The sequence below is a fragment of the Schistocerca serialis genome, chromosome 6 (genome assembly GCF_023864345.2).
Source record: "Schistocerca serialis cubense isolate TAMUIC-IGC-003099 chromosome 6, iqSchSeri2.2, whole genome shotgun sequence".
In the NCBI taxonomy this organism is placed as follows: Eukaryota; Metazoa; Arthropoda; class Insecta; order Orthoptera; family Acrididae; genus Schistocerca; species Schistocerca serialis.
This window is the reverse complement of record NC_064643.1, coordinates 370,415,598-370,559,776: the sequence shown is the minus strand read 5'-3', so window position 1 is coordinate 370,559,776 and position 144,179 is coordinate 370,415,598.

The window sequence follows — 144,179 nt, the reverse complement described above, 5'->3', positions numbered from 1 at the left end:
CAGCTGTCAGCCGCAGGGATGTGCTTGTCGCTCTGCAAGGATGCGTGCCGCCCTACTTGTGGCGCGCTCTCGTCGGCACAACAGCAGCAGTCGTGCAACACGCGCCGAGTTGCCGACACGGCGCCGCTGTTGTCATCTCCAGGCCGGATGCCTGTTGCACAAACACAGCGTTTCGGCCTCTCGACAAGCACATGCTACACACTGGTATAGAGATGGAGGCCCCTATCGGGTGATTTCGGCCGCCAAGTGCAAGTCTTATTTCATTCGACGCCACACTGGGCGATCTGCGCGCCGCTGATGGGGGATGAAATGATATTAAGACAACACAACACGCATTCCCCGAGCGGGGAAAACCTCCAGCCCAGCCGGGAATCGAACCTGGGCCCGCTTGCATGGGAGGCGAGCACCTTACCACTCAGCTAAACAGGCTGACACAAGGACTGGTACCGACAGGCCATACACGCCCTTGTTTCAAGCTGGAGGAAGGCCATAGAACAAGACGGAGATTACGTGGAAAAATAGGGTATGTGGATAAAACACCATTGTATCGTGGGTGTAATTCTCATTATGTTCAATAATGATTTGTTGAAGAAAAAAAATGTGGTGCATTACTTTCTGCGCAACCCTCGTACGCTGAACTTATCCGTTAGGACAGTGCGACAAAATCTGGCTTAATATGGGGTTTGGCAGTAGACGACCGATGCGAGTGCCTTTACGAACAGCACGACATCGCCCGCAGCGCCCGTCCTGGGCTCGTGAACATATCGGTTGGATCCTAGATGACTGAAGATCCGTCTCCTGGTAGGATGAGTGGCGATTTCAATTGGTAAGAGCAGATGGTAGGATTCGAGTGTGGCGCAGACGCCCGAACCCATGGATCCAACTTGTCAAAGAGGCACTGTGCAAGCAGATTGTGGCTTCATAATGGTGTGTTGACGTGGAATCGACTGGGTCCTCGGCTCTAACTGAACCGATCATCTTCAGCTACCGATCATGTTCTGCTACTTGGAGACCATTTGCAGCAAACAACGATCGGAATTTTTATGGGTGACAGTGCGCCATGTCACTGAGGGACAACTGTTCACGATCAGTTTGCAGAACATTTTGGACAATTCGAGAGAACGATTGCCCACCCAGATCGACAGACACGAATCATATCCGACATTTATGGAACATAACCGAGAGGTCAGTTCATACACAAAATCTTGCAATTACGGACGGCTATAGAGGCAGCATGGATCAGTGTTTCTGCAGGGGACATCCAATGACTTGTCGAGTCCGTTCCACGTAGAGCTGCTGCGCTAGTCGGACAGAAGGATGCCCGACACGGTATTAGGAGGTGTCCCATGACTTCTGTCACCTCAGTGCGTGTCCCAGCTTTTTATTGCAGTCTTTCTAATCCGAAGGCTACTTTTTTTTATCAACCTCCGATCGGTCGCGAAATGGAAACCCCAATGAAAATCAAAAATGGTTTCCAGATCTTCAGCATGACGGAGGCGAAGTGGGTCCGCAGCTATATCTTTAATGAAAGAAATGGTAGGAGTACGTAAGTTGCATTAGGAAGTCTCCTTTATGTATTGATGGTGACTAGTTTCGAACTTACGTCCATTCTCAAAAACCATTCGTCGTCATATTCGACTCATTAGAGGTATGTGTGCATGCGTAGAATAGCTATTGCAAATAATGGTTCAAATGGCTCTGAGCACTATGGGACTTATCTTCTGAGGTCATCAGTCCCCTAGAACTTAGAACTACTTAAACCTAACTAACCTAAGGACATCACACACATCTATGTCCGAGGCAGGAGTCGAACCTACGACCGTAGAGGTCGCGCGGTTCCAGACTGTAGCGCCTAGAACCGCTCGGCCACATCGGCCGGCTATAGCAAATAATTCGAGCGTTAATAAAGATACTTTAGCATACAGTAGACGGGTTATATTGCTCATTGTAATTTGTCTACGTATGCTAAAGTATCTGCATTACAATTTGAACTCTTTGCTGCTTACGAAGACAGATGGTTTAAATGGACGCAAGTCCTAAACTAGTCACCACCAGTATATAAAGGAGACTTCCTAATGCAACTTACGACGGTATTCCATCATTTCTTTCAGTAAAACTGGTTCATTTCGAACATTTAGCTGTACCTTCAGCTACTTTTCTAGACAGTCGCCGCTCCGAGTTAGACATTCGTCGTAGCCTGATATGAAATTTTCAATACACTCGTCATAGAACGCCGCCTCCTACAATTTCCACCAATTCCGTACGCTGATCTGCAGTTCGTTCTCTGTGCCAAAATATTGTTCCCATAGCCAGCGGTTCACGTGAGCGGAGAGATGAAAGTCAGAGATAGCCAAGTCTGGGCTATATCGTGGGTGATCAATTTCCATCAAAAACACTCCACCTTCTGTATCTGGCCGAAAATTGTCATGAAGAAGCAAGCGCATGACAGTTACGTTATTTGGGCTGCATGTAAATCAGGCGACACCCCTCAGCAGGACTTCACAATTTACGGATGACACTATTTTCTAGACATCTTAACATGATCACTGTGCGCTCAGAACTAAAAAGTTCGACGTAACGCTACAGACGGGCATACGAGAGACTCTTAACAACACGTCTGATCAATGATTCACCTCATTTTCACTATGGTTTTTATTTCGCAGCTGATCAGAGGTTGAAAAAAAAGTCCTCTTATTATTTTGTCGTACGGACATTTGCCTCTCCTACCACGGAGCAACGTGATTTATCTGTAACAATTTGCATTTCTATGCACTCTATGTTTGAAAGTTAACGAAATTAACGACTCCGGATGCACAGGTTGGAAATAGCGTGCTGTTTTATAAGAATTTGATGTGACTGGATTGGCGATTTCCTGTCAGAGAGGTCACAGTTGGCAGTAATTGACGGAAAGTCATCGAGTAAAACAGAAGAGATTTAAGGCGTTCCCCAAGGTAGTGTTATAGGCCCATTGCTGTTACTTATCTATACAGACGATTTGGGAGACAATCTGAGCAGCCGTCTTCGGTTGTTTGCAGATGAAGCTGTCGTTTATCGACTAATTAAGTCATCAGAAGATCAAAACAAATTTCAAAACGATTTATAAAATGGTTCAAATGGCTCTGAGCACTATGGGACTTAACTGCTGTGGTCATCAGTCCCCTAGAACTTAGAACTACTTAAACCTAACTAACCTAAGGACATCACACACATCCATGCCCGAGGCAGGATTCGAACCTGCGACCGTAGCGGGCGCGCGGCTCCAGACTGTAGTGCCTAGAACCGCTCGGCCACCCCGGCGGGCTAAAACGATTTATAAAAAACATCTGAATGGTGCGAAAAGTGACAGTTGACCATAATTAACGAAAAGTGTGAGGTCATCCACATGAGTGCTAAGACGAACTCGTTAAACTTCGGTTACACGATAAATCAGTCTAATCTAAAAGCCCTAACTTCAACTAAATACCTAGGTACTACAATTATGAACAACTTAAATTGGAAAGAACACATACAAAATGTTGTGGGGAGGGCTAACCAAAGGCTGCGTTTTATTGGCAGGACACTTAAAAAATGCAACAGACCTACTACGGAGACTGCCTACACTACGCATGTCCGTCCTCTTTTTGAATATTGCTGCGCCGTGTGGGATCCTTACCAGATAGGACTGGCGGAGTACATCGAAAAAGTTCAAAGAAATGCAGCACGTTCTGTATTATCGCGAAATATGGGAGAGAGTGTCACAGAAATGATACAGGATTTGGGCTGGAAATCATTAAAAAAAAAAAAAAGGCGTTTTTCGTTGCGACGGAATCTTCTCACGAAATTCCAATCACCAACTTTCTCCTCCGAATGCGAAAATATTTTGTTGACACCGACCTACATAATGAGGAACGATCAACACGTTAAAATAAGGGAACTCAGAGCTCGTACGGAAAGATATAGGTGTTCATTCTTTCCACGCGCTATACGAGATTGGAATAATAGAGAATTGTGAAGGTGGTTCGATGAACCCTCTGCCAGGCACTTAAATGTAATTTGCAGAGTATCCATGCAGTAGATGTAGTAGTAGTAGATCATGAGCAGTTAAGTGAAGCCCTCATCTATTAAGCTGTGCTGCACAGTATGAACATTTATTCCCCTGTATTCAAATGAAAACATGGTCTGAGTATAAGTGTTTAATGAAATAACCAATAAATGCACATACTTTGTTAAAATAAGCGGAAAGTAATCAGTTTGCTCAGGTATGTATTTTAACATCAAATAGTAGATATACACTCATAAACCTGTCCGTTACTTATATGCCATGTACACTCTCGACTTATAATCAAAACCGATGGAATAAAACTGGTTTCATCGTATCTGTAGTTTCTGAATTTTGCACTCCAAAGAACAGTAGTCAAATGTTTCTTTAAAGCAATGATATCATAATGTAATTTAGGTACACAACATCAAGGTACTACTGGAAACACGGAGACCTCAGTATCGTGTGGTCCTCGAAATACATCACGATTATACGAAAACACAATACACTGTCTTCCAAAACATCAGCATCCCAGGACAGCGTCCACTGACCAACTTTTGTGCAGCTGTAAACTGATTCATACAAAGATCGCCGTATTTATTATCAATGGACTGCAACAGGAGCGTAGGACTGAAACATATTACTGTTCGTACGATGACTAACCATTGATGTGATGAAGCCTATAGTAAAAGGAGTGGGCAAGATCGCTGCACTGTGGCATGAAACTATTTTAAGTACGATTATAAATGAAAGACTCAAGTTGGACAAAATAATTCATTTTTCTCACAACAGTGTAGGCAAATTACAGCCACGAAATTCGTTGTCGGTGTACGTAATACGTAGTGATGATCTAGAAAATGTCAGGAAATTACATGTCTTCGATATACGTCTTCCAGTAAGACAATAAACCATTTACAATGCAGGAGAGAATGATAAGTTTGAATCTACTGTGTCACGAATTGAAAATATATGAGTCGACCCTATGAATCAGCTTTTATTTTACGAAAAGCCAACACACTATGAGCCTTTGTGTCGCCCGCGAAAGGATACAATTTCAGTTATAATTCACTGCCAGTTCCGTACGCGGAATAATTCCAGTATAACTGTGCAAATATTTAGAACACACGACTGTAATAACCAATAACGAATACCCAAACTAACTATACGGCCTCGTGGCTAGACACTCGCTAATGTTTTCCATTTGATAAAGCCCTAGCGACAGTCCAAATATAGAAACGTGCTATGGTAGTGCGACACAGAATCTTGTAGAGCTTGACTCGACCAATCGAGGATGACCATAGGATGATCGAATAGTAGGCTGCAAAGATAAAATGGCGAACTTTCTAATCTTTTAAAAAAAAATTGGCGGGAAATGAAACTGAAAATTGAGCAGGCAATTGAACAACAATACTGTGTATGGACCCCTGTGACCAGATGTCCAAGAGTCACAAATTCGGTGTCATTGACCAAAACCATCTTGTGATCACCATGGCTAGGAGGATCCCAGAATTTACCCCCTCCCCCGCACCCCCCCTCCCCCCACCCAAAGAAGATTTTGATTTTAGACGTATTCACTTTCTAACAGCGTCACAAGACTCATGTACTAGTTTACAAAACTTTAGGACGAGAATAACTGCCGCGTGATATGTCAAAAAAATGGTTCAAATGGCTCTGAGCACTATGGGACTTAACTGCTGTGGTCATCAGTCCCCTAGCACTTGGAACTACTTAAACCTAACTAAACTAAGGACATCACACACATCCATACCCGAGGCAGGATTCGAACCTGCGACCGTAACGGTCGCCCGGTTCCAGACTGTAGCGCCTAGAACCGCTCGACCACTCCGGCCAGCCGTGATATGTCACTGCCAAGTAACATGGCTCTATGGCTCTATGCAACTTGGACCATACACAGAAACAATAGCTTCAGTATACTACAGGTGGTAACTAAAAGAAATACTCAATGAAACGAACAGAAATGACACATTTATTCAAAGACAATAGTTACACTGAAATCATCGGGATATACAGGGTGTTTGAGAAGAAATATTCAATATTTTACACAGTGGTAGTATAAGTAATTCTGAACAAAAAAGGGTAATATGAACACAGGTACGCAAATACTTCGTCAGGGAGGTATTGGTGTTACAAGGAACTTTAATTCTGCAAAATTGATGTGCACAACGTGAACGTATACGCAATACAACTGGGCCGTAATGTGATTTTCTTGAAAACAATGTAACAGACAAGTACAGTTATGTTACACATTTTTACATAATGTTTATTTACTTTGCATTTAGTACATTATGCATTACAGCATGCATGTTACATGTATTCAATTGAAAAAGCCATACCATGTCTTTTACAAACGGCTTTAACACTTATCGTACAGATGTAGTACAGTTCACAGAACAGGTTCGAATATCCCACCATGAACGTCAATGCACTTTTGCGCTCTAGCGATAACTTGTTGTGTTGCTTGTTCAATTGTCTGAGGTTGGCTCCTAATCAATTCAGCAGCGTCTATGATGCGACGAAGCAGTTCATCTCTTGTATTTACCTTCGCTTTGTGCAACTCTGATTTCATCCAATCCCATGAACAGAAATCTAAAGGTGTAAGGTCAGGTGATCTTGAAGGCCAGTTAATAGCACCGCCACGGCCAATCCAGCGATTAGGGTAGGTGCGATTGAGACTGTCTCCTCACACGTAAGGCATCAAGTCGGGGGGCACCGTCGTATTGAAAATGTATTCCAGTTCACTTGGCTAAAGGAACGTCTTCCAGTAGTTCCAAAAATGAGTTTTCCAAAAAATGCAGATACCTCTCTCCCGTCAATCGTTGATTGATAAGAAATTGACCTATCAAAGGTTACCGATCATGCCGCACGAAACATTTATGGCAAAACGAACTTGGAAATTGCTATCCACTGAAGCGTGTATATTTTCCCGTGACCATCGATGATTATTGCGTGTTTTGTTTATTCCATGTGGTGATAACTGGGCTTCGTCAGTTAATAGTATATATGGAAGTAAATGACTATTCTCAATTACCCCTTGACAGAACTGAAATCGTTGTGCATTGTCGCCAACGTGGAGATTTTGGACACGCTGTATGTGAAATGGATACAAGTTTTCCGAATGTAATGTTTCCTATACTAGTGTCTGTGGGACATTCATACTCAGGGACATTCTTCGTAAGCTCATACTGGGACTCCGCTCAATACTTACGATAATTTCTTCCTGTTCTTGCAAAGTTTGTTGACGTGCACGCTCGGACGAAAAATATCTACTTGGAAGAGAGCCTGTCGCGCGCAAAGTGATAAACACTTTGGTAAACACCCTGCGACCAGGTAATCGTCGAGTCGGAAAGCGCCTGTGGTATTCTTCTCTTGCAGCGGTAGCACTACCGTCGCACAAGCCATAACCATACACCATATCTGCGTATTCCTCATTACTGTAGGAGTGTGGCATTATTAGCAGCGCTTGTTCGAACACAGTTAACACCATACACTACACACCTAACCGATACGTCGCTGGTACACTACACAATGCGGCTTACACGGCACAACTGCGCAAACAGTGGGTGATTGTACATAATACGTGGTAGGTTGGATAGCGTAAACATGGCATGTACCCGTGCACTGTTTGCAAGAAAATCACGTTATGGCCCAGTTGTACTGTGTATACGTTTACGTTGTGCACATCAATCTTGGAGAATTGAAGTTCCATTCAATACCAATAACTCCCTAACGAAGCATTTGCGGACCTATGTTCAGATAACATTTTTTGTTCAGAATACTATCACTGTGTAAAATATTGACCTTTCCTCCCCAAACTCCCTGTACAATAGCCATCTCGTCGTTACAAAAGACTGGACATGATTCTTAATATGGTGTGCGATCACAGCGAATAGCAGTACATGTTCTGCAGCGTGCTCCCATGCTGGTGACAAAGTTGGTCAGGAGTTCCTGATGTTAAGGTTTCCATTCCTCCAGCACTGCAGTACATCTCCCCAATACATGCCTTATGTGCCCGATGGGATTTATTTCGGGAGGGGGCGGGGAGGAGGAAACGGATATGTCAATTCATTCGTGAAATATCCTCTTGTTTCAAGAGCTCCTCCACTTATGCAGGTAGATGCGGTAGCGCATGTTGTTGTTGTTGTTCTTGTTCTTTTTGTGGTGGTCTTCGGTCCAGAGACTGGTTTGATGCAGCTCTCCATACCACTCTATACTGTGCAAGCTTCTTCATCTCCGAGTGACTACTGCAACCTACATTCTTCTGAATCTGCTTAGTGTATTGATCCCTTGGTCTCCCTCTACGATTTTCTCCCTCCACGCTTCCCTCTAGTACTAAATTGGTGATCCCTTGATGCCTCACAACTTGCCCTAGCAACCGATCCCTTCTTCTAGTCAAGTTGTGCCACAAATTCCTTTTCTCACCAATTGTCTTCAGTACCTCCTCGTTAGTCACGTGACTTACCCATAAAATCTTCAGAATTCTTCTGTAGCACCACGTTTCGAAAGCTTCTCTTCTTGTCCAAACTATTTATCGGCCATGTTTCACTTCCATACATGACCATACATGGTGGTCGTGCATTGTTATCCATAAAAGCGAAGTCAGGGCTGGATGCATCCTTTACTTGAGTACTTCAAACAGAACATGGACCTAGAAGCAACTGTAACTTTGGATGTAAACCAATACAACTTCGTCTTGGTTGACTGACGGCGTCTCTCTTCATATAACTCAAACCGTCCTCTCTGTGCTTCCTGGTATTCTCGCCACGTCTTCTGTTGATAAACAAGGTTCGGCAACGGAGGTGGACGATAAGCGCGAGCTGGATGCAGTGCTGAAAAAGGAAAGCTACGGCCGTAAAACATCGAGATGGTGCTAGTCTTTTCCTATATAATCATCCTGAATACGATGCATTTTTCCCAATAATGCAAGACCTGGTTATATAACCTGCATTTGGCGTGCTCAGAAGAGTTTACCCTTGAAAAGCACCTTGTTGTCATTCTGGAAAGGCGTGTCACGCAATGGTTTCTTCGCTGATGAAAGAGGAACAGCACATTGGGAGACATGTAAGCAGAATAGACGACTGAGGTAAAATCTAATAGCCTAAAGAAGCAGTATCTGTAACTGTTCTTAGAAGGACCAGCTGGGGAGCAGTCGTGAAGCAAAAACACCTCCTTTGGCAGCTTCTCACAATGCTTCATCTTGTTGTTCTCCCAGAACTTCGTCAGCGGCTTTAATGGTACTGTTTTGTGACGGTTTGCCCCTTAAAGATCGTAATCTGTTACCAGCTTACCAGGAAAATTAAAAAAACCACTTAGTAGCCCCTTGTTCGATGGTGGTTGGCGCTTTGCCATTTTCAGTGGGACTAATCCTCATGTTCTCACTGATGGCTTTGCTCCTTCGTCTCGGGGCCATGGTGATGCACTCATCTGCGGTGATTGAGTGGCTAAGATCACAGCCACAACATTTCCTCTGCTGCCTAGGTTTAATATGCTTTTTGAATTATGTAATCAGTTGCGGGAACTAGTGGGTGACGGCCTCTGTCACGTTCAAAATATCGTACAAGGTGCTTCAATGCGAATCGATGAACCTTTTCTCCCGTTCCGCTATCGGTTCGACTGTGGTACGCCGAGCTTCGAGCATTTTGACCTCTACCTCTTTTCCGATTCTCCGTCCTTTTGTTTAACCATTCTGACAGCGTCTGTGCCATCTAGAATCTTAATTACATTATAGGACATTTCTGCAGCACATGTCGCGCTAGGACAATAGTCTGCGCCACATACCAACTGTGTGTATTGATCTGACTCAGCACGGATTGTTGGCAGCATTCTCCTTCTTCAAAGGAGTAAACGAACTACCGCACGATACTCCAGTTTGTCAGTGGGCTAGGTCGTTTTGTTTTTGCTCGTCTAGCGCGTGCAACGGAAGTTGTGGCACTGGGATTTCAGTGTGCATCAGGACTGCAGAAATGCACCGGCAAAGAAACAAAAAAATAATCACAGATCTTTATCTTTTTGAAGTAAAACTGACTCTTTATCACAATTCATCGTAATATTAAAAAATCGTAGTCAAGCTCCACCGTTCCGGTCTCAGATGTGCCAATTGGGACCGACCGATCGCCATGTCATCCTCTACCAAAAGCGTCATTTAGATGGTATGGAGGTCTCTAGGGTCAGTACACCGCTCTCCCTCCCATTGTCTGCTTTACAGACCTTGGAGTCGCTGCTTCTCATTTAAGTACGTCTCGACTGACATCACTATACTGAGTGGAGCCCTTTTCCGCTGCTCCCACTAGGTATAAATCTCTAGCAGTGCCGACATTAGAATTCAGGTCCTTCGTCTGGCAGTTAGCCACGCCTACCACTCAACAGCGGTGGCGGAAGCTCGCAAGAGTACTGTCATAGTTAAAAAATAATCAGTTATCTAAGAACACAGTCGTGGTGCTGATATCCAAGAAAACACTGCGTAATAGCAGAGGGCGGCTCCGCTGCTGCGCCACTGTCAGTGTGGCGGCACGCGCTGCGGCCGGCGTGAGTCAGAGGCAGTCGCTGTGGGTGCCGCCCGCCGGCTGCCCCCGCACAGCCCACAGCCGCAGACACAGCTCAGCTCAGCCATTGTTCCTCGCGCACTCACTTTCTCTGCCGCCTTGCAGGATGAAACTGAAGTCCCGCCGTTACACCTGTCACCTACCTACAGCACGTCTCTGTTGCAGATCGTATCAAACGTGCCACGGAAAGGACTGAAGTAACTGTTTTGACACTGCTTGACTTCAGGAAGACTCTAAGCACTGTTGAAATACACTGAAGAGCCATAGAAACTGCTACACCCCGCGAGCACGCAGAAGTGCCGCAACACGGCTTGGCATGGACTCGACTAATGCCTGAAATAGTGCTGGAGAGAATTGACACCGCAGGGCTGTCCATAAGTCCGCTAGAGTACAAGGGGTGGAATCTCTTATGCAGGGCATCAATAATGTTCATGTCTCGGGAGTTTGGTGGCCAGCGGAAGAGTTTAAACTTAGAACAGTGTCCCTGGAGCCGCTCTGTAGCAGTTCTGGGCGTGGAGTGTCGCATTGTCCTGCTGGATTTGCCCAATTCCTTCGGAATGCACAATGGACATGAATGGAAGCAGGTGATCAGACAGGATGCTTACGTATCTCTCACCTGTCAGAGTCGTATCTAGACGTATCAGAGCTCCCATATCACTCCAACTGCACACACCCCACACCATTACAGACCCTCTGCCAGCTTGAACAGACCCCTGCTGACATGCAGGGTCCATGGATTCATGAGGCTGCCTCCTTACCCATAAACGACCATCGGCTCGATACAATTTCAAGCGAGACTCGTCTGACCAGGCAACATGTTTCCAGTTATCAACAGCCCAATGTCAGTGTTGAAGCGCCCAAGCGATTCGTAAAGCTTTGTGTTGTGCATTCATCAAGAGTACACGAGTGGACCTTCGGCTTCGGAAGCCCATATCGATGATGTTTGGTTGAATGGTTCGCACGCTAACACTTATTGATGGTCGAGCATTGAAATCTGCAGCAATTTGAGGAAGAGTTACACTTCTGTCACGTTGAACGATTGTCTTCAGTCGTCGTTGGTCCCGTTCTAGCAGGATATTTTTCCGGCTGCAACGATGTCGGAGATCTGATGTTTTACCGGATTCCTGATATCCACGGTACACTCGTGAAATGGTCCTACGGGAAAATGCCCATTACATCGCTACCTAGAAGATGCTGTGTCCCATCGTTCGTGCGCCGAATACAACACCACGTTCAAACTCACTTAAATCTTGAGAAACTGCCATTGTGGCAGCATAACCCATGTAACAACTGCACCAGACACTTGTTGTCATATACAGGTGTTGCCGACCGCAGTAAAGTATTCTGCCTGTTTACATATATCTGTATTTGAATTCCCATGCCTATAACAGTTTCTTTGGCGCTTCAGTGTAGATATATTACTTACGGAATTGAAGCGGCTGAAAGTTTCAAACAGCGCAATTTTGAAGGTCGTTGTCTACCTCAAAAACACGTGCAAACGTTTAGTCTGTAGCTCGAAGAAGTTCTCACGGAAATTCGCAAGAGTGAAGCGCTCAGAAGAGGGTCAGAAAATAGAATGAAACATCGCCGATAGGTTATGTGATTTTACTGCAGTGATAACAGACTCGAATGTAATTTACAATGGCATTAGCAGTGCGAACCAACTTATATGGTATTTTATCCTCTTTAGCATGCATATATACAATGAGACAGTTGTGAAGGGTGTCATAAAGTCGTTTTGTCCTGACCTGAGGCCAACTGGTCCACAACACTGTTGTAATTCGTCCTTGATATCTTGGATACTGGCAATAAGACACAGTTGATGCCCAATCTACTCACTCACATGTTCTATCGGAGACAGATCTGGTCATCTTGATTGCCACGGGAGGCCTCAACATTACGCATACAGTTAGTACAGATACGTCTCATGATCATTGTCCTGTTGAAAAATGGCACCACAATACTGTCGCATGAGAAGTGATACCCGATGGCACTCCGCTTCATGACACTAGGAGTGACACTGCTGTGATTCTCCAAAACGCTAGAATAATGAGACCTTTTCCCAGCTCACCGCCACAATCGCCAATAATCGTCGTCCTTCCGGAGTACTGCAGAACCGCGATTTATCGCTGAACGCAGTTACGACGCCGTTCATCTGCAGTCCATGCTTCCCAGTCACGGCACTACTCGAAACGCAACCGTCTGTGTTTTAGTACTAGCCAGCCGACGTGGCCGAGAGGTTCTAGGCGCTACAGTCTGGTCGCAGGTTCGAATCCTGCCTCGGGCATGAATGTGTGTGATGTCCTTAGGTTAGTTAGGTTTAAGTAGTTCTAAGTTCTAGGGGACTGATGACCTCAGTAAATAAGTCCCATAGTGCTCAGAGCCATTTTTTTGTGGTATTAACAGCAGCCTACATGTGCAACTGTAATTACGTAGTCCGATTGCTGTTACTCTCCGGCCAATGCTGCGAGTTAGCACACAATGTTTGCTGTCGGATGGCAGCCGCTGATGTGAGGCGTTTCGATGTGCTTGGTGCACAGTAGGGCGATGCTACACTGTGTTCGTCAGACGAAGTCGACCGGAAGCTTGAAGAGTATGCCTGCGTCACGTTCATATGCAGTCCGATATCGGGCCACTGTCACACCACAGGATACTGCACGATGAGGCTCATAATGAGGTCCTTTTCTGATAATGCGCTGATAATGCAATTTCATACGGATACTGAGCATCTCTATGTTGTTCGCAGTGGTCACTAAACATCTGTCGATATTCACATCCCTTATATACCCTACCAAGCCTTGTAACAACACTAAACATGAAAAAAAACTAAAGCGCTCTGGTGGTCATTCTACTTGTCACAGTGACATCTAATCATTTGCATACCAGACGATGGTGTGTAAGTGTACGAAGCTACTTTGACATCTGAGCATGTATCTGGGTGCTTCCCTTTTATTATCAGACGTTGTATGGGCTTTCTGGATTCTTTGAGGATTCAGTCCTCGGTCCATTGCTTTATGCCGCTGTAAATAAGTGGCTGACGACATCCACTTGTACACAAGCGCCAGCACTTAGAGTGCCACTGCTGCCGTACCGCGATGACCGACGACCTTTAGTCAGTATCACGATGGGTACAAGAAACTTTAAGAGGTTACAGGTCATCCTCAATCCACTACGAAAGTTGATTAGCTGATAGGCCAGAACATTAAAACTGCAGAACACTGTGACTGCTCACTGCTACGTTGGTTGCCGCCTACAGCCTGGTGGGTTTGCGGGCATGTGACTCGATAACAAACATATGTAAGTGGAGCAGTTACGGACGGGGGATCACCCTAGCGAGGATATGAACTGCAAATCCACTTAGATACGCGACTTTCAAGAAGTGTAAATTATTATTTCTCGGAGCCAGTGAATGGGTATCTCGAAAACGGCGAGACTGGTCGAGTGCACACGTGCTGCTGTCGTGAGCACCTGCGGAAAGAGGTAAAAAGACAGTGAAACCACCACGAGGGACTAAATGGTTGGATGTCCACGAATCTTCACAGAACATGGGGTTCGGAGGCTTGTCTGTTCTTTATTGTAGGATAGATGGTGATCTGTGGAATCTCTGCCGAAGGAGCACTATGTTAGTGCACGCATAAGTGTTTTGGGGGACACCGTTCATAGTACATTGCTGAACATTGAGTTCTGCAGCAGACCACCCCTACGATTGTAGGTGGCACGGGACCATCGGGATTCAGCCGCCGATCAATGGAAACGTGTGGGCTCTTCAGGTGAATAACATTTTTGCTACATTATGTCGGTGGTCGTCTCCACAAATACTGCGATCGAGGTGAACGGCGGCTCGAAATTCGCAGCGCCCCACGAACACAGGCTGGTGGGAGCGGTGTTGTGCTGTGGGAGGTATTTCCTGCGCTTGCGTGGGACCTCTGGTAGTAATCGAAGACACACTGACAGCTGCGGACCACTGCATCCCTTCATGCTTGATGTCTTCCGCGACAGCGATTTCATAAAAAATGTTCAAATGTGTGTGAAATCCTATGGGACTTAACTGCTAAGGTCATCAGTCCCTAAGCTTACACACTACTTAACCTAAATTATCCTAAGGACAAACACACACACCCATGCCCGAGGGAGGACTCGAACCTCCGCCGGGACCAGCCGCACGGTCCATAACTGCAGCGCCTGAGGCCGCCCGGCTAATCCCGCGCGGCACGACTTAATCTTTCAGCAGTATAATTGTCCGTGGCTCGAAGGCACAACCATACTACAGTGATTTGAGGAGCATTATAGTGAACTCAAGCTGACCTCGGCGACCAAATTTGCCTGATGTAAATCCTATGAAACCCCGCTGGGTCGCCGTCGAGCGCCATCAGCATGTACGCAAATCAGCTACATGACCTGTGCTTAGTTATCTAATGCCACTTACTTCCACAGTCCCACCAACAAAGTGTCGGATTCATGATACGCAGAATCAGTGATGTATTTCGTTCCAAAGATGGATAAACAAGCTATTAAGCATGTGGTCATAATGTTTTGACTCATCAGTGTGTAGGGAACAGATTTTGGCATAATCTAGGATCTAAATCGAGAAGACCAAACTATTTCCACCTCGTATTAAACAAAAACTAAAATGTTGTTGAGGCTCCATGGCTACTGCCGGCCGGAGTGGCCGTGCGGTTCTAGGCGCTACAGTCTGGAGCCGAGCGACCGCTACGGTCGCAGGTTCGTATCCTGCCTCGGGCATGAATGTGTGTGTTGTCCTTAGGTTAGATAGGTTTAATTAGTTCTAAGTTCTAGGCGACTGATGACCTCAGAAGTTAAGTCGCATAGTGCTCAGAGCCATTTGAACCATCCATGGCTACTTGTTGTCCTATTGTCTACTGTTTTTCGTCTATAAAACTTTAGCAGACGTTTCTTCAACGATTTCTCTCACTTTTCTCCAGCGGACGAACCTTTGGCAATGCCAGCTGGTGAAACGTCAAAACATGGTTAGCCAAACATCGTCTGAAGATCTTGAGACGAAAACTAACAGACAATATGTCCATTAAAAATTTGTCCATTCCATAGCCGTGCCATATCTTTACTGATGCGATGTATCTCAACATGGCACAAATAGAGAAAACTCCTGAGTTCCTACGAACGCTTAAGTGATACACGTGAGTAACATTCGGTTAGTTGATCACGTTAGAGTTTCCTATACTGAGTTTGGGTGGATGAGATAGGATAGACAGCGGGATTTTCACGGGATACGTTTTCTTCATGGGTTCGTTAGTCGCTGGTGTCCTCAGTACCTCTCCTGGCGCGTCACATATCTGACGTCGTTCCGTAATTGCAATACCAGATCGGGCAGGTAGAGTTTTGATCTCGACCTTTGCTTAACACTAAATGCTTCTCCATCTCCATTTCAGCCACATAACTGTAAAATAAATTACCCTATAACCTGCGTTTTATCCAAAAATAGTCTTCGTTGAAACGAAAATTAAAACTTAATCTGTCATCATCGGCGTATCTTCCTTTCTGAAAATCTCCGCTATTTTCTTTCTGTCCAGTAATTACCTCTGTCACATTGTAAACTATCCATGCTTTTCTCATCCACGTTCATTTGCTTTTCTCCATCTACCTCACTCATTAATATTATCCTACTATTTTCTGCTCTTCCTCTGACCAGTCAGCTTCATATGCCATACATTCTGTAACACGTCACAGTCTAAAATAACAGTCCGCATCTGCAGCTTAGTGGTCAGTGTGGCCACCATGCAATGGGCTCGGGTTCAATTTTATCCACTTGGGAACTAGCTGTTGTGTTGTACCCATCACCATTTTATCATCATCAGTGCGACAGTCACCGAAGTGATCTCAAATAAAAAGACTTGGACCAGGCGACTGAACAACCCGGCCTTCATAAAAATCCTTTATTAGCGTACTATAATTATTGTATTATCATTATTTCATTATTCTCGTGTAATGCTCATGTAGTATGTATACTGTACAGTAATAATAACAGGTTACATGCGAAATAAAATATACAGATAAGCAAATAAATAAATAAACAAGTCGTTGACTGCAGGTGTCAGCCCACACATTATTTAAGGACCATAGGAAAAAAGCTTCTTACTGTGAAATCTTAAAATACCGAAAAATATCAGATGCATGGAGAAAAGGTGTACTGGTACCTTTCTGTAAAACCAAAGGAGATATGCGCAATTGTAAAAAAAGTATAGGGCTGTTTTTTGACCATGATGGATCATGTTGAGCTTCGTGGTTGTTGTTCAGCTAAAGGATGAAAGGATATCAGTGAGGAGATTCGCTGATGGCATTGGTATCCTCAATGAATGGAATGGAATGAACAGTCTAACTAACACGAAAAACGGAATCTCAGAAAGTCAAAGAAAGACGGAAATTATTAGAAGCAATGGAAATGAGATCAGCGATAAATTTAACGTCAAAATCGGGGCAACATTATAGACAAAGTGAAGCAATTTTTCTACTTCGAAAACAAATAACGCATGACGAACGAAGGAATAAAGAGACTGGCACAGGGAAAGAAGGCATTTCTCGCTAACAGAAGCCTGTTAGTATCGTAGTGTGACGTCTCTTTCTGTTTTGGCTCGATGGTGATGGCTGTCCCAGTCGAGATGACGTGGAACGGCGTCCATCGATCTCGACAGCGCTAATCTGTAACTATTATAAAAACAAACTCCTCGCAAGGTTTGGTTATTTTTCAGAAACTGTCTCTCAAAACAGATATCAACATCTCGATGGACCATCACGCGGGAGTGTGTGTGCCGCCCTTGCTTGTAATTAAAGCAATGGTGTTCGATGTCTATCAATCTTCTCTACTTATAAATATAGCGACTGCACCACTCGATAACTCTTTTGATCTGAAAGTCCTTTGGGTGTTCGCGAGACACTTTCCAGTTCACGCTAACATGCTGACTGTAGTTCTTATGCCCAATTTGAGAATGGTTATTCAAACGTTCCAAATAATGTCTTGAATCATCAATCCATCATCAAAGCCGATGTCACATCATGATTTTTGCGATGATATTGAGTTGTTAATTATTATTCCGTCGTCAAGGAGCCGCTACGTTGCGTATTCAACAAAACTACACGACGTAATTCCAGAGACTTTCATTTTCATGTTATCCGAAGAATCAGTTAATTCCACAAATACACTTTAAATGTCCGTTAGATGTATGCGACAAGAAGAATTAAAGTCGAATTAAAGTTTATTGTTCTTCGTAATTATTTGTCCCTACACTGTGCACACACACCGATTTTTCATTCAGGGAATTGCGTCTGTTAACATCAGCAGTTCTGACTCTGACGATAGCTTCTGACAACACGGCGCGATTGTAAGTTCTTCGTGATTGCGTTTATCTGTTGCCTACGCAAGTCTAATAATTGAGTTTATGTCGGCGACCAGTCTCTTTCTGTGTCCTTTGCTGTTCGTGACTATTAAGTGTAACAAAGGCTAAGTCCCATCACGAATCAGCAATCACACGAGTTATTTTTCTGTCACATATATCAACTATCCTGTTATCTGTCTAAACGATTAAGATGATTTTACATCAGTCCGACTTCTGACTAATACTTCTAACCGTAAAACTTTTAAAGCTCAGATCGGTTTTTAAAACTATTAGCACTTAACATGCGTACTACTATTGCAAGAGTACAAGAGAGAAGTGAAGTTAACATCTCCATTGCCGAGTTACATTGTAGTCACAGCGAACTTACAGTTTGATGCGGCTACAACTCTCTTCTAAGATAAATGTTATCTTTGGTCAGTTTATGGTCTGGGCTTTAACCTTCGTAAATAATAAATTTTTGAATTATTTCCTTAAAGTTTCTGTTTCGTATCATATGGTATTCCTACATTCAGTCCTTTCTTTATGATAAGCATTAGTATTTACATAACATTATTGTTAACCAAACTGTCAAGAGTGTAAATTTTATTTTCAGTAGCTGTCATCACTGTCAGGATGACTGATTTTTCTATCTCTTTTCCGACAAAAGGGTGTTCATTATGGGTTCTATAATTGGGGTGTTACAGTAGGAGTTAAGTACAGGCTTGCGTGAGGGTGTATGGTGGACTGCAGGAAAACTGGAAAAGAATCAGTGTGTTTGAGATCTCGTGTAACAGAAGGATGTTCAGAATTATGTGGACTGGAAAAAAATACGAATATTCTCCACATAACAGGTGTGGAAAGGAATATGTGGAAAACAATAAATTGAAGGTATAGTAGGGTGGTCATTTTGTGATATCAGGAAATAGATTCCACGATATTGGAAAGAGCCATAGAGGACAAAATCTGTAAGACGGCTACTGGAATATAACCACGAATATCCTAAGAGATTGACACAGGAGGAAGAGTCATAGCGGGCCAGATCAAACCAATCATGAGACATGGCCCTATCCGCGTCTTTCCATAAAAATACGCGAATGATCCCACGTAAAAGTCTTAATCGAACACCGGAGGAATAAAGCTTGCTTGATAAACACCATAGCCTGGGGGAAAAACACAAGTGTGCACTTTCTCAAACTACGACGGATGTCCGTAAGTAGCCATAGTTTTCTTGTGTCATGGCAAGTAATAGAATTGCTTCACTGACTCAAGCAGGTCAGTGTGCTTAGAGCGGCGATGGCGAGACGGCCACACGGTTTGTCGTTCTCCTATAGAGACCGTCCATCATAATCGCTGCACTTGAACACCTTGCCAAATGTGAAATCCATTTAATAATACGGTTTTTAGTGACGAGAAATCTTAAAGCTGTTGATATTCATCGCAAAATCTGTGCTGTATGCAGACGGAATGTAATGTTGAAGATGTTGTATGAAAGTGGTGTCGTTTGCTGAACAGTGGCGGGACAGGTGTTTTTGATGATAACAGAAACGGCCGTTTGTCTGTACTCAGTAGCGAACTGGCACAAAAAAGGAGGGGGAAACTTCATGAAAATCGGCGTTTCATCATATCTCCACTATCGCACACCACTCTGTAGATTTCTTGCAGTGTTTTCCATGAGGTCAAAGATACCACAATTATTGTGGTCTGTGGCTTCCAAAACTCTCAGGCGACAACATTTTATCCAGAGGTAACCGGACAGATCTAGGAGTTTATTTCTGAATTAAGAATATATGTGGAAGTAATAGAATAAATAAAAATAAGACAGACAAAAATTTTATTTAGATAATCTAGTATTTCATTAATACTGTAATGTAAGGTGTTTCTGTTCTACCCCAGACAAAAGGCACCATTAATGCAAATAATGCTGTACACACGATAATGAGAAACATACGCTACAAGATATAAAATGATCAATAATACAGCAAACTCTGAAAACAATGTAAAAGTACTCCAGCTGTATACAGCTGAGCCCAGCTGTGTGTCAAGAGCACAATGGAGAATCTTGCATCTGCAATATAAATAGTCGGCTACATCAAAGCAACACTATCAGCTTACTACTGTTCACTATTGTTTTGACTTACCTGTCTGCCCCAACGCAAAGGCCCACCGGTTGCAATCTTTCGTAAGCTGATGATGTAGTCTTGCAAAAGATCTTGAAGCAGTTGAGAAATACCTTAGACAGTGCTGGCATTCACATCAGTACAACAAAATTTTGACACCATTAGGTACACACTTGCCAATGACGGTGTCAAACTCGATGGAACGAAATTACCAAAGGTCAGTAGATTCAAATATCTAGGATCAGATGACAGAGCAATGACCTTAGATGTTACTCATTAGATAATCACATCTTGGAATAAGTGTATCATACTGCCTGAAGTCTTGCGTGACACAAAAATGCCTATTCGCATCAAAGAAAAATATACAAAACAAGCATTAGACCAGATAGGATCTGCAGTAGTGATTTGAGAAACTTGAGTAGTAACTACATTCAGCGAGAATGAGCATGATGTGACGGTCACGTATAGTCACCCTTAACGATAAGATCCATAATGAATATACAGTGGTGGAAGTTAGTATAAAGTCACATGCTTATTTATGGAAAAACATGTTTATTTACTTATTTGGTTGTAACCTCCCCACCGCAATTTTTTTAAAAGAAAATAAATAGCAATACTTAATAGAAATGGGAGCCAAGTGTAACCTCCCCGCAAAAATTTTAAAAGAAAATAACGATACTAATTAGAAATGCTGATGGACATGGCTCTATGCGTAACCTGCCTACAATCAAATGTACTCACAATGGCAACAAATGTGAAATTCGCAATCTGACTCAAATATAAATCCTTCAAAAAATTAAAGCCCATTCAGTGACAAGAAAATTCAATTAAACCGAAATATCGGTCTTTGGCCCTGTGTAAAACAATCAGAATTAAAGTCTTACCTCAGAATAAATCGATGTCACATATCTGCTCTTGTTGTTGCGCACCGCTTGGAGGAACTGCATTGCAAATAATAATTTCTCCTTTTTTTTTTGATTCTAGTGAAATTTTTCTTCAAAAGAAGTGGAATGAAATGGGAAGTGCAACGAAATCTTGAGTTCAATAAAAAATTAAATTTTTGAGAAAATGCTTTTGAAATAAAAAATTATTATTGGGAGACTTGTTGGAGAATAATTACAATAAATAAAATTTGTCATTATCTAATGATTATATTAATTAACAGTATACCTTATTCCTCATCTTGACCATTGTTGCCGACCGCCTACATCACACAACCGCACTGGGCTGCTACTACTGACCGACCGCTCTGCATGACGACTACAGACTGAGTACTGCTCTCAACTAGACAGAGCTACAGACTCGCAACGACTGACTGACTCGCAAAGACTACTACTGACTGAGAACCGCTCGCAACACTCGCGCGGTCAAGCGCATACTCTCTGGTCACAGATGCTACAATGCCTCGCCATCGCTGCTGCGTTACATACGTGTTTCATAACCCTCCACTCGGGGGGCAAAAATTTGGCAGCGATGGTGAGTCATTTGGACTTGCCAAGCGCGGCAAATTTTTTTTTTAATTAACAAAATCCTACAACTTACAGAATATTTAAATGTTGTGCACACGCACTAAGTACAAAATATATCAGACAAGGACAAAATGTGAATACTAAACATAGTAGCAAATCAGAAAAAAGTATATACAAACTTTTTGACAGATAAAGTGCACAGGCACTGAAAATTCTTTAGCATATGCAGAACAAATAAACAGACTGGCAAGAATAATTAGATGTAGTACATAAAGTAAATGTTGTGCACACGCACTAAGTACAAAATATATCAGACAAAGACAAAATGTGAGTACAAAACATAGTAGCAAATCAGAAAAAAGTATATACAAACTTTTTGACAGATAAAGTGCACAGGCACTGAAAAAATTCTTTAGCATATGCAGAACAAATAAACAGACTGGCAAGAATAATTAGATGTAGTACATAAAGTAAATGTTGTGCACACGCACTAAGTACAAAATATATCAGACAAAGACAAAATGTGAGTACAAAACATAGTAGCAAATCAGGAAAGTATATACAAATTATTTGACAGATAACAAAGTGCACAGGCACTGAAAAAATTCTCTGGCATATGCAGAACAAATAAACAGACTGGCAAAAAATATTATGTTGACAAGTGTACATGCACTGAAAAATGTCTTTAGCATTTTCACAACAAATAAACATAATGGCAAAAAAAAAATTCATGTCCAAAGTGCACATGCACTGAAAAATGTCTTTAGTATTTTCACAACAAATAAACATAATGGCAAACATCATGTCGACCAGTGACATAAGTGTACTCACACTGGAGTTTAGCGAATCGAAAAATGTATAACCTATGAACATAAATGATGTTACCAAAAAAAAAAAATTTTTTCTTTATGTGACAAGAATCAGGATAGGAAAGGGAAGGATTGCATCATGGTTGTAGCACTTTAGATTGCACACAGCTGCTCTGAAAGTCCATATCTTTCCACAGTAGTACAACACCAAGTGACACAACTTGAAGTTCTTTTCCCATCAGAATTTATCAGTGTAGCCAAGACACTGAACTGTCGTAGTAATGTTCCATGTTTTCATTTTGGCAGTACATTAGGTACACCAAACAGTGGGACCATAATAATGTCTTCATCGCTCATGGTGGTGGACAGCATGTCGTGTCAACACCACACTCTTACAAGGCACACCAACGTAGAATTAGTGCAAAACCAAATATAGTGCTCCATGATCACTGGGATAAACAGGACAAATGGACATTGCAGTAATTCAGGGTAGTCAGCTTATGAGGTGAAGGACATCAAGTCACATAATATTGACAATTACAGTCTTCATTGATAGTTCGTGGCATTCATAGCCCAGTTATTGAACATTTCTGTACCAAGTATGTAGTATTACAGAAAAATGTTCATTAATTGTTTTACATAGAATCAGTAGCCTTCTTTTCCTGGTTACAAAATATTATGAAATAATCGCATTCTTTTCAGTTACAGAGTATAATTAAGAATCATTAACCTTCTCCTAATTACAGTTAATTAATCATTTGTCATTAATTAATCATTTGTCTAATTACAGTTAATTAATCATTTGTATAATTACAGTTAATTAATCATTTGTCGTTAATTAATCATTTGTCTAATTACAGTTAATTAATCATTTGTCGTTAATTAATCATTTGTCTAATTACGGTTAATTAATCATTTGTATAATTACAGTTAATTAATTGATCATTTGTCATTTCAATATACTAAGAATTATTTGCCTTAATTAATTACAAAGCATTATTAAACAGTACCATAGTTAATTAATTATGTGTCATTCCAATCTATTAAGAATCATTAGTCTTTTCCTAATTACAAAGCATTATGAAACAGTCACATTCATTTCCAGCAACAAAGTATCAACATTGAAAACAAGAGTTAATTAATGGCATAATTAATAACAATTTCGTTGATTGACATTAATTATTGGCACTCAGTGGCCATCAAGTATTGAATAGAATAAAACATAGTTCATCATTCAGTATTATTCAGATCATTACAAAGTCATTATTAAAAATCAGTTAATTACAGTCAAATCATTAGTAATCACAGGCATTACAATAAACAGTGGCAGTTATTAGCTAGTGACAAAGCATTATTTCGAATATAGTCTCATTAAGAGGTCATTACTCGAGTGACATGTTATTCAGAGTTGATCAGTATTATTCAGAATTATCATAAACTAGTGACATTATGTGGGACTGGTAATACATTTTTTTGGTAGCAATGCATTGCGTTGGGATCGATAATTAATTGCTGAGGCATAATACTTTTCGCTTTTGACCTATTGCTGCAAATGAGGATAGGTAATGTCATTCGTCATGAGTCAGCTGTAGCAAGATTATGTAACAAGGCAGTACATGTGATCACATTTATAAATGATAAACACAAATGGGTAAAAAATATAAAATGCAAGTACTAGAACAGGTATAATAAGTAACAGGTTTAGTAAGTGTCATGAAAAACTTCTCCTGGAAAAAATACAAAAACGGATTATTGACCTGAAAGAAGAAACGCATACTATGCTGAAAAGTAGTGAACTTCGAATTAACAAGTAGTGAAATGTGTATAAAATGTGTTCCATAGCTGTCCTTTCCAAAACTTTCCGTCATCCTACTATGCAATGTAACACCTGCTGTCAAAGCAAACCGCAACAAATACTTAAATAAATACGTGGCATAAATACATAACTTCAACATTATCCTCATCTTAAAGAAAAAACTTCATTATCCATCACTTCATTATCCATATTATCATAACTTCATTATTATCACCACCTGTAAAGAAAAACTTCATTATTCATAACAGCATATCCTTCATCATTATTCATCAGTATTCATTATCATCTGCAAAAAATCACTTCATTACTCATTACATAACTATTCCTTATCTCTAGCATATTTCATCACTAAAACCAAGATGTGTAGTTCAGTCTGACAGCCTGCATCAATCACCTTGTATTCTGAAAGAAAAAATTAGTTAAGACTGCTATTCTGTGATGAGTATAGTATATTCTTGTTAATGTTTGTTAATCCTGATCCATTTACTCTTCCTCATAAAGTTATTGCATCTCCTTTCGTTTATTCCGTAGGTGAAATTCCATTTATGTTAAATTTATTTCTTAGAATCATCATTCCTTTCTGAAATTGATGAACAAAGATTAATGTCCTGCATTTAAATCATATACCCACTAAATAATGACTGGTTTATGGTGACACAATTAACCATACAGCATAACATGACAAAAAACGTAATATGTCCAAGACATTGACAGTGTTCGGATGCGAAAAAATATACACAGAATAATACAATGCAGTAGCAAAAAAAAATGTGAAACAGTCACGATGTTGAGATGTCATAAGGCAAAAAAAATGTCAAAGTCGACTGGTGTGTGTTATATCTTAACTATTTCATAGTGCATACAAACAAAACTGGAGTACAGTCATATACACAAAAAAAAATGGAAAATGTGCACGGTCTGATGTGTAACGACAAGAAAAGCGACCTGCTAACCTTACCTTGCCGGGCACTTGCCAAGAAAAAAAAAAACGATAATCATCAATAAGTAGTCACATAAATATAATTGCAGAAATAGTCGTAAATGTGTAAATTCATCTGGAAAAATATGCACGGTCTGATGTGTAACGACAAGAAGAGCGACCTGCTAACCTTACCTTGCCGGGCACTTGCCAAGAAAAAAAATACGATAATCCTCAATAATTAGTCAGGTGAATTAATTGCATTAGTAAATGGCATCATAGTGTGTTGAATCATACAGTGGTTTCACTCAATAAACGGTTTAATGTTTGAGATATGGTGATTGCCTTTCGATTTTCTGGTTCTCAAAGTTTCGACGTGTACAACATTGGGGTGAGGGATGCTGCGAATCCGATACGGACCTGCGTATAGAAGTTCAAATTTACTGCACTTACCTTTTAATTTGCTGGATAAATAGTGTGTACGTACTAATATCTTCTGTCCAACGTGAAAGTCGCGGCGTGTACAAACCTGTTTTTGCTGTCTTCTCCGGCGCTCTGCGGCACGTTTGATGTTGTTCAGCGCAATGTCAATTATTTCGTGGTGTCGTAGGCGACGATTTTTGGGGAATTCTATTAATTCTTTAATTTTGTTCGGTGGTTCAACGTTTTTCAGTATAACAGTCGGAGATAGCATAGTGGATTCATTTGGAATGGAATTAATTACATCTTGGAATGAGAGTATGTGTGTATCCCAATCAATATGTCTTTTGTGGCAGTATATTCTGCACAGCTTACCAATTTCCTTCATTAATCTTTCACAAGGGTTCGAAGAAGCGTGGTACTTGGATATATAGATCGGAGAAATGTTTCTAGCTCGTAACATGCGTGTCCATACACTACTACGAAATTGAGATCCATTATCAGAAATTACTTTCATTACATGCCCTACATGAAATAGAAAATGTTTTACAAATGCTTTCGAAACAGTTTTAGCAGTAGCTTTGCGTAACGGAGTGAAAGTAACAAATTTTGAAGTGAGCTCAACAGCGACAAAAATGTAGCAAAAACCTCTGTTAGTTCTCGGAATCGGACCAAAAATATCTACTGCGGCCATGTGTCTTAATTTCACAGGTATAATGGGATATAAAGGAGGAATATGTGAAGTGGTGTCTGATTTAGCTTTCTGGCAAATTTTACAAGACGCTAAAACTCGTCGTATACTTTTTTCCATGTTGGTAAAATAACAGTTCTGTCTCAGTATAAGAAAACATTTTCGTGCTCCGTAATGTGCGTAACTTAAATGAGTGTACCAAATTAGTTTGTTAACCAGTTCGTCAGGAATGCATAATAACCAAATGTTGCTGTCAGGATGAGAGCGGCGAAACAGAATGTCATTGCGTACAGTGTAGTGGTTCCTAATCGTAACATTTTTCCTATCTTGCCAAAGGTGTTTAATTTCTTTCCACACATTGTCTTTATTTTGCTCCTTTGCTATGTCCTGTAATGACGATGAAATAAAATTTTCAAATGCAACCTGCTGAATGTACATGACACTGAAATTTGCTTTGCAGAAGTTGGTTGCTACGTCTTGCTGATTGTTACTGAGAGAACGCGATAGTGCGTCTGCTATAACATTTTGCGTGCCGGGAATGTGAACAATCGTAAAATTAAATTCTTGTAAATATAGTTTCCATCTACTTAATCTATCATGCGTAAATTTAGCTGAAAGCAAAAATTGTATTGCTCTGTGGTCTGTGTAGACGGTGGTATGTCTGCCATAAAGAAAGTGCCGAAATCTCGTAAAAGCCCATACAACACATAATGTTTCAAGTTCTGTAACAGAATAATTTCGTTCAGCGGGTGACAAAATGCGACTTGCAAATGCGATGTTTTTAATTACTGTAGAACCATCTTCTTCTATTTCCTGGAAAATGTGTACGCCTAAAGCGGTGTTGGAACTGTCGGTGGCAATGGAAAAATTTCTAGTAAGATCAGGGTGCGATAAAAGTGGAGCATTCAACAAAGCATGTTTTAAATAACATTCTCGTGAACAAAATTCTGCGTGTCAAAAGTAATGTTTGCGTTACTGTAATATGCAATCTGTGCTGTATCTGGTTAAAATTTATCGTACGTGTTATTATTTACGGGAGAATGTTGTGGCATATCCACTATATGAACTGTTCTGTTATTTCTTACTGACGTGTTACGTTATCGATGACACCTATTGTCTGTTTCATTCATCATTATCTGTTGTTGTTAATGTTCTTGCTGCTCATAAGATCGACTGTTATTAAATGTACGCTGAAAATTGTGCTCATCATTTTTTACGTCTGTCATGATAGTAATTTCTATACGGCGCATAGCGATGCGAGTTGAAATAGTGTGTTGTCTGTACGTAGTTATTTCTTTGCTGCCATGCGTTACCATTTGTTGTAGCTGAGACTATACATGCACGCGGCGAAACATTAAAGTTTGGTTGACCTTGTAGACTGCATTGTTGGTTAGGTATGCTAAGCGGTTGACTTTCATGCTATTGTGGTGGAAAACGTCTATTGTTACCAAAAATGCGTTTGCTGTTAATTTTACACATACTGATGATTACGATTTTATCTGTAATTAAAATTACGGCGGTAGTTGTCATTACGGGAGTGCCTACTGAAAATTGTCACATTCGGTAAAATATTTGTCATATCCGGTTTTCATTACATACGTTTCTTAATTCTACAAAGAGCAATAGTTAAAGAGCTGTTTGGATAGATATAAAGGATAGTAGAAGAGAAGGCAGCAGTGCAGAAAACTAAAGATGAAACAGCACTACTACAGCTCGGGGCCCTATGCTCGCTACGGCACATATTCATTAAAGCGTAATGAATCCCCTGAGGTCTTTTACGCACTGCAAACAAATTTTAGCTTTTGTGTTACAGGCAATAGCGGTAAAATTCCAAAAGTAAATCGCTGTATTCTTGCTAATTCTAGTTTCATCATTATAGGCAATGCTGTTGTAAATACAAAAATAAATTGTCGCATCTGGTTCAAAGCTAGCTTCTCCATTACAGGTAATAGCGGTGAATGTACAAAGATAAATTGTCGTATACAGTGCAAATCGTGTACCTGTACGCTGACATTATTAAATTCCTTACATTTTCTTACAAATGCAAATTGCTCGAAATCTACGTTCTCGTCACTCAGTTTGATAACACGTTCAGGTTTGTGTGTGAATCTGTTCGTCTGTGTCATTTCGGATTTCAAGTTGCGTAGCTTTTCAGATTTTAAGTCGCGTGGCTTTTCGGATTTTACGTCTCTTAGTCTCTGTAAATTGCTCACATGATACGCGCTGCGTAAGTCTGATAAATGCTCGCAAAGTGGCGGATTCTGTGACGTATTGGTGACTGAAATAATTGTTAATTCTGTTACTTTAATACTTTCGTCAATCTGGTTATTGTGTCGTTCACTTTTCTCGTCAACTTCCGTATTCGGAGTGTATGAAACTTCCACTGACTCTAAATTAACTTCGTCGCGAATCTGTACTTCGTTTTTAGGACATTCTTCAGTGACTGTATTAATTTCGTGTATCAGTGTTTCGTTTGCTGAACATTGTTCAGTGACTGCAATAATCTCGTCTTTATGTGATTCGGTTGTGCCTACACGTGTGCTACTTAATTCTTGTGCAACAGTGCCAACCTTTTCATTACTGTTATTAGCACAAGTCTTAGTATCATCACGTAGTTGTTCTTTATTGTCCTGACATTGAACGGTAACAGCTGTAATCTCTTCCCTAACTTGTTTGTTCTGTTCATTAACATTATCGTGTTTTTCTCTCGGCTGTTTAATACTTTCAGAAAATTGTTTGTTCCGTTCTCTAAATTGTTTGTTCTGCTTATCAAGCTTTTCATGAAGTTGTTTATACTGTTCATTAAGTTGTTTGAAACCATCATCCATTATTTCCTTCCGCTGTTTGAACTGTTCCCTAAGTTGTCTAAAATTTTCATTTTGTTGTTTGAACATTTTATTTAGTTCTTCACTGAGTTGTAGTAAAAATGCGATAGCTTGAGCCTCAGTAACATTACCCATTTGTTGTGCCAATACTCTAATTTCATTCTTAGTAACATCACCTACTATATTCTCTGTGCTGTTTAGTGGTGGATCTGGAACTTTCTCGCTTACTGTAACCATTTGGTTATTCTGAGATTTAGAAAAAGGTTTGTCAGTCAAATGTATACTATCAGTCATTGTTTCGGAATTAAATAAATCTGTCGTACTTTCAGAACACTGTCCATTTACATTAGACAAATTTGTCTGTTCATTACTTGGATTTTCTAAATCGGCTGTGTTAAGCTCGGCAGCGCTCATTACTATAGACCGCTCCGCGTCATCAATTGTCGTCAAGTTAACACACGAGACAATTGAGTTCGTTTGTTCATCATTAAGGTAAAAGTCATCATTAGAGGTTGGAATGCACTGATTGTTAGTGAACGCAGGATTGTCATCATTACGCTGCGTATCACAATTACTATCGGTCACGTTGTTTAAGTCGGTAATTTCATTCACAATACTTCGCGATACACTATTCACAGTCTTTCGCGGCATTTTTGCAATAGTCACAATTATTCACAAAACAAATAAGCACAATGCAAAAGCAACACACAAATACAACAAAGCAGCAAATTGCCGTTGACCTGTAGAAAGAAAGTCACAATATTATTAAAAGCGTTGCGCCAAATCCTAATTATCTAAGCAAATAAGAGCAGATATCTGACTGTCGCTCAAAAGACTCTCAACGAAATTCGATCCTGGACTGGGTGTCGCCAAGTGTAACCTCCCCACCGCAATTTTTTTAAAAGAAAATAAATAGCAATACTTAATAGAAATGGGAGCCAAGTGTAACCTCCCCGCAAAAATTTTAAAAGAAAATAACGATACTAATTAGAAATGCTGATGGACATGGCTCTATGCGTAACCTGCCTACAATCAAATGTACTCACAATGGCAACAAATGTGAAATTCGCAATCTGACTCAAATATAAATCCTTCAAAAAATTAAAGCCCATTCAGTGACAAGAAAATTCAATTAAACCGAAATATCGGTCTTTGGCCCTGTGTAAAACAATCAGAATTAAAGTCTTACCTCAGAATAAATCGATGTCACATATCTGCTCTTGTTGTTGCGCACCGCTTGGAGGAACTGCATTGCAAATAATAATTTCTCCTTTTTTTTTTGATTCTAGTGAAATTTTTCTTCAAAAGAAGTGGAATGAAATGGGAAGTGCAACGAAATCTTGAGTTCAATAAAAAATTAAATTTTTGAGAAAATGCTTTTGAAATAAAAAATTATTATTGGGAGACTTGTTGGAGAATAATTACAATAAATAAAATTTGTCATTATCTAATGATTATATTAATTAACAGTATACCTTATTCCTCATCTTGACCATTGTTGCCGACCGCCTACATCACACAACCGCACTGGGCTGCTACTACTGACCGACCGCTCTGCATGACGACTACAGACTGAGTACTGCTCTCAACTAGACAGAGCTACAGACTCGCAACGACTGACTGACTCGCAAAGACTACTACTGACTGAGAACCGCTCGCAACACTCGCGCGGTCAAGCGCATACTCTCTGGTCACAGATGCTACAATGCCTCGCCATCGCTGCTGCGTTACATACGTGTTTCATGGTATTGCACGCAGTTTTCCTGTGAAGCTAGCAACAAACTGAAACAAAATAGATTGTCTTTTACCATCAGCATTGGCACTTAAGAAATTGGAAGAAACAAGACAACCTTATGGATGGGAACTGATATAAATACACTTATGAATTGTTGTCAGAATAACCTAACGTATACAGTAAATACATCACAACCATGACCTAATATATAGTTGAACCCACATTGTTCTTAATAACTGCGAAAATCCTCTTAGGCTTTGATTGTGTAAGGTATTGAACCCTTCTTCCGAGATTGAGGTCCACTCCATTTGAACTGTAGTTTTCAGCTCGGCCACAGTCTCAGACTGTTGTCCATTGCCATAAACACGACGTTCTAGGTTCCCTCATAGATTTTACATGGGCTTCCATGGACTTCCCGATGGCCATCTCAGAAGTGGAATTCCTTTATCTTGAAACCATGACTTTATCCTGGCGTACTTGTAAATCCCACCGCTATCGTGTTCGAAAGCAAATTATCATCGTCAAATTTTTTGTACATACCAACCAATTCAATTTGCAGAATTGCTGTATAGTCATTGAGCGTCATTATGGGATGATGCCATGCTATGTTGGACGTGTCTTTTATCACAATATGCTGCCCACATCATAACACTGCCGCCGCCCAAGTTTCTGCGCAACCGAACGTGTACTTATGAAAACCATGTGGCCCATCAAAATTAAATTTATCCTCATCGATGAAAATTGCTTCGCTCCATCCTACCGTCCACGACATATGTTCTACCGTAAACTTCAGCCGAGCCTCCTTATGGGCATTGCTTAAAGATGGCTTACGGGGCCGTTTCTTGAATGCCAAACTCTCGTCTTGAGCCAGGATTTGTCTCACACGCCTGGAGGTAACTGATAACCACAAATCATCAACGATTTGAGAGAAACGCAAGCCGTTGACTTTAGATATATGCAGAATCAAAAGCGTATCTGATGCTGACAATTTTCGTGTCAGGTCATATTCGCCATTTCTGCCTTACTGTGCACCCCATCTGACAACATTATCAATAAAATAGCTGGAACGTCCTAATTTCTTAGAAGTCTGGTGATTAGACAGACTCGTTGCCTTGTGCGCCGTGACACTTGCTTGCTTGTCACCCGATAGAAGCTTTCCACGCGGCATGCGGCATTATCACAGTAACTCTCTTACGACGTTGGCAGACACACCTCCAGTCTGTAACTGTAGCGAACTGTTGACATTCACCACTGTGCACGTCATCTAGCGGACCTGCGTTTATGCCAACTTCCTACCCGAAAGACCACGTTTTTCTATTTTTAAGTACTCGTTCTAACTACAGTGGTAGAACGAGAAAGTATTTTGTTTTGCTTTGTTGTAAAGTGTATGGGAAAATGCGTGTAATACCAAACACATAAATGAACATGTCTTATCCACAAATCAGCACGTGCCGTTGTACTGATTTCCACCACTGTAAAAGGGGTAATTTTGGAAACATCACCTGTTACCCATAAAATTACAGAATCCAGATGGAAATTACACAGCCTTCAACAAACGAAATGAATATGTCGAGAAAAAAAATATCTATCTAACACTAAAGAGATTCGACTAAATACTTAGGAATTACAATTACGAGCAAGTTAAATTGGAAAGACCACATAGATAATATCGTGGGGAAGGCGAAACAAAGACTGCGCTTTGTTGGCAGAACGCTTAGAAGATGCGACACACCCACTAAAGAGACAGCCTGCATTACACTTGTCCGTCCTCTGCTGGAATATTGCTGCACGGTATGGAATCCTTACAAGGTAGGATTGACGGAGGACATCGAAAAAGTGCAAAGAAGGGTAACTCGTTCCGTGTTATCGCGCAATAGGGGTGAGAGTGTTACTGATATGATACGCGAGTTGGGGTGGCAGTCACTGAAACAAAGGTGGTTTTCTTTTCGGCGAGATCTATTTACGAATTTTCAATCACCAACTTTCTCTTACGAATGGGTAAATATTTTGTTGACACCCACCTACGTGGGGAGAAATGATCATCATAATAAAATAAGAGAAATCAGAGCTCGAACGGCAAGATTTAAGTGTTCCTTTTTTTCACGTGCAATTCGAGAGTGGAATGGTGGAGAAGTAGTATGAAAATGGTTCGATGAACCCTCTGCCAGGCACTTAAGTGTGAATTGCAGAGTAACTATGTAGATGTAGATGTTGAGAGGAAGTCAGGCATCTGGATGCTTAGCTGTCAACTGTCCAAAAGAACATGCAGGAGATGGGTATGGCCGAATAATATGCACACCAACGATGAAAATGGTATCTAAACATTAGTAAAGCCGACTCACTACAGGAGACTTTGATAGGTGGTAGAAGAAGTGGCCAGATCGCTGGAATTAGTTCCCACTACACTTGTTTGTGTGGACGTAAAAAGTATTTACAATCACACAGTCTTTTTTTTTCCTTCATTGAGTTTCGATTCCCCCCAAAGGGGGCGGACTGGCAGCAGCTTAGTACTCCGCTCTTCAGCCTACAGACGTTGTTTTAAAAAGTTGAAGATAATAAATAATAAAAGCAGGCGATAAAAATGGTGACTTAAATCGTTAAATGGCGGAAAATTGTGGAAGGTAAAACGTAAAATAAAGGGGCGATGCTAATAAAATACACAGGAAGCAGACAGGTAAAATAGTAGACAGACAATTAAAAAAAAACACGGCGACAGAATGTTTTCTGTTCGCAAGAGGTTTTTTCACTCAGTCGGACGAGTGTGTACTAAGAGCAATATCAGGTATGAAATGCCGTGTAAAGACGTGCACAATCATTCAGCAATTATACAGCTTTTTGAGTCGAATGGCATATTAAATTTCGTAATATATGCGTGTAATCTTCAGTAGATGCTGTAGACTGCTGGAGAAAGTTCCAAAGAGGAAGCTACTCGTGTCGTAGAGAAACATCAAGCATGCACTGTGCAGATGACAACGAATATCGCTACGAAGTAATGGAGCAGCTTAGAGCCTGGACACCTGCGCGCTCTGTCGGAAGGCAACTGCAGTTAGTCGTCGGGTGGGATGCCGACACCGAAGGCGCAAACCACTGTACCTTATGCTCAAAGGTGCATCGTCAGTCATAGTCGACGTAATTTCAACACAGCCAGTACCTGATTTCAGACCTTTCCTGGCCACATTTTATCATTTCTTATTTTGATAACGTTTTTCAGCTAACTGTCATCATCGGATCTGACACAAGACAACGCCTGCACACTTGCACCTGGTGCTGAAATATTTAATTGCAGCTGTCTTATTTGTTTTTCCTTTATTGGTATTTCACCTCCCTCGCCCCGTATGTGCGAGGGGTGGGCTGTCAGCGTATACAAATCTCCGCTCTTTAACCATATGACAGTAAACCTGTTAAAACAAATTATAAAACTGAACATGTCAGTAGGCAAAAATGAATGTCTGGGGAAACAAAAGACAGATCGTTAGTTGCATAAGTTGAAATGTAAGTTGAATAATTAAAATATTGACACATGAAATGGCAAATGAATTTCTGACAAAATAAAAAAAAAAAAAGACAGTTGGACAGTTGCACAAGTCAAGAGGTAAATAGCTGATGTGTTGACTGATTAAGACATAGTCATATACGAATGAAGTGATAAGTGGATGTAGAATGCCGGGGATAGACGTATCATGGGAATTCAGCAGTCGGGGTAGTGAGTGAGAGGATGTTTGTTCGGCGAATGTTTGGAGGGGAAATTTGGAGGTAGCTGTCTTATGCTGTGCAATTCTTACGTTTCACCAAGCTTGTGAAAATCTCACGAGGGCTATATATATGCACATGTATATGTCCACATGGATTTGTTGCTTCAAAGTTTACTTAACACATTAACAAAAATGGAAAGTATATTTGTAATCTAACTGAACTTTTACTCATGTCTGCCCATATCTGTCATGCACCTACACTTTGTATGACTATAGCATTTGTCGATATACATTGTATCGATGTTTTAAAGTACTTGGCACGTGTTATGTGTATTTTGTATTTATAGTCTATTAATTGCGAGTACTTCTCAATTCGTGATCTATTGAAACATGTACATCCGTTGGTGATTTTCCTTTCTTGGGAAAAATGTTTTTGTAATATGTGCAAAGAATTTTATATCCCATGTTTGTATTTTTTATCTTATGACAGACCCGTGATGGCAGTCAGCCAAATGCACATTACGCAAATTATCTGTTGTGCTGATATGTAGCCACGACAGGGTTATCTGAGGATGACAACAGGATGTTCCGCGTATATTTTAACTCATCTTCGAGTTGTGGTGTTGGCTTGTGTCCTGTTGACGTTTTCCACTTAAGCGGCACAGTTTCGGAGGTTGGGAAAGAAAGCAAGATTATGTTTTTAATTTAAGATGATGAGATCATCATTGGGTGTGGTAAGAAATCTGGAAGAGAAACGGCTTCGCTCTTTATAAAGGAATCATCCCTGCTTTAGTATTAAGTGACGTAGTTAAAACAAGGCAAACTGATCGGGATGGCAAACTGGGATGTGAACTGCCGCCTTCGCGGAGGGTAGTACAGTGTCTTCCCACTGCACCACTTCATTAAGTACAAGATGTTTATCCCACTGGAAATCACTGATTTACATCACACCTGTCCTCCTCTTTCTGGCTACATGTTAATGAAGAAAACTTCTTTCCCTCGCTGAATGATACTGCACTAGGCTTATATAGTGACATAGACTGTAACGATGGATGCTAATAATGAAATAACATACAACGTATTTTGGAGTTAACATGGAAGCGGAAATTTACGGCGTCAGGTACACATCACAGGATTCTATTTTCCCACCTTGCGTTTTCTAAAGTTGAGGGTCCCTCTCGCAGGAGATCACAGACAGTCGTGACTTCGTTTATGATGCTGTGGCTGAAGTTCATCCGGGAAAATGCTGGTCTACCTTCCAGTTAACAGTATCTACATTTGTTTTAAGGGATGCCATTACTTCATTCAGCGAGGTAATTCTTACCACAACACTGTTAATGCAATTACAAAATATTAGAGAAAATATCAGATGACTGCTGCTTCACAAGTCATGGGCTGAGATCGCTCTTCGGGAAGGGACAGTGGAGTTTCTGTTGGCAACTTTTTGGCCAATAAGCGGCCACGAAAATATAAGGTCATCCTCCGCTCAGCCAATGAACACTGAAGACGCTGTTTCCAAATGAACTGTCACATGTTAATTCGCGACCGAGACGCAATAACGTCGCAGTGTGCTCCCCACAATAGGGAGTCAGAAATATTACACAACATTACTACTCGCCCTGTGCTTGACAGCTACAACAGTACAAATAGATCCTTGTGGGTGATAGTGACCCAGATTGTGACTAACATTAACAATTTAAAAAAATATATGACAATGAACAATCAATTTGCGGATGGCTGGTTCTCATTGATTGCCATGTTTATGCAAGACGTGGTCACAGCCCTTCTGAAGGAGCTAAGAGGCATGTAGTATACATACGTTTTTCCATCGCAAAGGAGAATGTCTGTATATACATAGATCACGTGGGAACAGACCTTACGAATAGTCGCAAATGGTCTTTAGAGATGCGTCCCACGCACGAGCAAGTAGTGATTATAAGCATACATTGATCAGGAACATTTTAGTAGGAGCATCTTCTTTGGAGGACTACTTTGAGGACACAAAACATGTTTGAACACCTATGAGATCTTTATTACTGTGGGGTGCATAAGATAAGAAAACATTATCCTAAATGTACATGATTCTGCTTACGAACTGACCTCTCGATTAAGTTGCATAAATGTTCGTTGGGATTAATGTCGGGCGATCTGGGTGGTCAGACCACTCGCTCGAATTGTCCAGAATGTTCTTCAAACCAATGGAGGATTAGTCTTAAACAAAATCTCTGCACTTGAATTTTCGATCGGCGAACTGGTAAAGACGCTGTTTAAGTTTCCTCTCTCTTTATCTAATGATTTAATCTACGAGAAGAAACTTTGTGTTTCTATGTAGGTAATTGCGTTCGGAACTGGGGAGAAGCTGGCAGTACTACTCTTCAGCCCTGTGTTGTTTCTAATATAAAACTATATTTTAAAATTAAAAGAAATTAAGTGGGTCATTAAAATAAAATAAAAGATTTATGCTTTCACAGCTTGAGTTCAAAGTTATACGAAACTTTTTATGGGAACCACCGTTACCTTTCACTGCATAAATATGTGTTAAACATTGCGTCAGTTGTGGGGCGATCAGAACGTTATATTATTCCTGAAGAATCAGGGTAGCCAAGAGATCTTGCAATTCTTTTCATTACTACGACCAGTTTCGACAGATCTATCCCGTCATCATCGGATCTTGTGACGTTATTAGTTGTACAGGATTGTTACAATACTGCAAGTCACATCCTGATGTTGCGTCAAATAAAACGTCGCAGGGAACATCAGCATGTCACAAATAAAATAACACACAATTACAACATACATGTTGTGCTGATGGCCCAGCATTCACTAATCGCTTGGAACATTAGATCCGACGAAACCGGTCACAGTAACTGATTATTCAAGAATAATAATGAACAAATAGTTTTATGAGCCAAAGGCTGCGATATATCTTTCCAAAAAATAAAAGACAAATAATTTTGATGAAATATTTATATGAAATGGTTTATTTGGCTATAAATACGATGTAAGTGGCGATGCTGCTTCTTGAAATTTCACACATGTGGACCAGCTTTTCACACAGTTGGTAACATAGGGGGAGATCGGTCGGTGAAGGGGAGGAGGATGAGGGGGCTGGCTCACTATTTGTGAATGGACGTAACATATTGGCCATTCCGCTGAAGTCAGTGTTGATGGACCTGCAGTCTTTGAATAGCGACAAATCATGATTTCATTTTCATCATTCATAAAACGTAGCGTAACCTGCTGCCTAATATAAACGATTGTGCCAGCCACGTTTCTCAAACACTACAGTACTGCCACCTGTGGACATAAAATATTGGTATTTCCGATGTTTACGACATTGGCTTTAAAATCAAGTTTCTTTCATTGTCGCTATAAAATAGATAGTATTACATTCTGGTACAATTTTGCACAGAGCATAACTTAATCATAGCTAACACTTGGTTCAAGAATCATAAAAGAAGGTTGTGTACATGGAAGAATCCTGGAGATACTGGAAGGTATCAGATAGATTATATAATGGTAAGAGAGAGATTTAGGAACCAGATTTTAAATTGTAAGACATTTCCAGGGGCAGATGTGGACTCTGACCACAATCTATTGGTTATGAACTGTAGATTGAAACTGAAGAAACTGCAAAAAGATGGGAATTTAAGGAGAGGGGACCTGGATAATCTGACTAAACCACATGTTGTACAGAGTTTCAGGGAGAGCATAAGGCAACAATTGACAGGAATGGGGGAAGGAAATACAGTAGAAGATGAGGGATGAAGTAGTGAAGGTAGAAGAGGATCAAGTAGGTAAAAAGACGAGGGCTAGTAGAAATCCTTGGGTAACAGAAGAAATACTGAATTTAATTGATGAAAGGAGAAAATATAAAAACGCAGTAAATGAAGCAGGCAAAAAGGAATACAAACGTCTCAAAAATAAGATCGACAGGAAGTGCAAAATGGCTAAGCAGGGATGGCTAGAGGACAAATGTAAGGATGTAGAGGCTTATCTCACTAGGGGTAAGATAGATACTGCCTACAGGAAAATTAAAGAGACCTTTGGAGAAAAGAGAGCCAATTGTATGAATATCAAGAGCTCAGATGGAAACTCAGTTCTAAGCAAAGAAGGGAAAGCTGAAAGGTGGAAGGAGTATATAGAGGGTCTATACAAGGGCGATGTACTTGGGGACAATTTTATGGAAATGGAAGAGGATGTAGATGAAGATGAAATGGGAGATATGATACTGCGTGAAGAGTTTGACAGAGCACTGAAAGACCTGAGTCGAAACAAGGCCCCGGGAGCAGACAACATTGGGAGAGCCAGTCCTGACAAAACTCTACCATCTGGTGAGCAAGATGTATGAGACAGGCGAAATACCGTCAGACTTCAAGAAGAATACAATAATTCCAATCCCAAAGGAAGTAGGTGTTGACAGATGTGAAAATTACCGAACTATCAGTTTAATAACTCACAGCTGCAAAATACTAACGCGAATTCTTTACAGACGAATGGAAAAACTGGTAGAAGTGGACCTCGGGGAAGATCAGTTTGGATTCCGTAGAAATGTTGGAACACGTGAGCCAATACTGACCCTACGACTTATCTTAGAAAATAGATTAAGGAAAGGCAAACCTACATTTCTAGCATTTGTAGACTTAGAGAAACCTTTTGACAATGTTGACTGGAATACACTCTTTCAAATTCTAAAGGTGGCAGGGGTCAAATACAGGGAGCGAAAGGCTATTTACAATTTGTACAGAAACCAGATGGCAGTTATAAGAGTCGAGGGGCATGAATGGGAAGCAGCGGTTGGGAAGGAAGTGAGACAGGGTTGTAGCCTATCCCCGATGTTATTCAATCTGTATATTGAGCAAGCAGTAAAGGAAACAAAAGAAAAATTCGGAGTAGGTATTAAAGTCCATGGAGAAGAAATAAAAACTTTGAGGTTCGCCGATGACATTGTAATCCTGTCAGAGACAGCAAAGGACTTGGAAGAGCAGTTGAACGGAATGGACAGTGTCTTGAAAGGAGGATATAAGATGAACATCAACAAAAGCAAAACGAGGATAATGGAATGTAGTCGAATTAAGTCGGGTGATGCTGAGGGAATTAGATTAGGAAATGAGACACTTAAAGTAGTAAAGGAGTTTTGCTATTTGGGGAGCAAAATAACTGATGATGGTCGAAGTAGAGGGATATAAAATGCAGACTGGCAATGGCAAGGAAAGCGTTTCTGAAGAAGAGGAATTTGTTAACATCGAGTATAGATTTAAGTGTCAGGAAGTCGTTTCTGAAAGTATTTGTATGGAGTGTAGCCCTGTATGGAAGTGAAACATGGACGATAAATTGTTTGGACAAGAAAAGAATAGAAGCTTTCGAAATGTGGTGCTACAGAAGAATGCTGAAGATTAGATGGGTAGATCACACAACTAATGTGGAGGTATTGAATAGAAATGGGGAGAAGAGGAGTTTGTGGCACAACTTGACAAGAAGAAGGGATCGGTTGGTAGGACATGTTCTGAGGCATCAAGGGATCACCAATTTAGCATTGGAGGGCAGCGTGGAGGGTAAAAATCGTAGAGGGAGACCAAAAGATGAATACACTAAGCAGATTGAGAAGGATGTAGGTTGCAGTAAGTACTGGGAGATGAAGAAGCTTGCACAGGATAGAGTAGCATGGAGAGCTGCATCAAACCAGTCTCAGGACTGAAGACAACAACATTTGGCGTTAGCCTTCTATTTTTTTTCCAAACAAGTATTGTTTTATAGTGGTCAGTATGTTGGCAGACTCAGTATTTACCAGTCCTTGACAGCTCTTGAACCAGACATAATGTTATTACGATTTACTTCACAAGTACGCCGCACATTTGATAACAATGGAGGAGTAAAACAGGCGCTAGAGGTTACTGTAAACGCGAATATTGTGGATTACAGTCGTAAGATGTTTTAGCTAGAAGGAAAAGACCTTGCACAGGTGAAAGGCAAAGTGTTTTTAATACCAACGGTGCTCACTAGCCCACGCACGTAAGATGCAGTTTGGTGGACATTAGTTGATCACATATTGTTATAAATGCTGTCTTTCGTTCCGTGTGCTATAGATGTATAATTTGCTACGTATCTGCAGAGATCCGATAACGGTAAGAGAGCTTTAAGTGTTTTGTGACTCATTATGCAACCGGATGGCTGCAGTTCATATCTCAGCAAGCCGGACAAGAACAGAATTGCCTACCAGGGCTTTACCCAATGCCGTTCATATATTTACTGCCCACAACATTAGTACATGACACTAGTTCTCAATATATTTGCTTCATAATCAAGATCTCTAATAGATATCGCAGCTTTCACGTTCGTTAATACTTCTTAACAGCTTACTGAATTGAGTTCTAGACATGTTTATATACACATAGTTAGCTTTAAACCATCTGCTAGACATACATTTATACGCAGCAGATTTCTGTATACGTGGTACGAACAAAGTATGGGCTGGATATATTTTCATTTATTCACGAATAGCCTACACATTTCTACAACTACCCGCAAACCTACTTGCACTCGAGTTCCACGCACGACCGACTTATCATTGAATTGAGGATGGAGAATTAGAGAAAAAAGCATTACCACACACTGACTACATTTAGAGGAAATATTTACAGAAGCGCTACAGAAATAATTTAATAACATGTAGTTCCTCCATTGACGCATTTCCATAGGAGTTAGCCGAATATTCTTGTGACGCTCTCTTGTGACTTGAACAAGCAGCGTATTGGCCTAGCACGAAGCATCTCTACTTTAACATCACACTACGTCTCATTCGTTAGAGGCGATATTAATAAATTGTTCGGAGTCTCTGGTTGATAGGCATTCCAGAAGAACCGGATGTGTTAACGTAATACTACATTAAAAAAATTGAGTTCTCTTCAAAGCTACTGCGTGAAATAGCAACGTTTCATTCGCTGCACCAATGCGTTTGTTCATGAAACAATCGATAAACGAATCACACGAAACGAGACTCGATGTGAAACATAAAAGTCATATATATTAGGAGGCGTGATTGAGTCCGGTACGACCATCCTGATTTAAGTTTCCACGTCTTCTTTAAATTATTCCAGGTAAATTTCGAGATACTTTCTTTCTTGAAGAAATCACAGACTTGCATGTAAGGAAGTAAGCCTCCTATCAGTTATCATCTTGTTGTCAAAGTTTTTGCGTATTTTCTTCAATTTGTGTATAATACATATTTTCAGATTCAGTGTTTCTGATCTTCCCTTCAGAAACGTAAGTAGCCATTATTGTCGTTCCGGAATTGTTTTCATGGACCAGAACTTTCTAAGTGTGTGCGTGAGACTAATTCTGAAAGCAGTCATTATTCAGATATCTACATGCATTAGCCTGTTCCTTCAGTGATGGAAATTATTGAAAGAGAAAAAGTTTTAATAATAACCAAAATGTAGTAAAGACCAAATTTTGTGAATTTATTAAATAACGTCAATCAATTCGTCATTTTGGTTGTCGACCATGTTTTGCAGTATTATTATCACCCGCAAGAAGTAGTTTGACGAAAAAGAAAAGCTGCAACCAAGACTACACGATAGCTTCACATCTGACCGAGCTTTATCCATTACGCGACATCTGAGGTCACTAGCAATTGCTAAGGAGGTAGTTATGTTTAAGTGCTTCAATTACCGAAGCTGGAACATCTGAAGTACTAAACGTAATTGTAAGAGTAGAAACCGTGGGTGTTCTAAGCGGCCTTTAGAAGGTGACAGAACAGCACTTACATCGCCATGCTACCGTTATAATTTGAATGGCATGGGATGAAGACTGCAGGGGAAGAAATTAACCGATTTACCTTTCTTGTAGCTTTGTCGTTACAGCTTTCTCTTCGCATCGTGGGTCTTTAAGAACTATTCTCGAGTACCAAATCGTAATGCCGTCGTGGGAATACCGAATGTTTAAAAAGGAAAAGTTAGCGTTTAAACAGACATAAACAGATGGTACCCTGCAGGGTTTCAGGGAATAACACATAATAAATAATCATACAGATTCAAATACGTGTACAGTTACTAGGGTTTTGATGTTGCCGGCCGGTGTGGCCGTGCGGTTGTCGGCGCTTCAGTCTGGAACCGCGTGACCGCTACGGTCGCACGTTCGAATCCTACCTTGGGCATGGATGTGTGTGATGTCCTTAGGTTAGTTAAGTTTAAGTAGTTCTAAGTTCTAGGGGACTGATGACCACAGATGTTAAGTCCCATAGTGCTCAGAGCCATTTGAACCATTTTTTTGATGTTCATTTTGAAAGAAACGTTGTTTATCTTCTGAATAAAACAGTTATTATTCAGTTGTATTTCTATTCTTACCAATAATGTTCTGCTTCATTGCTTTAGGTATCTTTAGCGATCCACAGACAAAATAGCTATCATTATTTCCTTACTATAACGTTAATTTTGTTAATTTTACTTATGTGTAATTTTTCTCTAGGGATATTATTTTGTTATCCCCACATTTGCATTAGCAAAGATTATAAATTAAATATTATTATTCTTTCTCCACTGTGCTAAACGTGTTCAGTGGTTTTGATGTTTGTTCTTCTGACGTCAAAAGTATGGTCCTTTTATAAAGTAGTGTGGAAGTAGTGTGATGATAGATTACAGATAGCTGTGTTTTGCAACTGGAAGCCAAAATACTCCCATGGTTGCAAATTGTAAAAGACTATAGGGACAAGTACAAAAATACATCCTGTTTAGAGCAGTGGATGAGAAAGAGGTCGAATGATTCAATTTAAGTAATCAAACTGTGGCTCAAGCTCTATCGTCATGTTGCTCAAGCTGGTATAATTATGGGTCTATCAGAACAACTAGAATAGCTAAATGTCGTAGGGCTATCCTTTTGCAGAAAAACAATATCCGAAAGCTTCTTAAGAAACAATACCTGCTGCATAATAGGTTCAGATCAAAGTATAACAAAACTGGCAGGTGCTGGTTCATGCGAAAACGATTGGATGCCAGAAGAAGAATGCTGTAAATCTTCGACAACCAGTGTTGCAAACTCTAGCGTAGAGTCTCCCAAAATCATAGGATATTCTAATCGTTTGTTCAGGCTGTCAGCTGTACGAATATAGTGTCCAGATACGTTCTGCTTGCAAAGAGCCTGAAATAGACAATAACAAAACTAGAGAATGAATCTTGAATTCTGCTTTAAAATGTTGTTTTTCGCAAACGAAGGAGGAAGAATATTGCCATCATTCGTTTCCAGCGCCATTGCAAAGGCGAATGACACGGTCCTTATGAATAGCAAGGGTATTGAAAAGCATCTGAAATCGCTAAAACTCGGCAAGGTACTACGTTCCTACGTAGTCATTGTCCGTTTGTTAGGTACAACACACAATTTGCATGTTTCATAATATACAATAGGTACCTTGAGCAAAGAAAAAGAATCTAATCCACAGAAATACCGACCTACGTTACTTCCCTCTACCTATAGAAGAACTCTAGAACACATTCTGAGTTCGTGCACAATGAGTCACTTGAAAAGAATGGTTTATATCCACGGTAAACAGCATAGATACTGAAAACCATTGTTACGAGAAAATCGACTCGCGCTGTTCACATATGACGTACTAAAAACTGCGAGGTGGAAAGGTGTGTCTACTTTCCAAAATCTTCCTTTTCAGTATTTGCACCTCAGAACACGGGAACAATGCGTTCGTTCATATGGGACAGTGAGCCACAGACATTCTACACTGAAGCGCCAAAGAAACTGGTATACGCATGCGTATTCAAATACAGTGATATGAAAACAGGCAGAATACGGCACTGCTTTCGGCAACGCCTATATAAGACAACAAGTGTCTGGTGCAGTTGTTAGGTCGGTTACTGCTGCCAGAATGGCAGGTTCTCAAGATATAAGTGAGTTTGAACGTGGTGTTATATTCGGCGCACGAGCGGTGGGACACAGCATCTCCGAGGTAGCCATGAAGTGGGGATTTTCCCGTACGACCATTTCACGAGTGTACCGTGAATATCAGGAATCCGGTAAACATGAAATCTCAGACATCGTTGCGGCCGGAAAAAGATCCTGCAAGAACGGGACCAACGACGACTGAAGAGAACCGTTTAACGTGGCAGAAGTGCAACTCTTCCGCAAATTGCTGCAGATTTCAATGCTGGGCCATCTACAAGTGTCAGCGTGCCAACCATTCAACGAAACATTATCGATATGGGCTTTCGGAGCCGAAGGCACAGTCGTGTACCCTTGATGACTGCACGACAGAAAGCTTTACGCCTCGCCTAGGCCCGTCAACACCGACATTGGACTGTTGATGATTGGAAACATGTTGCCTGGTCGGACGAGTCTCGTTTCAAATTGTATCGAGCGGAGGGAGGTGTATGGGTGTCGAGACAACCTCATGAATCCACGGACCCAGCATGTCAGCAGGGGTCTGTTCGAGCTGGCGGAGGCTCTGTAATGGTTGGGGCGTGTGCAGTTGGAGTGATATAGGACCCCTGATACGTCTAGATACGACTTTGACAGGTGACACGTACGTAAGCATTCTGTCTGATAAACTGCATCCATTCATGTCCACTGTGCATTCCGACGGATTTGGGCAATTCCAGCAGGACATTGCGACACCCCACATTTCCAGAATTGCTACAGAGTGGCTCCAGGAACGCTCTTCTGAGCTTAGACACTTCCGCTGGCCACCAAACCCCCGAGACATGAACATTATTGAGCATATCTGGAACGTCTTGCAGCGTGCTGTTCAGAAAAGATCTCTACCTCCTCGTACTTTACGGATTTATGGACAGCACTGCAGCACTATTTCAGACATTAGTCAGTTCCATGCCACGTCGTGCTGCGGCACTTCAGCGTGCTTTCAGAGGCCGTACGCGATATTAGGCAGGTGTACCAATTTCTTTGGCTCTTCAGTGTATTAAAGCAGTACCATTTGAGTTACGAGCCAGAATATCGACATCGAAATAAGTGTCCAAGGAATAGAAAAGCGACTGGAATCACTCAATAGAGGAAAGTCCACTGGACCTGACGGGATACCAATTCGATTCTACACAGAGTACGCTAAAGAACTTGCCCCCCTTCTAACAGCCGTGTACCGCAAATCTCTAGAGGAACGGAGGGTTCCAAATGATTGGAAAAGAGCACAGATAGTCCCAGTCTTCAAGAAGGGTCGTCGAGTAGATGCGCAAAACTATAGACCTATATCTCTGACGTCGATCTGTTGTAGAATTTTAGAACATGGTTTTTGCTCGAGTATCATGTCGTTTTTGGAAACCCAGAATCTACTATGTAGGAATCAACATGGATTCCGGAAACAGCGATCGTGTGAGACCCAACTCGCTTTATTTGTTCATGAGACCCAGAAAATATTAGATACAGGCTCCCAGGTAGATGCTATTTTTCTTGACTTCCGGAAGGCGTTCGATACAGTTCTGCACTGCCGCCTGATAAACAAAGTAAGAGCCTACGGAATATCAGACCAGCTGTGTGGCTGGATTGAAGAGTTTTTAGCAAACAGAACACAGCATGTTGTTATCAATGGAGAGACGTCTACAGACGTTAAAGTAACCTCTGGCGTGCCACAGGGGAGTGTTATGGGACCATTGCTTTTCACAATATATATAAATGACCTAGTAGATAGCGTCGGAAGTTCCATGCGGCTTTTCGCGGATGATGCTGTAGTATACAGAGAAGTTGCAGCATTAGAGAATTGTAGCGAAATGCAGGAAGATCTGCAGCGGATAGGCACTTGGTGCAGGGAGTGGCAACTGACCCTTAACATAGACAAATGTAATGTATTGCGAATACATAGAAAGAAGGATCCTTTATTGTATGATTATATGATAGCGGAACAAACACTGGCAGCAGTTACTTCTGTAAAATATCTGGGAGTATGCGTGCGGAACGATTTGAAGTGGAATGATCATATAAAATTAATTGTTGGTAAGGCGGGTACCAGGTTGAGATTCATTGGGAGAGTGCTTAGAAAATGTAGTCCATCAACAAAGGAGGTGGCTTATAAAACTCTCGTTCGACCTATACTTGAGTATCGCTCATGAGTGTGGGATCCGTACCAGATCGGTCTGACGGAGGAGATAGAGAAGAACCAAAGAAGAGCGGCGCGTTTCGTCACAGGGTTATTTGGTAACCGTGATAGCGTTACGGAGATGTTTAATAAACTCAAGTGGCAGACTCTGCAAGAGAGGCGCTCTGCATCGCGGTGTAGCTTGCTCGCCAGGTTTCGAGAGGGTGCGTTTCTGGATGAGGTATCGAATATATTGCTTCCCCCTACTTATACCTCCCGAGGAGATCACGAATGTAAAATTAGAGAGATTAGAGCGCGCACGGAGGTTTTCAGACAGTCGTTCTTCCCGCGAACCATACGCGACTGGAACAGGAAAGGGAGGTAATGGCAGTGGCACGTAAAGTGCCCTCCGCCACACACCGTTGGGTGGCTTGCGGAGTATAAATGTAGATGTAGATGAAGTTTGGAAAAAGCATTTTAGTACAAAATAATGCAAAAAGTGTAACAGCACCTGTCTGTAGTGTGTTGATTCTCTTTAGGTTTAAAATGAATGATAAATCTTGGCAAGACTGTACGATTCAATAACACAGTGAATCCTGAGCACTGAGGTCAGATGTACTTGGAGACCAGGGTCCAAGTCTCATTCATCCTGAAGTATAAGGCGTGTTAGTAGTTGTTTCACATCAGTGCCAGTGGCACATCATGCGCTTATTACGTTGGACAACAGTGGGTGAAATTTGAGTCAAATCAGATGGCAGCTTCATGAAAAAGCTTCAATTTCAACATATTTGCACTAACTAGAGCAATATTTCGTTCCTAGTAGAGAACCGAAAGGACATTTTTGCAATTATCTCGCAAAAGGTTTGTTTGCAGATCCATGTCCACGGGAATGTTTTTCTTTCTCTTATCGTATACTGTCACTCATGTCAGTATTCCTCATCGGTTATGATGCATCCTGTATATAGCTTTAACGAAAGTTCAGTTGAAAACAGTAAACATGATGAAATACGAAATAAAATATATTTTATGCCGAATCAAGTAATATCAAAGACTCTGTAACATACAAGACGTAGGCTAGCCTATCACCCGACGTTACCTCCATGTGCTGAATAAAATTTTAGCTAAATGTCAACAGTCAGCATAGCGGCATAAACAATCGTGGATTCCACGCTAATATCGGTCGTTTTCAACTGCTTTAGCGTCACCTCTTTCCATCCCTCCTCCTTGACACCCTAACGATAAAGGTCGGTTCCTGTGCCCCACAGATATTTTTCGTAGTTAACAAGCGATATGTGTACTAAGTTTGTTTGAAATTTCTGCACACGTTCCATAGTTTTGTTTCATATGTAATCCATTTCTACCTCCTCCCTCATCCCTAAAGTTTAAGTGTCATCACGAATGTCGACAATCAGTCTAGTGACCTCAACAATAGTGGAATCGACTCTACTGTCGTTGGCTTTTTATTTTTTCCCCATGTCGCACTCCCATTCTCGTTCTAAGGATGCTGAGCGTGTGTGTTAATACTCCTCCCTCAGTTCCAGATATTGCTCCTGGTACTATGTCATATGTGTACCAACTAGAGAAGGCGTTCCACAGCTGAACTGAAAAACCGTTTCTGAGTTAATTACCGTTGAAGTTAGTCAGTCAGGCCGTCGCCAAACACCACAGCGATACAAAAATTGGACATGAGACGGCAGTAAATATGGAACCCAAGCCAAAGGCTGAGCACTCTTGTACGCTATCTTTCAATCTATGACAACAACTAGCACTAATTGTGAAACTTCCTGGCAGATTAAAACTGGAGGAGGTTTCATATCAGCGCACACTCCGCTGCAGAGTGAAAATCTCATTCTGGAAACCTCCCCCAGGCTGTGGCTAAGCCATGTCTCCGCAATATCCTTTCTTTCAGGAGTGCTAGTTCTGCAGGTTCGCAGGAGAGCTTCTGTAAAGTTTGGAAGGTAGGAGTCGAGGTACTGGCAGAAGTAAAGCTGTGAGTACCGGGCGTGAGTCGTGCTTCGGTATCTCAGATGGTAGAGCACTTGCCCGCGAACGGCAAAAGTCCCGACTTCGAGTCTCGGTCGGGCACACAGTTTTAATCTGCCAAGAAGTTTCATATCAGCGCACACTCCGCTGCAGAGTGAAAATCTCATTCTGGAGCACTAATTGTATCTGGCGGGTCGCTTGGATTTGCGCACGCAACGACCTGATTGGTTTACTGAAACGGCACAATGCATTGATTTTTTTCCTTAACTATTATTTGTCAGCACAGTCTCCCCTGCAACTTCCTTACAAGCGTTACAGATTTTCTTCTGACCACCGTTCGTATAAAACCAGTACTTCATCAGCGAATGAGCAGTTCTGCTACATGGCGGCAGCTGTGAGCGTGGACAATGGCGGTGCTATCGCTGCTAGAGTGCTGGTTATTCGTCGTATTTTGCTGTCCCTGTTAAGACATATCGATGAAGAAAATATCGCAGTAGCAAATTTGGGACCGCTCTATCGCATGGAGACGTAAAATTCTTCTTTAAAAATCATTTTGCATGTAATGGGAAACTAACTGACACATTCGGTTGACTCTGGGTGTTGCATGAAAGACTTATCTGGACTGACTCCAGCTACGTATTGCAAAAAACGGAATTACATGTATTTGACGAAATATCAGAGTAAATGCGCCTGATGACTGTTGGGAGAGACACCCGTTGTACATACTAATATGAACAATTTTAATAAATATTTTTGGAACAGTGATCAAAATTTTTTAAAATTTTTCTTTTTAAAATTCAGTCTTGATCACACCACGTATGTTACAAGAAGATAGGTGACCGGTTTCGTTCATATCACACGACCATCATCACACCTGTAATTTAATTTAGAAAATAATAGAAACCTTACTAGATTGACAATAAAATATGACCAAATGGTTATAAGGATAAAATACAATAAGACGTGTTATACCCATGGCATCCTTCGAAGATGGTAGGTGGAGCACTCTTCCCAGCTACTGTGATGTCAACTGGTGCCAGCAAGTGACGAGCATACGCTTAAGTACGAAGATGCTCCGCCTACCTCTTCTCCTTCAACCTCCCGTCAACCAGTCAGTACAAAATGGGTTCACAAAATCGTCAAAACGTAAAAAAAAGTACAATAATAACATAAAAATAGTTATGCATAAAATATCTCTTTACAACCATGGAATTACTTAAAGATTGTATAAAATATCAATTAAATGCTTTAAAATAACTATACGGACGATGTATACTCAGTGTGCCCTCTATGGGCTAAGGTACCACCTTATACAATATTTAAGTAATTTCATGGTTGTAAAGAGATATTTTATACATAACTATTTTTATGTTATTATTGTACTTCGTTTTTTTTACGTTTTGACGATTACATGAACCCGTTTTATACTGATTGGTTGACGTGAGGTGGAAGGAGAAGAGGTAGGCGGAATATCTTTGTACTTAAGCGTATGCTCGTCACTTGCTGGCACCAGTTGACATCACAGTAGCTGGGAAGAGTGCTGCACCTACCATCTTGGAAGGATGCCATGGGTATTACACGTCTTATTGTATTTTATCCTTATAACCATTTGGTCATATTTTATAGTCAATCGTGGTAACCGCGCGAACCGTGACAAGACGCCATAGACCGCACGGCTACCCCACGCGGCTACCAGACTGGTCAACAAGGAACTAAATCGAAGCCTTAGACCCGCGTAGCTATTTTGCAAGTGACCAGAATTTCCTCGGGTTCTCTGCCAGATCTTTCGGTAAGGTTTGACGGTGGTAGCTGTTGTATGCTTCGCGCATAGATCTTTTCACAGACGCAAGAATCTCTACGAACCTCTGCTTGTTGTCATTTGTGCGATCTCTTTTCAATTGAGAGTGTAACAGTCTGCTTTCTCAGCATCTTCCGTATATCGTTATTGAACCATGTTGGATCTTTTCCATCTTTTATCCACGTACTAGGCACATGGCTCTCTAGACTGCGACCTACAATCTGCTTAAACTTTGCCCATAACTAATCTACGTCCATCTTACTGGAACTAAGTGATGTCAATTCACTAAGTGAGATGCTAACAAATGCTTATCTGCGTTATTTAGCAGTAACACTCTCGTAGCCTTCTTGACTCATTTAATAGCTTCCATAACTATAGTTGCTGTACTTACATCATGATCCCTAGTCCTCGTCTTTATACAATTCCTATTTGTAACTACAAGATTTAAGATATATCCATTGAGTGTGGGCTGCCGGGTCAGCTGCTCAAGAAATATTTCAGAAAACGTGCTCAAAAGTATTTCACAGGACTGTCTGTCTCTAACGCCACACAATGAATCAATAGACATCCCAGTCTATACTCGGTAGGTTAAAGTCGCCCCCAGTTAGTACTGCATGATGTGGGCATTTCCTCGCTAGTGACCGTACACTTTCTTTGAATAGATTTACAAATGTCACAATGGAATCGGGTGGCTGATGAAAACATCCAACTATTAACTTGGTTTCACGTACATGTGTTATACAGAGAGCTTCATAGTCACGCTCAGCTTCGGCCTCAGCGGAGACAATACCTTTGTCAACTACAATGACCACGGCCGGCCGGTGTGGCCGAGCGGTTCTAGGCGTTACAGTCTGGAACTACGCGACCGATACGGTCGCAGGTTCGAATCCTGCCTCGGGCATGGATGTGTGTGATGTCATTAGGTTAGTTAGGTTCAAGTAGTTCTAAGTTCTAGGGGACTGATGACCTCAAATGTTAAGTCCCATAGTGCTCAGAGCTATTTGAACCATTTACAATGACCCCTCCCCCTCCCATGGCCCCTAATCTGTCTTTCTGGTACACGTTCCAAGATTCGCTAAATATCTCAGAGCAATCCACTTCAGATTTCATCTATCTCACGGCCCCAAGAATAATTTGACGCGAGAACATTCCTGGAGAGCAGTAAATTCAAGAGCTTTATTACGAAAACTTCGACAACTTGCTGACAAAATTTTGACAGCCGATGTTTCTTTACTCTGAACGCTGGCTGACTTCCCTTATGCATATCAACTGGCGAGTGTTCATCACAATACCTCAAACTACCGTCTAGCCTAGAAACTCTCTTGTGCACCCCATAAGAACTCTGCTAGCCAAGCAGCGTCCTGGCCTATCGAGGGGAGTCCTACAATTCCCCTCACGATAACGCAGGTCAAGAAATCTACAGCCAAGAGCGTCGCAGAGTCGACGGAGCCTGTGATTGATATCCTTCAGTCGGCTCCGAACCAAAGGACCCCGATAAACTTTGGGAACAATGCTGCAAACTGCGAGCTCTACCTGCGCCCTGCGCGCTAGGCCAGCAGTCTTCACCACCTCCGCCAGCCGCCTGTACGAACTGAGGATGGCCTCAGAAGTCGTGCGACAGGGGTAGTTGGCGCCGACGTGAGCCACAACGTGCAGACGACTGCACCAAGCACGCTCGGTAGCCGCAGGTAAAGCCGTCGGCACACGGACCGTGCTGTCCAACGTTAACGTTGAGCGTGCCAAGTTCAACGTGCTGCTGATCGCTCAGGAACGATGCGACTTGTGCATACGCTACGTGGGCCCCAACGTGGTATACGCGATCGACGCGATCGCAACGCACTGCAGCGACAGTTGAGGGATGTTTCTAGTTCGTAAATCACACTGTTTACTCAACGGGCGCGCGTAAAATTGCCACGTTAGCTCCATTAAAACGCACATTTCCTCCATCATCCACGGAAAGGAAACTACCGTGACCAATCAATAAGGACACAGGCTTATAAAAGTGCCATTACAAATAGTGCGGTACAAATTTGGAATACTTCTCCGCACAAGATAAACGTTATTTCGTCATTCCTACATTTTGGTAAAACCCAAAGGTCAGTCTTACTTGATCACTGTTTCTGCCCAGCAGCAGAATCTTCGCAGCATGTGAATTACGAAGCGTAAAAGAAAAAGGAGCAAAATATCTGTACACAAGTAGCGAAAGCTGTCCAGTAGATTAAGTCAATCGAACAAAGTCACCTCTCAAAAAAAAAAAAAAAAAAAAAAAAAAAAAGTGAACTTACATTTACATAAAATCAAATATTATAGTATATACTTATATTGAACTAATAATAAAGTATCAGAACCTAATAAAATGCGAATGTTAGGAAAAAAAATTTGGAAGTGTGAAGACGAGAACCATCGCCCCCAATAATTAAATAACTACCGGGCTGTGACGCCACGTGTTACACTGAACCAACAACGAAGTCTTTCTGTTTAATCACAGTATCCTTTGTTACTAACTGCAATATAATTATAACAAATTGTACCAAGAACAATGCGTTTTGGGTGAATCTTCAGTGTGTCACTGCCTTCAAGTAGCCTACTCTCATAATACGCAAGTTACAATAATTCTTTTGCCACGAATATCATGTTTCTCATTACTGTATTGGAACTTATCACACAGTTAACAACGGTTTTTCCAATGATTCTCAATTTGCTGGTGCTCAGAAACGGCAAATATACATTGAAACACGTATGTAACATAGCAGCGATGGCGAGGCATTGTAGCATCTGTGACCAGAGAGTATGCGCTTGACCGCGCGAGTGTTGCGAGCGGTTCTCTGTTAGTAGTGAGTCGTTGCGAGTCTGTCAGTAGCTGTAGGCCAGTGCAGTACAGTTAGTCGTTGCGAGTCTGTCAGTAGCTGTAGGCCAGTGCAGTACAGTTAGTCGTTGCGAGTCTGTTAGTAGCTGTAGGCCAGTGCAGTACAGTAGTCGTTGCGAGTCTGTAGCTCGGTTTAGTCGTCATGCAGAGCGGTCGGTCAGTAGTAGCAGCCCAGTGCGGTTGTGTGATGTAGGCGGTCGGCAACACTGGTCAAGATGGTGAATAAGGTATACCATTAATTAATATAATCATTAGATAATGTAAAAATTTATTTATTGTAATTATTCTCCAACAAGTTCCCCAATAATAATTTTTATTTCAAAAGCATTTTTTCAAAAATTTAATTTTTTATTGAACTAAAGATCTCGTTGCACTTCCCATTTCATTCCACTTCTTTTGAAGAAAAATTTCACTAGAATCAAAAAAAAAAAAACAGAATATTATTTGCAATGCAGTTCCTCCAAGCGGTGCGCAACAACAAGAGCAGATATGTGACATCCATTTATTCCGAGGTAAGACTTTAATTCTGATTGTTTTACACAGGGCCAAAGACCGATATTTCGGTTTAATTAAATTTTCTTATCACTGAATGGACTTTAATTTTTCATGAGGAATTTATATTTGAGTCAGATTGCGAATTTCACATTTTTGTTGCCATTTTCAATACCTCTCATTGTGGGCGAGGTTACAATTAGCGCAATGTCCATTAGCATTCGTAATTAAATATTGTCATTTCTTTTTCTCTTAAAATTTTTGTGGCGAGGTTACTCTTGGCTCCCATTTGTATTAAGTATTGTCTTTTTTCTTCTAAAATTTCGGTGGGGAGGTTACACTTGGCGACACCCAGTCCAGGATCGTATTTCGTTGAGAGTCTTTTGAACAACAGTCAGATATCTGCTCTTGTTTGCTTAGATATAATTAGGATTTAGCGCAACGCTTTTAATAATATTGTGACTTTCTCTCTACAGGTCAACGGCAATTTGTTGCTTTGTTGTATTTGTGTGTTGCTTTTGCATTGTGCTTATTTATTTTTCTGAAAAATTGTGACTATTGTAAAAATGCCGCGAAAGACTGTGAATAGTGTATCGCGAGGTATTTTGAATGAAATTACCGACTCAAACAGCGTGACCGATAGTAATTATGACACGCAGTGTGATGATGACAATCCTGCGTTCGCTAACAATCAATGCATTCCAACCATTAATGATGACTTTTACCTTAATGATGAACAAACGAACCCAATTGCCTCGTCTGTTAATTTGACGACAATTGATGACGCGGGACGCTCTATTGCAATGAGCGCTGCCGAGCTTAACACACCCGATTTGGAAAATTCAAGTAACATACAAACAAATTTTTCGAATGAAAATGGTCAGTGTAGTGAAAGTACGACAGATTTATTTAATTCCGAAATAGGGACTGACAGTGTATGTTTAACTGGCAAACCTTTTTGTAAATTACAGAATGACCAAATGGTCACGCAAAAAGAGACAATTCCAGATCGACCATTGAACAGCACAGAGAATAGAGATGCTAATTTTGAATCGGATCCAATTATGGCATTTTTGCGGCAAAATTTCAAACAGTTTAATGAAAAATTTGAGAAAATAGACAATAATAATGCGGATCTCAAACAACAACTTAATGAACAGGTCAAACAACTTAGGGAAGATAACAAACACTTAAATGAAAAACTTGACAATAATGACAAAAATTTCAAACAACTTAGTGAACAAATTACAGCCGTTGCCGCGCAGTGCCATGACACTAAGGAACAGTTGCGCGTGGAAATTGAGGCTTGTTCACAAAAAAATAGCGAAGAAATAAAGTCGGTTGCGCAAGAATTAAGGGAAATGCAAACAGCCGCGACAGATACACTCAGAGACGAAATTAGCGGAGTCGCCAAACAGTGCTCTGAAAAAGCTACACAATTACGGGACGAGTTTAGAGCAATGACGGTAGAACTTTCGCGCTCAGTGGACGCAAAGATAGACGCGAAATTCAAACAGCAGAACACTCAGATTAACGAGCGCTTTAATCAGCACATACAGAACAGTGATACGCGTTTCCGCAGATTTATTCAGGATCAAAACAAAGTAAAACGACAAGTCATGGAAACAATCACTGCACAAAGACAAGAGGACAAACGTAAAATATTCGCGAAAGCGAAGACGTATGTAGACAATAATATTACTACAGTGTCCGACAAAATTAATACCATAGAACAATTGAACGCGGAATTACGGGATGAAATTTCTGACCTTAAATCAAAAACAGATACACACACAGTAAATATTCAAACAGTGACAGATAGATTCGAACAATTAGATCTAACACAGGATTGTGATGTTATCAAAGGTGATGTTAAAAAACTGAGCGAAACTACGCGCAAGTTGCAAAAACAGATTAATGCGTCTGATTCTAAAACCGATGATCAGGTTAAAATACTGACTGAAAAATGTGATGAATTGGCCAGTCGTATTGATGCTATCGAAAATACTAATGACAATAAATCAGACGATACTGCACCGGTTTCATTTATCCAAACGCCTGAATTTCAAAATTTACAGCAGACAATTAATGAGATCGATTCATCTCACAATACGTTACATAGGAAGTTGTCAAATTTACAACAAGAAGTAACAGAGATGAAAAACATTTCAGTTAATAACATACCGCAACAGACGCCACTTTATGAACATGTGTCAGACTCACGCAGCGTGTATAATGTGAGCAATTTACAGCAACTACGCGAATTAAAATCCGAAAAGCCACGCGACTTAAAATCTGAAAAGCTACGTAACTTGAAATTCGAAATGACACAGACGAACAGATTCACACACAAACCTGAACGTGTTCTCAAACTGAATGACGAGAACGTAGATTTCGAGCAATTTGCATTTGTAAGAAAATGTAAGGAATTTAATAATGACAGCGTACAGGTACACGATTTGCACTGTATACGACAATTTATCTTTGTACATTCACCGCTATTACCTGTAATGCAGAAGCTAGCTTTGAACCAGATGCGACAATTTATTTTTGTATTTACAACAGCATTGCCTATAATGCAGAAATTGGAATTAACATGGATACAACTATTTGCTTTTGGATTTATACCGCAATTGCCTGTAACGCAAAAGTTAAAATTTATTTGCAGTGCGTAAATGACCTCAGGGGATTCATTACGCTTTAATGAATATGTGCCGTAGCGAGCATAGGGCCCCGAGCTGTAGTAGTGCTGTTTCATCTTTAGTTTTCTGCACTGCTGCCTTCTCTTCTACTATCCTTTATATCTATCAAAACTGCTCTTTAACTATTGCTCTACGTAGTATTAAGAAACGAGTAATGAAAACCCGATGTGACTAACTTTTACCGAATGTGACAATTTTCAGCAGGCACTCCCGTAATGACAACTACCGCCGCAACTTTATTAACTGATATAGTCGTAATCATCAGTATGTACAAAATTCTCGGCAGTCGCAACCACATTTTTGGTAACAATAGACGTTTTCCACCACAATAGCATGAAAGTCAGCCGCTTAGCATGCCTAACCAACAATGCAGTCTACAAGGTCAACCAAACTTTAATGTTTCGCCGCGTGCACGTAAAGTCACAGATCCAACAAATAGTAACGCATGGCAGCAAAGAAATAACTACGTACGGACAACACTCTATTTCAAATCGTATCGTAATACACCGTATAGGAATGACTATCCCGACAGACGTAAAAACGATGAGCACAATTTTCAGCGTACATTTAATAACAGTCGATCTTTTCAGCAGCAACAACATCAGCAACAAAGGATAATCATGAATGAAACAGACAATAGGTGTCATCCATAGCGTAACACGTCAATAAGAAATAAAGGAACAGTTTGTATAGTGGATATGCCACAACATTCTCCCATAAATAACGACACATACGATAGATTTTAACCAGATACAGCACAGATTGCATATTACAGTAACGCAAACATTACTTTTGACACGCAGAATTTTGTTCACGAGAATGTTATTTGAAACATGCTCTGTTGAATGCACCATTTTTATCGCACCCAGACCTTCCTAGAAATTTTTCCATTGCCACCGACAGTTCTAACACCGCTTTAGGCGTACTTATTTTCCAGGAAATTGAAGAAGATGGTTCTACAGTAATTAAAAACATCGCATTTGCAAGCCGCATTCTGTCACCTGCTGAACGAAATTATTCCGTTACAGAACTTGAAACATTATGTGTTGTATGGGCTTTTACGAGATTTAGGCACTTTCATTATGGCAGACATACCACCGTCTACACAGACCACAGAGCAATACAATTTTTGCTTTCAGCTAAATTTACTCACGACAGATTAAGCAGATGGAAACTTTATATGCAAGAATTTAATTTTACGATTGTTCACATTCCCGGCACACAAAATGTTATAGCAGACGCACTATCGCGTTCTCTCGGCAACAATCAGCAAGACGTAGCAACCAACTTCTGCAAAACAAATTTCAGTGTCATGTACATTCAGCAAGTCGCATTTGAAAATTTTATTTCATCGTCATTACAGGACATAGCACAAGAGCAAAATAAGGACAATGTGTGGAAAGAAATTAAACACCTTTGGGAAGATAGGAAAAATGTTACGATTAGGAACCACTACACTGTACGCAATGACATTCTGTTTCGCCGCTCTCATCCTGACAGCAACAATTGGTTATTATGCATTCCTGACGAACTGGTTAACAAATTAATTTGGTACACTCATTTAAGTTACGCACATTACGGAGCACGAAAATGTTTTCTTATACTGAGACAGAACTCTTATTTTTCTAACATGGAGAAACGCATACGACGAGTTTTAGCGTCTTGTAAAATTTGCCAGAAAGCTAAATCAGACACCACTTCACATATTCCTCCATTATATCCCATTATACCTGTTAAATTAAGACACATGGCCGCAGTAGATATTTTTGGTCCGATTCCGAGAACTAACAGAGGTTTTTGCTACATCTTTGTCGCTGTTGAGCTCATTTCAAAATTTGTTACTTTCACTCCGTTACGTAAAGCTACTGCTAAAACTGTTTCGAAAGCATTTGTAAAACATTTTCTATATCATGTAGGGCATGTGATGAAAGTAATTTCTGACAATGGATCTCAATTTCGTAGTAGCGTATGGACACGCATGTTACGAGCTAGAAACATTTCTCCGATCTATATATCCAAGTACCACGCTTCTTCGAACCCCTGTGAAAGATTAATGAAAGAAATTGGTAAACTGTGTAGAATATGCTGCCACAAAAGACATATTGATTGGGATACACACATACTCTCATTCCAAGACGTAATTAATTCCATTCCAAATGAATCCACTATGCTATCTCCGTCTGTTATACTGAAAAACGTTGAACCACCAAACAAAATTAAAGAATTAGTAAACTTCCCTAAATGTCGTCGACTAAGACACCACGAAATAATTGACATTGCGCTGAACAACATCAAACGTGCCGCTGAGCGCCGGAGAAGACAGCAAAAACAGGTTTGTACACGCCGCGACTTTCACGTTGGACAGAAAATATTAGTACGTACACATTATTTATCCAGTAAATTAAAAGGTAAGTGCAGTAAATTTGAACTTCTATACGCAGGTCCATATCGGATTCGCAGCATCCCTCACCCCAATGTTGTACACGTCGAAACTTTGAGAACTAGAAAATCGAAAGGCAACCACCATATCTCAAACATTAAACCGTTTATTGAATGAAGACACTTTATGATTCAACACACTATGATGTCATTTATTAATGCAATTATTTCACTTGACTAATTACTGATGATTATCGCATTTTTTCTTGGCAAGTGCCCGGCAAGGTAAGGTTAGCAGATCGCTTTTCTTGTCGTTACACATCAGACCGTGCACATTTTCCACTTTTTTTTGTGTATATGATTGTATTCCAGTTTTGTTTGTATGCACTGTGAAATAGTTAAGATACAACACACCAATTGACGTTGACATTTTTTTTTGCCTTATGACATCTCAACATCGTGACTGTTTTACATTTTTGCTGCTGCATTGTGATATTATCTGTACATTTTGCCTCTGAACACTGTCAATGCCTTTGACATATTACGTTTTCTGTCATGTTATGCTGTATGGTTAATTATGTTACCATAAACCAGTCATTATTTAGTGGGTATATGATTTAAATGCAAGACATTAATCTCTGTTCATCAATTTCAGTAAGAAATGGTGCGTGTAAGAAATAAATTCAACAGAAATGGGAATTTCACCTACGGAATAAACGATAGAAGATGCAATAACTTGATGAGGAGGAGTAAATGGATCAGGATTAACAAGCATTAACAAGAATATACTATACTCATCGTAGAATAGCAGTCTTAACTAATTTTTTCTTTCAGAATACAAGGTGATTGATGCAGGCTGTCAGACTGAACTACACATCTTAGTTTTAGTGATGAAATATGCTAGAGATAAGGAATAGTTGTGTAATGAGTAATGAAGTGATTTTTTGCAGATGATAATGAATACTGATGAATAATGATGAGGGAAATGGTATTATGAATAATGAAGTTTTTCTTTACAGGTGATGATGATAATGAAGTTATGATGATATGGATAATGAAGTATTCTTTACAGATGAGGATAGTGTTGAAGTTATGTATTTATGCTACGTAGTTATTTAAGTATTTGTTGCAGTTTGCTTTGACAGCAGGTGTTACATTGCATAGTAGGATGACGGAAAGTTTTGGAAAGGACAGCTATGGAGCACATTTTATACACATTTCACTACCTGTTAATTCGAAGTTCACTACTTTTCAGCATAGTGTGCGTTTCTTCTTTCAGGTCAATAATCCGTTTTTGTATTTTTTCCAGGAGAAGTTTTTCATGACACTTACTAAACCTGTTACTTATTATACCTGTTCTAGTACTTGCATTTTTATATTTTTTACCCATTTGTGTCTATCGTTTATAAATGTGATCACATGTACTGCCTTGTTACATAATCTTGCTACAGCTGACTCATGACGAATGACGTTACCTATCCTCATTTGCTGCAATAGGTCAAAAGCAAATAGTGTTATGTTTCAGCAATTAATTATCGATGCCAACGCAATGCATTGCTGACAAAAAAAAAAATAAAATGTGTTAACAGTCCCAAATAGTGATACCAGTTTGAGAAAATTCTGAATAATACTGATCAACTCTGAATAGCATGGCACTTGATTAATGACCTCTTAATGAGACTATATTCAAAATGATGCTTTGTCACTAGCTAATAACTGCCACTGTTTATTGTAATGATACCACTTATAATGCCTGTGATTATTAATGATTTGACTGTAATTAACTGATTTTTAATAATGACTTCGTAATAATCTGAATAATACTGAATGAGGATTCTATTCAATACTTGCTGGCCACTGAGTGCCAATAATTAATGTCACTTGAAGAATTGTTATTAGTTATGCCATTAATTAGCCCTTTTTTTTTTCTTCCCATGTTGAGTTTTCATGTTTTGGTTAATGGCCAATGAGTGCCAATAATTTGTATCACTCAATGTATTATGTTAATGCTAGGCCAATAATTGACTCTCCTTTTCAACTAAGACTTCTGATGAACATTATTCTGTCGTACTAAATATACTTTGTAACTGGCCAAGGACCACCACTGTTTATTGTAATACGATCACCCATGATGCCAGCTAGTGATTCTTAATAGATTGTAATGACACATAATTAATTAACTATGGTACTGTTTAATAATGCTTTGTAATTAATTAAGGCTAATAATTCTTACTATATTGAAATGACAAATGATTAATCAATTAACTGTAATTAGACAAATGATTAATTAACGACAAATGATTAATTAATTGTAATTATACAAATGATTAATTAACTGTAATTAGACAAAGGATTAATTAATGACAAATGATTAATTAACTGTAATTAGGAAAAGGCTAATGATTATTGGAATGACAAATGATTAATTAACTGTAATTAGGAGAAGGTTAATGATTCTTAATTATACTCTGTAACTGAAAAGAATGCGATTATTTCATAATGCTTTGTAACCAGGAAAAGAAGGCTACTGATTCTATGTAAAACAATTAATGAACATTTTTCTGTAATACTACATACTTGGTACAGAAATGTTCAATAACTAGGCTATGAATGCCACAAACTACTCATGAAGACTGTAATTGTCAATATTATGTGACTTGATGTCCTTCACCTCATAAGCTGACTACCCTGAATTACTGCAATGTCCATTTGTCCTGTTTATCCTAGTGATCATGGAGCACTATCTTTGGTTTTGCACTAATTCTACGTTGGTGTGCCTTGTAAGAGCGTGGTGTTGACACGACATGCTGTCCACCACCATGAGCGATGAAGACATTATTATGGTCCCACTGTTTGGTGTACCTAATGTACTGCCAAAATGAAAACATGGAACATTACTACGACAGTTCAGTGTCTTTGCTACACTGATAAATTCTGATGGGAAAAGAACTTCAAGTTGTGTCACTTGGTGTTGTACTTCTGTGGAAAGATATGGACTTTCAGAGCAGCTGTGTGCAATCTAAAGTGCTACAACCATGATGCAATCCTTCCCTTTCCTATCCTGATTCTTGCCACATAGTTCATAGGTTATACATTTTTCGATTCGCTGAACTCCAATGCGAATACACTTATGTCACTTGTCAATATAATATTTTTGCCAGTCTGTTCATTTGTTCTGAATATGCTAAAGAATTTTTTCAGTGCCTGTGCACTTTATTATCTGTCAAATAATTTGTATATACTTTTCTGATTTGCTACTATGTTTTGTACTCACATTTTGTCTTTGTCTGATATATTTTGTACTTAGTGCGTGTGCACAACATTTACTTTATGTACTACATCTAATTATTCTTGCCAGTCTGTTTATTTGTTCTGCATATGCTAAAGAATTTTTTCAGTGCCTGTGCACTTTGTTATCTGTCAAATAATTTGTATATACTTTTCTGATTTGCTACTATGTTTTGTACTCACATTTTGTCTTTGTCTGATATATTTTGTACTTAGTGCGTGTGCACAACATTTAAATATTCTGTAAGTTGTAGAATTTTGTTAATTAAAGAAAAATTTTGCCGCGCTTGGCAAGTCCAAATGACTCACCATCGCTGCCAAATTTTTGCCCCCCCAGTGGAGGGTTATGAAACACGTATGTAACATAGCAGCGATGGCGAGGCATTGTAGCATCTGTGACCAGAGAGTATGCGCTTGACCGCGCGAGTGTTGCGAGCGGTTCTCTGTTAGTAGTGAGTCGTTGCGAGTCTGTCAGTAGCTGTAGGCCAGTGCAGTACAGTTAGTCGTTGCGAGTCTGTCAGTAGCTGTAGGCCAGTGCAGTACAGTTAGTCGTTGCGAGTCTGTTAGTAGCTGTAGGCCAGTGCAGTACAGTAGTCGTTGCGAGTCTGTAGCTCGGTTTAGTCGTCATGCAGAGCGGTCGGTCAGTAGTAGCAGCCCAGTGCGGTTGTGTGATGTAGGCGGTCGGCAACACTGGTCAAGATGGTGAATAAGGTATACCATTAATTAATATAATCATTAGATAATGTAAAAATTTATTTATTGTAATTATTCTCCAACAAGTTCCCCAATAATAATTTTTATTTCAAAAGCATTTTTTCAAAAATTTAATTTTTTATTGAACTAAAGATCTCGTTGCACTTCCCATTTCATTCCACTTCTTTTGAAGAAAAATTTCACTAGAATCAAAAAAAAAAAAACAGAATATTATTTGCAATGCAGTTCCTCCAAGCGGTGCGCAACAACAAGAGCAGATATGTGACATCCATTTATTCCGAGGTAAGACTTTAATTCTGATTGTTTTACACAGGGCCAAAGACCGATATTTCGGTTTAATTAAATTTTCTTATCACTGAATGGACTTTAATTTTTCATGAGGAATTAATATTTGAGTCAGATTGCGAATTTCACATTTTTGTTGCCATTTTCAATACCTCTCATTGTGGGCGAGGTTACAATTAGCGCAATGTCCATTAGCATTCGTAATTAAATATTGTCATTTCTTTTTCTCTTAAAATTTTTGTGGCGAGGTTACTCTTGGCTCCCATTTGTATTAAGTATTGTCTTTTTTCTTCTAAAATTTCGGTGGGGAGGTTACAACATATAGGCTTGAAATGAATGCCAATATGGCGCCTTACAACTCTGTACTGAAGGGAGACGGAGTGCGTGTGACGTAGGTGGCGTTGTGCCATCTCATTGGTCAACGCTCAGACGCACACTCAGAATATCTGACATGCCAGATATTGCTCTGCACGTTTGGAAAGACTCCCGAACGTGCTATTCCACGTTATGACGTCAGAAACTCGGCACGCTCAACGCTCAACCTTCGGATGCACGGTCCGTGTGCCGACGGCTTAAGGCAGCCTGCACATCTCAGATGAGGCCCCTGGCAGACGTACCGTATGCAGATTGACTTTCTTTACAGCCCTGAACATTATCTGTCTAAGGGGCTCCATAACACAGCTAATGTTGGAGCCCCCGATAACTTGCAAACCCCTACCCCCACGTGCCTGCTCGAACGCTACTGAAGAAACGGTCACCTGTCCACTGCCAAGGTGAATGGTCGTGGTCAAGCGGCCACTCTCCACACTGGCCCTCCGTCTCGAGCGACGTGAACGTGTTATCACCCGGCGCTAACCCTGCTACAAGGGCTTATCCACAGCGTCAGTTACATGGGAGATAGGTGACAGGCAATATTATACCTATCCCTCCTCTATTCAGTTCTCTCCCTTTCTTCTTTCTAAATATTTAATTTCGTTTTGTTTACTAATATCTTACTTGATTTTGTATTAGCTATAAGTTTTTCTAATGCTGCACAAAAAAAAAGATATCAAATGGATCTAAACAAATAGAGCCGGCCTCCACGTGGCGGGACACGGGCAACGGTGTGAGTGGGGACGGGAGCTGGTGTGTTACTTTCAGTCACTCCGGACACCGGACCCAGTCACAGCGGCTAAGTGGCAACATACGACACCCCATAAGACATTAGACGGTGGGTCATAAAATATAAGCAGCTAGTGAAAAAAAAAGTGTCAGTTACACGGGTACACTAGGTGATGCCCACCACCGCTACACCCCGAGGCAGCAGCCTGAAGGTCACTGACCGAAGCCAAAAGCGCATTCAGCTGTTCGCGAACTGCGGCCAGCTCCTCCTGCAGTATGCATACATCCTAACCAGCAGTACTAACTGAAGATATAATCTATAAAAGCAGACTGAATCCCAAGTATGCAGCTTGCTACCGTCCGGACGCATCACCAATGGACGCTGATGCGTTAATGAGCTATGTAGCTGGCTGTTCAGTGAGCAATATTGCGCTACAGACTGAATGAATTCACCCTTACAGAAATGCGAGATTGAAGCCGTTAAACAGAGAAACACGCACGAAATTTAATAAACATATTACGAAAAAACATAGAAAAAGATAAACTCTCAATTCAGAAAGGTAGCGTACGAGGATATTCAAAAGTAGCAGGCTTTCTGGCTGTTATCTCCAGTTAGTATAGCACGGTGCACAGATAATTTGTGGGGGGGGGGGGGGGGGGGTGTCACATACGGAGGGCGTAGCTGAGGCTGGAGTAGATCTGTGATGTTTTGGGTGTACTTTTCGTATCACTTTATTTTCACAAGTCCGTCTTGATCACACAGATTTCTTACACTTTATTACCGGTTTCGGCATACTGCCATCCTCAGATCTGTTACAAAGATAAATATTGTATAAGCGACAGGTTCAATAAGTTAACGCTAAATCCAACTAGTCTTAGTAATACATGAAATATAAAATTATAAAATGTTTATAGCCACGTATAGCAGTCATACATACGATTAAAATATTCTGATGTAAATCATCGTCAAGTTAAATATGTGAGTATATGGTAGGTGCTGGTAATAATCAGATTGCGTCTGATATTTATACAAGAGACTAATGACAGCAGACGGCACTTTTAGCTAGGGCGCATATTTAACCAGTGTCGCCATTGTGATGATTAAATTGCGGCATGCACAGTCATTAGTTACATGTTTTAAATTACTTCCCATAGCAAAACAAGCGTCTAACAATAAAACGTAACTGATGTGAAATTCGATTCATACTTAAAATACCATAAAAAGTGCAAATACTAATATAATACAGCCACTAGCGTGACTAGTTAAAACATACAACGTGTATAAGCTAGTGTAAGAAGTGTAACAATAAAATAAAATATCTAAAAAATCTTCCAGCCTGACAGATCAGTTACCATAAATGTAACTGTAGTACAATTAATAAAATAGTAACTATACATTAGAAGTCACAAAAATAGATAGTTGATATTATATCCAGCGTGTGGTCTCAATAGCGACATCTCGTAGTATCCTTGTTTTCCTGTGGTGGAGCTTACGGAGGAAGGTCCAGTCTCCTCGTCGTCGGCGACCGGCGCACGTCAGTCAGCTGGGGTGCTCTGCGCTACTCAAACTAGTAGGTCTCTGAATATATCGGAATAAGAATTTAGATTGAACTCATTCCGTTCACTCAGCAGTAATTCCGGTTGTAGTTTTCTGTGCACATAAATCTCCATTTCTTCGAGTAGGGTGAGTAACTGTCCCTTTGGCGCCCTATGCAACACTTTCATGTTATTGTCTATGCTTCCTACTAAATGTCTGTCTCTGTCTACATGTGTACCGAAAGCGCTCTTGTTTTGATTACACGTATGTTTTCTAAAACCAGTCTCGAAATTCCTTCCTGTCTGAGCGATATAAAAACTGTCACAGACTTGGCAGCTGATCTTATAAATCTTTATATCGGTCAGACAGGAAGGAATTTCCAGACTCGTTTTTGAGAACATACGTATAATCAAAACAAGAGCGCTTTCGGTACACATTTAGACCGAGTTGTATGTTTTACCTAGTCAGGCTAGTGGCTGTATTATATTAGTATTTGTACTTTTTATCGTATCTTAAGTATGAATCCAATTTCACATGAGTTACATTTTATTGTCTGACGCTCGTTTTGCTATGGGAAGTAATTAAAAAGGTGTAACTAATGACTGTGCGTGCCACAATTTAATCATCACAATGGCGACACTGGTTTAATAGGCGCTCTAGCTAAAAGTGCCCTCTGCTGGCATTAGTCTTTAGTATACGAGTAAATACCAGACGCACTCTGAATATTACCAGCACGTACCATGTACTCACATGTTTAACTTGACAATGATTTACACCAGAATATTTCAATCGTATGTATGACTGCTATACGTGGCTATAAACATTTTATAATTTTATATTTTATGTATCACTAAGACTTTCTGCATTTAGCGTTAACTTATTGAACCTGTGGCTTAAACAATATTGTTCTTTGTAACAGATCTGAGGATGGCAGTATGCCGAAACCGGTAATAAAGTGTAAGAAATCTGTGTGGTCAAGACGGACTTGTGAAAATAGAGTGCCAAAAATGACTGCGGACTCACTCACGTACTTAATGTCTTCAATTAATAAATTTTCGTATCACGCCTTGGGGCCATACATTTAGATATTTGAAAGCAATGGAAACAGTACGAAAAGCATAGCAATCAACATCTACAGTACATACAAGCTGATTTCATTAAATGGAGTCAGTCAGCAGGAAACGACCGCTTAGAGAATAAGAAGCAAAATGGTCGTATGGACATAAGGCCGGAAATGCCTTCAAAATGGTTCAAATGGCTCTGAGCTCTATGGGACTGAACTGCTGTGGTCATCAGTCCCCTAGATCTTAGAACTACTTAAACCTAAGTAACCTAAGGACACCACACACATCCATGCCCGAGGCAGGATTCGAACCTACGACCGTAGCGGACGAGCGGCTCCAGACTGTACCACCTAGAACCGCTCGATCACTCCGGCCGGCCGAAATGCCTTCCAAAGGAGGTATACTCACTTGAAAGTGGAGTTAAAAAATCTTTCAGGGATTAAATTCACACATGAGAACACACTAACCAAGTGGGATTGTGTACTAATGTACTAGTGTTCCAACTCCACATTCAAGTGGACAATGATCTGAAGCACCATAATGGAGTAGCCACATTCCCCATCTAACCACCAAACGCACCTCTCCCAGCAAGGGTGGCAGGGTCACCCGTAGGAAGTGCAATGCCTCTGCTGTGAGGAATCGTGGAATGATGACTGGTTCCACGAGGCGGTCGTCAATAATCCCGCCACAATACTGAAGCTTAACCGGAGTTGATGGTTTGCTGCCACAGTCTCATAGAGACTCTCAGTAGCCCAGAGGTGGGAGTTGTGAAGGCTGACGATAGCGCGTCTGGTACTGGTAGCCTCATCTGTGAATAGGATGGAGGACAGATATCCCAGCACCGTGCTGGTCTGTGAGAAGCGCCAGCGACAAAACCGCCGCTACAGAGTCGAGTCCGTTGGTAATGAGGTTTGCATGCGTTGTGATACAGATAGTGGCAGTAGCCGTGGAGTATGCTCTACACGGTCGTCTGGTCATCGGCACCTGCCTGAAGCTGATATCAGCGTCACTGTCAAAAATCTGCTACGCCTACGGATACATGTTCACTCGCTCCCTCACATTCGACCTTAACACTGTGGCGCATAGTGTCCACTACAGTGAACAGCTGTTAATGGTCGTTTCTTTGGCATTTTCAATCAGTCCTGAGGCTGCAAATGCACGCAGTTAACTGCAGTGACCACTCTCTACTGGTGTTGTGTCCTGCATGCATTTTCAACCTCATTACTGATTGAAAGCGCCAGAGAATTGGCCATTAAAAGTGAAATTCATGCATCACAGGGTTAACGACAGAAACTTAACAGTCAAATCTTTCCCATCCCAGAACGCCAAACTTAAATCCACCTATACTACCAAATATTTCTCGTCTTTTATCTAGGCTCTGACATCTCTCCCGGCCTATTGTAGTAGCCTTGGTACTGCCGGTTCCACTACATACTTCTGGCTGCCACATTTCCTCTGTCGTCCCACAGATATAGTAACGTATCTATACTCCTCCTCGGCCTCCCTATGCCTCTTCCTATACACGTCATACTTACCAGAAATTGACCATCACGCAGAAAAATGTCCACTGTTTACCCTAGCGTCATAACCAACATCACAGCAGTGGCTGTACCTATGCAGTCTGCCATAGCCAACAGCGAGTACCACTGAAAGTGGAGGGAAGCTATTTCCTTACAAGCACCGCACATTCCGCTACTACAAGAAACCACACGAAGGTATCTACCCAGTAAACAGCCCAATTAACCTTCTGAAGATTTCTCGTTTGGTTGAGATTCGTTCTGTTTGTGCGACTGGAAAACTGAGAAAACTTACGTGATCCATAGAAAACGTGAAATACGTGAGATACACACTAGGATATACTGACAGAAACTATTGACCCAAATTGTTGGAGAAAGAACTGGAACTGGCTTCTTTCGAGGTCTGACAAAAATTTACGAATATCTACGCCGCCAGTGTCGGGAAGAAAGACATTTGGCTCTTTTAGCCATTTATGAAATTTTAACTCGTAGGCGAAGTATAACTCAAATGTATCACTAAATTCCTTGGGTGTTGAGAAGACTTTACTAAATAAAGCTTTTTGTAAAGCATTTTCAGTATTCGGAAATTAGCAGCTTCTGTCTTTATACCTTCTCATGTTTTGAGAATGAACTATAAATGTTCACGTGCAAATTTTTTCAAATTGTCGAATTATAAAGTAATTTCCGGACAATAAACGTCTTTGATAAGTAATACGTTATATTATGCCAAATATTCATAAATAATTTTCGAAACAAAAGATGCTGCACGAAATATTTTTCTTTATTCTTAAATGTGGAATTAACGGTTTATTTGACAATGGAGCACTGATACATACTAAATAATCACACAGAGTTACGAAGGAAATTAACGAAATTCATTCATCCGGAGGAGCACACAGAGAAATTATGACGACCTTAATTATATTCTACGCGACGATGCTTACTCGCTGATATCACTTCTCTCACACCACAAAAATATTTTTTATCAACAGTTTCACGAGTTGACTTTTTCTCGACTTTTTCTCGACGTCCCATGTAGTCTATTGTAGTGCTGCTGCTAATTAAGCATTTGAAGACACTGAGCGTCTGACGTCATCAGTGTCTTATTCCCTCCCCCCTCACAAGTAGGATTCTGTGTACCCCATCTGTCTGCTACTACGTGCAAGTTTGAGAGCCTGTTCCCCAGCTTTCATCTAATGGGCCGTGGGAAACCGTCTAAAAATCAAATCCGGACTGGCTGGTTCTCCAATCCTCGTCATTTATTCACGAGTCGGATTTGATCCGAGTCGGAGTCCCGGAACCGGCGCATTGAACACATTCTGCTAAATGCATGATTGGTTAAAGATTTGATTCGATCCATTAGAAATCGTCGATGACAGCATGCGACTGTAAAAGTAATAGGTTTGTATATAAAATAAAGCTTCCGCTACCAGTCAACACTTTTTTTTACTTATGTTTTGCACGACGCGTTTCGGGAAATAGTAACTCATACATATTAAACGCCACACACAATTTCCTATTCACAGTACATATTAAAATTAGCACATATACATAAACTAAGAGCTTGTGCATGTACGTTTGCCGCGTACCGTGCATAAATAAACAGGTGGTTTGTTATACACCAAAAAGAAAGAACTAAATTTCAACTGTACTTATAACAGAGAATGCACTCATTATTTACGGCGACTCTATTTGTTTTTGTGAATTGTTGTACAGCGCAACGAAAATGCTAACTATCTCATCTGCTATGCTCCAATTGTGTACAGAACTTCACAAATGTTTTTGGGATATGTGCGCCTCTTCCTGGACAAGGTTGTCTTTTTTTCTACCGACTGACGCAGAAATGCAACTCCATTGTAAATTTTTACAACAATCGCCATGAGGAACAAATGCAGCTAAAGCCGACGCGCAACTTTGGTGCTGCCATCTGTTGAGGTTGCGGCACACTGAGTGTACAAGTTTGGTGTTGCCACCTGTTGAGGTTACGGCACACTGCGTGTTCTGGGCTTCGCAACGACAGCTTCTATGTCGTTCCCTCACAGATGGCACTGATGTCTGCATTGGTATCCGCAAGCTAAATCGCTCTCTCAACTTCTGAACGCTGCTAAGAGATAGAGCTAGTATAAGCACAGGGGCAGAATGCGATTTACATTTACATGTGCTGTTGCCGCCAACACTGATTGCTGTGCCCTGTTTTTACCGTAATTATCTAGGAGAAGCACTTCTACGTTGTAGCTTCATCGTGGTCGTTATGCACACAGATGTTAGCTATCTACCTTGTTGTCTTCACAAAGCCCTGGATTTTCGTGTTGTGACGAGCTACCTTAGTATTTAGCTATTTTTTCTTTAATGCCATAGACATTCAGCTGATTATGAGTAATTTCTTTTCTAATTAAACCCCTTTTTGTGCTGGCCTTCATACACAAAGAATGTTTGCTATTTATATGTTCGAGTGTTGTGTCGAGCTATCTCTGTATATTGCTATTTTTTCTTTAATGGCATACACATGCAACTAATTATGAGCACTTTCTTTTCTAATTAAAAACCTTCTTCTGCTGACCTTGATATATAAAGAATGTTTGCTATTTACATTTTGCTAGCATATTTCTGTTTATTTATCCACTATTACTTTCCACACGGCAGTACTGGATTTGCTATAATTTATAAAACTCGACTTTTGTTACTTTCCTGGTTTTTTTAGTGAAGTGTTTTATTTATTGTTCCAAACAGTGCATGAATTTTGGGTAGCCTGTAAAATAATTATTATCGTAGACTTCTTGTTGCAGACAAGATTTTACAATAGGGCATCATTTCAATTACCTTGTTGTTTTGTTTTGCCTTAGGCCGCAAAAAACAACTGGGTCATACACGCCCTCAATTACTTTGTGTAAATTATGTTCTCTACGTCAAGATTCTAGATATGCTAAGGCGACGTAATTTTGAAGCTCCATCATATCGCTGAAAGATTGACTGCGCTTGAACTACCGCCATAAAACGCAACAGGGAACACGACAATCTGCCATTGAGTTAAAACTTGTATTCCGCCCCTGATGACTTCGACGTTGAGGGTCATTGGACAACAAACTTATTCCTTCAGAACGCAGTGGCCCCACAAATGACTTTGATAGAAAGCCGGGAATATAAGCAAAAATAACTGAACAGTTTGGGGTCAGGGATTTTCTCTGCCTCGTGATGACTGGGTGTTGTGTGATGTCCTTAGGTTAGTTAGGTTTAAGTAGTTCTAGGGGACTGATGACCATAGATGTTAAGTCCCATAGTGCTCAGAGGCATTTCATAACTGAACAGTTTCTTGCAGAGCGTCCCAAGTAGACATTTAACTGATGTTAGGTGTGATCCCTGACTGCTCTCTTAGCATGCATGTTGTAATGGGTGCCCGTATATGACGTTTTTCGTTTTTCTTCCAAGGCACACATGTTAACAAAAACTACAACAAAATGTTTCACGTCTAAGCAAAAATTATTAGGAACAAAAAATATGAAACTACAATTAAATGTAAGGCACGTATGATACTTCATTAAGTGAAATCTTATCACACTAATAAACAAATCGAAGAGTTGATGAAAAGTAACCGTCTACGTTTTGTTATAATGTTTGTGGACCATGCGGTATCTTTTTGTCTATATACCCATCAACTACATTCCACATATAGATAACTGTAATTGAGAAAGATAATTCTGTGGGTTCACAACTCTAATGATCTTCCCGTACGTTAACAATACATGCTACAATGAATGATAGGCTTTTACCAACCCAGTCGCCTCCTCTTCATTATAATTAACTTCAATGTTTATTGTTGTGGAATATTCTTCGATACAGAAGCTTAACAACCCGATAACAGAAAAAAATGTGCAAACATCTTTATTCATTTGGTTTTTTCTTCAAGTCTTTTTTAATACCTTAACAATTCAGTCTGTAACAACACAGGATTTTCAGCTGTTTTCTGTAGTCATCGCCTTTGCATTGTTTCAAATCTGTCGTTGAAATCAGGAAGGTCATCAAAGAGCCTTTCTTTTACGCAAAGACACTAATTTTATGCGGTTGTAAATAGATGTACAAATAGCAGAGAAGGTGGTGACTTTTATATTTTGAAACACTGTGAACTGGCGTGGTCGATGTCATTTTTCCTCAGCCGTCTTTGGTCTACGTTTCTGGGGACGTCTAGCGTAGATGTATATATCAGATAACATATTCTATTAAAATTTTGTATTTGTGGGGCTCCACATCGTCCAGATGCTTAATTAACGTAAGCATGGTACCTAGTAGGCTGTAATGCGATGTTTATTTAATCGTGCGATTATCAAATTTCGACAAAGCGTCATTGCCAAGCGCATTTTTAATATCCGTATTTCATGTCACTGATTTGAGTGATCTGAAAATGACACGAAATACGGAAGTTACAAATGTTCTTGACAATGACGCTTAGTCGAAATTAGCTAATCTCATGATTAAATAAAAATCGCGTTACAGACTACCACGGACCCTGTTTACGATTATTAATGTAAATTAACATTGTAATCCACTAAGACGAATTGAAAGGTGTGTCAAATTGCATATGTTCACATTATACAATAACAAAGAAAGTAAGAATCTAAAAGTTTCACCTGAGGGTAAACACAGCTTCAGCAGTATAGACACGAGTCTGAAGCGCCGAAACTACACTGAATGGAGTACAAACCAAAGGTGACCTAACTTGGGTGCTACAACTTGAGACTGGAGAAGGATAAGCGACAATCACCACTGTAGTGTATTGCTGTGCCCGTTACATGTCGACGGTTATCCAAAGACTTGCGGCATCAGTGCTTCAGTCGATACCAAAGGCAACAGCCGTCGACAGGCTACGTGCGTGTAACAAAATGTTGCTCTACTCAATGAACATGTTTTTGAATGGGAATAAAGTTATATTATTTCTATCTTCTATACTTATTCTCTTTGTGATGCCATTCAAGGTAAGTTTTCGATGCAGCTTGTGCATTGGTGTCTGTTGTATTTCTGTAAAGTAACATAGTAATCTATGTTTGCACTTCTTACTTGCATTACATTTTGTACCTTCTGGTAGAATCTGATACAACATGCCTGTTTCCTCTAAATAAATCCACTTTGCTGTTTCGATATAGCACTCGTGCCAGTAATCCACTTCTTTGTTGCAGAAAAGCGTGTTATAAGGAACGTTTCATTTTATGTTTTATGGTACAGGAACTACCAACGCGAGTGTGAACTTTCGCTAACCCCAGTCACGCACCCCCTCCCGCCCTAGTCCCCCCACCCCCTCCCCAAAGAAAATCAAAAATCTTCGGTGAAACAGATATAATAGATATAATACGCACGCAGAAACTGCCATCGCATGCTGTTAGAGAGAGAGAGACAGAGAGAGAGAGAGAGAGAGAGAGAGAGATCGGCAAAGTACTGCGCTATGCTGGCTTAATAGTATGCAACCATTTATCCAAATGCAACATCCCACAATCGTTCAGGAAACAAACACACCCATGCTTCTTGCTCTTTTCATATCTCAGTCATTCACTTCAACCCCCCCCCCCCCCCCAAACTCCGCAATTTTTGTTAATTGGGTTTTATCACGTTCCTCCTTTCCCTCCCCCTTCCACCGTTTCTATTATATCCATTGCTGCCGGCCCTCATAGATTACATCCACGTCCCCGTAATTTGTACTTTCCATGAACGAATATAAATTGTGTGTGCTTTTCTGCATTATAGTATATTCTATATCAATGTAACTTATAGCATGTTAACACAATATACGCAGTGTAAAATATTTAGAAAGCTTGCTTGGATGTAACAGGCTGGCCGATGGCCCTAATACTGACGGGTTAAAAATTTAAAAAAAAACTGCTAAATAAGATAAATACTTCAGTACTCCAAGGTCCACCATGCAGCGCATGGTACAGGATTCACAAACCACAGTTATTAATTTATTCCGTACCTACGGTAGGAAAAAAAAATTTAAACACCACATTTGACTGGAGAAGTTCCCGGAAGGTAACGCGGTATACCTTTTGGTTGTCCTTACGTACGTCTGCTGAACTGTGTTACAGAGCGGTGTTGGCCGTCGAATGGCGCTAGCTGCGCAGCATTTGTGCACCGCCGCCGTCAGTGTCAGCCAGTTTGCCGTGGCATACGGAGCTCCATCGCATGCCGCGACAGCGTGGACGTGAACCGTATGTGCAGTTGACGGACTTTGAGTGAGGGCGTATAGTGGCCATGCGAGAGGCCGGGTGGACGTACCGCCGAATTGCTCAACACGTGGGGCGTGAGGTCTCCACAGTACATCGATGTTGTCGCCAGTGGTCGGCGGAAGGTGCACGTGCCCGTCGACCTGGGACCGGACCGCAGCGACGCACGGATGCACGCCAAGACCGTAGGATCCTACGCAGTGCCGTAGGGGACCGCACCGCCACTTCCCAGCAAATTAGGGACACTGTTGCTCCTGGGGTATCGGCGAGGACCATTCGCAACCGTCTCCATGAAGCTGGGCTACGGTCCCGCACACCGTTAGGCCGTCTTCCGCTCACGCCCCAACATCGTGCAGCCCGCCTCCAGTGGTGTCGCGACAGGCGTGAATGGAGGGACGAATGGAGACGTGTCGTCTTCAGCGATGAGAGTCGCTTCTGCCTTGGTGCCAATGATGGTCGTATGCGTGTTTGGCGCCGTGCAGGTGAGCGCCACAATCAGGACTGCATACGACCGAGGCACACAGGGCCAACACCCGGCATCATGGTGTGGGGAATGATCTCCTACACTGGCCGTACACCACTGGTGATCGTCGAGGGGACACTGAATAGTGCACGGTACATCCAAACCGTCATCGAACCCATCGTTCTACCATTCCTAGACCGGCAAGGGAACTTGCTGTTCCAACAGGACAATGCACGTCTGCATGTATCCCGTGCCACCCAACGTGCTCTAGAAGGTGTAAGTCAACTACCCTGGCCAGCAAGATCTCCGGATCTGTCCCCCATTGAGCATGTTTGGGACTGGATGAAGCGTCGTCTCACGCGGTCTGCACGTCCAGCACGAACGCTGGTCCAACTGAGGCGCCAGGTGGAAATGGCATGGCAAGCCGTTCCACAGGACTACATCCAGCATCTCTACGATCGTCTCCATGGGAGAGTAGCAGCCTGCATTGCTGCAAAAGGTGGATATACACTGTACTACTGCCGACATTGTGCATGCTCTGTTGCCTGTGTCTATGTGCCTGTGGTTCTGTCAGTGTGATCATGTGATGTATCTGACCCCCGGAATGTGTCAATAAAGTTTCCCCTTCCTGGGACAATGAATTCACGGTGTTCTTATTTCAATTTCCAGGAGTGTATGAGCATGAGTGTATAAAGGCAACTGAAAGAAATACGCAATGAGACAAACAGAAATGACACTTTTATTCAAAGGCAATCAGTACAATAAAGTCACCACGATTCATGAGTGTTCCCAGGAAATTACAAAATGCGAGACATCGTTCTCAGCAGGATGTGTGATCACTGCGAACGACGTTGCATGCCCTGCAACGTGTTCCCGTCCTGCCCACAAGGTTAGTAAGGAGTTCTTGTGGTAGGTATGCCGTTGGATTCTTCCACAAGGTCGGTTGACAGCTGCAGAATGGTGCATGTGAACTTGCTGCAATACGTACCCCCACCACATACCACACGTGCTCGATGGGATTTAAGTTGGGGGAACGGGCAGGCCAACCCAGTCGCCGAAAATCCAAGAGTTCTTCCACCTGCGATGTTCGATGCAATCGCTCATTCTCACCCAAAAAAAATGAAGTAAGGGCCGAATGCATATCTGTAAAGACGCACGTGGGGAGGAGCACAGAGACGTAATAAGCATCTAGGGTATTAATAAACACTTCAGCTGTATGTAGTCCTTTCTTACTGATCAGTATCAGTTTCGTGGCACACAAAGCCATATCTTCAGATAAACGTATGACTGAAACATTAGAGCGGAAAGGCTCAGAAACTTTTACCTTACTTTCGTTGCCCGCCAAACAAAACACCGCTAGAAGATGGTATGTCCTATAATAAAACAGCCATTTTCCAATATAATGGATTGGTCCTAAACAAATCGTACCATAGTGATCGCTTCTCCGATGTATACAGAACCGCATACAGAGCATGCGGCCACTATATTGGAATCTGGATGTTTTTATTCTATGACGTTCCAACTTTAAGCAGTGTTTTGTTTTGATGGACAACGAATGTAGGGTAGAAGGATTCCGAGCTCTTCCGCTCTAATGTCTTAGTCATATGTTCACCTGAAGATGTGACTTTTTAGTGCCACGAAACCAATAGTGATCCAATAATAAAGGACTACATACAGCTTAACTGGTAATTAATACCCAAGATGAATACTCATAGCTGTGGTTGCCCCACCTATAAGGTTGTCTGCCGACGTAAAGAGGTTGACCAGTGAGTGTACTGTGTTAAGGATTTCGAGTTCAGTATATCTATGCAACATTATACCTTGTAAGGCATCCAGGTTTAATGGACCCTACGTGAACGTTATCCATAACGACAGTACGATACGGTATGAGATCCTCAAAAAATAATAATTACATTATATTAACAAAAGGCAATTGCAGTTAATCTCATGTATCCGAAAATAAACAAAACAATCTATACCAATATATGGACAGTGGCATGAAACAAACAACTTAAAGCGAAACGCATTTTGGAGACGAACCGAGCGGGTGGCTAATGATATCGTAAAACTCCCATTAGCAAGAGAACGGCGAACTTCAGCGCAGAAACGGATAAGGCAAGAACAATACCTTCTTCCTTTTAGCGTAAATAAGGCCGGGACCAACAGTAAGTGGCAGCACGTCATTAACATGAAAGAAAAATAAAAATCTTTTTCAGATCTAGCGAGACGGTGATTGGCTGAAGCCATACTTTGTGGCGACGCAGACGCATCACGGTGGGGAGATCCCCATTATGTAAAAGCATTTTGAGACCTAAATAAAGGCTCTCTCTCTCTCTCTCTCTGTCTCTCTCATCTCGCAGCGGACCACACAAGTATGTGGAAATCAGCGAAGGTGTTGAGAGTTTGCTTTCTGCGAAGTGAGGAGGATACGCTTTACATATCGTGGCGACAGATAGCAAAACGGTAGTTAAATGTTCCTGCAGGAATTCTTGTGGGCAAAGAAATTGTGCACGTCACTCCAACCCATAGTGAATGTGCAATAGCCATTATTTTGACCAGGGAAATATTAAAATTTACAGAGCGCAGGACTGTGTGAATTCAGTCAAGGCCAGAGTAGGGAATTAGCGTTTCAGATCCAGCGCAGAGAAAACGCCATTAGAGATGCCACTTGGTAAGGTACCATCGTGCATTAGGCCACACTAAATGTTGAGTCTAGGTTTTGCTCACTCCAACTTGCGTACGCTTTCACCATTGAATATCAAAAGCTAGGATACTAACCTACCCTCACATTGAGTAAAAGACAGTTTTTAATTGGTTCAAAAAGTAAATTTACTATCCACCAACTGAGTGCAAAGACCAGCTGCAACATTGTACATTTAAATGAGCTGAAGAGGATTTTTAATATTCATTCTTTCCTGTGAAAAAAAAACATGTTCATATGTAGAGATAACGATTTTAATAATCCTCATTTCAATATGTCAAGAATTAAATATATTGTTATTGATTATCAAAAGTAACTGAACATGATTGTTGTTTATCACTTGACCCCCGAAAGTAACAGTTGACAAATTACATGTAGAATAAAAAGGAAATCGCTGTTTTGTCTTTCTAGAATAGACCCAAAACTTTCAATTTTATTAATTCATGCATTATAAGTACTTGACAGCAGCATTTATAATGATTTTTGTTACGACCTGCCCTTACAGGAGCAGGGCCATATTTATTTAGAATGCATGTTTTGTCCATTTGTATGCTAAGTGGTAAGCTAAGTTTGCAAGCATTAGTACACTCACTGTGCAGATACAAAGATCGGATGTACGGCACCCTCATAACACTGTAACACCGTCACCACCAAAACGATCATGTTCGACAATGTTCCTGAGTGTATTATGTACCCTCATCTGATGAGTGGCGGGAAGACGTAATTTTAATAAGTCAGTGTTTGTATCATGGCAGTTTGAGTAGCATAGTACAGCAGTGGCAAGCTGAATAATAAAGAATAATGAAGTTAGGAATCTAGCTATTGTTCTGTTATGCAATGTTTCAAATATGCATCAAAGCTGAATAGTCTGGGATGTTTAATGCGTCATAAACTAACATCTGTCTGCAAATTGTCTAGAAATGTGCCTTATATATGCTTTAAATATGCGAAGATTGTGAAAAATACTTAAAGAGAGAGGAAAAAAGAAAAAGAAACGATACATCATCAAGGAATTGTCGGATGGGATGAAAATATGTACATCAACAAAAAAATTACAGTTTCATAAACATTGGATGATTTATTCAACAGAAACAGCTTCATAAATTGAGCAAGTCAGTAATGCGTTGGTCTGCCTCTGGTCCCTACGCAAGCAGTTGTTCAGCTTTGCATTAATTTACAGAGCTGTTGCTTGTACTTCTAAGGGATATCATGCCAATTTCTGTCCAATTGGCGTGTTAGATCCTCAAAATCCCAAGCTGGTTGGAGGGCCTTGCCCATAATGCTCCAAACTTTCTCAGTTTGGGAGAGATCTGGTCAACCTTCTGACCAAGGAAGGATTTGACAAGCACGATTACAAGCAGCAGAAACTCTCTCCCTGTGCGGGCGGGCGTTATCTTGCTGAAATTTAAGACCGTGATGTCGTGACACGAAGGGCAATAAAACTGGGTACAGAATATCGTTGACGCATGCTGTGTTGTAGGGATGACGCGGGTGACTGCCAAAGGAGTTCTGCTAGGACCCCCAGGCCATAACGCAGCAAGATAATGCCCATCCGCACACGGCGAGAGTTTCTGGAGCATTATGGGTAAGGCCCTCCAACTACTTTGCGATTTTGACGATCTGACGTGGCAGTTGGACAGAATTTGGCACGATAACCCTCAGGAGGACATCCAACAACTTCGTCAATCACCACTATGTCGGATAACTGCTTGCATATAGGCCACAGATAGACCAACGCTTTATTGAATTGCTCAATTTCTGAAGCTCTTTCTCTTGAATAACTTGAATAAACCATACAATTTTTCTGAAATCGTAATCATTTGTTTATCTGTACATTTACCATCACATCTACTGATTTCCGTCCCATTTGCAAATTCCTTCGTGGTGTATCTTTTCACTCCCTCCCTCTCTCTTTTTTTTCCTTAAAGTGTATATACACATTAGAATGGTGCCCTAGTTCCAAGATGTTTACTTGGATGTCGTGGTAGGTCAAGTGACAGACGTTTAAAACAGGCAAACAGAGCACGGTTCGTGGTCTTTCGCTGTTCGTGTCTGGTTGGATAAGGTTGTTTCCAAGGTTTGATCGTCCAGCGAGCCGCGCGTGGTTAATTGAGAGGCCTCTATAACCCACAAATACTCGTAGAATTATTTCGATGTTTTGCTATTCGGGACTTACGAATTTTTCAGTGCAACAGTTTGCTACTTACAAATTATTTGAACAAGTGAGTCCTAATACAGCCAACAGCGCCTGATTTTTGTCACAGGGATTTGGTTACTGTATATAATCTTGAATGGACTTGTTTAACTTCAGGGATTTTATTAACTTTGAGTGATTTTGATGCACTGCACGATACCTTTGGCTTATGTTCGTCATTGCCTCCGAAGGCTCTGCTTATCTGCATGCACAGTTAGTTGTTCTCTTATTCCTTACTGTGTTAATATATTTATCTGAATAACGCTACCATTCGAAGTAGCTTGTGTTTAATTTGTATATATTGATTGTGATCTGTTATCCTTCGGTAAGGTTCCATCATTATCCTGGGGGATTATTCCTGTGGTATCTCATTACGTTATTAGTGTGTTTATTTCCCGTGTGTTTTATTTTCACTGATTGTCAGCTAAGTGCGCAATACTAATAATCGACGCTTCTATAGAGGTTTAAAGAAACAGTGCGTAACTGAATCTCTAAATTCCAGACAAGCCATATAAAAATTTAGGGTCACGTACTCGCCCTCTGATGGTTATATGCCAACAAATTGATTCCGACCGGCGATTAATTTTACAATATTTATCATTTACCAAAACTCCCAGCGAAGGTACAAACCTAACAGCTGAAGACCATTAGTAAAAAGAAGGGAAGACGAACTTCTCATATTTTTGGCTTCCAATAGCTTATTTGCTTACGATGGCCAGTCCACCTTGAAAGATTTTAAGGAGATTAGGTGAATAAATTGCAAAGACCAACTGCGTGGCCTGTGAGTGAATAGCCGTAAATGTTGCAACTCTTTCTGACAGAACTGTTGCTGTAGCAATTACGAAACAGAGTGACATCTGGACTCACCCGAACTTCAGTCATGTCCATGGAGACAAGGAGTTACCCCCACCTTACCTGCTTCCCATAAACCCCGAGGACAGAACGACGAGCTCGAATAATTATATTAGTCTGCTTCCGTCGCCAGCTGACACGGGATTTGCATATAGATTACCTACACTGCTGTTAACGCAGAAGCCGCCCATTCTAGGTTGTGCGCCATTACATTCAACAATGTCTCTTGAACCATCACAATATCGTTTCAAAACATCCTCTGTGACTTTTGCACTGCCATATATCTCATCTATTGGCTCTTCTAGGAAATAAACATCTAAATTTCATGTGCACCATCTGAAGATGAACCTGAAATGGTTTGAGTTAGAAGTTAATGGAATATATCAATATTTCAAACAAGAGACTGGTTGCAGCTTTCTGTATTTATAATCGAATGTACACTCAGATACGACAAAAAAACCACGCACCGCGAAGTAGTTATGCAAACTGGTCACAAGTTATTATTCATACAGGAATCAACGGAAAATACAAAAATGTAAAATCTAACGGCCGATGGATGAACGTGCAACGCTATAGCGCAATTTCACCGTATAGTAATAAGGGCACACGTCGATACTAAGGCACAAACTCTTTGTGAATTTCATTCCATACACATAGCTGGACAGTAACTTCGTCTTGCAAACAAGCGCTTGAACAATACACACACACGTCAGCTTCTGAGGAAGGACTTGTAGTTGGGAGGAATAATCGAGGAATCTCTCGAACTTCGAATAGAAGCGATGACCCTATTCGACGATGCTGGTAGGAATCAGTGAACGATGGAAGAAAACAGTGTCAGGAAGGAAGCGAGGACACTCGGAGCCCTGGATTCATCATTATTGACCACTAGGACAACTGATAGGTGGCTCACAGAAGGAGAGCTGAGCTCAAGGCGCTCCTTGAACCGACTACCATTGACCTCTACACACCAAAAAGCCCATTGGCGGGGGTGTCGGGCACATTCTGCCTGGAATCTCATTGACTTAAGTCTCATTGTCCTCGACGATGAGTCCCACTTCGAACTGAACCACTATGACCAGCGAAGATGTGTCTGGAGACACTTCGGACAGCGGTGTGATACCAACCTGACTGTCACCGGCCATACTGTCCGACAGTCAGGAGTGGTGGTCTCAGGTGCCATTTTATTTCTTAGCAGAATCATTGTGGTTGTTATCCTTGGCGGCCGAACTTCCCTGGATGGGGCCTCCCGACCAGCGATCCCACACACTCATTTAATTTCATTTCGATGTTCCACGCACCTGTCCTAAACGGCGCATATTATCTGACATGTATCTGACTTATAACAATTTCCGAAAGAAATTTGATACCCACCAGCCTTACGAAGCAATGAATCGTCCTTCACAGAAAGAGTACGGCTGCAATCTTCGTAGGAGGCCGGAAGATCACCGTACGACGATGTTTCTCGAGAATACGGCTTTTCTTCGAGGAAAAGCACCGACATAATGCTAGAAGTTTCTTGGTCTGACGGTATCATTTTTTCTTCCACATCATGTACTTGCAATCTAGGATTCACATTGAATGCTCTGCGAATTTGTTGCTGGGAATATCACGGTAAAATATAATTAAAAACTGAAAGACGATCATGTCTGTACTGAAATCAGTGACACGTTGGAGTGACCCATAGAATACACAACTTACTGGAATGTAGCTGGCTGATGCCTTTGATAACTATCGACATTTAGACAAGTGCACGTTCTCGTCTTTTTCAAGGCAAAAATACGACAGAACGCCGTGCAAGGAAATTTAAAACCTTGGTCTACCGACCAAGAACCATAATCTCTGTTTATAAAATAAAATATCCTGACTGAGTGGCCGATTGACTCAATCATCATCGCGCAGGCCAAGCTGCGAGTGACAGAAACTTCAAATTTGGAGGAATGGTTTAAGAAGAGAGTTTTTGAAATTTCATCGTTAAGGGAGTGAGAGATTATATGAAAATATGTCGCTATTAAGGCAATTTTTATCGGTTTCCCGGGCGGAAATGAAAAATGTACTTGTTCGGCATTTTAGGAAATTTAACCTCTATGGGGGTGAAATAGTAAGTGAAAGCCTCTTTTCGAACATAAATTACTATTAAAGAATTAGTAAAGCATTTTTGAAGCGGCAGCTATGAAAACCTGTATTTGATCGAAGGGGGTGAAACGGTGGATGAAACGTTTTATAGAACTCTTTCATTATGAAAGCATTTTTCAAGTTAAATTTTTGAAAACTGGAATTTCGCTTCTCGGTTAGAAATAAAAAAGTATGTGTTCCATAGCCAGTGTTTTGGGAAGTCAACCCCTAAGGCGGTGAAATAGGGCCTTACTGATTCACTGGTTCACATCGCCCAGCACAAAAAGCTAATGATAGAATCTTGAAATTTGGAGAGTGCATTGATCTTACAGTGTAAGCATCGTTTAGTAAGGGATTGTTCGAAATTATGCTGTTAAGTAAATGAAGTACGGCATGAAAGGTTTTTTGAAAATAAAGAGATACCTTTTTCAACATTTTTGAAAATTCAACCACTAATGGGGTAAAATAGTGGGTGAAAGATTTTTTGAAAAATTTCATTATTATTGTACTGCTAAAGCATTTCCAAACCTACCTTTGTTTAATGTCTAGAAGACGTTGCAATTTGTGAACAACATAAAAATTCGATTATGGAAGAAAAATCTTTGCAGACCATATAGTCTATGAGAGCGAAGCATCGTGCGCTAAGCTAGTGCAACATGTGCAGAAAGACAACACACGTAAACCACCAGCGCCACCACACAGTCGTTGAGGAGAACTGTCAGAGGTTATCGATAGTGAATAACAATTGCCACCGGTTGAGCAAGTATCAGTAACTCTGTCCTTCTGTTATTTTTTGATTGTTTTTCTTTTTTCTGTTCAGGGAGAGAGCAGGGCTACAAGTAGGCTTTAAGCAAAAACCTTCATCTCTATTTATAAGGTCACTTGCAGATTTAATGTTCGTTGCTTCGTTAACAACATTGTCATAACAGGTAAGAGCACACACGAATCTCTTTGTTGGTATATTCCATAGGACGACCGGTACCAAGAAATGCTCTTTAGTAATAGATTTTCTCTACTGTCGTAAGTATGTGAGAGGCTTATGCTCGATACATCGGGCTTTTTTTTGTTTATTTGTTTGAGTCATCAGTCTCCTAACTTGTTTGATGCGGGTCGTCACGAATTCCTCTCCTGCGTCAACCTCTTCGCCTCAGTGTGGCATTTTCTCTCAAAGTCCGCCCCTGGTAGCTGAATGGTCAGCGTGACGGACTGTCAATCCTCTGGGCCCAGGTTAGATTCCCGGCTGGGTCGGGGAATTTTCTCCGCCCAAGGACTGGATGTTGTGCTGTCCTCATCATCGTCCTATCATCCTCATCGACTGCTGGCCGCCGAAGTGGCGTCAAATGGAATGACTGGCACCCGGTGAACGGCCTGCCCGACTGGGGGCCCTAGCCATACAATTAAATAAGTAACCTTCATCCCAACGTCCTTAATAATTTGTTAGATGTACCTCCTTCTGCAGTTTTTACTCTCTACAGCTCTCTTTAGTAGCACCGAAGTTATTCCCGGTTGTATTAAAATATGTCCTGTGGCCGAGTCCTTCTTTGATCAGTGTTTTTTAGAGGTTCCTTTCTTCGTCGATTCTGCAGAGAAACTTCTCATTCCGTACCTCGTGCGTCCACCTAATTTTCAACATTCTTCTGTAGCGCCACGTCTCAAGCGCTTCGATTCTCTTCTGTCTCAGTTTTAATACTGTCCACGCCTCACCACCATTCAATGCTGTACTCAGAACATACGTTTTCAGATATTTCTTCCTCAAATTAAGATCTATGTTTCATACTAATAGACACTTTTTCGTGAAGAACGGCTCATTTGCCTGTGCTAGTCTGATTTTTATGTCCTCCTTGCCTCGCCTGTCAAGTGTCGATTGCTTGCAGGATAGCAGAATTCCTTAACTTCGTGTACTTCGTGAACACTAGTTTTGATGTAATGCTTCTCACTATTCTCGTTTTTGCTTGTTGTCATTACTTTCGTCTCTCTTCCGTTTTCCCTCAATCCATATTCTGCATTCATCATGCTCTTCATTCCATTCAATATTTTCTGTAATTCTTCTTCACCTTCACAGTGGATAGCAATGTCATCAGCGAATCTTACCCTTGATATGCTGTCACCCTGAATTTTAATCCTACTCTTGAACCTTTTTTTGTTTCGTCATTGCTTTTTTGATGTGTAACCTGAACAGTAAGTATGAAAGACTACATCCCGTTCTTACATCCTTCTTAATCCGAACACTTCATTTTTCGTTTCCTAATCTTATTGTTCGCTGTCGGTTCATCAACATATTGTATATCAACAGTCTTTCCCTACAGCGCACTGCCATTTTTCTCAGAATTCCAAACATTTTGTACCATTATCCTTTACATATCCTAATAAAACTGAGTATTGTTGATCTGATGTTGATAGTACCTGAAACGACGTCATAAATAAAGACTAATATTAAACGAGGTAGATCGTTTTATTCGCAAAACAAAGTACCATCAGCCTCCCTCCCGACCAACGCGCCAAGGAAGGGAATGCAGCTTTCCCTTTCCACCTCCTTCGTGAAGGAAATATCCGGGTGGATTGGATTCAGATGATCTAAAAAGCTGTTTAAATTCTCACTATCATGAGTCCAAACAATAAGAGCGTTTTCTACATATCTAAAAAAAAAGAAAAAAAAAGAAAGACAGAGAGAGAGAGAGAGATCAGCTGTTTTCGTTGCATTAAAGTCAAATATTATCATTCCCCGTGGTCCAGGTTTCCATCTTCGTGGAATTAGTTTAAATTTAGTACCCACGTGCTCACTATAGCAATGTAAAAAATATTATACTATTGAGAACTTCATACCCAACTCATCGATCTTAGACTTAGTCAGCAACCGGGAATTTTCTGTGGAACGCCAGTTTCAGTATCTGGTTTAGATGAAACTCTGTGTGTGCAATGCTCTTTCTCGTTGAAAAACGCGCGCTTGACTTACTGGGCTCCATAATTACACAATAATTACTGTAATTACGTCTGCAAGCAATGCTTACAGATTGCAGAATTGGTAGTGCCATGGCCTCCAGCTTTGTATGCGCCAATCTAAAATGGCTCTGCATCAGTTCATGCCGCAGGTAGAACACATCACACCGACACCAGAAGTGTGCTCATACTGTCAACTTCATTGTTCGCTTCACTTGATTTTGTAAGTACTGAAATAAAATCACATAATCTCGCGACATGGGAGGTTTCCTTAATTTGATTCAGCCATCTTTCACTAGGTCGTTGTACTGGTCTTTTCCCCTGTATGTTTCTATCTAAGTATTATTATGACAGGCGGTTATCCTTCGTCGTCTTCACATGTCCAGACCACTTAACCCAAGCAACGCTCAGTCTCTCAGACACTGACACATCTAATTGCACCTCTGCTCTGGTATGTTCATTCTTAATTTTATTTCTTCTAGCCTTCGGCAAGAGTGAGCCCAGAAACTTCATTCTGCATACCTGTAACTTGCTCAAATCTGCCTTGTTGAACACACACCAGTTGAAACTGTATGTCATGATTTGTGACTAGTTGAAAATACGACTAAGATTTTTACTTTAAAGGAGAAAAGCGGAATATATCATTTTATTTCCGCCTTTCAAACGTTCAATCGAGTGTTGATTTTAAATTATTTGGCAACCATCGCTCAAAAAGAAAAAGAAAAGAAAAGCACGACATGAAAATAATTTTGCTGGTTTTCACATTACGCATGCCACCAATGCCGATGAACGCATCAAAGCGAGATAAATTTACCTCAAGAAAAAAGCAACCACATTTATCTCTGTTCTCTTTATTTACGCGCAGGTAGAACGCCAATAGCGGCCAAAAGCATAAATGAGAGCTCTTTCATTTTTAATGCTAAGCGAAAGGCAAAATACTTGACAGGACCGAGCGATGTGACGCCGTGGTTAGCACACTGGACTCATATTCGGGAGGAAGACGGTTCAGACCCGCGTCCGGCCATCCTGATGCGCGTTTTCCGTGATTCCGCTAAATCGCTTTAGGAAAATGCCGACATGGTTCCTTTGAAAGGGCACGACTGACTTCCTTCCCCATCCTTCCCTAATATGATGGGACCGATGACCTTGCTGTTTGGTCCCGTGTCCCAGACCCACCAACCAACTTCAAAGGAAAAAAAAGAAGTGGTGAGCGGCCTGCGATGTGGAACAAAATTCGAACTGTTGAGGCTACTCCTTTCTCAGTTATAGATACTTTAAAAGCTGCAATTACTTTTGTCCTAATGCAATAAGTTTTACATCGAAATAAAATGTATAGAAGTGTCGGGATTAGAGCACAAAATTACAAACTTACTGATTTAACCACCATACAGTCCTATCACGAGGTTACACGGCTATTACGAAATGGTATGATGTGATCTGTGATGTCCAACTTCTGTTTAAATATACAGAACAGCTGGAGAAACGTAGCTTGAGTCACTACATGAATCTAAATTTCACTTCTAAAGTATTAGACTTTGAATGTATTCCAAATACTACAGCATTTGACAAAAATACCAGGCGTCTGATCATCCTTCGCAGCGGCTACGTTCAAACTAATTCGTTAGCCAGCAATGAACTTGACCACTCTCTAAACTCCACGTTTGGCAGTCTGCGTTAACTGACCATACTGTAGGATGCGGAAGCCGGTTATAGTCCCCTGGAACCATCAAATGCTGTGTTTGCTAGTTGACTAATGGGAAAGGATGGTAAGAAGCATGCCGAAGTCCACTCGTTATACTGCTGTTCAGCGGTTTAATAAAAATCATATGTCTGACGGAAGTACAATCATAATTTTCACTCTCTGGCATACCACTAGTGGCAGTCTAGCACACATATTTTCGCGACATAGTTCTAAGTTGGGTGCCCACTTCTGAACAATTTCATGATCAGAGTCCTCCCGCAACACAGTGGCCTCCAGCGCTAGCTACGGGCACCAGCCGTTGCCTGGGTGTTCCTTATGTGGCACAACGACTGCTTGAGGTCTACGACGTATGCTGCTGCTCTCGTTTCGGCTATTATAACACTATTTGTAGTTGCTGTGTGAGTTTCCACGGAAAAAGACTGTGACATACCGAATGAAAGCGGCACAATGTGTCTTCGATGGAATTACGGGCGGCCTCTCCCACTTTGGACTGCATGAACGGAGTGATGAAGAACATAAGCTGGCTGAAAGTGGTATAATAGGTGCTCTACTTGATTTTATGAGAGGTGCTTTTGTTAGAGATGTCGAGTATGGGATGCATGAGAACTTAATATCTGGTAAAGCCAATATTACAAAAGTTTGACGTAGGAATGGCGAAGTTACTCATGTGACAATTTTTTCTGCAGCATATGACGTGAGGAGCACTGGAGAATATAATCTGTTATCATGATAAAATTTACCTGAAGATGCAGCTGAACTGTACACTTACGACAAATTACCTTACAACGAAACTTTGTAGTGATCAGACGAAAAGGAAAATAAATTGTTAGTTTCAGAAACAGTTCTGAAATGCTTTTAGAGGTCATGATCGTTTGCGTCCGCTTCGAGGCCATCTTCGCTTCTGTACCAGTTGGTTTCAATGGAATCAGTGACATTTATTGCTGTTATGGCTGCATTATTCATAAAATAGATGGTTCAAATGGCTCTGAGCACTATGGGAGTTAACATCTGAAGTCATCAGTCCCCTAGAACTTAGAACTACTTAAGCCTAACTAACCTAAGGACATCACACACATCCATGACCGAGGCAGGATTCAAACCTGCGACCTAGCGGTCGCGCGGTTCCAGACTGAAGCACCTAGAACCGCTCGGCCACAGTGGCCGGCCATAAAATAGAATAGGGAAATATATCAGCCCTTATAAAGAGAAAGTTACTCTCAAACCAGTTTTCCCAGACGTCAGGGAGCAACAATGTACGACGGATGGCTCTGAGCACTATGGGACTCAACTACTGAGGTCATTAGTCCCCTAGAACTTAGAACTAGTTAAACCTAACTAACCTAAGGACATCACAAACATCCATGCCCGAGGCAGGATTCGAACCTGCGACCGTAGCGGTCTTGCGGTTCCAGACTGCAGCGCCTTTAACCGCACGGCCACTTCTGTACGACGGACTTCAGATGTATGTTGTCGGGTACGATATACTCGTAACATTTCAGTTCTCCCGTAGTAGCCGGCCGTTGGGCCCGAGTGGTTCTAGGTGCTTCACTCTGGAACCGCGCGACTGCTACGGTCGCAGGTTCGAATCCTGCCTCGGGCATGGATATGTGTGATGTCCTTGGGTTAGTTAGGTTTAAGTAGTTGTAAGTTCTAGGGGACTGATGACCTCAGATGTTAAGTCCCATAGTGCTCGGAGCCATTTGAGCTCCCGTATTAGTGGGAAAAGATGCTGGTGGAAGTAGAGGCATAAGGAAACTCTGCAAACAAATCAATCGATATCGCCCAGTACCCAAAATATATATTCACAAGATAAATGTATCTCTTCTGATGCAGGCTCAAAACTGAAAGCATTTTCACCTCCAGATTTACCACAAACAAAGGTATTCAATGTGTTCATTGGATCCACAACTTTTCTTCAGGGTGATGTTTCGCATAAAACACAGATCAGCGTCATTAATAGTCACTTCAGGTCTTTCGTCAGCGTTTCTTGTGAGGTAGATAAATATTCCCAAAGTCAGCACTTGCGATTACTCCTACGAGGGGTTTACTCAAGGCTGTGAGATAGATTATATGCAGAATGAGATTTTCACTCTGCAGCGGAGTGTGCGCTGATATGAAACTCCCTGGCAGATTAGAACTGTGTGCCGGACCGAGACTCGAACTCCGGACCTTTGCCTTTCGCGGGCAAGTGCTCTACCACTGAACTACCCAAGCACGACACGCCCGGTTCCCACAACTTTACAGCAGATACTGGCAGAAGTAAAGCTGTGAGGACGGGGCGTGATTCGTGCTTGGGTAACTCAGATGGTAGAGCACTTGCCCGCGAAAGGCAAAGGTGCGGAGTTCGAGTCTCGGTCCGGCACACAGTTTTAATCTGCCAGGAAGTTTCAGATTATATGCAGTTTCTCTTTAGATTTAGTTACTGAATAGGCAAAGGTGCGGAGTTCGAGTCTCGGTCCGGCACACAGTTTTAATCTGCCAGGAAGTTTCAGATTATATGCAGTTTCTCTTTAGATTTAGTTACTGAATTTCGCTTTGGCCGTTTGCAGATAGACTGAAGAAAACGAGAAAAAATTCCGAGAACTCGCAGCGCTTGTCTAGCGAAGTCTGAGCTGACATCTAACGCAGCTAGCGCATCAGGAGCCGGTTGCGTCACCGCCAAGTCAAGGTGACACTGCCAAAGTACACATTTTCTCGTTACTACCGAGCGCATAACGCAGATTTTTCGGAACATCAGAGAAGACAGCAGCCGTAGCTTAGGTACTGATCACCCATCCTGGGCTCAAACAATAAATTTCATGTAAATTTAAGATGGAGGGGAAAAGGGGGAGGGGGGGGGAGCGGAGAAAGATGAGAGAGGGAAGGGCTATCGGTATCAGCTGCACTGGGACTTTGCGCGGAATCAGCATCGACGAGCGAAAATGTGTGTCATCCCGCGATTTCCTGGTCACTAGGCAGTTACGTTAACCGCTGCACCACACAGACACAATGTTTATCTCAACTGCGCGGACGATCGGCATGCCTCCCGGCCGACCCATGTTCCCACCCACCGTACCTATCCGCGGTCCCTGCCCGGGCCCTCTGTGCTCGCTTCGTTAAGATTCCCACAAGAGGCGTCTATTCTTTCGGACATGTCCGAAAGAACAGACACCACGCTTTCATATAAATGAATTTCACTCAGTGTCGCATCTTAAATGAGAATCATTAGAAATATTTCTTCGAGGTGACAACACAATGTCAAATGAACGTAGACAGAGAGTAGAAGAACAAAGAGTTGTCAAAATTTCCTGAGATGCTGTTAGTTTCCATGTGCGCTAGTTTCCGAAAATTAGCCGCTTGAAAGGTCCCATGAGCCCGTGTACTATGGAGTACGCGCGGGCCCGAACAAAATTATTTTGATGTATAGTCGTGCACCGGGAGAGTGCAAACTTGAATTTATTCCCATTTCACTGGTAAGGTTAAGAGGCTAAATCATAGACAGGAGTATCGTTCTCGACCACTATGATAACCAGCACCACAAATTAAGTGCAGAAAAGTTGTTTAGGTAGGGATCTCATGCAGCAATGGTTACCAACTATTCACTTAACTGAACTACAAACTGCCTTTCGACTTTTAGACTAACTGTCCTCAGTTGTTTTGTTTAAAGATTAGATTAGATTTGTTCCACAGATCATGAATACGGCACTTCGTAACGATGTGGAACGTGTCAGGTTAATAAAAGGTCTCTATACAAGATATTACATTACACAAAATATTACATGACGCTTAATATTTTTAATTATTTTTTTTGTGGGTGTTGGGGAAATTACCAACTTACTATATCCAAAACTTCATCTAATGAGTAGAAGGGGTTGCCATTAAAAAATTCTATTAATTTCCTTTTAAATGCTATATGGCTATCTGTCAGAATTTTCATGCTATTGGGTAAGTGACCAAAGACTTTTAAGGCATCATAATTCCCCCCCCCCCCCTTCTGAGCCAAAGTTAGATTCAACCTTGAGTAGTGAAGATCATCCTTTCTCCTAGTGTTGTAGCCATGTATACTGCTATTACTTTTGAATTCGTTAAAGGTCACCTCTAGCGTGAAACTATCAGAAGGTTCATATGGGAATAACTTACGTGTATTTACTAGCCTGCTATGTAAAGAAGTGCTCAATTTGAGATGGAATATCACTTTTCTGTCTGCTGACAGAAATACGAATGACTTGCGAACTGTATTGATAGGTGGCTGCAGTAATGAGTTTCTCCAAGTATTGTGTCACCTGACAACCGGAACTCTGTACAGACAAGCTCACAGGCCTTTAATTTTGTGCTCGAGGCAATCAACTTTCTCTAACTGGAATATAACTTTATGCATGTTGCGCAAATTTACCTCTACAGTCTCAAATAACTTATTCTAAAGAATGGAAAAATGTGATCTGGTTTGTATTGTAAGTAGGCTGTTTAGGTTTTTATGTTGCTAACGCCACGTAGCGCTCTATATGAAAATCACTGGGTGTGCTGTGTGCAGACTGTGGCTGGTTGGACTCATTGTTGGAACAGTCGCTATTGTAGTGTTGGACAGTTGGATGTGAACAACGCGTAGCATTGCGCAGTTGGAGATGAGCCGCCAGTAGTGGTGGATGTGCAGAGAGAAATGTCAGAGTTTTGAGCGGACGATCTGGACGTGTGTCCGCCAGAAAAAGGAAATTTGTAAAGATGGATGTCATGAATAGATAGACATATATATGATGACTTTTGAACATTATTGAGGTAAATACATTGTTTGTTCTCTATCAAAATCTTTCATTTGCTAATTATGCCCGTCAGTAGTTAGTGCCTTCAGTAGTTAGAATCTTTTATTTAGATGACAGTATTGGCGCTCGCTGTATTGCAGTAGTTCGAGTAACGAAGATTTTTGTGAGATAAGTGATTCATGAAAGGTATAAGTTATTGTTAGTCAGGATCATTCTTTTGTAGGGATCATTGAAAGTCAGATTGCGTTGCGCTAAAAAATATTGTGTGTCAGTTTAGTGATGATCAGAATAAGTAAAAAGAGAAATGTCTGAGTACGTCAGTTTTGCTCAGCTGTTTGAAAATCAAATAACTTATAAGTTTACCAGCACAGTCATTCATAATTTTTCTAAAGGGACGTTTCAGTATGTGCATGGTATGGCATCAGTTGACACTACAGGTATCCATTTTTAACAGGCACTGACGTCCTTTACCTCTAATAACGCTAAGTGAAGAACATGACTCGAAATCCACGTTATACATGGTGTCTCTCCACTACCGACTGAGGCAATGTCGGTTTAGATTGCGCCGTGACAGACGTGGACGTCGTGGTAAACAGAAATTCTTTGACCAGTAAGCTATCTTACACTAGATACTTCATTTTATTAGGTGAACCATCATCATGAAAGATCACAGGTCACTTGTTTCACGTTTTGTTTTACCTTTAGAGGCTGAAATTTTAGGTTCTCGATTGAGATTAAAATTCAGATCTCTCATTTAGTGAGATATGGCCTTCCTGGGATGCTACAGTTTATTTTTTATTTTTTAATTTTGCTCTAATGTATTTTGATGGGTTGTACCCGGTGCTACGAGGAAACCCGCTAAAGCGTCGCAATTTTCTTTTTTTACATAGAGACTTCACGACTAAGACCGTTCTAAGAGTAAAGGCCGGGATCACATGTTCATTCTTCCACAAAGAAGCGTGTAGCATGTGATGCTATATGCATATTTTTTATTGTGATACAAGTAACAGAGGCAGTGTGAAAAAGCCTACAAGAGGTGGAGGGGGGTAAGGGCGAATTAAGTTATAGTTGAATAATGAAATAAAATGATTATTCCAGAATAAAACAGCCTATGCATGAAAATGACTTCCCTCAACAATACACTTTCATAATTTCCTTCTTTTCGCCAAGATGACAGGCGCCTCAAGATCTACATCTACATACATACTCCCAAAGCCACCATAAGATGGCCACCAAAACGATCATGTTCGACAATACTGGGCGTATCATCAGATGTCAAGAGGTGAGAACACTTTAATGCACCAAGCAACAATGTCGAACGTAATTGTTTTGACGGTCCAGTGTTTGGTGTTGTGAGGCACAATGCTGCATGAGTTTACTGACTTCCAAATCTTCGAACATGGTACACTCACGGTCAACGTTGTTGTGACACTGTACTCCTTCACGATGTGGATCTTTTCAGGGTTCATTCCGCGCTGGTTACCTTTTTATGGATGACAATGCGCGACCGCATCGAAGAGCGCAGGTGGGGGTGTTCCTGGGAGAATGTGATTCCACCCATTTAAGATCCCCCTGAGCACGCGTGGGATGCGTTGGGGAGGCATATTGCAGCACGTCCAGAAGCAACAACCACCATCCGGCAGTTGTCAGCCGCCCTGGAATGGCCCTCCACAAAAACTCTTTACCAACCTTGCAGAGCGGGCATTGACGTCCATGGTGATCAAACGCCAACCTTGTGCCCACATGGGAGCACATCGCAGAGCGGGCATTGGCGTCCATGGTGATCAAACGCCAACCTTATAGCCCACATGGGGGCACATTGCAGAGCGGGCATTGACGTCTGTGGTGATCCAACGCCACATGGGAGCACATTGCAGTGCAGGCCTTGGCATCCATGGTGATCAAACGCCAACCTTGTGGCTCACAAGGGAGCACATTGTAGAGCGGGCATTGGCGTCTGTAGTGATCAAACGCCAACCTTGTGTGACCCACATGGGAGCACACTGCATAGCGGACATTGGCATCCGTGGTGATCAAATGTCAACCTTGTGGCCCACATGGGAGCACATTGCAGAGCGGTAATTGGCGTCTGTGGTGGTAAAACGCTCTATTAAGAACCATATCTTGCTTTTTATAATGTATCCGGCAATCATCAATCACGGTGTCTTCAGTGTAATTATTGTCTTTGAATAACAGTGTCATTTCTGTTCGTCCCATCTTTCAGTTAAATTCTGTACGATACTGTAGCTGTTCTTTTTATGTATGCTCCATGTTTCAGCGAACTATGTTCAGTGAAACATCATGCGAAAGTTACGTTCGTCCTTAAGCTTTGCACAACAAAAAATTGTAGTTATTCCGTATTCTTACTCACCACGTCACATTTCAATCCGCAATTTAATTTATAATGACATTGTTTAGGCTGTAGCTTTAAATATCTGTGGAAACTTGGCAGCTATACGTCGCAATGCATCGGAAACAATTGTTCTGAAAAAAAAAAGATAATTTTCTTGGCTTTAGAGAAAGGTAATTGAATCATGTGAATGAAAGGTAGGGCGTGTATACAGTGAGAGGCACATATCTTGGTCATCTTGAACAATTTTATATTGGTTTAAAATGTCTATAACGTCTTTTCACGTGGACTAGTAATGATTTGGTTTCAGGAAATGAAGACCAGCACCCTATCGTAAAGTAATTCATCACCGAGAAACAAGCTTTCACAATGTTTTCTCAAATAGAGCTATTGTATTTTTTTTTACACAAAAATAGACTTGTATGAGACACCTTCAGCGATTCAAAGAAATAACTCTCTTGCACGTCTGGCGAGAAATTACCGAGTAAAACTCCACTGAAGGTTGCGATTCTTGAGCTGTTGTCGAGGCCTCTTAACTGGCTCCGCTCAGAATTGACACCACTCTCCAGACAAAATCGGTTGAGGCGTAAAATCCTCCTCCTTTGTCAGACGTTTTGTACGAAAAAGAACGTTATATAGCTGGAAGCTATTCAACCGGACGTAAGAGAGAGACAGTTTTATTTTTTCGGCGGTGTTCAGTAAACGGTCAGCCAGCCATGAGACGCGACATTTATTTTTTGTTCATCTCGGCCTGCAGCACAGTACACGTCACATAATGACATTATTATAAAGAAGGTCCACAATAGCTGCAATGTAATTATCAGTCTATATTTGGCGACAGGTCTGTTTCGACTTTCATTGCCATTTTCGAGTACTGCGAATACAAAGTTGGTCGTGTCATTTGCGTATATAATAAGCCTCGCGTATTTGATTGATCACATATTGGCACTTATGTCTAGGTGAACTTGACGTCAATCTTACATCAAAAGTAGACTGCCACATATCTGTCAGTGCTCTGTTGTTGGTAAAATTACGTAATCGTAATAGTTACTACACTTTAAATATGTTTTGACAGTAATTTGACTGTTTTCTTAGTATGACGTTACATGTTTACAAATTGACGCATGTGCAAAGCTTTGGTGCTAATTCCCACTGGCTGGATTTCATTGCATGATATCTTTGATGTGTGTTGTTTATTTTCAAAAAAAAAAAAAAAAATGGTTCAAATGGCTCTGAGCACTATGGGACTTAACAGCTGTGGTCATCAGTCCCCTAGAACTTAGAACTACTTAAACCTAACTGACCTAAGGACATCACACACATCCATGCCCGAGGCAGGATTCGAACCTGCGGCCGTAGCAGTCGCGCGGTTCCGGACTGCGCGCCTAGAACCGCGAGACCACCGCGGCCGGCGTTTATTTTCAGTTTTATCTCTTTTCGTGTTCCATAATGCCACAACGACTGCAGTAACTTCAGGCAAACAGGGCGAAACTTTACATTGTATTGAAAGAGGGCATTAGGAGGAGGAGGAGATTAGTGTTTAACGTCCAGTCGACGACGAGGTCATTAGAGACGGAGCAGAAGCTGAAATTAGGGAAGGACGGGGAAGTAAATTAGCCACTCCCTTTCAAAGGAACCATCCCGGCATTTGCATCAAGCGATTTTTGGAAATAGCGGAGACCCTAAATAAGGATGGCCGGACGCGGGTTTAACCGTCGCCCTCCCGAATGCGAGTCCAGTGTGCTAACCACTGCGCCACCTCGCTCGGTAGGAAATTAGAAATCAAATATGAAAGGCGTATTATTCGTAAGTTCGTAAATGATATCGTCAACATTGTATTCGCTGGTTAAAGTGGTTCAAATGGCTCTGAGCACAATGGGACTTAACATTTGAGGTCAACAGTGCCCTAGCACTTAGGACCACTTAAACCTAACTGACCTAAGGACATCACACACATCCATGCCCGAAGCAGGATTCGAACCTGCAACCGTAGCGGTCACGCGGTTCCAGACTGAAGCGCCTAGAACCGCTCGGTCACAAAGGCCGACATTCGCAGGTTACTTGAAAATGGCAATGATACCCGAAACAGGACTGTCGTGAAATAAAGACTGACATTTACATTGCAGCTATGGTGGAGCTTCTTTACGGCAACGTTTCTTAGTGACATAGATATTAGAATTCCTAGGTAAAATTTATTATTGTACGTAATATCCAAGTGATTACGGCATTTTGACGTAAATGCACTATGCTGGTCTTTGTTTCATGAGCCCATAATCACCTTTCGTCTAGGTGGAAAGATTATGAGTACCCCAACCAGTCAAAGATTACTTGAAGGGCAAAAATTCAGCGCCTCACCCTGTACGCAGTGATGAAACTAAAACCTTGTCCGTCTGCCAATAGCTGCTTTCAAAGTAACAGAAAGAAATTAATTGGTTTGGGCCAAATATGTAACTATGAATTATGCCGACCGAAGCATTATTCTACTATAAATTCCGCCCTCAGGGCTCTAAATGGGAACATCCGTTAGTTATTTTAATATCTGAAGTCACGGCTGTGCTCTCGCGCAAAAAACTCAACGAAACGTCAGGCTCTGCCCACGAGCATTCTTCGGGAATCAAGGATACGAGGCATGTGTTTGCTGTTGTGCTGCGGCCAGCATATGTTATTGACGTGTTTATTACCGGCGCGTGGGAGCCTTTATTTATCACAGCGAATTGACGCGCTGTCAAGAGCCTCCAGTGTGCAGATTTGCGGCTGAATACATTAGCTCACAGTTTATACTCCGCGCTCGGCGCCGACAACTGCAGCCTTTGCATTTAAAACACTATTTATCACGGGAGCGAAGGTAGGGCAGTTCGAGAGGGAAGAGTGGGGCTATTCCGTTTCGAGTGTTTTGGAGTAATTTCAGCAGCAGAAGAAGGGACCCGAACCAGAGAAAGAAGCGGCTAATCACCTCAGTTATCAATCATTGTAGATCAAATACGAGGTGCATTCAAGTTCTAAGGCCTCCGATTTTTTTTCTAATTAACTACTCACCCGAAATCGATGAAACTGGCGTTACTTCTCGACGTAATCGCCCTGCAGACGTACACATTTTTCACAACGCTGACGCCATGATTCCATGGCAACGGCGAAGGCTTCTTTAGGAGTATGTTTTGACCACTGGAAAATCGCTGAGGCAATAGCAGCACGGCTGGTGAATGTGCGGCCATGGAGAGCGTCTTTCATTGTTGGAAAAAGCCAAGTCACTAGGAGCCAGGTCAGGTGAGCAGGGAGCGTGAGGAATCACTTCAAAGTTGTTATCACGAAGAAACTGTTGCGTAACGTTAGCTCGATGTGCGGGTGCGTTGTCTTGGTGAAACAGCACACGCGCTGCCATTCCCGGACGTTTTTGTTGCAGTGCAGGAAGGAATTTGTTCTTCAAAACATTTTTGTAGGATCCACCTGTTACCGTAGTGCCCTTTGGAACACAATGGGTAAGGATTACGCCCTCGCTGTCCCAGAACATGGACACCATCATTTTTTCAGCACTGGCGGTTACCCGAAATTTTTTTGGTGGCCGTGAATCTGTGTGCTTCCATTGAGCTGACTGGCGCTTTGTTTCTGGATTGAAAAATGGCATCCACATCTCATCCATTGTCACAACTGACGAAAAGAAAGTCCCATTCATGCTGTCGTTGCGCGTCAACATTGCTTGGCAACATGTCACATGGGCAGCCATGTGATCGTCCGTCAGCATTTGTGGCACCCACCTGGATGATACTTTTCGCATTTTCAGGTCGTCATGCAGGATTGTGTGCACAGAACCCACAGAAACGCCAACTCTGGAGGCGATCCCCCAAAACAATTCTCTCCACTTTCTCGATCATGTCGTCAGACCAGCTGGTGCGAGCCCGAGGCTGTTTCGGTTTGTTGTCACATGATGTTCTGCCGTCATTAAACTGTTGCACCCACCAAAGCACTTTCGACACATTCATAACTCCATCACCACATGTCTCCTTCAACTGTCGATGAATTTCAATTAGTTTCACACCACGCAAATTCAGAAAACGAATGATTGCACACTGTTCAAGTAAGGAAAACGTCGCCATTTTAAGTATTTAAAACAGTTCTCATTCTCGCCGCTGGCGGTAAAATTCCATCTGCTGTATGGTGCTGCCATCTCTGGGACGTATTGACAATGAGTGCAGCCTCATTTTAAAACAATGCGCATGTTTCTATCTCTTTCCAGTCCGGAGAAAAAAAATCGGAGGCCTTAGAACTTGAATGCACCTCGTATTATGGCGGGAAGAATTATATGAAGTTTTCTTCGGTTGACAATAAAAGTGCTGTAATCAAACAATAAACTGTATTTCAAATAGCCGTTACAGAGTTTGTAGGTATGGGAAATAGTGATGTCTCGAAGAAATATACATACAGTGCGAATCTGGCAGAGGGTGACTTGCAGAAGTATTTCAAACGTCATACTATGGAAAGATATTAAAAATGAGGCAGACAAAAAAGTTCCTAGTCTGATGTATGGATGAGAAAAGGGCGTGGGAGAAGTTGCCGCCTTTGTTTTCAGATCTGTCCCTGGTATTGTTTATACGAAAATTTGGTAAATATCATTGGAAAGACTCAGAAGTGTCTATGGTATTTATGTTGTAGACACGAACGACGATTATTCAACGCGATTTTTATTATTGTTTTATCATATACGTTTCTCCTAATAATTTTATATATATTGTCGACGATCTACAAACAATTACAGAAATTATTACTGCTTGCAAAGAAAATAACTGAAATAATTCCTTGCTCGAATATGGACAATTTGTTTTGTGGTACGTATTGTTACATACCAGCAGTTATAGATTTATTTAGCATTCAAGTTATTTACATGTTGAGGATATAGATTAACCTCTTACTTTCAAATAAAGTGAATATTAAATTAATCTAAAAAATCTGCTACGAAACACTGCCTAACTCAGAATAAAATATTTATATTTCAGTTAACAATCACTTTCTGTGTAGATCACTGAAGACTGCTAAAAATATTAAGTGAAAATCACATGCAACAGACAAGTAACAATAAGTGTCTACAAGATGGATCACACTAAAGTAGTGACTGGGGAAGAACACCGGCAAATATTATAAAAGAGAAAATTGTACCTAGTTTAAGAGATATTACCCAATCTCTGAAACTTTTTCGATGTTTAGAATAAGATTGTGGTGTTTCTAGGAAATAGATTCAGTACCTATGTGCAATATCAATGTCAACAGTCAGACGGAACTCATAATTTGGTGACACGATAACACGACTGGTAATTTATTGCTTGATTCAGTGACTTCGACGGCAAAACTGATTACTTCGTGGAGCTAGAAACAGAAATTTTTCCGTTTAGGATAAGTGCCAGTTTCGAATTCCATCAATTCTACAAGTCACTATAAGAATGTCTATAGGCGTACATCGGCTACTTCGACTTTCCTGTTTCGTTCTTCATTTATTTTTTTTAAAAAAGTATACGTAACTGTTGGTCATTCATATGAAGAAACGTACCCGGAGTTGTTACATCACTGGAAAAACGGAAAATAATTTATTTGATATTTAGAGTCACAAAGAACTGGAAGCAGGGATCGTACCAATGAAAGGCATGTTACGTGCATATTGTCATTATCGTTGCCATCGATATACACTGCTCGCCATTAAAACTGCTACAACATCACGGCGAAATGCTAAGAATGTCAAACAGGCATATATTTTCTAAGTTCTAGAATATGCAAGTGATTAGCATCGAAGCGCTGCAGCATAATGTAAGTAAGAGTAATGCCATCTACATTCTTTATATCAGGAAGGATTACGCAGCGGATTTTCCATTCAGAAATCGATCTGATATTGTGGGAAAATAGTGTTACCTCTTTTGTTAGAAACAGAGACATATACGTGTCGAAATTCGACAGCTACAAGATCGTGGTCTGTGTAGACTGTGACATACCGTTCCACATTATTACTACTAGCGTTGGCCGTGACCTCACGACCATCATACGAATACAGAATCGATAGTTACATCTTCACTTCATAGATCCTAATCCCATAGACAATTTTAACATAAAGCACATGATTACCGTAGAAAATCTTATGACTTGAAAAATGTATTTAATCCACACCCATGAGCTACATGATACATAAGAACAGATTCCAACAAGAGCGCCTCCTTTCCCTCCCAAAAAACCGAGCTGTTACCGATACCACTGTAATTAATGTACTTATGGAAAGAGACTTACGCTGTTTAGTGAGGACATATTCAGAATTCATTTTGGTAAAAAAATGTTATGATATCTTAAACGGTTCAGAAAATATCTGAGGTAGACAACTTAGCTGAATCACGCAGTATATGTAAACGGGAGTATACGTAAAGAACCATAAGAATATCTCGTCAGATTTTGAAGTTCTCTTTTACAAAGGCGAGTTCAGCGATGAATAAATTTGACAAATGATATATTCGTGGAACTAACAGCTACTGTAAGAGAAAAATAATCCTTTATTTTTAAAGTAGTGAACAACCTATTTTTTCTTGGATGTTTGCGTTTATTACAGTCTATTAAAGCATGTTCAATGTCCTCATCAATGTGGTCCCTCTTCTTCGCTTGGAGAATTTATTAATTTAAGTAGGTGTCTCCTTTTATTAGAATTCATGTTTCCTGCTCTTCGTCTGTTAATAATAACAATTTCTTTTCTCGCAAGCAACGAGCTGAGAATGCAAGGGTGATGTAGCATCTGTTTCTGAGTCTTCCATTAGCAAATGGCTTTGATGTTATGGTCCATTTCCATTAATATTAGTAATTCCTTTTTTGTTTGGTTTGTGCTATGAAAATCACTGTGTGATTCTGGTATGTCGGTGAGAAGTACATGCTCACCATTTTCGCCAGTTGGTGTATGTGACCATTGACCCTAATATCAAGAAGTATGAGTATGAGTGGTAAATGAATCGGTTGATCCAGCTACTTTGTTCTGTTACTGTCTCTTATCTCGTCAAATGTCAAGTGATTTACAGTTTTTCCTTCGGCTGCCCTAGTAAGTGAGTGTAAGGTATTCACCGAGTCAGCACATACACTGTCCAGTCACTTTAATGTCCACTGGTCACAAGCCTAATTAACGACCTTCTACAGCATGGACTGCTGTAAGACATGCAGGAAGAAAGTCTATGAGAGTCTCAAAGGTACAGACAGTGATGTGGAGTCATGCCGATTCCAGTGTTGTGCCTATCTGCGGTAGCTTTAACAGTTGAGGATTCACAACACTAACAGCCCGATTGATGTGGCCCCACGGATTCTCAGTTCGGTATAAATATGGGGAGTCAGGTAAACAGGGGCCCTATTCTGCATTATTCATACCGATCGGTGCATTAGGTCAGCCTCTGTAGTGACGTCATTTCCGGTTCTTTATCCGAAGATACTATTCTCTAAGGTTCTGAGACCTCTTACCGATCGGTCCTCCTCCTGATTTTTCGACAACTGTACCGACAGGTCCTGGATTTCGGTATGGCCCTCTCATTCGGTTTGGTGTGATTTATTTACATCTATAATTTTTAATTTTAAACGCATTGAGCGGTTTTAGCTTCGGATTTACTGATTGTGTTACTGAAGAATCACCAAGACACGTCCAGATGGAAAGTGAGTTTATAATAGACTATTTTCCTTTGTTAGAAATATGGTTTGTATTGTTGTTACTCTGAATGATTGTAACTTTAAAAAGCAGTTTTGGTCGATATTCTCACAAAATACCTGTTAGTTTTACTTAATTAAGAGTTTAAAAAATGATTAAATTTCAAAAGTTTGGCTCTGATTACTTATATCACATGAGTGTTAGCGAAAATTACTGACTTCACGTACTTTTTTCCGCAAATCGTTTACTTATCAATTATCGAAACGCGTTTAAAACTTGTAAGTAACAATGCAAAGGAATTTTGTGGAGCCTGATAGAGGAAACCTTCCAAAATTTCATGCATTTATGGCTTACGCCCACATCATTCGGCAACAAAGTCAGCCTACGTCTCTCTCGACTGCAATTAGGTGGAATAAAGCATTAAATGCATGTGAATTGTGGTAGTACAGTCGGTAAGGCAACGAACTGCGCCCTTTCTCAGTAATGAGTATCTTCGATTTCGTGACTTCGATATGTTTCACAAATGAAAGATGAAATTGCTGTGCATGAAACAACTACCAGTGACTTCCTGGCAGATTAAAACTGTGTGCCCGACCGAGACTCGAACTCGGGACCTTTGCCTTTCGCGGGCGAGTGCTCTACCATCGGAGCTACCGAAGCACGACTCACGCCCGGTACTCACAGCTTTACTTCTGCCAGTATCTCGTCTCCTACCTCTTGTAGAATTTTAGAACATGTTTTTTGCTCGCGTATCATGTCATTTCTGGAAACCCAGAATCTACTATGTAGGAATCAACATGGATTCCGGAAACAGCGATCGTGTGAGACCCAACTCGCCTTATTTGTTCATGAGACCCAGAAAATATTAGATACAGGCTCCCAGGTAGATGCTATTTTTCTTGACTTCCGGAAGGCGTTCGATACAGTTCCGCACTGTCGCCTGATAAACAAAGTAAGAGCCTACGGAATATCAGACCAGCTGTGTGGCTGGATTGAAGAGTTTTTAGCAAACAGAACACAGCATGTTGTTATCAATGGAGAGACGTCTACAGACGTTAAAGTAACCTCTGGCGTGCCACAGGGGAGTGTTATGGGACCATTGCTTTTCACAATATATATAAATGACTTAGTAGATAGTGTCGGAAGTTCCATGCGGCTTTTCGCGGATGATGCTGTAGTATACAGAGAAGTTGCTGCATTAGAAAATTGTAGCGAAATACAGGAAGATCTGCAGCGGATAGGCACTTGGTGCAGGGAGTGGCAACTGACCCTTAACATAGACAAATGTAATGTATTGCGAATACATAGAAAGAAGGATCCTTTATTGTATGATTATATGATAGCGGAACAAACACTGGTAGCAGTTACTTCTGTAAAATATCTTGGAGTATGCGTACGGAACGATTTGAAGTGGAATGATCATATAAAACTAATTGTTGGTAAGGCGGGTACCAGGTTGAGATTCATTGGGAGAGTGCTTAGAAAATGTAGTCCATCAACAAAGGAGGTGGCTTACAAAACACTCGTTCGACCTATACTTGAGTATTGCTCATCAGTGTGGGATCCGTACCAGGTCGGGTTGACGGAGGAGATAGAGAAGATCCAAAGAAGAGCGGCGCGTTTCGTCACTGGGTTATTTGGTAACCGTGATAGCGTTACGGAGATGTTTAATAAACTCAAGTGGCAGACTCTGCAAGAGAGGCGCTCTGCATCGCGGTGTAGCTTGCTCGCCAGGTTTCGAGAGGGTGCGTTTCTGGATGAGGTATCGAATATATTGCTTCCCCCTACTTATACTTCCCGAGGAGATCACGAATGTAAAATTAGAGAGATTAGAGCGCGCACGGAGGCTTTCAGACAGTCGTTCTTCCCGCGAACCATACGCGACTGGAACAGGAAAGGGAGGTAATGACAGTGGCACATAAAGTGCCCTCCGCCACACACCGTTGGGTGGCTTGCGGAGTATCAATGTAGATGTAGATGTAGATGTAGAAGCTCTCCTGCAGAGTGAAAATCTCATTCTGGAAACTACCAGTGACATTTATACTTTTTCCTCTCACAAATAATTCAACATATTTTTCTGAATACGTAGCGATTTCCGAGTGTGTGGTCGGACAGGAATCTAAGAGCACAACTTAAATTACTGTGAATGAAACTAGCAGCAATCGTTTTTATACACTTGCTTGTCAGTAGTTTTATCTGCGTTCGAACCCTTAAGAACAGTAGAGATGGAAGATTTCCGTCTCAATATTTTTATAGACTATATCACTATGTATGGAACGTTTTGATTCATCAGATCCATGTTATAAACTACAACAAACTTTTATATCTGCACTCGCCACACGCTCTCGAAAAGGCGTTTTTTAAAATTTTGTTCTTATGAACCCAATCGTTGATGTATCATATAGGGAAGTAGGCTACTTCATCATTTGGATCTCTAGGAGCGAGTTATAACCACATTCTATCCATGCTGTTGTCCTTTGACACTCTCTTAAACAATTTTTCCGGTTCGTGGAGATGCAGTTAATTGTAGGCGGTTTGTTTATTGCCATACATGTTTCGCTTCTGTTATTTCTGAAGCATCTTCACGAATAAAAGAAGCGAAACTTGTAAGGCAATAAACAAACTGCCTTCAATTAGTTGCATAGACGGAACGTACCTCCATGAATTTTGAACGGAATGACGGAAAACAGAAAATAATTTCGGGTGTTTCTATACACGTATTTGTAGAATGTGGTACTACACTCATTCGTAACTCATATTCCGAAACGTAAAATCCAGAACAAGACGTCGATGTGAATGAGAATAAAATGACATAATGTGACATTTACGACAGTTCCAGAACATAGTCAATATTCTATCATTATCATGCATTTACAGAAGTACATGGTCAGCGAAATTTGAATAGTATTGTAACCACACTTTTCGGTGCTGTGAAGAATGATGTGCCTGTGTCGGCTGGTAGGCGCTTTGGGTTCATGCCACTGTGGCGCAGCAGTGCGCATTTGCTGATCTGAGGAGAACTAAGAACAGCGTTCGGCATCGCCTCCGAAATGCTTACAGAATAAGGTTGGGGGCTTGGGGCTCTCCTTTGGCAAAAAAAAAACCGTTCGGTGCGATCGCGTACCGAACCGATCCGCAAAATGGCGGAAAGGTACAGAATAGAGCCCTAGGGGAGTATAACAAACTTTTCCTGGTGGTTTTCGAACTACACACGTACACTTTTAACTGTATGACATGTTGGGTTGTCCTGATGGTTGCTGCGATCTTGCTGAGGAAAAACAAACTGTATGTAGCAGTGGACATGGTCCCCAAGGACAGATGCATTCTTGTGTTGATCCATTGTACCTTCTAGAATGACGAGATCGCCCCATGGAATGCCACGAAAACATTCCCCACGCCCTACAGCTTCGTCCTCTTGCACAGACCCTGTCAAAAATTGTTGCAACGTGTTTCATTTCTCACGTTTCGCGACGTACATCTCAAATGCCATTTGTCTGATGGGCATAAAAAGTGATTCATCTGAAAAGGCCACCTGTCGCCATTCAGTGGCTGTCTGCTTGCGATATTTATGCGCGGGTGCCAGCTTTCGCCGCCGATGAACAGCTCCCAGCAGTCAGCTGCTGCAGAAGCGCTTACGCATCACCGTTCGCTGAATGGTCGCTCAGGGACACTGTTGGTAGCCCCTGGTATCGTCTGGTCAGTTTCTCAACAGTTGCCCATCTATTTGCTCGTACACAACTGCACAGCTGTCGCTCACTCCTGTCATCTGTGACCCATGCACTCCGTCTTCAGGCCCATAGGGACCGTCCGACCGCCGTGTCATCATCAGTTGAGGATGCGGATACGAGGGACGTGTGGTCAGCACACCGCTCTCCCGGTCGTTATGATGGTTTTATTTGACCGGAGTTGCTACTATTCGGTCGAGTAGCTCCTCAATTGGCATCACGAGGCTGAGTGCACCCCGAAAAATCGCAACACCGCATGGCGGCTGGATGGTCACCCATCCAAATGCCAGACACGCCCGACAGCGCTTAACTTCGGTGATCTCACGGGAACCGGTGTATCCACTGCGGAAAGGCCGTTGCCACCTGTGACCCATGGTGCACCAAAATTGCCCCAGCGCCAGTTTTGCGTAACTCCATTCTGCCATGTATGGCATACCTTAATCACTGTGACACACGAATGGGTTTACAGATTTAGCCGTTTCGGAAATGTTTCCATCTTTGCCCCGAAAGCCAGTGATCGTGTCCTTTGGATGTCAGATAAACCACTCTGTTTCCGCATTACGACAACGCTTGCACTGTTTTCCACGTCTCTCGGATATTCTTTAGATATACTCCACTGCTAGTCCTACCACCTGCTGTCTGGTTATTGCACGTTGATGTCGAACGTAGGTGGTGGCCACATCAATGTGACTAGACCGTGTATTAGAGCTTTGTCGACTTATAAATCACTGAGCAAATAATGCCCTGGCGGATGGCAGGCAATTCAACAGTTAGTACAGGCGCTTCTGTAGGCAGTAAGATGGACTATCCCGTACCAGTACGGACTGGAGCTATAAAGACAGAAGAGCTCCTTGCAGGTGAAAGCGTTCCCAGACCGACGATCAGAGGGATAATGCCGAGAGGTTGCGCGCCCCATCTGTCCGCATGTACGGAACACGGCTTCATTGAGAGTGCGGCCTGCAAATAAAAGACAGCCCGGCCATTACGAGAGCGGCTCGTGGGCGCGCCGCAGACAATGCAGGCAGGCAGGCGCCTCGCGGCGGCCTTGGCGGGCGCAGCCGCGGCACACACCTCTTCAGCCGACCAGCCCAGCAGTCCGCTGAGCTGTGTGCGGCGGCTCAACACCCGTCTCCATGCGCTTCCCATGGTGCTGTGCTGGAGCGCTACTCTAATGGCTCGATCAATTTACGTCACAACTCGCGAAGTCTCGGGTTCTGCTGTCTTTCGTTATCCCCATAAACTAACGGCTTCTGTTGGTACAATCTCCACGATGTGTCTTACCGTTGTTAATGTTCTGCTTAGTTTGATGATAAAAACTGCCGTGAAGCACGTTTACAGTGCCTTGTAGGGTACAAACCATTTACAATAACAGAAGTAGAAGATTGCAAACACTATTTAGTCAAATTTTCAAGCTTTCATTCTTCCCAAGATCCGGTAATGTTGTAACACGCCCGGGAGTACGAATGGGTGGGGGGTACCTTAAACTGACTTCTCATTTCGCTGTCCACATCACGTACCTGATAATGCCGCGGCGGTCGTATTGTCCTGCTCCACACTGCTGTTGGCTTGCCTGAAATTATCTATCGAAATATGCAAGCAGGTTTAGGGGAGCCACTCAACGTTAAAACACAACACTGTCCTATGCCTGGTATGAACATCTATATTCTGAGACGATATGGAAACCACAGGTTGCACTGTTTACACTATAAATCGTAAATGTTTATCCCAATTAACAATCTTGATTGTTAACAGTCCAAAATACCGGGTGATCAAAAAGTCAGTATAAATTTGAAAACTGAATAAACCACGGAATAATGTAGATAGAGAGTTACAAATTGACACACATGCTTGGAATGACATGGGGTTTTATTATAATAATAAAAAAAAATACAAAATTTCAAAAAATGTCAGACAGATGGCGCTTTATCTGATCAGAATTACAATAATTAGCATAACAAAGTAAGACAAAGCAAAGATGATGTTCTTTACAGGAAATGCTCAATATGTCCACCATCCTTCCTCAACAATAGCTGTAGTCAAGGAATAATGTTGAAATCTCATTCTGGAAGGAATAATGTTGTGAACAGCACTGTAAAGCATGTCCGGAGTTGTGGTGAGGCATTGTCTTTCAGCATCCCTAGAGATGTCGGTCGATCACATTACACTTGCGACTTCAGGTAAACCCAAAGCCAATAATCGCACGGACTGAGGTCTGGGGACGTGGGAGGCCAAGCATGACGAAAGTGGCGGCTGAGCACACGATCATCACCAAACGACGCGCGCAAGAGATCTTTCACGCGTCATTTTGTGAACTTTTTTTTTTTGTTCTAATAAAATCCCATGTCATTCCAAGCATGTGTGTCAATTTTTACCTCACTATCTACATTATTCCGTGGTTTATTAAGTTTTCAAATTTATACTGACTTTTTGATCACCCGGTATAATTCAGACGAGTGTACGCGTAACCAACACGACGCGGGTGATTGTTGATGATGTGGAAGCCGAATGATCGAGCGGAAGTTCTTACGCTCGTAACACATACGGATATCTGGTAATAGTCCTCCTTGTCACTAGTAATGATATATAACACTGTTCATAAAGTTAGTTTTTCAGTTTTCAGTTCTCACTTGTACGAGCGTGCGCTTAACCGTCGCGGCGCGGCTAATTGTTGATAATGCGGAAACGCGATGATCGAACGCATGTCATCAATCTCGCTATAAGACACTGGCACTTGACTACACTCTTTTATGGTAACTAATTTCTACTGATTCACATCAGTTCATTCTGGGAGACCGAACACGGCGCGGATGATTGATACTGTGCGACACACAACGAGAGGATGTACAAATACGTTATCGGCGGCACTGCTCATTTTTAATTACACCTTGACGCACTTTTCTTCTGTATTACTTCCATATTTAATCCTTTACTGTAATAGCACTTGTAGCAACACTTCAACCTGCATACTAACAATGCTTCTACATGCAGAGCTACACACTACACAATATAACAGTTTCATGTCCCGTGCTCGACTCACTACAGACGCGGCTGCCCGCAAAGATACTCCACAACTAAGCCAGCGATATGACAATACGCTTACAATGTCTCTTGGTACAAACTCCACAGCTGGTATTGCCACTGTGATTTATTCTCATAATTGCAGCCACTTTAATATGATGTACTTCATTCATTAGTTATTTAATTCCTGATTAACATTCTTCCGTGTTTTATTTAGATGATACCGCCTTCTTTTCAAGTTCATTAAAAGTCGATAACTTACGACCCGTTATTATTCTGTTATGTGATCTGGTAAATCATTACAGTCTCTGTTAACCAAATAAAATATTGTACTGACTTTAGAAACAATTTAAAGTTTTTGAACTACATTTTCGCTTTCAACTGGTCGATTTAGTTAGAAATCAGAGCAAATATTTATGTTTTGGTAGGTATTGTGTGAGAACTCTTATTGCGGGTATGTACTTATACACTGAAGCGCCAGTATAGCCATGCCTGTTCAAATCCAGAGATATGTAAACAGGCAGAATAGACGCTGCTGTCGACAACGCCTATATAAGACAAGTGTCTGGCGCAGTTGTTAGATCAGTTATTGCTGCTACAATAGCACGTTATCAAAGTTTAAGTGAGTTTGAACGTGGTGTTGCAGTCGCCGCACGACCGATGGGACACAGCATCTCCGTGGTAGTGATGAAATGGGAATTTTCCCGTACGACCATTTCACTAGTGTACCATGAATATCAGGAATCCTCTAAAACATCAAATCTCCGACATCGCTGCGGCCGGAAAAAGATCCTGCAAGAACGGGACCAACGACGACTGAAGAAAAACGTTCAACGTGATAGAAGTGCAACCATTTCGAAAATTGAAGCAGAGTTCAGTGCTGGACCATCAACGAGTATCAGCGTACGAAAAATTCAACGAAACATCATCGATATGAGCTTTCGTAGCTGAAAGCCCACTCGTGTATCCTTGATGACTGCACGACACAAAGCTATACGTCTCGCCTGGGCCCGTCAACACCGATATTGGACTGTTGATAACTGGAAATATGTTACGAAATGGTATCGAACAGATGGACGTGTACTGGTATGGAGACAACAAAAAAATGGTTCAAATGGCTCTGAGCACTATGGGACTTAACAGCTATGGTCATCAGTCCCCTAGAACTTAGAACTACTTAAACCTAACTAAGCTAAGGACATCGCACAACAACCAGTCATCACGAGGCAGAGAAAATCCCTGACCCCGCCGTATGGAGACAACCTCACGAGTCAGTGGACCATGTACGTGATCAGGGGACTGTTCAAGCTGGTGGAGGCTCTGTAATGCTGTGGGATGTGTTCAGTTGGAGTGATATTGGACCCCTAATACCTCTAGTTATGACTCTGACAGGTGACACGTACGTAAACATCCTGTCAAATCACCTGCATCCATTTATATCCTTTGTACATTCCGACGGACTTGGGAAATGCGACACCCCACACGGCCAGAATTCCTACAGAGTGGCTCCAGGAACATTCCTTTTCGTTTAAACACTTCCGCTGGCCACCAAACTCCGCAGACATGAACATTATTGAGCACATCCGGGATGCCTTGTAACATGATGTTCAGAAGATATCTCCAACCCCGTGTACTCTTATGGATTTATGGAGGGCCCTGCACGATTCATGGTGTCAAATCCCTCCAGAACTAGAGCGTACTTGAAACATTAGTCGATTCCATGCCAAGTCGTGTTCTGGAACTTCTGTGCGCTTTCCGGGGCCCTACACGATATTAGACAGATGTACCAGTTTTCTTTGGCTCTTCAGTGTATAACAGTAGCTTGTGCAGTGGTAATTTTTAGCTAGAGACTCTCCTCAGTTTCACACGGGTAGCGCAAAGTATCTATGGCCAGACAACTTTTCTAGCGTAGCTGTAACAAATTATATACAGAAACATTCCTCATGCATCGCTCTATCTATTAGTGAGAACCGTATCAAAATCGTTACTGCAGTTCCTGAGTTCAGCCTTCACATACAATCAGAAAAGCGTGGCAGGCGTATAGATATGTCTAAGGCCATGCCACAGCAGTAACACCAGTTCCCGTCTGATCACCGAAATTAAGCGTTTAGGGGTTTGGCTAGCCCTTGGATGGGTCGTCCGAGGTCTCTCAAGGACTGTTGGCAAGCCAGGTGCATTCTGCTCTTGAGAGGCCAACTGAGGACTACTTGTTTCAGAAGCAGCGGCTCCGGCCACGGAAACTGACAACGGCTGGGAAAGCAGTGTGCTGACCACATGTCTCTCCATATCCGCGTCCACTGACACCTATAGGCTGAGGATGACACAGCTGTTTGTTGGTACAGCTGGATCTTCCGAAGCCTGTTCGGACGGAGCTTCGTGTTATAGAATTGGAACAAGCCTCGCTGCCCTCTAGAACTGTAGCAGCTATTTACTTTCGTCAGTTTCACGCCAGATGCCGCCTCCTCTGTAACTAACTAGTTCGTAGTTCCTATCATTGTTAAGAGACGTCTTTCCAAGCGCCTATTAAATATGAAACAGCTGACAATGAGTATTAACGCCCAACTACTCTTTCGTGTATTGTCTGAGTGCATGAAAGTATATCTTCATAAAAGTGCCCTGAATAATCGCCACTTTCTACATGAAGTTTTGACCAAAGAAATGATTTATAATGTTATCTAACTGTATTTCCAAAACATGTTGAAGGGTAGTCAGTCATTAGTTTGCGCAACAAAGCTATGTCATAAATGAATGTATGAGGGAATTTTATAATCAAAATTGTTTCTAGCAATTTCATAATGGGTTCAATAAATTTAACTTACAGGTAAAGCATGTGCAAAGAACGTATATATGATCCACCTTGTAGGTGAAGCATGTGCATTGAGCATGCTTTGCTCCGTTTGATAATTTAACACTTTTATGTGTTAAACCTGAAATTTAAAGATCCATAACAATTACGTCGAACATAATATGATCAGCCGTCAGCAGTCACCTGATCTCTACGCTGCCACTTAAGTTAAAAAGGAACTGAACAAAGAAGATATCTAGACACATAGGAAAATCATGAAATCATTCAAATAACCGTAAGTGTGCTGTATTCAACATGCCTGCTACTCAGATGGATTAATGAAAACCCAAATCTATATCATGTGCATCGAAAACTGACTACTTTGTGGAACAAGGGAAGTTAAGTTTTAACTGACGTAAATATACATCAAAGATCTGATAGTGTTGCGTACAAATACTACACCAAACCGCCAAATTGCTAGCCGAAATTTCACTATATTTGTTTTCATCTCGTTATATTGGAATGGCCACCAGAAACAATCTTCAAAGGAAGCTACTACATCAGTCGAGCATAGGAAAAATGTGCAGGCAGCAGCCAGGGATGCCTGTGGAGGACACGAGCAAACGCAGACAGGAACAGACTAGAATACTGTGTGTGGTTCAAACGGGCCGTAATGCTGAGGTCTTGTGGCCACACTCACTTACGACTGGCTCGCAGTTTTACACGCCAAAATAGCTATCGGCAGGCATACATTTATTCAGCAAGTCAAAGGCTGTCGTAGCTTCAGTAATGCATCATTTGATACAGAACATCCTTCCAATATGATGGCGATACACAATATGTGGGATAAAGAAAAATTTTGAAAGTTGACATTGTGACAAACAGCTTCAAATATATTACACAGTCATCATTACTATAATCATAAATTATATACACAAACCTTCTCCATGAAGCAGTCATACTATTAGTCAAAACGTAATGAAAAACCTTAAACTAGTTCCTGAGATTAACCATCACATGCAGACATGAAACCGCAGTGGGGGGACTTATGATATGTATAAATGTTATTCCCTCATGAGTTCCATTAAATTTTCAAATTTTGAGAAGAGATGTAACTTCTTGTGGCAAGTTCGTAGTCTTACTCATATCCCCTGTAATCGACCCGTATGAGGCAAAAGTTACGTGATAGGTCGAGAAGGCTCGACACCACATCAATGGCTGTGGAGTATCGGGAAATTTCGAGAAGATTCAAACGTGAGTATCGTTTGTCCAGCCCTAGCTTCTAGAGTACCGGCTGTTAACACATGATGGTGCCTTAGAACTCTATCCAAAGGTAACCGGTTCGAATACTGGTGTTGGATGAAATCTTCATCGTCAGAATTTGCCAGTAAGAAGACCAAAGGCAATGACGTACAACATGTGATCTTCAAATTGCGCTTCCCGTTTTCAGTGAAGTCATCGCCATGTCCATAATACCTTTGTCTGACAGAAGGGGCTATTCGAGAGAGTAATGATGTAAAACCATATAAGAGAAAGGATTGCTTCTTTCATTTACTTATTGCATGAGGAAAGTTTTGATTATCATCTCAAAAGAAATCGAAGTATGCAAGTTTCTGCTTGTTTCCTGATACGTGTGTGCAGTCGTGTCGCACACTGGAATCCCCACAACACAGTACCGCAAGAGAAGACAAACCAAAACAGCGTGGCCCATTAGTGGACCGCACTTTTTTTTTTTTTTTTAATTCGTCTGGAGGCGTGCTCCAGAACTGTGGCAGCGATATTACACTGAATATCATGATTAAGGACGTGTTTCTGCAAACAAACAAAATTTTTAACTATATAACCATATAAATACTTTTGAGATAATAATTTAAACGTGATGACACCCGCCAGGTTAGCCATGAGCGCTAATGCGCTGCTCCCTGGACTCGGGTAAGTGCGCCGGCCCCAGATCGGATCCGCCCGGCAGGTAAACGATGAGAGCCGGTGTGCCAGCCAGCCTGGATGTGTTTTAGGCGGTTTTCCACATCCCACTAGGTGAATACTGGGCTGGTCTCCACGTCCACCTCAGTTACACGACTCGCAGACATTTGAAACATGTTCGCACTCTGTCATGGTTTCACTAGACACAGACAGCTGGGGTACACTGATTCCATCCCGGTGGGTACAGAGAGATGGCAGGAAGCACATCCGGCCATCCGTTCACATTAACCATGCCAAATCCGAATGTAAGCTTGCTGACCCTGCGAAAACTGTGGGACAAAGGCAACAGCAAAAGAAGAAGAACAAGAAGAATGTAAACCTTATGACAGTACCTCACATCGTCCGTATTCTTCTAACTTTATATACACTTCAAGACAAAGAAAACAACGTGCCCCATAGGAATTACCGAATGGGACAAAAATCGGTAGACATAATGTACACAAATGTAAACAAATGATTACAATTTCAGAAAAATTAGGTGATTTATAAACTGAGCAAGTCAATGACGCGTTGCTTCACCACTGGCCCTTATGCAAGCAGTTATGTGACTTGGTATTGACTGATAGAGTTGTTGAAATTCCTGCTGAGGGTTACCGTGCTAAATTTTGTCCAACTGGTGCTTTAGATCGTCAAAATCCCGAGCTGGTTAGAAGGCCCTGGACATACTGCTCCAAACATTCTAAACTAGGAGAGATATGGCGATCTTGAAGGCTAAGGTGCGGTTTGACAAGCACAAAGACAAGCAGTAGAAATTCTCGCTGTGTGTAGGCGGGCATTAGCTTGCTGAAATATAAACCCTGGATGGCTTGCAGTGGAGGGAAACAAAACAGGGCACAAAACATCGCCGACGTGTGCTGTAAGGGTGCCACGGGTGACAACCAAAGGGGTCCTGCTATGAAATGAAATGGCACCCCACACCATCACTGCTGTTTGTTGGGCTATATGGCGGGCGACAGTCGGGTTCGTATTCCGTTGCTATCCAGGGCGTCTCCAGAAACGTCTTCAGCTTGGAATCTCGTTGACTGGAATAAAATTGTCCCGCTTCGAAGTGAGTCCAGATGACCGGCGAAGACACGTCTACAGACGTCCCGAACAATGGTGGGGTACCGACATGACTGTCGCCTATCATACGACCTGACAACCAGCGGCGATGGTCTGGGGTGCCATTTTATTTCATTGCAGGATCCATTTGGTTGTCATATGAGGCACCCTCGCAGCACAGCGGTTCGTCGACGATATTCTACCCCCCCACCCTCCCTCTTTTTGTGGTCCTTCATGCCAGTCTTTCAGATCTTACATTTCAACAAGGTAATGTTCGCCCGCACACGGCGACAGTTTCTGCTGTTTGTCTTCGTGCCTGACAAATCCTACCTTGGTCACCTAGGTCGACGGATCTCTCCCAGACTGAGAACGTTGGGAGTACTATAGGCAAACACCTCCAGCAAGTTCACGATTTTGACGATCTAATGCGCCAGTTGGACAGAATTTGTACGACATCCGTCAGGGTATATCCAACTACTCTTTCAATCAATCCTGAGCTGAATAACTGCCACTGGACTCACGTTCTAGAGGACGCGTCCGGCCATCCTGATTTAGGTTTTCCGTGATTTCCCTAAATCGATCCAGCCAAATGCCAGGATGGTTCCTTTGGGATGGCACGGCCGACTTCCTTGGGTTGGGGTTGGGTTGTTTGGGGAAGGAGACCAGACAGCGAGGTCATCGGTCTCATCGGATTAGGGAAGGACGCGGAAGGAAGTCGGCCGTGTCCTTTGAAAGGAACCATCCCAGCATTTGCCTGGAGCGATTTAGGTAAATCACGGAAAACCTAAATCAGGATGGCCGGACGCGGGAGATGAGCCGTCGTCCTCCCGAATGCGAGTCCATTGTCTAAACACTGCGCCACCTCGCTCTGTGCCGACTTCCTTCCCCATCCTTCCATAATCCGATGAGACCGATGACCTCGCCGTTTGGTCTCTTCCCCCAAACAACCCAAACCCAACCCGAATAACAGCTTGTATAAAGGTACAGGTGGACCAATGCGTTATTGATTTGCTCAATTCGAGAAGCTCTTTCTCTTGAATAAATTAACTTATTTTTCTGAAGTTGTAATCATTCATTTGTCTGTATATGTGTATCACATTGCCGATTTTGTCCCATTAGTATAATTCCTCCGTGGTGCGTTTCTTTTTTTTCTGGGTGCACCATCTACACTTATTGTACTATCTGAAGTTTTTTAGTGCTCATTTTGGAGTTTATCACTTCATTTGCTAACTCTTAACATTTATAGTTACGCACCTAGTAAATGTGTCTCATGTATAAGACTGAAGTAGACTCTTTGAAATTATGAAGTTATTACGAGGAAGCAAAAGCGTACCTACAAGTTTTGTGAGTTCCTCTCGGGTGCGCATACTTGCGTGAGGTCTTGCGTTGATATGGTGAAGGAGCAGTTCGTTTTCATTTTTGTGGCAGAACACGTCGTTTCTCTAATTGCCTGTGTGTAGCACAGTACAAAGTCCAAGGAAGGGCAGGTCGGTTTGCACTATCACGAAATAGGGGAGAGAGCTCCGAGGACGTGATACGTGACTCGAGGTAGCAATAATTAGAACAAAGACCTTTTCCGTTGCAGCAGGAATTTCCCATGAAATTTCAGTCACCAAGTTTCTCCTAAGAGTGCGAAAATATTTTGTTGGTGCCCACCACTTGGGGAGGAATGATCATCACAATAAAGTGAGAGGAATAGTAGCTCACACAGAAAGATTTAAGTGTTCGTTTTTTCCCCCGCGCTGTTGGATCAAGTTCAAATCGCTCGAAGCGCTATGGGACTTAACATCTGAGGTCGTCAGTCGCCTAGACTTAGAACTACTTAAACCAAACTAACCTAAGGACATCACACAAATCCATACCCGAGCAGGATTCGAACCTGCGACCGTAGCAGCAGCACGGTTTCGGACTGAAGCGCCTAGAACCGCTCGGCCACAGCAGCCGGCTCCACGCTGTTAGAAAGTGGAACGACAGCAAATAACATTAAGGTGGTTCCATGAGCTTAATTGCAAACTGCAGAGTAGTCATGTAAACGTAAATTTAGATGTAGATACTGTTCAGAGTTGCACCACGATGAAGGACATCAAACGGAATAACCCCTTCAGAGCCCAAAAGACTGTCGCCATGACTTTACCGGTTGAGGGTGCGGCTCTGAACGTTTTCTTCAGAGGACAGTTGGTGCGACGACACTCCAAGGATTTCCGTTTTGTTTCCGGTTCGAAGTGATGAACCAGTGTTTCATCGCCAGTGACAATGTTCGACAAAAGACTGTCGCGGTTAGCCTCGCAACCAGCAGACATTTCCGCACAGATGGTCCTTCGTTGATCTTATAGTCTTCTGTTAGGCGGCGGAGAACGCAGTAGGCTTACACCTTTCACTACCCTAACTGATGGGCCAGTGTGTCAGCACTACCAACAGATATCCAGCAGCATGTTGTTTGATTGTGATACGTCGATCATCTCTAATGAACGTGTCTGCACTTCCAACATTGTAGGAGTCACAGCTGCGTGGCGCCGGCCAGCATGTGGAAGATTGGACAGGTTTGAGCGACCATGGTGACAGACGTCTGATTCAACGACTCGCCTTGCTTTTGTTCACTGCTATATCTTCGAAGACATTCTAGAAGCGCCTATGAATATCTGAGATGCTCCGGTTTTCTGCCAAATGAAACTCAATGACAGCACTCTGCTTGGAACGCTCCCCCTTTAGGGTCGCATTTCGACAGCTATGTATAGCGCCGCCACCTATCGGAACTTAATGAAACTATAGAGACTGAAGGCGGAATATTCCACAATGTCCCACAGCAAATTCCGCATTTTTTGAACCGAAAATGGCCGAGAAAAAGTGTTGCATTATTGAGGCCCCTTACCCTCCCCTCACCCCCTCCCCCCGTCCCCGTAATTTACGTACCACGAGCTATTAACGAAATCAATCAGTATTTGTTTCCTTACTTGCTGAACGCCTCACGTTCAACTTGTACACAAGCCAGACTGCAGGTACTGAATCCAAGCACATGAGGGTAAGTGTGAGAAACCGTACCGCATCCTAGATACCATGTTATCCAGTTTTTATGTAACACAAGTAGTATAGAAAATCAAGAGATTTTAATCTCAGGGGATGAAACAAACATCTTAAGGTTTGTCGATCACGCAGATATTCTGTCAGAGACGAGAAAGGTCATGGAAGATCTGCTGAATGGGATGGATAATCTCTTGAATGGAGTTTCTAAGTTGAGCAACAACTTAAGTAAAACAAGGTCAATGGAATGTCGTTGATTTAAATCAAGTGATGATGATTAGATAATGATACTATCAGAGAAGTAGACGATTTTTTTCTGTTTGGGTAGCAAAATGACAAATGAAGGCAAACATAAAGAGGGTACGATAGAAAAGAGAAGCTTTTCTGAGGGAAAATTAATATTTTAATATTGAATACAAATTAAATGAGAGTAAACCATCTTTCAAAATATTTATCGGGAGTGCAGTCTTACATGGAAGAGAAAAATAGACAGTAAACGGTACAGTCAAGACGAGTACAGACGTCTTTGAGACGTTACACGAGAATGCTAAAGGCCTGCTCGTACAGCGTAGCGCGCAGTACGTTACATGTCGGCTAGGGAGGTGGGCGAGACCTGCATCGAACCCACGCAGCGGATTCATCACCTCGGCTGGCGCGCCAGCCAGCCGGAGCAAGGTTTTTGGGACGTTTTCCCCTCGCTCATTTGGGCAAATGCTGGTGGTTCGCAGTAACCGCTTCAGAAAATACGATACACAAACAGTTACAATACGATCAGACTCAGAACAAAGTTTACACAATTCGCAAACAGGTGGTGCTCACGGATTCCCTCCTGTAGGTAACCATTGTGAATTCCGACGGACTTGGGCAATTCCAGCAGGACAACGCGATACTCCACACGTCCAGAACTTCTACATAATGGCTTCAGGAACACTGTTCTGAGTTTAAACACTTCCGCTGGCCACCAAACTCCTCAGACATGAATATTATTGAGCATATCTGGGACGCCTTGCAACGTGCTGTTCAGAAGAGATATCCACCATTTCGTACTCTTACGGATTTATGGACAGCCCTGCAAGATTCATGGTGTCAGTCCTGTCCAGAATTACTTCAGACGGTAGTAGAGTCCATGCCACGTCTTGTTGCGGCACTTCTGCGTGGTCGCGGGGACCCTACACGATATTAGGCAGGTGTACCAGTTTCTTTGGGTCTTCAGTACATTTTGTTAAGTTCATGTTTTACTCTTTGGAGGTTATCTTAACAATCTCGCTCTTGGCGTCCGCAGTAAAAATTGAAATCATAAACGTTATTTGCTTAGCTAAGCAATAAGTATCTAAGGACGAAAGTAACTATCGCATGATGTGTCACTGACAAATAACGGCTCGATGAAATCTGGACCACACATAGAAAGAACTGCTGCAATATAGCATAGAAGATAACTGACAGAAATACACAAAGAGAACAGACATTTTTACTCAAATGGTTCAAATGGCTCTGAGCACTATGGGACTCAACTGCTGAGGTCATTAGTCCCCTAGAACTAAGAACTAGTTAAACCTAACTAACCTAAGGACATCACAAACATCCATGCCCGAGGCAGGATTCGAACCTGCGACCTTAGCGGTCTCGAGGTTCCAGACTGCAGCGCCTTTAACCGCACGGCCACTTCGGCCGGCACTTTTACTCAAAGACGATAATTAAAATGAAGTCACCACCGTTTATGTTGATCCACTGGACATTAAAAAGGGCGAGACATGGCTGAATATGGTTCTTAATAGGATGTGTGGCAACCACCGAAAGTAATGTGTGCTCTGCAACGTCCTATCATGCTGGCAACAAGGATAGTAAAGAGTTCTCGTGATACGGCGTTCCATTCCTCCACCAGTGCGACTGGCAACAGCTCGGTCATCGATGGTGGATGTGCTGAAACACGCTCCCCCCCCCCCCCCCACCACCACCACCACGCACGGCACACGTGCTCGATGGGCTTTGGTCGGGGGTTGTGGCGGGCCAGTCCATTCGCCGAATATCCTCTCGCTCTAGGAGCTCCTCCAGCTGCGCAGTTCGATGCGATCGCGCAGTGTCATCCATTAAAATGAAGGCAGGACTGAATGCATCCTCGAAATGATGCACTTGGGGTAGAAGAGAGCGCCACAGTAACGTTCATCAGTCAGTGCAACGCGTTGAGAGGTTTAGAAGTCAGTACGCTCATAGACCATTAAACCTCCCCACACCATAACACCTGGACCTCCAGAACGACCACGTTCAGTAATGTTTCTGGGCGCACTTGGTGTTCCCAAGTCCCGCCATGTGAGAGAGCGTCCAAAATCCCTACTTCATCAACATAGAAACAAAATCACAATGTATCTGCTCCCGCCCGAGAAAGCATGCGACCCAGCTCCTAGTTGGTCGGTCAGCAGGATGTTGACAGCATCGCAGACGGTGCCCGCCGATGTTCGGGCGTCAACTTGTAACATCGAAAATGCAAATAAAACGCCTTCTGCTTCATCCAAAATTTTTCATCGTTTAATAAACATTGATAACTTGAACCGTAATGCTTATTCTGCATCTTGCAACTTTATTAAAGGAACTATATTTTACATGCAATTGATGTAACAGTGTATTTGTGTGTAATTGGTTGTAATTACAATGTTAATATTGTAGACTGCTGGGTAATAGCCAAGGGAAATCTATATACACAACTGGCCATTAAAATTGCTACACCAAGAAGAAATGCAGATGATAAACGGGTATTCATTGGACACATATATTATACTACAACTGACATGTGATTACATTTGAACGCAATTTGGGTGCATAGATTCTGAGAAATCAGTAAACAGGACAACCACCTCTGGCCGTAATAACGGCCTTGATACGCCTGGGCATTGAGTCAAACAGAGCTTGGATGGCGTGTACAGGTACAGCTGCCCATGCAGCTTCAACACGATACCACAGTTCATCAAGAGTAGTGACTGGCGTATTGTGACGGCCAGTTGCTCGGCCACCATTGACGAGACGTTCTCAATTGGTGAGAGATCTGGAGAATGTGCTGGCCAGGGCAGCAGTCGAACATTTTCTGTATCCAGAAAGGCCCATACAGGACCTGCAACGTACGTCGTGCATTATCCTGCTGAAATGTAGGGTTTTGCAGGGCTCGAATCAAGGGTAGAGCCACGGGCCGTAGCACTTCTGAAATGTAACGTCCACTGTTCAAAGTGCCGTCAATGCGAACAAGAGGTGACCGAGACGTGTAACGAATGGCACCCCATACCATCACGCTGGATGATACGCCAGTATGGCGATGACGAATACACGCTTCCAATATGCGTTCAGTGCGATGTCGCCATACACGGATGCGACCATCATGATGCTGTAATCAGAACGTGGATTCATCCGAAAAAATGACGTTTCGCCATCCGTGCACCCAGGTTCGTCGTTGAGTACACCATCGCAGGTGCTCCTGTCTGTGATGCAGCGTCAAGGGTAACCGCAGCCATGGTCTCCGAGCTGACAGTCCTGCAAACGTCGTCGAACTGTACGTGCAGGTGGTTGTTGTATTATTTATTAACCGCTCCTCGTAAGCTGATGGCGGAATCATTCAGTGGTCAATCGTAAAGGGTCTGTAGTTTTTTTGACTGTTTCAGTTCCCAGTTTAAGATACACTGTTAAGATCCGGCAATAAAACTGCGACAAGGACGTTGTCAAAGTATCCACCAGCATCTCCGCCAGCACCGCCTCCTTCCCGTTACCCAGTGTGGCTTTCGGCCGTCCTTCTCTTCCGATGACCATCTCCTTCACCTCACTCATCTCCTCTCCGAACAGCTTAATTCCCGTCGTTCCGCTGTCTTCCTCTCCCATGACCTTGAACGAGCCTATGACCGCGTGTGGCATTCCGGTCTCCTCTTCAAGCTTCGCCCTTCCTATTAACTACGCCCGTCTGATCGGCTCCTTTCTTTCCCACCGTCCTTCCTACGTCACCATCCACAACATGGATTCCTACACCTTTTCCCCTCTGCCGGCGTGCCCCAAGGTTCCGTCCTCTCCCCTCTTCTGTACCTCTTGTATATGGCGGACATGCCGCCGCCTTCACCCGCCATTCACCTTCTCCAGTACGCCGATGACACTGCCCTCCTTGCCCTTGCCCCCATCATGCAGCGCTCCCAACACTTTCTCCAATCCCATCTTGACCAGTTCACCGCTTGGTGCAACCAGTGGTTGCTTAAGGTCAATCCTGCCAAATCCCAGGCGATCATAGTAGGCAAAACCACTCCTTCCTTCCGCCTCCTCGACTTCTACATCACCATCTATGACCGTCCTATCGCCCTCACCCCCACCCTTAAGTACCTTGCTGTCACCCTTGACCGTCGCCTCTCCTGGACCCCCACCTCCGGACGATCCAAGCTAAGGCATGCTCCCATCTCTGTCTCCTCAAACTCCTCTCCGGCCGAACTTGGGGTCTGGAACCCTCTACCATCCTCCATACCTATAAATCCCTCATTCACCCTATCCTTTGCTACGCCCACACTGCCTGGCTCTCCGCTACCCCTACCTTTTACAGATCCCTTCAGATCCTGGAATGCCATGCTCTTCGCCTCGCCTATCGCATTCGTCTCCCCTCCCCCACATGGATCCTGTATGACCTTATTCCGTTCCCCCACCTCCTCCTTTTCCTCGAACGGATACGGATCCTCTACACCTCCCGCAAACTCGATCCTCCTCCCCCGCTGGTCTCTCCCATCCTCTCCCGCCCCTGTCCGCTGCCGCGCCTGTACTTCTATGTCCCACCTACTCTCCATCTCTCCACTCTCCACACCCTCTCCGAAATTACAATAAAGGAAAAAAAAAGTTGTCGAAGTACCAGCAGCGAAGAAAGGTAACAGGGATGAGCAGAGCAGCTACTAATGTCAGTGAGAAACTGATTGACTGTTCAATCCAAAGAGCGTGTAAGACTACCACTCCATTCACTGGTTATATGGTCATAAAACATGTTAATATAACGTGGGTGGCTGAGCTCCACTTGTTGCAAATCTCATCAGATTGGATATGGAGTGACCATGTTTTCCTACACTAAGTATTTACTTGATATTTATAATATTTTATGTTATTGCTTGACAAGGGTTTTTTGAAATAAAAACAGTGTGGGCGAGTACTGCATTTATTGCTTTCCTTGTCAGTTAATACATACTTACATTTGTGGCGCTAGTTCAGTTTCATACATTGAAATTATCACGTATGCTTTGTGAAGTTATTTGCTTTGTGGAGAATTTATTACGCTATCCGCATTCAGAAGGTCAATCAGTTAAACAGCATTGATAATTATAAATTACGAATGTCTCTTTGACACTTGCATTCACTAAAAACAAACAGGATTAAGGGTGAACGTAGTTAAAGAGCATCTCAATTGCTTTTATTTCCACGAAATTTATCTGTGTGGGAAGGTATCACGTAGTTGTGGTAGAGCTGCCAGATTTATTCAAGATGGCGAATTCGAGATGGGAGCTATAGATGCGACAATGTCGCGCTGACATCTTGGTGGGGAATAAAAAATTTGGTGGGAAGTAGGGCAATTGAGTACCTCCACTAACTAACTCTCCCCACCCCTCCCCCACTCCTGTGACATGCCCATCAGCCACCACCAGGAAAGGCAGGAAGTGGCCAGTCACTGTTCAGCTGCTAGAGAGGAAGGTTGAGTTAGTGTACTTTATTTATTTTTGGTATGAAACTGAAGGAAAGGTAACTCCTAATTACACACCTACATGTGTAGTGTTACAAAACTAGTGCCTAAAATTGCAACATGGCTCAAAATTATTGATGTCTCACAGCTGGTGTTACCCTGCTGGAAAAAATTCACAATACCACTCCAAACTAGTAGGATGCAGACCCAAAATAAATAGTGCATGTACATAGGACGCTCGCTTTACCTACATGTCGAAATAAATCTCTCTGCTCCATTGGGAGGAAAAAGACTCAGTGTAAAACAATAATTGAAAGAACCACCTAAACTGGTATATATGTATAGAAACTGCGTAGTGTTAAAAAACGAGAACTGCAGTGTTGTTAAGAAATTGGTGATGCATTGGGTTTTGGAGATGGTGTGGTTTGCATGGTGCTCTGCTGCCAACTGCAGCTTCTACCAGTGCTGCTGCACAACTGCTGATCGTTGCGATACCTGAGAGACGTTGGCGGAATTATAGTCAGACACTCAGTGCAGCCTCCCAATTGCCATGTGAGATGGCATGTGGAGTCTTTATATGATTTCACCAGAGTGGCGTGGTCCATTCTGCAGGATCCAAACACAAACATGCACTCAGACTCATGTGTATAGATGGACAAGAGCAGACAAAATCTGTCACCAATCTAGAACAACAGCATACTTTTGCAACTCCTGTGTGTGTGTGTGTGTGTGTGTGTGTGTGTGTGTGTGTGTGTGTGTGTGTGTATGTGTGGTATACTGTCAGCAGTACTCTCCATTCGTAAATAATATACTCTGATGACCACTTTCACAGACAAAGTCCTTCCTGAGATACAGCTCTCTAACCTCCATGTTGTCAAAACTTTCAGCATCAACCTCCAATAATACATGTATTTCCATGGTATTCGGCTGTTAATGCTAAAAGCACCTGCAGCAGAGAGAGACAGAGGTAACTCCTGTCAAAACCAGACAGTTCTTTGTACACAAAATTCCTGTCTAGAATATCTCATGAACTGTTAAGCGGCCTGGCTTCAAGGACATTCCTGAACGCTGAGGGAAATGCTTTCTGCAGACTGACACATGCTAGCCTTGTGATCAACAGCAAAATATCTGTCTCTTGAGCGTCCTTTCCTAAACGTATATCCCACAAAGATTTGTAGACTGAGGAAATTGGAGCAAATACATGGTTTTGCGTAGCTAAAGTATCGTTAAAATCCTGTACAATAGTATGTCTGAGGTTATATTTTCTGTAAGTACTGTCTCATCCCGTAAAAAAGATCTGTTCTTATCTGTAGTGTAGGAGGGACACCTCGCAGGGGAAAAACTACTTATTTCATGATTACAAAGTTCACGATCACCAGACAGATCGACGAGCCCGCTACCACACCATGTCTGGTACTCCTGCTAAGGGCAATGTTAGGATAGGAACAACTGCGCCTCAAACACCACTCTGGCGAGCGTCTCTTTTGGTAAGTTCACAACTTGCAGCCTGGGAACAAAAACATGGGACTGCCATGGACTTGTGCTGCTACAGCAGGCAGGGAAAGTTACACTACTCTCATAACATCTTCACCAGGGTAGTAGCACCCTCCTTGTCACTGACAGATGGAGCTGGCTAATGTATCAAACTTGAAAAAAACTAGGTGAGGAAGCGACGACAGTAACGTAACCAACACTACAGAACTGTATTGATCTCTGTGCCACCATACCCTAAGTTGAATTCGAAACATCGGGAGGGTAAGAATCATTTGGACACATCCCAAAATATTACCTGGCCTGCATCAACTGGCCGGCGCTGCTTGTAGCGTCAGCTGCCAGCTGCAGGTCTGGTGCCATACACTGTGCTGTCTGGGTGCCGTGAACCTCAGCGCTGGGGCCATGTTGCGCCATTAGGGTCAAAGTCACTTCCACCAACAATGCTAATATATTCATTGACAGAAACTGTGCATGCTGTCAGCAACGGCCCAGTCGAGGTGGCTGCCTCCTGCATGCTCTGTCAGTATGAAGAAAGCCTTGCGCTGTTGCAAATACACAGTACTGTTACATGCACTATGTAGCATGGCATGGTAGTAGTGGGACAACCTTCATATGGCCCCACTCTGCATTGTTACCAAATTTATTCAAGATGGTGGAGCCAAGATGACGGCGATATATGTATCAACGTCGCAACATCATTGTGGGAAGTTCAAATTTTGACGGGAAACTAGGTCAATTGGTCTACCTCCACTAATATAACCCCCTCCCCTCCCTCTCCCCTCCCCCAGAATATGGTGGGAAGTTCAAATTTTGGTGGAAAAAAGGTCACTTTGGCTACCTCCACTAACCTGTCATCTGACTGCCAACTGTTCCTTGAAATTGGCAGGAAAAGGACTCAGCCTGTGCTGCGCTGCTGGATAGAATGGACATAAGTCTTTATTTAGCAGGCAGTCATTTAACAATTTAAGTTGTCATAGGCAGTAGTTCCATCCAGTGTGTTCAGCATGAGTTCTGGAGCCCAACTGACCTACTGCGCAGTACTGCCACCAGAGGGCGCTGTTGTTTTTAGATTTGGCTTTGTTTCAGCAGTCGGAAATTGTAACTTAAACGTGTCCTCACAACTAAAAAAATTTGTATATTAAAGAATACTCAAGATATCAGTATGAAATTTTGGAATAAGTTTCTGTATTATATGTAAATGTTAAAAAAAATTACCATAAAGATATATTAAATTCTTCCAAATGAAAAAAAATTTATAAGTTTTTTATTTATTTTTTAGCTAACGGATGTTTAGTTTTACAAAAACTGCAATATCTAGAGTCTCAGACCTCATAGAAAGCTCAAATTTGTTTTAAAATACTCTTAATTGTATAGGCTATTAGATAAAAGAAAAATTATGTTGGCTTTTTAACCTGTTTAATAGTTATCTAATTTTTAAAATAATATTAATTATATTTTAAAAATAAAAAATGCCAAGTGACTTAGACACCAAAAATAAGTTTTTGTCTTCTTGGAGTAACAATGTACACTTGGATTTTGTATTGTTACTCCTGTGTTTTTAGTAAAAAATTATTACAGTGTTAAATAGTGCTTGGATAGTATTTTATTAAGTTTATTCGAACTCTCAGTAAGTACTGTTGCTTAGTTTACAGAGATTCTTTTCCAATATCCTACAAAAGTAACCAGAACAGTAATCAGACCAAAAGTGAAATCAGTATGTCAGATATTCAAACCTGTAGTGTAGTGTTATTTAAAAAATCTGACTGTTTCCAAACAACCTACACACCTTCAAAAAAGTTACAACCGGTATCAGAATTGAGTGAGGAAGAAAAAGATTTGATCCACTTACGATCTGGAATTAATCTGTGTGAATTTAAGAATATATGTTCACACCACAGCTACTACTTTTTAAATGTTTTTGAAAAGTATCAAACAACATGTGCAGACCCACTAAAAAAACACAAAAAGCCCATCAAAAAATCGTTGAGAAGTGTAGGCTTGGATCTTTGTAAACAATTACTGACAAAAATATTAGCATAAAACCTGGACAAAAGCTTTGCTCAACATGCCGTAACTTTTGCGAGGAAAAATTAAGAGTTGAAGTCAATGAAAGTGAAACAGATGTTGAAGTCATGGTTGAATTAGAATCATTGGAATCCAGAAATGAATCCCTCGTACAAACAAACATTGCTCTTGATTATTTAGGTTTAACACTGATAAAGCTTCATGGCTTGTCAGAACAAAGTAAAGGGTCTTATTTTAAAAGAAAGGTTAGCAGTATTGAAAAGACTGCAAAAAAGGCGGTTTCAAAAGCATTAAAATATGATGCACCAAGTTCTGATGATGACGAAGAAGATAAAAGTGTGGTTGAGAAAGCAAAGGATTTTGATGTAATGATTTCTCTTATGAAAGAGAAGATTTCATCTGTTGGGAGGTCGAGAAAAATCCAGATTCTGACCTTGGCTCCAGATTCTTGGACTCGAAATAAAGTGATGAAAGAATTTAATGTAAGTGAGTACATGGTGTGACAAGCTAGAAAGCTAAAATCTGAAAAGGGTATTTTGGAAACTCCTGGTCCAAAAAAAGGTAAAACTCTTTCTGAAAATACAGTCAGACTTGTAACTGATTTTTATGAAAAGGATGAAAGTTCCAGAGTGCTAGTAAGTGTTCAAAAAAATGTGTACATGCAAAAAAGACTCATTTCGTGTAACTTGAGAGAACTCTATTATTCTTTCAAATGGGAGAATCCCAAGGTAGAAGTAGGATTTTCAAAATTTTGTTCCTTGAGACCTAAATGGTGTATCCTTGCTGGTGCTGCAGGCACACACACTGTATGTGTATGCAGTATCCACCAGAATGTTAAACTATTACTGGATGCTGTGAAAATTGAAGAATCTTATAAAGACCTAATTAAGATGCTTGTGTGCAACACAGAAAACCAAAACTGCATGCTACATCATTGCAACAGCTGTCCCGCAAATACTGCACTAACAGAGTGCTTAACTGAAAAACTAAGTGAAGATTATGATTTAGAAGAAGAAATTGTAATCAGTCAGTGGGTTAACACAGACAGGGCAGAAATGATCAAACAGTCTATCAGTGTTGAAGACTACATTTCTTTATTGGTTAGGTCATTGGAAAAGCTCACCCCACACTCGTTTATAGCAAAATCCCAATCAGCAGCCTTTAAAAGATTGAAAGAAGACCCACCACCCAAAACAGCAATTATTGTGATGGATTTCAGTGAAAATTATTCCTTTGTTATACAAAATGAGATCCAAAGTTACCACTGGAATAGAGGTGGTTGTACTCTACACCCAGTTGGAGTTTTTCTAAGAAATGAGGAAAACAATGTTTTTGTTTCCAACCACTGTTTTATTAGTGATGACCAAGAACATGACACTGGTTTTGTTAACTTTGTACAAAAAGAAATTACAAAGTGGCTGTCATTACATCATACTGACATTGACTCAGTTCACTACTTTACAGATGGTTGTGCCGGGCAGTACAAAAATAGAAACAGTTTTAAAAATTTGACTGAACACTTGAGAGACTTTAATTTGAAGGCCCAACACTCTTTTTTTGCAACAAGTCATGGGAAGTCAATTTGCGATGGCTAGGAGGAACTATTAAAAGAATTTTAAGGAAAGCCAGTCTACAGCTTTCAGACAAAGAAAAAATAATGACAGCAATCGATGTGTATAAGTTTTGTGAAAAAAATATTGAAAACATTCATTTTCACTTTATTGACAAAAGAGAAGCTGATTTGCTACGGTTAAAACTAGAAAAACGTTTTTCAGCAACCCGAACCATTCCTGGAACTAGAAGTTTTCATAACTTCAAACCACTTCCAACAAACAACCTTGAAATTAGAAGGCCTACAGATAGTGTAAAACCCTCCTTAGTCTTTTCTTTCCATTCTTCTTCTGATTGGGTTCGTGTTGAACCATCCATAAATTGCTATGTGGCTGCAAATTATGATGGTAACTGGTACTTTGGACTGGTAAAAACAATATTCAATGATGAAGAAGATGCAGAAATTCTGTTTCTACATCCTTCAGGACCCGCTGCATCATTTTAGGGCCTGAAAGAGAAGATTTCTGCATAGTGCCTTGGAGCACATAGTCTGTGTAGTAGATGCACCTCAATCAAGCGGCACTGGGAGAATGTATTACTTCAAAAAAGACTGTATCAAAAGAACTGAAAGCTCTTGGATGAAGTGGAAAAACAGTTTGAGTCAGCATTAATGTTTATTAAAAAGACAAAATTACTCAAAAAATTCAATGTTTCAAGCAATCAGTTGGGTTATACATAAGTGCCGTAAGTAAACTATCTTTGTACATAATTCTAATGTAATCTACTATAATTAATAAACATGTTAAAAAGCCATCATTATTTTTGTTTTATCAAGTAGCCTATATGTTTAAGAGTAAATTAAAACAAATTTGAGCATTCTATCAGGTCTGAGACTCGAGATATTGCAATTCTTGTAAAACAAAACATCCGTTAAAAAAAAAGAAAAAAAATACATATATATATATTTTTTCATAGAAAATATTAATATATTTTAATAGCATCATTTTTATCTTCAAATATGTATAATAAAGAAACTTGCTGCAAAAATTCATGATGTTATCTAAAAGAGTTTATAAGATAAGCAAATTTAAAGTTTTGAATACAAATTAAACTGACCATTTCCGAAGGTTCAGAAAACGCAAAACATAAAAACTTTAAAATTTTTTAAAAAAAACTGTAAGAGATACAGCAAAAAAAATTGCAGGTGTTGTCAGGATGGTATTAGAACCATTTGAGCCAAATTTCATGAAAATCTAAGGAGGTGGGTGTAAAATTTATTTTTTATTGGGTGCAGACTCTGTCCCTTCTTGGTGGCGATGATGGATACCAATTCCAGAATCGTTCCAGCTATTTGTCCATCCATCCGAGGCATTGGAATGTAGCAGAAAAGCCTCTCTCGGAACCAGCACAATATGCAACATTTACATGGTAGTGCACAGTTTGGTGGCTCGATCCCGACTGACTCTTGTTCCACCTTTTCTACCTAGGCCAGCCACAATTTGCGCGCGCTACACAGATCCGTTCCCGAGGGGAACTACTACACCTTTTACATACAAACTAACTAAGAATCCTAAGTGAGGATCAGCAATTTACATAACAGCAACCAGACACATTAAATAAAACAGAACATTTGCACGTATTGACATTACTACAAAAAATTATTCACACAGAAATTACAATTATATATACTAAGTTTTGTTCCCTCCAAATGGGACAAAGAATTTAAATGACAGATATACTACATTGCATAGAATCAAATCATGACATCAAAGTATTAACAAAGAAAGGAGTAAACAATTTTGTGTTGTCTATTCAATCAAACAAAATTTACAGAAGATCGACGATGTGACATTAAATAAAACAAAAGCAAAATAAATTCGTACAGCATAAGAGCTATGGTGTTACAGGTTCTCCTCGGCAAACAGGCTTTACCGTTCCTGGTCCGCATCTGGTTACTTGCTACATCCATCTCCAAACCCTGGGATTACAAGAACACATGGATTTTCACATGGTTTGCCAGATTATTGTACTATTTACATGACACTTTTCGATATCAAGCTCATAGCAGTATGCTAACAATCACTTACACAGTATAATTCCGAGGATACTGACTAGAAATTATTTCTCCAGAAACCTGAAACTTTAGCAAGGTGGAGCATGCTGTAAACCACTAACTAGAAACTTTTCCCATCTGCAAAGATCTTTATGTGAAAACTCTAAAAAATAGAGGAAACTGATATTTCCACTTGCGAATACTGATGTCACTGATATAATAGATTCCAAATCATCCTTATAATTTACGAAGTCAACTAAGGTGTTTCTCATGTCTATAGAACCAGCAAACATATCTTCCACCCTTCTTTCACCTGCTAGATGCTGTGATATTATTGGATTTCAGACATTTTGCATATGAGAAAAGGATAGCCACCGAGCTGTAGTTTGTAATGATACTAAGCATGACAACGCGAGAGTAAAGAAATGAAATCTGTTTATAACGTGCGCTTATACCAAGACGCGCGGCCAGCGTTTAAAAGGTACTTTTAAATGCTATGACTCGTTGGGCGCAGATATTTAAAATCATTGCCGCAGCGCTTGATAGCAAGAAGCTGCGAAACAGAAGAAAGAACAATTTATCATTTCTTAGGAAAATTCTATAGTCTTTATAGTTAGTTGTACTTCCGGTCGCCGGTATGTTAACATGTACTTCATTACCTTTGATGTTTGGTTGCCGACTTGTTAAGACGTGTTGTGTAGCACCGCTACAAGTTATATTTCTTTTAGTGTGAAAAACCACGTTATCACCAAGAAAAACAAAACGCTTTTGTAAACTTTGTGACGATAAAAAATACTTACGCGCACGCCGAGGACATTTAATTTTTACAAAATATCACACATACAAAAGCAGCGATTGTTGGACTGTTCCACGTATGAGATAAAAAAAAGTGTAAGTTTTGTATTCATTGTAAATTTGTTAATGTTTATAGTTTAACGCCTTTGTTCTTTGAGAATATATTGATGCTTCACTGTACAGAAAATCTATGCTTATTCTTTTCTTTAAATTAACCACAAATAATGTTTATGTTTAAATGAACTTTGTTACAGGTTCGCTCTTTATTGCGGTGTCTCGATTGTATTTGGGAGACCATTAATGTGTTCAATTTCCGATCTGACAACTTTTTTTTTTTTACAAAATTTGACTGTTTTGCATTCATTTCCAATTTTTTTTATTATTCAAATAGGTCCCTTAGGTAATTTCATTGAAGAGTCTGATTGCGTGAAAGCAATCCGGGTTAAGAGGTCATTTGAGAAACTATTTTCACGCAATCAATCCGTACGTCTCCTAAACACAATCGAGAACCGACGCATCGTAGATCATTCAATAATTTTTCTCTCTTTCCAAGTCGTACCAAAAAACGGCCAAGGAGAACTGCCGTGAGTACGCAATCTAGTGTTAAAAGGTTGCATTCTTTATCTTGTCGGCAAACATTGCCATGAATTATCATCATCAATGTTATATTTGGTTAAATCAGAAAAGCAAAAAAAAAAAAACCTTTTAACGCTATATGTGGCGCCCGAACAGGGACCTAACTAAAAAACTAATTTGTTCTTTTTATTTTCATGCTACCATCTGGAGAAAATTGGCAGCCAAAACCAGTGATGAAAAAAAGGACGCATATGCAGAAGATCGCAGTAAGAATCCACAACAGCAATAAATAGCAGCGCGCAAGACAACTAATGTGAGTACGAAATTTCATTACGTTTGAAGCTTTGGGTACCGAGCATTCAGTCGGCTCGTGACATTCACTCTCTACGTTTTTTTCCTTTTCCTCAAGCAATTTAATCTCCAAATTTCTGTTTCCTTTTGCTATTAGATCGGCCTCTATCACATCATTTCGCTTACAGTAGTTAGAAATATTTAGTGAGAATTTCTATTGTTGTGCATTTTAGTGAATCACTATGGCCGCTGTCTGTGCCAGTTTCAGTACTCTATAAGTGTTTTTCATTTATTTTATCACTCCCGTTGCCATATTGGCATTTTCGTGTGAGACTTTCAATTGTTTATAACGCGCAAGCAATATCTGAGAAATCAGGACGCGAAATCCTTGGTGCACCTGACAAGTGAAAATCATAATTTAAAAAAATTATCTTTTCTAGCTCGTGCAGTGTAACTACTTTAAATTTACGATGGCTGATGAGCAACCAAGGCAACTTAGACCGCGCGCGGGTGTAAACAAACCTGAATTTCGTAGTGAGGGAACAACTGACGACGAAGCGACACGTGAGCTGTCGGCGCCACAGACTGCGTCGCAGTCACGTGAATGCTCGCTGTCAGATATACTAAAATTGTTTGCTGATGTGAAAACCAGTTTTGAAGCAAACATGGGTAATCTTGGAACGCAAATCAGTCAGTTAACAAATCAAAGTGACAATATTGAAACGCAAATCCGTCAGTTAGCAAATCAAAGTGACAGCAGGTTCAACAGTTTAGAATCAAGGATAGAGGACACTCAAGTGCGAATGAACAATATAAATTCTGTTATTACCTACATCCAAGCACAAATCAAAAATTCGAATGACACCATGGAAGAAAAAATTAAAGCCACTACCACTGCTTACGCAAGCGAGCTAAACGCAAGCGTACACGCAAAAATTGATAGTGTTCTTTCGATGGTGGAATCCGCCAAGACCAATATTGGTAGCAAGTTCACAAATATGCAGGCCCAAATAGATGTGTGTAAATCAACTGCGAGTGACTCTTTGAAACATTACAGTGATGTTTCAAAGAGAGTAAGCCAATTGACAGAAAGTGTCAACCACGTTGGCGAGCGAGTTGAAGACCTTGCTCAGCAAATATCCGATGACAAAAAGATCGCAGATGTCAACACCGGTATAAGCAATACACTTAATAGGGAATTTGAAGAGTGGATGCAATCCAAAGAACAGTACATTGTCAGCAAGGTACACGCTGAACTAAAGGGCACGGTTAAATCTGCTACAGCAGAAATCTTAACCGCTCCCGGTGCTTCTGGTGACACTTTAACCAGTGAATTAGGTGAAATCAGACGAGCATTTAGCCACGATCTTCCGGAATGGAAACGTCAGCTAAGCAATGATATAGATCAACTGAGACGATAAGTTACGGAATTGCAAGGTGACAATCAAAGTGAGTATTCGCTACCGACAGAACACGATAATCGTCAATATCCCGAGTGTCAGGTACAATTCTCACCAACAGTAAATAACACGCGTGACGAAACTTCCACGTCACGTAGTCATGCCGATCAACTAACACTCGTTGAACTAATGCGTGACGAGAGTGTGCTAAAATACAGAGTTTTTCAGCCTTTTATACCTGAAAAACGAAATATACATCCAATGGTATTTCTAAAATCATTCACAGGCGCTTTTCCAGAATCATGGAACGACAGGCAGCGGATACAGTTCATCTTAGGCTATGTACACGGTGAAGGATCAATTTGGGGTACAGAAATAATAGACAAATGTCACACCTATTCAGATTTTGAAAAGCATTTTTTTGAGTAAATTCTGGAGGTCAGGTATACAACAAAGACTCCGAAAGGAGATTTACAACGCCGAACCTTTCAATACCAAAGGAAGAGGTTTGAGACGTTATTTTGAAAAATATCTACGTAAAATTCAGTATTGGGACGCCCATTTCAACCAAAGATGTAATCATGATCTTAAAGTCAAAACTTCCTGTGTCAATAAGAGAAAAACTAGTTAACGTGAGTGAAGAAGACCTAGAAGCCTTTCTGTCTGTTCTTGACAATTTGGATATGATCTATGAGGATGTGCGTGCGAGCGCGCGGAATAATTATAATAATGGACCGCCCGCTCCGCAGCAGCACATAACAAATTGCGTCAATGGAATGTCGTACCAACATAACACGGGACAACCAAACGCTCAGCCTTATGGCAATCATAACAGTTTCAACCGCCGTAATGGAAAACAATATAACAAATATCCACACCAGAATAGATACAATCCGATTTATCAAAACACACAGCAACAATACGGTAATTCACTGATAAATCACAACGGTAATTACCAGTACCAGAACAACAAGACGAATAATGGAAATCGTCACAAGGGAAAGAAATGGAACAATTATAACAGACCACAACAGTACAGTCAGCCGAGTCACTTCACTCCCTCTCAGCAAATAAATTTTTCACAGCCGAAAAATGCGACATTTTCTCACCAACCCAACCAACAGTTCAGGAACAATAGTCAAGCCAATTCGTCGCATGCTTTTCCTGACACCGCCGGTCATAGTAGCCAAGGAAATCCGACCGTTTTCTACACACAGCGAACCAAGCACCAAACGCGATGTAAAATAACACGCAATCAAGAGATGCACAAGTCGTATGGGATACGAACGCAAATTTTCGACCTGGTATGTCGCAAAATACTAGTCAAGTAAAAATAACTGACATTTCAGCTCCACCCCAGTCGGAAAACCATTAGCAAATTCTTTATGCCTCCACGGGGAAGTTGCGGAACCAATAAGCTCTCATATCTTTAACCACTCATGCCAACCTAAGAAAAAAGGCGCATGACAAACACATTAGCAAAGTCTTATCGTATCGTATAAATGAACGAGTGCTATTAAAGACCCACTTTAAACCATCTTCGATTCATCATAAGACTCGCAAGTGGCAGCACTTCTATGAAGGACCATATATTATCTTAAGAAAGCCGCACATTGGTTGCTATCTATTAGCTGACCCTGTATTTGGACGAATAAAAGGATTGTTTCATCACGCAGACTTGAAGAAATACAGAGTCAACCATTGAAAATATCTGTTAAGTTAAGCTGCTAAAATAAAATATACACACACTAGAAGTTGTCATACTATGTGTGAAGTACCAACGTATGTAAGAGTAATGCACAGGACTAACACCCTGTTGACCTGCCACAGCAAGATAAGTAATTTATATGAGCACCTTAAGTAAAACACATTTATTGTAGGAGAGCAAGATTTGCCTTAGATGTAAGTTAGTTTTAAGTTAATTGAGCCATGAACGGCCACAGCCGAAAGAGCTGACAAATATCATAGTAGGGACGTGCTAAGTGCCACCTGCTATCACTAGTTTTAAGTATAGCAAAGCTCTCTCCTCTTGAATGAAATAAATTAAAATGATCATTCAGACCAGAATGATTGCTCGTAGAAAAAAAAAAATTATTAAGGTCGCTTACTCTAATGAGGTAAATGTTATGTTATGCTTAAGGAGTGTGTGACAACAAATGTTATGAGACCACCTATGAAACGCAGCAGGCAAAAAGCAGCAGCTTAGCATATATGAATCAAGTAAGTCAATAACGATCCAGGTAGCAGGAAAGAAGTGCGCAACTCAATTATTTTACTATAATACGGAGAAAACCGTATACGCACATAACAATTTTACGGCACAGTGCAGCTGAAATACTTACAAAGATTATTTATAAATAAATTAATTTAGTACGAGAAATATCTATTTCAGGTCCTCGAGATACGACGATTTTTTTTTTTAGAAAACCAATTTTACGATACATGGAACAGAAGATAGTTAACGGACACAGTTCACTGCTAATGCATGGTTTAAGTAATTTTAGATATGTATAGAAAATTGTTTAGAGAGCTGGATCAGACGACACTGAAACTACTGTATCGATTTAATTATACTATTTGTCATGAAAAACTAAGGTGATAATTTATGTTAAGCTCATCATCTCATACGTCATTAACACTGTCTTCAAATCTCTTCACTCCATAAAAGTCTTTTGTGTTTTCCTCTAACCAGTATCCTTACCATCCTACCTTATCCAGTAGAGAAGTGAATTTTAAGAGCTGGTTGCATGATTGATACATACAGGCTATACGAATGGATAGTCGTGACACATTGGTTGTCGACGGGCTATGATTATTCTCCGCAAATTGCGAGTTCAATTAAGATTTGTTATGTGCAATTCCACGACAGGGAACACCAAGCTTCCCAATTTCCCTAATGGTAGTTTGAACACGAACTGTTCATCACGTAAACGAAGCCACATTGACTATGTCTTCAAACTAACGACGTAATAGAGAGAAAATAAAAGAGCTGAACTTGATAAAAGAATAACTATTGTAAAAAGAAAAGAATAACAAGATTTCGAACAAAGTGTAAACCCAATGTGCCTTGGAAGCACAAACTACGAACAAGAGACACGCTTTTCGTCAGGCCTTGTAGTCACAGACTAAATATTTCTTTGTAAGTAATTTTTAGACATGATATGTATACCAAGTATTAACTGTACTTTGTAGTAATAATGCAGTCAGTAATAAATGGACACGTATATGCTGCTGCGTGTGAACCGACTATAGACAAGTAATTAATGGACACGTATAAAAGTGGTGCGTGTGAACCTTAACATGACGACCAAATAAATGTGAACACGAATTAATAACAACGTGTTAACTGAAAAGGTGATAACTCCAAGGACATGTGTGAAATACCGCGTGTGAAGTAAAGTTATAAGTACTTGTGCCACGAAACCACGATGTAGAAAGCCGAAGAGTGAAAGTGAATAAGTGTTGTACTTACCACAAACGGTACTGTACGCCTTTCCACGGACACGTTCTTCGAAACAGCTGCGGGAGTCGCCGCATCTGGCTGCTTCCGTAATCCAGAGTCGATGAAAAACTGTGTAAAAACTCACACCACGGCTAGTAGACACCAAACGCTCTGCTTGTCGCAGAATACTGTTGCTAGCGTTGTGGAACTCTCAAGTTATTATCACGTGATTGTGACAAACGGACGTAACACTGTGTACGCTGAGCGCTCAACAATCAATTTTTCTTTGCACAAAGAGCGCGGGTGCCAAATGTGTTTGAAATGCATTCAAAATAAAATATGATAAAGCAATGAATTAAGCACTCGTGTACCTTGTGAATTTATAAAGACACTAGTCGGAAGAGTCTTAAGCTCGATTTTGACAATTGCTACCGAATTTACTGACCAGGCCGAGTAATGACGAAAACTTGTCGAACCAAATAAAACCAGAAAAATAGATAAATATGAGAACTAAGCATTCCTAAGAGAATGAGACCTTATGTACATAAACAATTGTTATCCTTACCTAATCCAGTTTTCTTTTAGACTAAGTTATTAGTAAGTAAGCACATTCTAATACAGATTTTTTTTCTGTATTTTTCATGTACGAAAACATAAATGGAAGCACGGACATGTGTCAAGTGAAATAGAGACCGCCACCATACGGCTCAACATATTGAAGAACCAGTCATCCAGTTCCTGACCCACGACGTATTTCCAACGCAACATCGCACGACGACAACTACTCCAACTTCCACAGTGAAAGTGATGCCCTACTTTTCCTCCACTGTGAAAATGTAATCAATTTCCCCACTCAAGTGCAGTGCTATCATTTATACCCGAAGTTCTACCACTCCCAGTGCAGCTCATACCTACCCAAGTGTAGTGAAACATTTTTTTTGCAGGCCATGAAAGCCACAAATAAGTAAAGTGCTATGTATTTACTGCAAGAAATCTTCGACGAAACAACGACAAAAATATTCCTCTAATATTTCATTGTAAAACCAGAATGTCAATTTTTTGCAACATATTTTTTCCACGAGTGCACACAGCACGCAGACTTCCTGCGAAGCCAAGTAATTTATTTCTTTGTTATTTATTATGCCATGTATAATGTATCTATGTATGTGTATCTTTATCTTAATTTCATTATCTTTTACCGAGAAATGAACATTTGTTGTCCTTGTACAATACATTAGAAAGAGCAAAGTACAATTGCCATGTAGTTACCCTATGGAAAAATTACTATCAATTTCAGTCGTACGAATATACTTACCTGATACTCTGTATGTTAACCACTTCGCCTGATGTACTGTGTAAAATCTATTTCAAAGAATTTTTGCAAGTAATACTAACTTGTTTCACGAAAGCAATAATATCACGACTACGCGTGAGTCACGATGATCCTGATGGAGTCATCGCTCCTCACGTGGGAAGCAATGTGATATTATTGGATTTCAGACATTTTGCATATGAGAAAAGGATAGCCACCGAGCTGTAGTTTGTAATGATACTAAGCATGACAACGCGAGAGTAAAGAAATGAAATCTGTTTACAACGTGCGCTTATACCAAGACGCGCGGCCAGCGTTTAAAAGGTACTTTTAAATACTATGACTCGCTGGGCGCAATATTTAAAATCATTGCCGCAGCGCTTGATAGCAAGAAGCTACGAAACAGAAGAAAGAACAATTTATCATTTCTTAGGAAAATTCTATAGTCTTTATAGTTAGTTGTACTTCTGGGCGCCAATATGTTAACATGTACTTCATTACCTTTGATGTTTGGTTGCCGACTTGTTAAGACGTGTTGTGTAGCACCGCTACAAGTTATATTTCTTTTAGTGTGAAAAACCACGTTATCACCAAGAAAAACAAAACGCTTTTGTAAACTTTGTGACGATAAAAAATACTTACGCGCACGCCGAAGACATTTAATTTTTACAAAATATCACACACACAAAAGCAGCGATTGTTGGACTGTTCCACGTATGAGATAAAAAAAAGTGTAAGTTTTGTATTCATTGTAAATTTGTTAATGTTTATAGTTTAACGCCTTTGTTCTTTGAGAATATATTGATGCTTCACTGTACAGAAAATCTATGCTTATTCTTTTCTTTAAATTAACCACAAATAATGTTTATGTTTAAATGAACTTTGTTACAGGTTCGCTCTTTATTGCGGTGTCTCGATTGTATTTGGGATACCATTAATGGGTTCAATTTCCGATCTGACAACTTTTTTTTACAAAATTTGACTGTTTTGCATTCATTTCCAATTTTTTTTATTATTCAAATAGGTCCCTTTGGTAATTTCATTGAAGAGTCTGATTGCGTGAAAGCAATCCGGGTTAAGAGGTCATTTGAGAAACTATTTTCACGCAATCAATCCGTACGTCTCCTAAACACAATCGAGAACCGACGCATCGTCGATCATTCATTAATTTTTCTCTCTTTCCAAGTCGTACCAAAAAACGGCCAAGGAGAACTGCCGTGAGTACGCAATCTAGTGTTAAAAGGTTGCATTCTTTATCTTGTCGGCAAACATTGCCATGAATTATCATCATCAATGTTATATTTGGTTAAATCTGAAAAGCAAAAAAAAAAACCTTTTAACGCTAGTATGCGCACACCACAAGCGATATTCTCTCAACCAAATAAAGGTGGGAAATGTGCAGAAGCAGGTAACCAGACAATTTACATGGGAGGAAATAATGGTCCAGTGCAAACACACGTCCATATTGAATCTTCTTAAATTTCCAAGCGATCACGAAGTCTTTCAAATACATACTGAGTATTAGTTAACTATCCGGTCGTCTAGAGGACGACATTGTTAAGTCAGCTACATTCCTGTATCCCAACAGGCCTTTCCATTCTGACGGCTGCTGTTATTAGCAGGGAACGTGAATCATTCCCGCGACAGGCCACTGCCGCCGCGTGGCATGCACCTCTAGACAGAATAATTCGTAGGAAACCGGCCACATACATATTTGATTGCTATACTTACAATTATATATTATGATCGCAGTCTCAATTGGACGACATTAGACGATGAGTGAAGTATTGAAAATACACCTTGCTGACAGCTGTGGCCCTGGAAATAGAAATATCTGTACCATTCTTATGACATGATATACTTTTGCCTTTGCTATCACAGTATTCCACAACAAATTCATACCCTCCTTACGACTGGACATAGTAATTTCCTTTGCACATGTCGGAACACACACACGTACTTTATGAGGCTGATGCTCAAGTTGAACCTATCATGAATCCCCTACTACTAAGTATAATACTTCGCAAATACCTAATTGCTGTAGATACGAAATAATACTGACCAAAAATCAGCGATGGGTGGACATGTCTCATACTTTTTCTTGCGAGTGGTGTACCACTGTCGTAGAAAGAGAAACGCAATCATCTTACAAACTGCCAGATGCTAAAAAACACTATCACAACAACTACTGTATGTTACTGTCACAAGCAGTCTTGTTTCTACAGTTGCTCACAAGTATCCATGTTAACAGCTATACTAGCTTTATAAATCGAGGTATTGCATTACCTCTGTATGAAGTGGTTTTTCCAGACAAATATCGCGACGCTGAATATGGACGGTGATTGCTGGAGTGTATATTATCAGACCAACAGTGTGGTTACAAGTCTCTGACGGTGCAACCTCGTAGTAAAGTTACCGAATTTAGAAAGTTGAAGAACGTGGTATGAAACCAGTATTTGCAACTCCCTCATGACGCCGCTAGATATTTCTCCAGTATTTGTAACGCATTCTGTCTCGATGCCACGTCAGAGGTTTGGTGATAAATCCACTGGGTTATAGGCAATGGTTAATTGAGTACGATCACAAACAGTAGGTGGTGTGCTGATTGAGGTTGTAAGTAATGTACACTAGCTTTTCAGATCTCTAGCGCTACACGTTCTGATAGAAAACATGTCTATGATTTGGAATAAAGTCTTTCCATTCAACCACATACCTGCAGTGTATCCTACAGAGAAGTCCTTTAATGATTGCAGCCACTAGAGAATAATATTTCAGACACTCCCATATCTCGAAACAAGTCGGCTTTTTCGAAGCGATCTGCTATAGTAAAATTCTGGATAGTCCCTATGCCTCTTACAACTGCTGCCATTTCTGAAGCTTTGCACATGTGATCGGTCCAATTTAAGTCGGAACTGAGCAGAAGTTGAAGATCTGTATCTATTGCTTTCTGCAACCTGTGTGGAAACAGAGTGACCTGAGTTAGAGCGAGAGGACCGTGTTTTGACCATTTCGTGATAATGGGAACATGTTGTATTTGCTCTGCCAACAGTGTACGATGTGTAAAGTCAGCGCCAAACTAAGCCTGCTCCTGTAACACGAGGTAGTTATAAGACAGTACAGAAACTAGTAGGACAAGGATTTTGCTACTGCATTGTGGTGCATCTGCAAACTACATACAGGTACCGCAGTTTGAAGCATATCCACGTCCCTCAGAGCCCATTCCCATCTAACAACCTAACAGAAAAAAATTACGAATTATAAAAGAGCCACTAACTTCATCTGATAGAGAACTCGATAAGATGTATAGTGCATCTCTCCCCTCCCCTACATCGAAAACAAATACCATCTGCATACCAGCATTGGGCACATGTGACGATCCTATTAAATATACAGGTATTGATAGATTGCACAGACCACTGTAAAGTTGCATCGCCTATACTGTAGGAGGATGACTGTATTCCACAGAATACATTGTAAATCGCAAGAGACGGTCTCTGTGACCCTGTGTCGTTGTTTGAAAGACTGATTTTTTTCTGCTGTAGCTCGCTTTGCACACTGCATACATTTTGTTTACTCCGCCACGACTTCGAGGTCTTTATCAGGTTCTAAACTGACATTAACACGTTCTGATCCATTGCTTATCACCAAAAACTAGGCGTCACATGGTGTAAATCATGTTGTTACTGCTGCTGCCATAACACACCACACACAATGGATGATTTTAAATAAAAGACAGTTACAACGTAAGGAAATTGGAGGAGTTTGGCGGCGTTGTGGAGCGTTTAAAAACTGGTGTTCGAATGTGATTGACGACCTCTACATGTCAACTCATCTGTCACATGATGGAATATCTGATGGCTCTGTGTCCCATTTAGACTATTCCTCGTATTGTAGTCATGTACACTATCGCTGTTTCGGTGGTAGTCATCCCCAGAAGGTGTTGCTCCTCAACCAAAACTCTTTCGCCATCTCAAACAACCGATGTTAGTCAATCATTATGTGGTAACCAACAGCATACCAGTGAACAATGGATGGAAAAGACACCACTGATGTTCTGTAATAATAAGCATTACAGTTGACAGTGCATACAGTTTTACCAATTTTACAGTTATTTCAACAGTGACCATTGATGCAATGGCATGTTTCCCTGAGTCAGTGTCATAGCTAAACCGTCCCTTCTCTAATTTGTGAGTATCATCGCGAATGCAGATAGATGACTGTGCAGTACGTCCATTCATTGTTACTTCTCGAACATATTCATCATTAAAGTATATCAGTCAGCGATCTACATATTTCTAGCACCTCGAGCACAGTGCAAAATTTATGCTCTATCTCTATGTGGATGTGAGTCACAGGGCATTCTCACCGTCTTATGATAAAATTAGAGACTGACAGACAGCGTCGGACTGTCTTTGACCAACCCGCCCTGCAGCATCGTTACTGATTTAATCTGCAACTAACTAAAAGTAGACTGCTACATTCCACGTCTCGTGAAGGAATCGAGCTAGCCGAGTCCTTGCCCATCCAAGTGCACAAGATTTCTCCAGACGCGCCCATGTCCAGGAGGTTAGCACACCTTATTGGTGTTCAGTAGCAGATTTGAAAGTGTTGTGAATAATAGCAGACTGTTAAGAAGAACAAGAAACGGATGGAGCACAGATGGATGGAGTTCGAAGCATTTTACGTAAATCAACTTTAAAGTATTGTTCTAGTGTCTGGTATCAGTACCAGAAGAGTGTTGGTAAGAGAGGACACAAACACACACACCCATAACGCTAACGAGTTCTGATCTTAAAACAGGCTATAATGTTAGATCGCTTCAGTTTCTGACCAATTGTTGTGTGGAATGCAGTGCTGTTAATATTCCAATGTAAGAAATATATTTCCAGTGCATGACATGACCTTCTTGCACGTTTCTCTACGATAAACTATGGTAACAAAGTGTAAAATGAAAAAACAACTTCCTTAAAATATCGATTCTGTGTGGATGGGAGTCACAGGGCATTCTCATAGTCTTAGGATGAAATTGGATACTGACAGACATCCTCGCGCTGTCTTTGTAGCTTTCCAGAGATTTATAGCGTCCAATGTTCACATCTGATCACGGTTTGGAAGTTATACTATGCTCTCATTAGTCCTATATAAAATCATCGTTAGTAACGGAGAGTACTCTTACGAGGATACAGATAAAGGTATAGCAGCGGCGTCCGACATGTGAAATAAAACGTCCTGCCACCACTAACTCTGTAAACAACACATCTGTCAAGCAGATGTATACACGAGGATTGCAGTGCCTCACAAACACCTATCGCTAACTTAGAATCATCTTAGTTATAAAACTGAAGTCCCAGTTTTCATACCCAAGATGCGACAGGGGAATGGAGTGCTTCGCATAATTCTTCGTTCGTTTAGAGGAATATCTCGAAACAGGATGGTCACATTTCATCACACGTGAGATAGAAGTACTCTGATGACGACAGTAAGTAGACAGTCTCCAAGTCACACACAGAACACGCTTTTCTATACGAGCCGAACGCAGGCTGTGTCACGTGACTGAAGCATCCTGACAGAACAGCGGAAGAAATGGTTAAATGACCTGCAGAAACATCTTCCCCTTGCTCTAGAATGCACCATCAGTCTGCCATTAAATCGTACCTCGTTACAGTGACGTCACTTGTGCCCAGTCTAGCACCATATATGTCAGTTTGTTGGTGGCGCGATCGCCCGTTTCACCTCCCCAATCACAGGATCCCACACCGTACTCAGGTGTAATCCACGGTCTTTATTGGGGGTGTTGTCCGATATTTTGATCTCTATTGCTTGTCTGTTTAATAATACGCTGAAGAGCCCAAGAAAATGGTATACGTGCCTTATATCATGCAGGGTCCCCGCGACCACGCAGAAGTGCCACAACACGACGTGGCATGGAC